Genomic DNA, 136,686 nt, shown 5'->3' with positions numbered 1-136,686 from the left:
ATGCATTCGATTTGATAATCTTATATATATATATATATATATGCATTATGAGAATATATATATGTATGTATATATCTGTGTGTGTGTGAATTAACTACCTTTGAATTAATTTTTTTTAAAAAAATTATTTATTTTTAATGCCTTTATAATTTGTGAATGATTGTGAGAGTAAAATATATTATGACAATAAGATACGTTGAATTGTGAAAATTATAATTTAAACAGGCTCCTAAATTTTGGATATTTGGCTTTCGTAGTTGCGAATTTCTTAAATTAACGGTTAGTTATTACTCTAAGTGATATGGTAAGTGTCAGTAATAAATGTGAGATGTGAATTGAAATTTGCAGATATCATTTTACAGGGGTGGTTATTATCCGTTAGTTAAAGTTTAGGAGTTTGAATTTTATGGGGTAGTGGAAAAAACACAAGGGAAATGTGGAAAAAAAATAAGTATGATTATAGGATTTGTAGGGCCGGTTACATGATTAGTTAAGAGATAAATATTTTTTAATTAAAAAATGTAAAATTCTATTAAAATAGCATTCAGACTTTTGATAATTTTGAAAGCTCCTTATCCAAAACCCCCTCAGCAATACATTTAGATATAGATACTAAGCGATAGTTATGATAGCGCAATAGTTTTTATCTGATATAACACGTTGTTACACTTTTAGCGATCATTTGATTTATTGTTGGACATATTCGCCTAAATAAAATAACACCTAAAATTATGGAAGTAAGTTTTCTATCTAAAATAGTAAGTTAAGTGTAATAGATTAGTAACTTTTATACCTCAAAAGGTAAATTGGAATAAATATTAAACTTAATTTTTAAATAAATAGATTACTACTTGATATCCCAAACTTACTTTTAAAAGAGTAAGTTTAGTTCAAATAACAGTAAGTTTTTATACATCAATAGTAATTCTTACTAATAACATGGCAATAAAAATGATTAAGGATCAAAATTTACCATTTTTTGGAATGCATGTACAATTTTTACATTAAAACCTTATCTCAAAGTAGTATTAGAAAGCTTATTTGAAATAATGATAAGATGTTTTTATTAATGATTAAAACTTAGTACCTTAGTTAGTAAGCACTCATAATATACCTTAGTAAGTTTAATTCAAGTAATAGTAAGTTTTTATACATAAATAGTAATTATTACTGATAACATAGCAAATTTGATTAATAATCAAGATTTATTGATTTATGGGACGCATGTACTATTTTATTTTAAAACTTATTTCAAACTAATATTAGGAAGTTTATTTGAAATAACGATAAGATGTTTTATCAATGATTAAAACTTAGTACCTTAGTTAGTAAGTACTCATAATATATTCGTATAATACATTATTATAGGTATAATTTAAAATTTGTTGTACTTATATTTTTTAAAATACTATGAAAAATAGTATGAACTAAACCAGCTCTCCAAAAAGTAAATTTCTGATATGCAGTAGTAATTTATTTTTAAAAAATTTAAGTTGCATATTTATTTCAATTTACGCTTGAACATACATCGATCGGTGCTCTTTGGATGCGTCCAAACTCCCGTGAATGTCTTTAAACTAAATTCTAATCAAAGTAGTATCCAAAATGTAATGATTCAGAGTAAAATGCTCATAAAACTTAGTACAAGGATAGCTAGTGTGAATATCCGTGCTATCCAAAATATTTATGTATTTTACATAAATATAATGATTCAGAGTAAAATGGCAATAAATAGATAGTATTTTGTTGATGTAATGCCCATAATCGGTGGCCCGGATGGCTTTGTTTAGTAATTAGTACTGCTTACACTTCTTCACAAATGTTTTATTCTTAGGCCCTTTATATTTATGTTAATTCCGTGACATCCCAACACACTTTTAGCTTCTGCAGTACGCAACATTTCCAAATCCCGGTTATAGGTCACCACTTACTTTTATAAAAATAACCCTTATTGATCCGTACATGTCAGTTTCTTTGACATATTCTTTACCTTTCCACGTGCCTGCTTCTTTGCCATATGCTTTACTTTCCACACCTCTTCTTTGATTACTAAACATACTGCAGCAACATCCATGGATGACAATTCATCAACTGTTGTTGGAGTGAAAATTGGTCCAACTGCAAAAAGGAAGTCCGCCTTTTCTCTCTCTCTCTCTCTAGCGAACGGACCCAGATTCTCCCAAAGACCGCCTGATTAAAGTCTGGGAAGTTTCTCTGCATCAAAAATGTCTGTGCTGGACCCAACCACCTTCCAAACCGTAGTCCCTTCTCGATACATCACCTTCACTTTTCCCAACCCACTCTTCCTTCCCGCTCTTCCCCATTGCAGCCATCTTCTCCACACCTCTCTCCTCCGCATCGCCGTCCTCGACTCCCCCTCCCCCATAAGCACTACCCCTCGAGTTGCGGCCATGTTAGTCCCACCCAGACGCGAACAAGACTGGACGTTCTCTACCGAAACCGGCCACCTCCAGCTCCTCCTCTCCTTTCCCTATCTTTCCCGCCTGATTTTAATCTCCAACAATGATATTAATAATCCCTCCCACCCCACCTCCTATAATGCTCCACCCTTGTCCACAACCACCGAAAACCCATCAACAACAACAACAATTGAAGAAAATCTATTGCCACTGCTACTGGCTTTGACACCCAAATCGGCCTTTGACCGGAGCAATGGCTTTCCAGAAATACCCTTCTTGAGTTACGAAGATGAGGTGATAAGTAGTCTAGTGTTAGAAATTTGTGTTGGGCCTTGTGTAGCTGAAATGCTAATAGAAAATGTTGTGCTGGAATCGGAAAGTAACAAAAATAACAAGGGTAGGGAGTTTAGAAGAAGGTTGAGGTTTAAGAGGATGCCGAATTTAATTCAAAGCCAGGTCAGGATTCATCCGATCAGTGAACTGGGTGTCGTGGGTGATGAATTGGAGGGGGTAGAGTTTACGGTGGATAATGGAGTATTGGTCCAACCTTATCTGAATCCAATGGTGGCAGGTCTGGTGGTGATTAGTTCGTATTTGGATGAGCAAATCCGATGCGGGATTAGGCCTAGAGCTCTGTGTTTGGGGGTTGGAGGAGGGGCCTTGCTCAGATTTTTGAGTGATCAATTAGGTTTTGACGTTGTGGGTGTGGAGGAAGATGAGGTTGTCTTAAGCGTCGCGAAGAAGTATTTTGGGTTGAGACATAGTGAATCGGTTCATTTATGCGTTGGTGATGGAATGGAATTGATGCAGAGGCTTGCATTAAAAGGACAAGGTGATGTTGATAGTAAGTTTGATGTGGTTATGGTTGATTTGGATTCAAGTGATGCTAGAATGGGCACTAGCGCACCGCCTTTGGATTTTGTCAGAAAGTCTGTTCTTTTGGTCGCTAAAGAAATCATCTGTCAGCGTGGTGTTCTCATTATTAATGTGATTCCTGCCAGCAAGTCATTCTATGAGAGGGTGGTTACTAAGTTTCATGAGGTTTTTGAGGAGTTACATGAAATTGACGTTGGAAATGGGGAGAATATGGTTCTTGCTGCCTCGCGGTTGTCGAAAATTAGGACAGCTCCTATTGATTTTGAGAACTCTTTCCACCAGAAGCTAGAAGCGAGTATCCAGGGATCTTATATGAATTCTGTCAGGAAAATCTAAAGGGTTTGGGTAGCTATATGATTAAGATATATCGACACTTTGTATTTAGTCATTGAGGACAGCAAGGTTCAAGAATCAATGGTGATTCTCAAGGAAATTACAAAAGGTTGCTGCTAATTTGTAGTTAAGATAGCACTTTGAAGCTTCTATCTAACTAGTCCTTCAAGATAAACCAGATTCAAGAACGACTTGGGATTCCTCATTTTCTTTACAATTCTGTGGAAGTGACGAGAGCTTCATGATTATTTCCTGCCTTGGTCGTTGTAAGTGTGGACAGGAGGTGTTTCGGTGCATTTTAATGGGTGCAGAAATGTCAAAGGAGACCGACTTCAAGGCACAGAATGTATCAATTGAATTCCATATTTGATGATAATACAACTGATTCTTTTCAGAGTGCAGTGAAGGCGCTTTCAGCTTCCAAAACTTTGCTTTATGGTAATAGAATGTTCTCCTTGGGTTTTATATTTTTCTTAAAGGGTGCATTATCTGGCATTTCAAGAGCAAACTGCTATGGTACTTTCGGAAGGAGAGGGCATGGGGAAGATAATGCATCACTGACCTTGGGAGAATGAACTGCATAGAGATATCCTTTTTGATGTGAAATAAGTTGCATACTGGCTTTTTGGTATGTAACTCGGAGTAGCATGACCCTCTATAGGACCAGTGTTATAATTTGAGTTCTCCTGTTATGCAAACGCAAAATCGCTTCCTGCATCTGCAGTATTTTTCTGTTTGCCTCGTTGGTTTCATTTTCATGTCTTTTCTGACACATTATCAATAGTTCTATTCTACCTTTATTAAGGTTAACTAAACTTGATATAGTGATCGAAACTGCAAAAGAATTAGTAGCAGCGTATCTGTATATGGTTGATTACCCTACTTTATACAACTAGTACAAGTGTACAACACATCTTAATCCACTACAGGATTGGCAATTCATTTGCAAGTTCATTCAGATCTTTTACATACGCATTGGTCTAAGTAAGAACAGGGGAACAGAAAAGGCAGTTTTTTCAACATTACATCTGCAAAATACGTTAATCAACAATCTATTATATCCACAAAAAGAAGTACAAAAGCTGAAGCGAGAAATGAAAACTTCTGGAGGAGGAGAAGGGTACAATAATAGTAGTACTAAAGGAGGGTAATGAGGATGAAGATGAGGAGGGCTGCAATGAAGGAGTACTTGAGAGCTGCCAGCAAGATTGCTATTGAAATCACAAACAGCTGCCACAGCACCTGCACGCTTGCCCAGGCTAACACCCCAGTCAATCCAACCGCCGCCACGTTATCCGGGTCTGGGTTCAACAGCAGATCAACCCATTTCAGATTCAATCCCGGCCCCCGTCCATTCCCATTCCCGTTCTCCCCATTCTCACCGCCATTATCACCATCGATTCCGTTGCTGTCAGTATTATTATCATCTTTGAGCCCTTCCTTGCTCAATGGATTGCTACTGTCTTCCCCGTTGTTACTTTTGTTGTCATCTGACGCCCGGACCAAAAGCAAGAATTTCTTGCGGAGATTAAATTGTGGGCTGTGGGATTTTAGGGGAAAGTAGTTGCGGAAATTAAAGGGAACAACAGTAGTAGAAGAAGAGGGCGTAATAAAAGATGGTTTGGAGGAGGAGAAAGTGGAGGATGGGGTTAGTGTTAGCGGGGGCAAGAAGGAGGCGAGCCCGTCAACTGATTTCATCATCTGGCTATTCTGCTCTCAGTTCCTCCTCCTCCTCCTCCTAGCCTATATCAGTTGGTTAGACAACAAAAAACAGCACCGAAACTTGTTCAATGGTCGGACAAATTGAATGAAATCGGTAGGCAGACATGCTCACGGTAAATTCTACTAATGCCAAGTGGCTGTGGCTGGCGTTGACCCTTCCCTGTTAGTAAACTAAAATTACCATTGCTGAAGCGTTAATCAAGAGAATTCTAAATGAGCAATTGAAACTCAAAAAAAAGTAAAAGATAAAATAGGCGTTAATTTTGTGCATGGATTCATGAATTTAGAGTCCTAATCACCTAGAAATGCGTCTGCAACTCAAGTTTATAATTTCCTTCTTGATTTCCTACTAATAGCCTTTCCTAAATTGCTGTATTATTTCCCTTTCATCACTTTTGTATTTGGAGACAATTAAGATTTGTAGGTCAAAATATAAGTTTTCAAAATCATCTTTTCTTTTCCAAAAAAAAAAAGAGAGAAAGAAAAGGAAAAAAGAAACAAAATAGTGAAAGGGTGAATTTATTAATTTAATAGTTTAACTTTGAATTTTTATTATTGACTGTTAGTTTTAATGGAAAAGTTAAAGGGTGACATTTTAACCTAAACTATGAGAAGGTTATATATGAATTTTTAAATCATAAGGAATTATGTAGTAAAGTACTAAATCACTGAGATAAAAGATAATTTCAAAATTAACAAACGTCGTTATACAATCTCTAATTCATGTGGGAATTCTTTCTTGAACTTGAAAGTCAGACTTTCTATTTGTTTAACCATTTCTTCATCTTTTCTTTGAAACTTCCAAATCTGTATTATGCTCTACTCTAATATTTCTACACTTCTTCTATCCAAACTGCACATATATGTCCTTAATCCCTATCAATTTAAACCTCTGTCAATAATTTAAAAGTCGTGATAAGTCGTGATCTATAGTCTAAACTCCTATATTTTAAGGGTTAATTACATTTACCTCCCCTGAGATTTGATCATATTACCAATCAATCCCTGTAATTTGTCCAAATAACGGTCTTACCCTTTGAATGATCAAACATTTAACAAAACCCCCTTAATGTCGAAAATGCCCTTATTGAGGCCATGTTGCATTAAAAAAAGAACATATTTTTATTTTATTAACCCTGAAGCAATCCAAAAAAATAGAAAAAAGTTTTTGCTTATTATTTTATAAAAACCATAACTTTGCTTCCATAAATAGTTTTGAATCAATAATTATTTTAAATCTTAAAAATGAATATTAAAAATTAGATAAATTGAAAGAAAAAAAAGAAATTATTTTAATTCCTGGAGTATGGTTCAAATTGAGGAAAACATGCCTTGTGCTCTCCGCAACATGCTTTGAACCACAAATTCGAACCATACTTGAGGATTTAAAATAATTGCTTCTTTTTTATTTTTCTTTCAATTTATCTAATTTTTAGTATTCATTTTTAAGATTTAAAATAATTATTGATTCAAAACTATTTATGGAAGCAAAGATATGATTTTTATAAAATAATAAGCAAAATATTTTTTCTATTTTTTTGGATTACTTGAAGGTTAATAAATAAAAATATGTTCTTTTTTTAATGCAATATGGCCTCAAAAAGGGCATTTTCGGCATTAAGGGAGTTTTTGTTAAATAATTGATCATTCAAAGGGTGAGACCGTTATTTGGACAAATTATAGGAATTGATTGGTAATATGATCAAATCTCAGAAGTAAATATTTTAATGGGCTGAGTCTCTTCCATTTAACTTTCAAAAGACTAGTAGAATACAAGGAACATACACACACACCAAGGAAATTTCCAATAGTCACATTGACTAACATTGTTCAGAATTCAATATCTTTCTTCTGTAACGTCTATTATTACATTTTGTCTCACTTTACCTTTCTAGTAATATTTTTGTGTTTATGATGTTCTTCATCATTGAACTTCAGGTCAACTGAGTCTATGCAAGCATTAATGGATCCTGCGACTGGCCAATTGTGCTAAAATTTCCCAATGAAGTCTTGACTGCTGTAGAATAATCAACCAAGAAGAAATTGGAAAAGCCACCATGGCAGCAAGATTTCCTTTTTACTCTCAGCGAAATCATCATCTGGACAGATACCAAAAATAGTGAAAGGAGAGCTATTGATCAACCACGAGAAGCTATGCATCTTAAACTAGTTTTGGTTGCTAGTTTGTTTATGTCGTTCGTCTTCTTGCTCTGTCATCACCATTTTATAGCTTTCATGAGGAGTGCTAATCCTCCAGCAGCTGCTGTGCATTACATAAGCGATGCTGCTATTAACTGTGGCTTTAATGGCAACTCAACCGCACTTGATGGCCGTGAATGGATTGGAGATGCCCCCTTAAAGTTCCTGTCTGGCAAATCAAGAATCTCAACTGCAGCTGAAAAGCCATTCCCAATTGACCCTGTTCCGTACAAGACTTCAAGAGTCTCTGCAACTGAATTCGGCTATTCATTTGAAGTCAGTCCAGGTCAGAAATTCATTCGCCTACATCTTTACCCTGCCTCATATCGCGGTTTTGAAAATTCTATAGATTCTTTCACTGTCAAAGCTGGCCCTTTTACCCTCCTCAGGGATTTCAGTGCCTCAATTACTGCTGAAACTTCAGGTGTCAAGTACCTTATTAAGGAGTTCTGTCTGAATGTAGAAGAAAATACAAAATTGAACATAACTTTTTCTCCTTCTCTGAATCTGAATAGCAAGTCAAAAAGTACACATGCTTTTGTAAATGGCATTGAGATCATTTCAATGCCAGCTGGACTTTATTACACCTCTGATCGTGACTCAGGAGCCCCTATAGTTGGTCAGAAAAATCGATTCTTTAGTATTGACAATAGCACTGCACTTGAAGTCATACAGAGGTTGAACACTGGAGGGAGCTCTGTGTCATCGGCAGAAGATTTTGGAATGTTTCGAAGATGGAATGAGGACACTAAGTACCTGGTAGAATCCGGAGCTCATCGAGTCCATCATCCAGCACTTAGGATTAAATATACTACAAACATGCCAGCATTTGTTGCCCCGGCAAAACTTTACCAGACCTCTTGGAAAACCGGAGGAAACTTGAAAGGAGACCAGATATATAACTTTACATGGAAAATACCCGTAGAATTGGGCTTTGGATACTTAATAAGGCTTCACTTCTGTGATCTTGATGATGAAATGGCACAGCGTGAGTTAAGGGAATTCAGTCTCCTTATAAATAATCAGATAGCAGAGACAAAGGCTGATGTGATTAGATGGAGTGGCGGCCATGGGGTTCCAGTATACAGGGATTACATGGTCAAAATGAAAGGTGACCAAGGTGGTAGCAGTTGTGATCTCTTGATTGCCCTGCAATCAGCTAATGAATTAGTTTTTGGACTCCTTAATGGACTAGAGATCTTCAAGTTGAGCAACCTCGACAACAGTCTAGCAATTTCAAATCCTGCAACTCCAATGACAGTTTGTACCCCTTCAGGCGTGAAGATTAGAAACATGTTTTTAGCTTTTGGCCATAGCAATGTTGTCACGACTGGTATGACACTCCTCGTTATTTTAGTCAATGTCCTAGTGTACCACTTGACAAGAATTTGGGAAGCAAAATTTTGCCTGAAAAATGACACAGTGGCAGCCACAACTGAGCCGGCTTGTCGTTGCTTCTCACTCGCTGAGATAGTTTTGGCAACACAAAACTTTAGCGATGCATTTGTTATTGGAAGGGGGGGATTTGGCAAAGTGTATAAAGCTTACATCCCTGCCATTCAAGAAATTGTTGCCTTGAAAAGATTGCATTGGAGCTCCCGACAAGGAGCTCATGAGTTTTGGACTGAAATTGAAACACTTTCCAAGCTCCGGCACATTCATCTTGTCTCTTTGATCGGCTATTGCAATGAGAGCCAGGAGATGATCCTAGTTTATGAGTATATCCCTCGTGGCACACTTGCTGATAATCTCTACAAAATGAGCAGAAAGGGAAATGATATTGCTCCTCTTAGTTGGGAGCAAAGGCTTAGAATCTGCATTGGTGCTGCTCGTGGACTGGAATACCTCCACAATGGCACTGAATATGGAGTCATACACCGCGATGTGAAGGATTCAAACATTCTGTTGGACGAGAATTTTGTGGCAAAGATTTCCGATTTCGGACTGTCCAAACTTGAAAGGTTAACCCAATCGAAGAGCTATGTTAGCACAAAAGTTAAAGGCACTCCTGGATTTTGTGATCCAGACTATATTGCAACTCATAGATTGACGAGAAAGAGTGATGTGTATGCCTTTGGGGTTGTCTTGTTGGTAGTTTTGGCAGGGAGGCCTGCAGTGGACAATGGAACTCCAGAAGAACAGCACAATCTTGTATCATATTTCCGTGAATGTATTGCAGAAGAAAACGTGGATAGAATTGTTGATCCTAGTCTACAGGGGAAGTTCTCATCAAACAGTTTAAAAGAATTTGTGAAATCTATTGAAAACTGCTTGCACCACCAGCCCAAGAAAAGACCTACAATGGCTCAAGTGTTGGCGAGTCTCGAGCAGGCATTGCAGCAGCAGGAGAGCACTATGATTTCTGCTTCAAGCGCCAGAGTAGTTGGCCAGCCTTTCCGGGAAGGAACTCTCGAGTCACTGCAAGTACTTGAGGAGAGTGCCAAATCTCCACAGACGGACGGAATCACAAGTACATCAGCCGAACTTCTTGGCTCACCGACTAGAGGACAAGGCTATCCTCCAGCCCGAAAATTGTTATGGGGCTGGCCATGGAAAGCAGTGCTTAATAGAGGTAAGCCTATGAACAGAGAAGGTTTGGTATTACAACATAATTCTGGTTCTCACACCTTAATTGATGAACAACCAAATAAACGTAGACCTAGCTAGACATTTGATGAACAATCTAGTCCTAGCTTTCTCATTTCATGGTCTTACTATCATAGACAAGTGTTAAAACTCCATATCTATTCAGTATCCCATGTTCACATATGCATTCTTTTTGATTAGTAAATCACACATAATATGAGTTTGAAGCAACTAACCACATTCTTATACATAAACCATGATTTTGACTGATATCCTGCCTACATTCTTGATTCTTGCACATAAACCATGATTTCGACCAATGTCCATTCAATGTACTTGATTAGAACTTTGGCAAGCCGAACACAGCTCAGCATTCTTATTATGGTTAGAAGTCTTAAAGTTCCATTCAGATTTGTAGCGTAATTTTCTGCTGAAGCGTTCAGCACGTGTGCTTATATGATGTGATCTGTTGAATTTTGCATTGATAAATGTTACGGTTTGACATTTGTTATTCGTTAGTACTTTTAACTATAAAAGGTTATGCAAATCATGCACTTAACTTTTGCATTCTTGTAGAACTGGTAGTAGCATTTTTATGCTTTTAATGATATTAATGTACTAATAAGGATGGAGAAAAAAGGTGAGCTAGCTTTCAAGAACAACGATGTTAAATAAGTCAGTTGTTACTAAGCATCTCATTTAAATTCATCCTGTAATTTTGAGACGATGGCACTCACTATTAAAGGAGGGCATTCTTATGAGAACTTTAACTCACATAGATTTCGTTCATAATCAAATCAGGGAAAAAGCAAAAGGGTGAAATGTCATCATCACTTGCTGAAGTGCTGCCGCTTTACAGTTACAAGGCACTGGCTAATGCAACAGATCATTTTCATTCAGGGAATATGATAGGGCAAGGTGGTTGTGGCCGAGTCTACAAGGTACTACAAATTACTCAGGAACTGCGTGTATTGTGTACGGGAAACTGAATACCAATCATATTAAACTGTATCTGCAGGGAATTCTATCAAATGGTCAGGAGATTGCAGTGAAAAGAATTTCAAACCATCGTACTCTAGTACTCGGAGAGTTTAAGAATGTAGTTGCAGTTGCTTCTAAACTGCAACATCCAAATATTGTTAGACTGCTCGGATGCTGTGCTGAAAGAGAGGAAGAAAAAATGCTAGTTTATGAGTACATGCCAAATAAAAGCCTGGAGGCCTATTTATTTGGTGCGTTTGAAAACAAGTTTATTTATTCATTTTTTTTGTCTTTATTCTCTTTTATTCGCATAATTATTAAGTTCAGAGAATTAGTTTGAATAGGTATGGCACTATAAGTCACTGTGACTCTTTGTCAGATTCAAAAGAACAAGATGTACTTGATTGGAGCAGACGTGCAATCATCATCCAAGGGATTGGCAGAGCCCTCCTTTACCTTCACCGGGGGAACTCAGGACAGAGGATTATTCATAGAGATCTGACTGCAAGTCACGTCCTCTTAGATAATGGGCTGAATCCAAAAATATCAAATTTCAGCCTAGCCGCATATCTAGGAAGCAGTACGATTAGAGGGACACTGTAAGCAGACATTATTAATTCCTTCTCATTCAAACGCTTTTCTTGGAAAAAAAATAAATTTCTGCCTCTTTATCCTTACATGCTGTGATGCAGCCGATATTTGGCCCCAGAATATTTGGAGCAGGGAAAATTTTCTGAAAAGACAGATATCTACAGCTATGGAGTCTTGTTACTGGAGATTGTAAGCGGAAAGAAAAATTGGCGGCTTGTTGGCGAGGAATGGCATTACTTAATAGAATGTGTAAGTTTAATTGGGTTGGTTGTGAATTTTCTCTTGAAGAAGTCCAGTTCCTCTTCTATTTATTATATATCACATTCAATACTTTCACAACATTTGCAGGCCTGGAAGCTGTGGAATGAAAATAAACCAATGAATTTGGTTGATCCAGCATTGCTTGTTCCACCCACTGAAACGGAGATATTGAGATATGTACATGTTGGTTTATTGTGTGCGCAAGTCTCTCCAGGAGATAGGCCGAATGTCTCTGCTGTTCTTTCAATGCTTAATGACTATGAAATTGCAGAGCTTCCTCGGCCTAAGGTTCCGTCTTATATTACAGCACGGGGTCTATCCAGAAGCTCATCTCTCCAGAAGACTACTATTATACCGAGTTCTGATAATGATTTCAGTTTAACAGACATCGAAGGAAGATAGGGCCATGAATAATAACTTCTGGTTTCCCAGTTGTCGAACAAAATCTATCATAGATGTTTTTAATATTTTCCACATTCAAATTAAAGCAAAAGTTAGTTGACTTCCCATGGTATTCTCGATGGATATTTGTTAAGATTCTAAAAATTTTCACTTTTCCTTTTTATAGCTTCCTGCGGTTATATATATATATATATATATATATATATATATATATATATATAAATCGGCGACTTTGAAGTCAACGACAGCCAGCCCGTGAGTCTACGATGGCACTAGCGGCTGCTCTTGTTTGGTTGATGCCTGATGGTGGTAGAGTTTCCTGTTAATTAATTAGTCTAAACCAAAGGAAAATGTAACCAAACAAGACATCCAATCCAATCCAAGACGCTGAGAATAGCAGCTAGCTTTTCCATCCACGGTTTATTCTCGGCAAAACCACCACCACCACCTGGATTGGATTGCACGGCCAATTAGTTGCCCAAGAAAAAGAAAGCGACAATTCTTGCCTGTTTCCGTCCATCAAGAAACCATCATGTATCTGAAGCCACTTCTAGTAGTCATTCTATTTTCATGCATCTTACTCCGTCCTGATCAGTCTATGGTCGCCCTTTTTAGTGCCGGAAATCCCCCAGCAGAGCCGCATTACTTGGGCGATGTTGCTGTTGACTGTGGCTCTATTGGCAACTCAACTGCACTTGATGGCCGTGAATGGATCGGAGATACAGGCTCAGAATTGATGTCTTCACTGCAACCAAAAGGCAGAACAAGGAGCTCAATTGCTGTCAACAAATTATCCTCCGTCGACGGTGTTCCGTACAGAACTTCAAGAATTTCTGCAACTCCATTCCAGTACACCTTTCGGGTCACCCCAGGTCAGATATTCTTGCGCCTGCACTTTTACCCTGCTTCTTACCGCGGTTTTGAAAAGTCTCTGGACCTTTTCACTGTAAAAGCTGGTCCTTTCACCCTCCTAAGGGACTTCAGTGCTTCACTTACTGCTGATGGTTCTGGTGAAAAATATGTTGTCAAGGAATTTTGTTTGAATGTAGAAGTAAATGCAAAATTGAACGCAACTTTCTCTCCCTCTAAGAGCAGCAAGTTAAAGAAAGTACACGCTTTCGTCAATGGAATCGAGATCATTTCCATACCGGCCGGTCTCTATTACACGTCTGATGGTGAGTTAGGTGCCCGCATGGTTGGTCTGAACAATCGGTTCTATATTATCGAAAACAGCACTGCACTTGAAGTGGTTCAAAGGTTGAATATTGGAGGGGGCTCTATCTCGCCAATAGAAGATTTTGGCATGTTTCGAAGATGGAGTGAGGATTCTAAATACTTGCAGGAATCCGGAGTTCATCGAGTCAGTCATCTGACTAACAGGATTAAGTACACAAACATGCCAGCATTTGTTGCTCCACCAAGGCTTTACCACACTGCTTGGAAAATTGGAAGAGGTATAAGAGGAAATGAGATGTACAAGTTTACATGGAAAATACCTATAGATCTGGGCTTTGGCTACTTAGTCAGGCTTCATTTCTGTGACTTCGATGCTGGTATGACAGAAAGCAGGCAAAGGGAATTCACCATCCACATAAATAATCACATAGCTGAGAATAAGGCTGACTTGATCAGATGGAGTGGCGGCACTGATATCCCAGTATACAGGGACTATTTGGTGATGGTGAAAGGAGAGAAAGAAGTCAGGAATTATGATCTCTTGATTTCCCTACAATCAGTGGATGAGTTGGTTTTTGGACTCCTTAATGGACTAGAGGTCTTCAAGTTGAGCAATCCTGACAACAGTCTTGCGACTCCAAATCCTTTATTTCCAAGACGAGCGTCCAAAATTTGGAACCTGAAGATTCCAAACTTGTTCTCAGCTTTTGGCCAGAGCAATGCTGTTTCAACAGGTATGACAATCATAATTATCTTGCTAAGCATAATACTCTATAACTTGAAGGAAAGTTGGGAACAGAGCTTCATTGAAGAGAAAAACAGTCTGTCAGCCCAAGATGAATCATCTTGTCGTCGATTTTCACTTGCTGAGATCATGGCAGTAACCCAAAACTTTAGCGATGCATTTTTTATTGGAAAGGGGGGATTTGGTAGTGTATACAAAGGATCCATTCCTGGAATTTCAAAGACTGTTGCCATAAAGAGGTTGAATCCAAATTCCAGGCAAGGGGCTCGTGAGTTTTGGGCAGAAGTTGAAACACTTTCCAAGCTCCACCACATACATCTCGTCTCTTTGATAGGCTACTGCAATGAACGCAAGGAGATGATCCTTGTATACGACTACATGTCTAGTGGCACACTTGCGGACAATCTTTATAAAGCTGCCAGAAACGGGAAGGACTGTGTTCCACTCCGTTGGGAGCAAAGGCTTAGAATCTGCATTGGTGCTGCTCGTGGACTTGACTATCTTCACACGGGCTCTGAATATGGAGTCATACACCGTGATGTCAAGGACACAAACATCCTGTTGGATGAGAATCTCGTGGCCAAGATTTCAGACTTTGGTCTATCCAAATTGGAAAAGTTTACCCAATCAAGGAGCTATGTTAGCACAAAAATAAAAGGAACTTTTGGTTACTTGGATCCAGATTATTTCATGACTCAAAATTTGACTAGAAAAACAGATGTCTATGCCTTTGGCATTGTGATGTTGGTTGCTTTAAGCGGGAGACCTGCAGTGGACTCCAGAAATCCAGAGGAACCACGGAGTTTGCTATCATGCTTCAGAGACTGCATTGCAGAAGGGGAAGTTGATAGGATTGTTGACACAAGTTTACGGGGGAAAATACCATCCAACAGCTTAAGAGAATTTGTGAAATCTGTGGAAAACTGCTTGCAGCATCAGCCCAAGAAACGACCTACAATGGCTCAAGTGGTTGCAAACCTCGAGTCTGCATTGGAGCAGCAGGATAGCACCATATTTTCATTAAGAAATTCAGCTCCTTTAGTTGGCCAGTCTTCGCAGATTGGAACTCCCGAGTCAATAAAGTTTGTCAAGAGCGAGGTGGCTCATACAGATGAGGAGCGTAATCAGAGTAAGGTAGCCCAATTGCAAGACGACATCCAGTGTCCAGTAGCCCAAATAGATGAGTTGAGTGCCATGGCTCCTCCAAATGAAGAAACCAAAAGTAAGCACAGCCAGAATCTTGCCTTTCCAGTTAGAGGAAAACCAACTTGGAGCGGGTGGCCATGGAAAGCAGCTCGGCATAGAGGGAAGGCAATGAAGACAACAGAATTAGTCTCACCAAATGATTTGGTTCCACCAAGTGATTCTGGTCCTCGCTTTTCAATTGAAGACATCCGAGCAGCCACTGACAATCTCGTTGATGGCTTTGCTATCACAAATAATGGATCATGGAAATTTTGCATTGGATTTATCCAGCAACTAAAGATGACAGTTTCCATTTACCAGTTTCATTTTGAAATATTTGGTCGGGAGGTTTTAGAACTATGCCGTGAGATTGAGAGACTATCACGATTGAGACACCCCAACTTGCTGTCTTTGATTGGGTATTGTTACCATGAAGATGAGAATAAGATATTCATCGTCTATGATCATATTGGCTCCATCAGCCTCGACAAACATCTCTATGGAACCAGAAATGTTCTTCCATGGAAGTGCAAACTCCGCATTTGCCTCGGTGTAGCACAAGGGCTAGGTCACCTGCATGGGAGTCTGGGGCAAGCTACCATCCATCACGACTTGAGGGCGGCAAACATACTCTTGGACGAGGACGGGAATCCAAAGATTTCTCTAATCGGCTTGTACAAAGTAAGCCATGTGCATCAGCTTGCTAAGCCCTCAACCAAAGTTCAAGCAACAGGCGTGGAGTATTTGTCTCCTGACTCCAAGACCACTGATTCACAATCATTTGAAAAATCTGATGTGTGCTCATTTGGTTTGTTGTTGCTGGAAGTTCTATGTTGTCGAAGACCAATAGATTCTGAGCTAGATCACGATAACGGTGACAGGTACCTTAAACATTGGGTCAAAAATAACATCAAAACCAAGAAGCTTCATCAGATTCTTGACTTCAATTCCAAAAGGGAAATTGCAGCAGCATGTTTTGCTGAATTTCTGAGGGTTGCCTTTAGCTGCTTGCTGGTCTGCGAAACTGAACGGCCACCGATGGATGATGTTATCAAGAAATTAGAGTCCGCATTGAAGTTGCAAGAGCAAGCAGAAGCTATGAAGCAAGATTTTAAGGGAAAAGGCTGTGATGATGGTTTCAATCTGGAGGATATTTACCATGATATATCAATATCAAATCTTGCGGACAATTGAAGTGTTTAAACCACCATCACCTCACTCGCGCTTGCAAATTCTAGACGAGGCAATTTCATGCAAGTTGTTAGTTGTTGATGCCTAGCTGATTGTTGTAGATTTTCCATTTTAGTGTCACAGATTACCAATTAGAGCCACGGTTCAACTATTTGGGCCGATTTTTTTTTTTTTTTTTTTTGTGATTTGTAAACTTCAATCATACATGTGGTGTGCTATCAGCTATGTTTAAAAATAAGTTGTTTGCTAACTAAACAAAATGAAGATGTGGAGTGCTATGATACAATGGTTATTTGTCTCGAATCCAAACACAGCTTTCTTGTATTCCTTTAAAAGAAGGCTAGTAGACTTGCATAATTTGATATTATTAGTGCTACTGTTAAACAGAACTCCAATGAGCCAACTGACTTGAGATGATACTTTGCTTGGAAGGGCTCATAGTTCAATTGAACATTGACTCAGTACAAAATTAGGCACAAAAAGAAATTTCTAAAGCAGAACTTTCGCCTGACTAATCAAATCAATCAAATTCTATTCTATTTCCTTAAACCAAGTTTCTACTCTTACTTTGTCTCATCTCTATCCATATTATTATTCTAAGGGTTTACTCTAATGCCTCTCTAGTGAACACTAGTTTGGACAAATGAAACTAAGTTGCGAAAGTGTATAAATCGAATGAAACCAGTAAATGTGACTGCACACATTCAAAAAGGTAAAATTAGCTACAAAATAGGTTTTACTAACTAGTGCCTCAGCATCTGCTAGCAAAATCTTTAGATGTTGAACGTTATATATACATCTTTTGAAGCAAGGCAAGTTGCATTTTGGTATATCTACTTCTGGTCTAGATGACGCTCTATATGACCAACATAATCAAATCTAAGGTCTCCTATTATGCATTTGGAAAACAGCTGCTAGATGATTTAATATGTTTTTAAGGACTACGTTTCCGCATTTATAACATTTTTTTGATTTCCAGATGCCTGTAAGTGCTAAAGATCCCACGCTTTTGGACTTCTTGATGAAGAAATGGAGCATCTTTTCTTGCGTTTTCTGATAAACTGTCAAGAAAGACAATCAACTAACTTGATATGGTACTCAAGACCGCAAAATGGTTAGTAATATGTACTCCATTAACTGGAATGATCAAAAAGGAATCGGAAGTTGCTCTATCTGATTACTGTAGATTTGTACTTACTAATCACCATAAACTATAATCCCCGTACATTAGACAAAAAAAAACAGAAAACAAAAGATCAACTACAACATTGCAAAAGACATCTCACAATTACATCTGGCCAAACACCTTGTATGCACAAAAAAAGTATGTAGAAAGCTGAAGCAAGAAATGAAAAATCGTTGAGAAGAAGGGGTACTAGTTAGTAGTGCTGAAGGAGGGTAATGAGGATGAAGATGAGGAGGGCTGCAATGAAGGAGTACTTGAGAGCTGCCAGCAAGATTGCTATTGAAATCACAAACAGCTGCCACAGCACCTGCACGCTTGCCCAGGCCAACACCCCAGTCAATCCGACCGCCACCACGTTATCCGGGTCTGGGTTCAACAGCAGATCAACCCATTTCAGATTCAATCCCGGCCCCCGTTCGTCCCCTTCTCACCGCCATTATCACCATAGATTCCGTTGCTGTTAGTATTATTATCATCTTTGAGCCCTTCCTTGCTCAATGGATTGCTACTGTCTTCCCCGTTATTACTTTTGTTGTCATCAGACGCCCGGACCAAAAGCAAGAATTTCTTGCGGAGATTAAATTGTGGGCTGTGGGATTTTAGGGGAAAGTAGTTGCGGAAATTAAAGGGAACAACAGTAGTAGAAGAAGAGGGCATAATAAAAGATGGTTTCGAGGAGGAGAAAGTGGAGGATGGGGTTAGTGTTAGCGGGGGTAAGAAAGAGGCGAGCCCATCAACTGATTTCATCATCTGGCTATTCTGCTCTCAGTTCCTCCTCCTCCTCTTCCTCCTCCTCCTCCTCCTAGCCTATATCAGTTGGTTAGACAACAAAAAACAGCACCGAAACTTGTTCAATGGTCGGACAAATTGAATGAAATCAGTAGGCAGACATGCTCACGGTAAATTCTACTAGTGGCAAGTGGCTGTGGCTGGCGTTGTCCCTTCCCTGTTAGTAAACTAAAATTACCATTGCTGAAGCGTTAAACAAGAGAATTCTAAATGAGCAATTGAAACTCAAAAAAAAAAAAAGAAGATAAAATAGGCGTTAATTTTGTGCATGGATTCATGAATTTAGAGTCCTAATTACCTAGAAATGCATCTGCAACTCAAGTTTATAATTTCCTTCTTGATTTCCTCTTGATTTCCTAGTAATAGACTAATAGCCTTTCCTAAATTGTTGGATTATTTCCCTTTCATCTCTTTTGTATTAGGAGAAAATTAAGATTTTGTAGGTCAAAATCATCTTTTCTTTTCAAAAAAAAAAGGGAGAAAAAAAAGAAAAAAAAGACAAAAAAAAAAAGAAACAAAGTAGTGAAAAGATGAATTTATTAATTTAATAGTTCAACTTTATATTTTTATTATCGACTGTTAGTTTTAATGAAAAAGTTAAAAGGTGACATTTTAATCCAAACTATGAGAATGTTATTTATGGGTTTTAAATCATAAAGGATTATGTAGTAAAGTACTAAATTACCGAGGATAAAGGATAATTTATCAAAAAAAATTACTAATATCTAACTAGATTATGTATGTTTTGTAATTTTTGTATTCAAAATTGACAAATGTCGTTATACAACCCTCTAATTCACGTGGGAATTCTTTCTTGGACTTGAAAGTCGACTTTCTAATTGTTTAACCACTAGTGTGAATACCCGTGCTACGCACGGTGCTTACATTATTAAAAAAAAAATTACAATCTATGGAAGAATTTAAAAATAGCAAAATATTATAATCACGGGCACATGAAAGTATATTTTAAAAAATGAAACTTTGTAACAATAGTTCAATATATGATAAAAACGTCTCAATTATTATAAACGATCATTTCGATGAAGGTTGGATCCTGAAAAAAAAATAGAAATCTATATCATAAACTGAGCGACATATGGGTCCAATTAAATATAATTGAATATTTAATTTGATAAGTAAATGAAATACTTACAGACATTTTACCCTTGATTTGATAATCTTCTACGAAAGTGTGAACATTCCTCACACCAATCAACCTTGAGTACAAACGCCAGTATTGGGGGTTTAATTAACTCTGTTGTTTTTTGTGGAGTTCGCACTATGAATGAGAATGCACGATTTTTGCATGAATTAATGTGTTGGTTGAACAATGCACCTCCATTTTTCTGACAATGAAAAGCATACATAGTTCAAAATTATCTTTTATTTTAGACAGTTTGTAAATAATATTGTGTAAAAAAATATACATATAAACAATGTATACCTTTGTTTTTAAATCTCTAAAATAAGAAGCATCACAACGAAACATGAATCGTGCATGTCTGTCTTGAAGCGCGAGGTATGGGCTACCACTGGAATCTCTAACTTCTATGTTAACATTATATCTGTTAAGAAGAAACTGTGATGGATGATGCAACAAATTATATTAAAATTCAAAATATCTGAAAATAATTACCTGACAATAGTATCGACTACGTCATTACAATGGATACACACCATTTTTGTAAAATGAGATTGACATGGTTGGCCACAATTTTTGCATAACTCATGGAACATATTGTCTAGGTTGATACTTTGAATGTAAGCAAGTATCCGAAAATATTTAACCTAAAACCATTCAAAGAATGTATAGATTACAATTATTAATTTGAAACTACATGTAAATACCTGTTCATTACTTAATTATTTGAGAGGATGTGTACCGTGGGGATAATAGCATATTCGGATATCTATATTCTCTTAGCATTTGATATCAACAATGCTTGGGATATTGTAAAATTGTACGACCGCAACCACGTCACTAATTTCTGAGCACATTTATCATTTTCAAACCTGCATATTTTTCAAATACATATTCGCAAGGGTATGAAATATTTTTAGTAATTTAATATTTTGGTATTTGTAAAACTTACCAACTGTGTAGGTATTGAGCAAAATTCAAGTAGTAATTGATATACAATTTGCTTGCTTGAATAGTATAGAGTGACGGTCCTGCACAATATGATTTATTTATTGATAAAGTATAAAATTTGAATAAAATAAAGTGAAAATAAATTGAATTACCTTTATAATTTCTCACACAAATACCATAGACTAGCAAAACATTATTTTTTGTAACAGTTTGACGCAAGTGTTCACCATCATCAGTTGCAAATTTATCACACAAAGTCAACCGAACTACTGTCAAACTTCATTTAGATAATTTTGATAAGTATTTTATCAAAATTTGTAGAATATAAAATATTTAAAAAGGCCGTTGATTTAAAAGGAAAAGGCGTCTAATTAAAGGATCACCATTTCGCAGCCTCTAATTAAGCAACCTGGCGACAAAAAATACACAAGAATTTTACGTATTTCAACAGTCGCAAACTATAAAATGTCCCAAGCGTTCAATTCTAAATATTCTCGATGGACTTGTAGTCCACTGAAGCAGGAGGTGCACTTGTAGAAAATTACATTGCCCCTACAAAAATCACGCCTCATAAGGTTATCTACTTCCCTTTTCCCCTTACCCATTCTACCCCTTGTACTGAATCCTATCCTCCAAAAGGTTTGAGTTGTGCTGGTCAAGAACGGGAGAGGTAAAAAAAAAAAACATTTGTCCAAAATTTGAGCTTAGAAAGATACTCCATCCACCGCTCAATCAGTCTCAAAAGCATCTCACCAGCCTCTTCGCACATGAGATAATTGAAACGTTGCACAAAGATTATAAGAAGCCATAAATTGCATTCACAGACGATTATAATAGTGAATGAGCAAACCATACCACAAAAACTGATGTGATTCTGAGTTCATTTTTGGCACTAAAACAGAATCTTCGTGATTCCCACCACCTACTTTCTAGTCCCCTAAAAGTCTCACCCCTTGGTACACTGCACCAGGACGGAGGTCATCTATATTGCTAAAGCATCTATAGCCATCGATCTTAGGTGCCATTGTCCATAACATTCTTAGGTGCCATTGTCCCATATGTTTTTGCAAGATTTATTTTTTGAATCTATTCCCCTTTTTTTTTTTGCTATTTCTCTCAAGCGTCAACATTTATGTCTTGCACGATTCCAACTTTTTCACCGCAAAATTACAGCATAATCCTAATTTGAACAGCCCAAGGACATGTAATGCAGTAAGACACAAAATCTGCCAAAAAAAAAAAACCCAAAACACAAAAAACGAACCTACCCGCTAGTAGTAATCTCTTAATGTCAACATTCTGAACATCTTATTTCAAAGTAACGAAGAAACTCCACAGATCACAACTCATAATTAATAGTAGTATTATTTTTCGTGATCAAAATTGATGGTACTACAATATGTTACCATATTAAGAGTTTGGGGTAAAGGCTACGTAAGTCACATCATGAGCACAACTCATGATATGATCAGGTTTTCAATATTAAAAGAATATCAATATTAAAAGAATAAATAGTACCGAAACTTCTAATTTGATTGGCGCGGTGTTTGAGTCGGTGTAGTCGAGATTTTATCCATCGTAGTTGATGTGAGATTTCTCTTTCGTCGACGCAAAGTTGTTGGAACTGTTCCAATTCTTGTGCGGGACCGTGGTGGCGTCCTTTTCGTTTCATTAACAGATGTTTCCTCCTTTGCAATCTTGCGAGTTTGAAATTCAGGCGTTGATGACATGCCTGTAAACGGTCATGTTCCATTATGAAGCTAATTTGAGAGGTTCGAGAAGGAAGTTGATTGGAAGGGTTTTAATTGAAGTGGAAATGTGGGTGTGGAGTGAAATTGTAAGAGTAATTCCCAAAAGTAGTACCAAGTATATTCCGTGGCAGTTGGGAAGAGATCAGGTGCAATCCTCAATTCCGTTGGATCAGGGGCCAAGTACCAACTATATTGTAAGTGGGAAGAGTTTTAATGTAAGTGGAAGTTATTTTTTCGTTTGAGGGAACGTGAGAGTGTTAGAGTTTTAATATAAGTGGAAGTTACATTTTTGTTTGAGAGAACGTGGGAGTTTTAGTTGGAATTAACTTCTTATTTGAGGGAAACGTGGGAATGTAATGGGCCCATGATATTTTTTACGAAATAAGATAAATGTAAAATGCTAGGAAAATAGAGTTGAGAGTAGGAAGGGTTGTGGAGGCTTGTTCCTGAAAATCCCTTCTCAAATTTATATAGATATAGATTTCTTCTTCTTTTCTTTGAAACTTCCAAATCTGTATTATGGTCTTCTCTAATATTTCTACACTTATTCCATCCAAACTGCACATACGCATCCCCAGTAGAATAATAAACTCCTTTATTTTGATGGGCTGAATCTCGCCATTTAACGTTCAAATGACCAGTAGAATACAAGGAACAAACACACACACACCAAGGAAATTTCCAGTAGTTATACCAAATATGTTTTACCTTGATTCACATTGACTAACTGTTCACTTGTTCAGAATTCAATATCTTTCTTCTGTAATGTCTATTATTACATTTTGTCTCACTTCACCTTTCTAGTAATATTTTTGTGTTTATGATGTTCTTCATCATTGACCTTCAGGTCAACTGAGTCTCTCCAAGCATTAATGGATCCTGCGACTGGCCAATTGTGCTAAAATTTCCCAATGAAGTCTTGACTGCTGTAGAATAATCAACCAAGAAGAAATTGGAAAAGCCACCATGGCAGCAAGATTTCCTTTTTACTCTCAGCGAAATCATCATCTGGACAGATACCAAAAATAGTGAAAGGAGAGCTATTGATCAACTCAACCACGAGAAGCTATGCATCTTAAACTAGTTTTGGTTGCTAGTTTGTTTATGTCGTTCGTCTTCTTGCTCTGTCATCACCATTTTATAGCTTTCATGAGGAGTGCTAATCCTCCAGCAGCTGCTGTTCATTACATAAGCGATGCTGCTATTAACTGTGGCTTTAATGGCAACTTAACCGCACTTGATGGCCGTGATTGGATTGGAGATGGCACCTTAAAGTTCCTGTCTGGCAAATCAAGAATCTCAACTGCAGCTGAAAAACCATTCCCAATTGACCCTGTTCCGTACAAGTCTTCAAGAGTCTCTGCAACTGAATTCGGCTATTCATTTGAAGTCAGCCCAGGTCAGAAATTCATTCGCCTGCATCTTTACCCTGCCTTATATCGCGGTTTTGAAAATTCTGTAGATTCTTTCACTGTCAAAGCTGGCCCTTTTACCCTCCTCAGGGATTTCAGTGCCTCAATTACTGCTGAAACTTCAGGTGTCAAGTACCTTATTAAGGAGTTCTGTCTGAATGTAGAAGAAAATACAAAATTGAACATAACTTTTTCTCCTTCTCTGAATCTGAATAGCAAGTCAAAAAGTACACATGCTTTTGTAAATGGCATTGAGATCATTTCAATGCCAGCTGGACTTTATTACACCTCTGATCGTGACTCAGAAGCCCGTATAGTTGGTCAGAAAAATCGATTCTTTAGTATTGACAATAGCACTGCACTTGAAGTCATACAGAGGTTGAACATTGGAGGGAGCTCTGTGTCATCGGCAGAAGATTTTGGAATGTTTCGAAGATGGAATGAGGACACTAAGTACCTGGTAGAATCCGGAGCTCATCGAGTCCATCATCCAGCACTTAGGATTAAATATACTACAAACATGCCAGCATTTGTTGCCCCGGCAAAACTTTACCAGACCTCTTGGAAAACCGGAGGAAACTTGAAAGGAGACCAGATATATAACTTTACATGGAAAATACCCGTAGAATTGGGCTTTGGATACTTAATAAGGCTTCACTTCTGTGATCTTGATGATGAAATGGCACAGCGTGAGTTAAGGGAATTCAGTCTCCTTATAAATAATCAGATAGCAGAGACAAAGGCTGATGTGATTAGATGGAGTGGCGGCCATGGGGTTCCAGTATACAGGGATTACATGGTCAAAATGAAAGGTGACCAAAGTGGTAGAAGTTGCGATCTCTTGATTGCCCTACAATCAGCTAATGAATTGGTTTTTGGACTCCTTAATGGACTAGAGATCTTCAAGTTGAGCAACTTCGACAACAGTCTAGCAATTTCAAATCCTGTAACTCCAATGACAGTTTCTACCCCTTCAGGCGTGAAGATTAGAAACATGTTTTTAGCTTTTGGCCATAGCAATGTTGTCACGACTGGTATGACACTCCTCGTTATTTTAGTCAATGTCCTGGTGTACCACTTGACAAGAATTTGGGAAGCAAAATTTTGCCTGGAAAATGACACAGTGGCGGCCACAACTGAGCCGGCTTGTCGTTGCTTCTCACTCGCTGAGATAGTTTCGGCAACACAAAACTTTAGCGATGCATTTGTTATTGGAAGGGGGGGATTTGGCAAAGTGTATAAAGCTTACATCCCTGCCATTCAAGAAATTGTTGCCTTGAAAAGATTGCATTGGAGCTCCCGACAAGGAGCTCATGAGTTTTGGACTGAAATTGAAACACTTTCCAAGCTCCGGCACATTCATCTTGTCTCTTTGATCGGCTATTGCAATGAGAGCCAGGAGATGATCCTAGTTTATGAGTATATCCCTCGTGGCACACTTGCTGATAATCTCTACAAAATGAGCAGAAAGGGAAATGATATTGCTCCTCTTAGTTGGGAGCAAAGGCTTAGAATCTGCATTGGTGCTGCTCGTGGACTGGAATACCTCCACAATGGCACTGAATATGGAGTCATACACCGCGATGTGAAGGATTCAAACATTCTGTTGGACGAGAATTTTGTGGCAAAGATTTCCGATTTCGGACTGTCCAAACTTGAGAGGTTAACCCAATCGAAGAGCTATGTTAGCACAAAAGTTAAAGGCACTCCTGGATTTTGTGATCCAGACTATATTGCAACTCATAGATTGACGAGAAAGAGTGATGTATATGCCTTTGGGGTTGTCTTGTTGGTAGTTTTGGCAGGGAGGCCTGCAGTGGACAATGGAACTCCAGAAGAACAGCACAATCTTGTATCATATTTCCGTGAATGTATTGCAGAAGAAAACGTGGATAGAATTGTTGATCCTAGTCTACAGGGGAAGTCCTCATCAAACAGTTTAAAAGAAATTGTGAAATCTATTGAAAACTGCTTGCACCACCAGCCCAAGAAAAGACCTACAATGGCTCAAGTGGTGGTGAGTCTCGAGCAGGCGTTGCAGCAGCAGGAGAGCACCATGATTTCTGCGTCAAGTGCCAGGGTAGTTGGGCATCCTTTCCAGGAAGGAACTCTCGAGTCACTGCAAGTACTTGAGAGTGCCCAATCTCCACCGACCGAAGGAATCACAAGTACATCAGCTGAATTTCTTGGCTCACCTACTAGAGGACAAGGCTATCCTCCAGCCCGAAAATTGTTATGGGGCTGGCCATGGAAAGCAGTGCTTAATAGAGGTAAGCCTATGAACAGAGAAGGTTTTGTATTGCAACATACCTTAATTGATGAACAACCAAATAAATGTGGACCTAGCCAGACATTTGATGAACAATCTAGTCCTAGCTTTCTCATTTCATGGTCTTACTATCATAGACAAAGTGTTAAAACTCCATATCTATTCAGTATCCGCTTGTTCACATCTGCATTCTTTTTGATTAGTAAATCACGCATAATATGAGTTTGATGCAACTAACTACATTCTTACACATAAACCATGATTTTGACTGATATCCTCTGCTTACATTCTTGATTCTTGCACATAAACCATGATTTCGACCGATGTCCATTCAATGTCCTTGATTAGAACTTTGGCAAGCCAAACACAGCTCAGCATTCTTATTATGGTTAGAAGTCTTAAAATTCCGTTCAGATTTGTAGCATAATTTTCTGCTGAAGCGTTCAGCACGTGTGCTTATATGATGTGATCTGTTGAATTTTGCATTGTTAAATGTTACGGTTTGACATTAGTTATTTTGTTAGTACTTTAATTATGAAAGGTTATGCAAGTCATGCACTTAACTTTTGCATTCTCGTAGAACTGGTAGTATCATTTTTATATTTTAATGATAGTAACGTAATTAGGATGGAGAAAAAAGGTGAACTAGCCTTCAAGAACAACGATGTTATATAAGTCAGTTGTTACTAAGCATCTCATTTAAATTCATCCTGAAATTTTGTGACGATGGCATTCTTAATAGAACTTTAACTCACGTAGATTTCGTTCATAATCAAATCAGGGAAAAAGCAAAAGGGTGAAATGTCATCACTAGCTGGAGTGCTGCCGCTTTACAGTTACAAGGCACTGGCTAATGCAACAGATCATTTTCATACAGGGAATATGATAGGCGAAGCTTTTTGTGGCCGAGTCTACAAGGTACTACAAATTACTCAGGAACTGCGTGTATTGTGTACGGGAAACTGGTTACTAATCATATTACTAAACTGTATCTGCAGGGAATTCTATCAAATGGTCAGGAGATTGCAGTGAAAAGGATCTCAAACCGTCATATACTTGGAGAGTTTAAGAATGAAGTTGCAGTTGCTTCTAAACTGCAACATCCAAATATTGTTAGACTGCTCGGATGCTGTGCTGAAAGAGAGGAAGAAAAAATGCTAGTTTATGAGTACATGCCAAATAAAAGCCTGGAGGCCTACTTATTTGGTGCGTTTGAAAACAAGTTTATTTATTCATTTTTTTTTTGTCTTTATTCTCTTTTATTCGCATAATTATTAAGTTCAGAGAATTAGTTTGAATAGGTATGGCACTATAATTCACTGTGACTCTTTGTCAGATTCACAAGAACTTGATTGGAGTAGACGTGCAATCATCGTCCAAGGGATTGGCAGAGCCCTCCTTTACCTTCACCGGGGGGATTCAAGACAGAGGATAATTCATAGAGATCTGAAAGCAAGTCACGTCCTCTTAGACAACGGGCTGAATCCAAAAATATCAAATTTCAGCCTAGCCAAAATTCTAGGAGGCGACCAAGACGAGCATGTGACCCACAGGGTTGCAGGGACAATGTAAGCAAACATTAATTCCTTCTCCCGTCACTTTTCCTGATGATTCAAACGCTTTTCTTGGAAAATAAATTTCACCTCTTTATCTTTACTTGCTGTGATGCAGTGGATATATGGCCCCAGAATGTTTGAGTCAGGGAAAAGTTTCTGAAAAGACAGATATCTACAGCTATGGAGTCTTGTTACTGGAGATTGTAAGTGGAAAGAGAAATTGGCCGCCTCATGACTTAATAAGATATGTAAGTTTACTTGGTTGTGAATTTTCTCTTGAAGAAGTCCAGTTCCACTTCTATTTATATATCACATTCAATACATTCACAACATTTGCAGGCCTGGAGGCTGTGGAATGAAAATAAACCAATGAATTTGGTTGATCCAGCGGTGCTTGTTCCACCCACTGAAACGGAGATATTGAGATACGTACATGTTGGTTTATTGTGTGTGCAAGAGTCTCCAGAAGATAGGCCGAATGTCTCTACTGTTCTTTCAATGCTTAATGATGATGAAATTGCAGAGCTTCGTCGGCCCAAGTTTCCGTCTTATATTACAGCACGGGGTCTATCAAGAAGCTCATCTCTCCAGACTATTATACCGAGTTCTGATAATGATTTCAGTTTAACAGACATCGAAGGAAGATAGAGAGCCATGAACAATAACCTTTCCTAGCTTCTGGTTTCCCACTTCCCAGTTGTCGAACAAAATCTATCTTGTTCAATATACGAAGTTGTGGGCAGAGTGAACCCTCGTATATTTTGCAGATTGTCGTGTACCCTCCTATTTAGCCATCTAATATAATAAGATACACATGGTTCATCAGACATTTATTTTCTTTGAATTCCAGATTAAACATTATACGATCTAACCAATTATAAATGTTTTTCTTAACCAATCATAGATGTTTTTAATATTTTCCACATTCAAATTAAAGCAAAAGTCAGTTGGTATTCTCGATGGACATTTCTTAAGATTCCTTTTAATAGCATCCTGCGGCTATGATATATATATATATAAATCGGCGACTTTGAAGTCAACGAAAGCCAACCCGTGAGTCTACGATGGCACTAGCGGCTGCTCTTGTTTGGTTGATGCCTGATGGTGGTAGAGTTTCCTATTAATTAATTAGTCTAAACCAAAGGAAAATGTAACCAAACAAGACATCCAATCCAAGACGCTGAGAATAGCAGCTAGCTTTTCCATCCACGGTTTATTCTCGGCAAAACCACCGTCACCACCTGGATTGGATTGCATTGCCAATTAGTTGCCCGAGAAAAAGAGAGCGACAATTCTTGCCTGTTTCCCTCCATCAAGAAACCATCATGTATCTGAAGCCACTTCTATTAGTCATTCTATTTTCGTGCATCTTACTCCGTCCTGATCAGTCTATGGTCGCCTTTTTTAGTGCCGGAAATCCCCCAGCAGAGCCGCATTACTTGGGCGATGTTGCTGTTTGACTGTGGGTCTATTGGCAACTCAACGGCGCTTGATGGGCGTGAATGGATTGGAGATACGGGCTCAGACTTGATGTCTTCACTGCAACCAAGAGGCAAAACAAGGAGCTCAACTGCTGTTGACAAATTATCCTCCGTCGACGGTGTTCCGTACATAACTTCAAGAATTTCTGCAACTCCATTCCAGTACACCTTTCGGGTCACCCCAGGTCAGATATTCTTGCGCCTGCACTTTTACCCTGCTTCTTACCGCGGTTTTGAAAATTCTCTGGACCTTTTCACTGGAAAAGCTGGTCCTTTCACCCTCCTAAGGGACTTCAGTGCTTCACTTACTGCTGATGGTTCTGGTGAAAAATATGTTGTCAAGGACTTTTGTTTGAATGTAGAAGTAAATGCAAAATTGAACGTAACGTTCTCTCCCTCTAAGAGCAGCAAGTTAAAGAAAGTACACGCTTTCGTCAATGGAATTGAGATAATTTCCATACCCGCCGGTCTCTATTACACGTCTGTTGGTGATTTAGGTGCCCGCATGGTTGGTCTGAACAATCGGTTCTATATTATCGAAAACACCACTGCACTTGAAGTGGTCCAAAGGTTGAATATTGGAGGGAGCTCTATCTCACCAATAGAAGATTTTGGCATGTTTCGAAGATGGAGTGAGGATTCTAAATACTTGCAGGAATCCGGAGTTCATCGAGTGAGTCATCTGACTAACAGGATTAAGTACACAAACATGCCAGCATTTGTTCCTCCACCAAGGCTTTACCACACTGCTTGGAAAATTGGAAGAGGTAAAAGAGGAAATGAGATTTTCAAGTTTACATGGAAAATACCTATAGATCTAGGCTTTGGATACTTAGTCAGGCTTCATTTCTGCGACTTCGATGCTGGTATGGCAGAAAGCAGGCAAAGGGAATTCACCATCCACATAAATAATCGCGTAGCTGAGAATAAGGCTGACTTGATCGGATGGAGTGGCGGCACTGAGATCCCAGTATACAGGGACTATTTGGTGATGGTGAAAGGAGAGAAAGAAGTCAGGAATTATGATCTCTTGATTTCCCTACAATCAGTGGATGAGTTGGTTTTTGGACTCCTCAATGGACTAGAGGTCTTCAAGTTGAGCAATCCTGACAACAGTCTTGCGACTCCAAATCCTTTATTTCCAAGACGAGCGTCCAAAATTTGGAACCTGAAGATTCCAAACTTGTTCTCAGCTTTTGGCCAGAGCAATGCTGTTTCGACAGGTATGACAATCATATAATTATGTTGCTATGTCTGACATTCTTTTCCTTTCTACTTATTTTTTTCTTTTTACATTGCATTTTTTGGTGTGAAAATAGTGTCGATTTTGTCTGCAAACCATGGGATAGGTGAACTACTACATTCAAACGAAAACGGAAGCAACTATATATAAAACGACTGTGATTAACATATTTAGGTTTGAAACTTAGTCAAGAAATGGTTGAATTCTAGGTGTACGTAATCATGTTTGGCAGTGAGTTCTCTGCTTATTCTTTAATTTTCAAAAAGTTTTAGCATTTTTTCAATTTGTTATTCCTTTGGTTGATGATTGCTTGTACGTTATATATTCTAAAAAAATTCAGGTCTTTTGCTACGTCCTTTTCTATTCTTTTCAACAAATTTTGCATGTTATGCTTTTGCAATCTGTTTTTACTGTTCCCTAACATGTAATGTGCTTTGATAGCTAAAATGTTTTACATGCTACAAATAGGCGCATCAGCGAAAGCATCCCAATAAACTTGGTCAAATTCGATCATCAATTTTATCAAACGTACCCTTAGACCTCGCTTGACAACTCCACTTCATGTTGAAAATTAATTTATTCATAATTTTTTGAATTAAATATTTTTGATACAGAAACGCCTTACCGTTTAATGTATTAAGCATTGCTTAATTTGTATACAAACTTTTCAGAGTAATTTTTTCACTCAATTTTCTAAATTAACTGCGCATGCTACTCACATAAATGTAACACATTTTTATATATGCTCTTGCACAAAGTAGACATTTGTTCTCGTTCTGTTCACACACATGCATGCAAATATACACCCTTCCACGCAAATACGCACATGTAAAATAAACACCATCTCTAAATTATTTTATTATTTTCTCTCTCTCTCAAACACACGTATACACACTCATCTCCATCTCTCTCTCTTTCTAAATATACAAATAAAGGCAATTTTTTTTGAAGATAAAAATATAATATTTTTATGATATTTCAATTCAACACTAATTCAGTTTGTTATTAAACAGATATAACTTAATCAATTCAGTGACTTGATAGTTTCAACACTTAAATTTTCAAAATTTAGAATTCAAATTTCATACTTCAATTTCATCAAACAGATCCTCAGTCAAGGAAGTTTCCCCTGGAAATAAAAATTCCGCACATTTTTGGCAAGATTGGACTATAATGATGGACTACATTATAGCAACAACAATTATTTAATATCCGGACTACTTCCATCACTGAATGATGTCATTGAATACAAAAATGAGGAAAGGATCCGGTACAGACGATAAAGTTATAATAAGAAAGCGAAAAAGGAATAAAATCTTTAAAATTAAAGATCCGGATCATTCCGGATGCCATTAAAATCGAAGGCATTGGAAGCGAAAAAGGAATAAAATCTTTATCCATCCTTGCTTGGACAGCAATTAACCAATGTATTAGAAAAGAAACTAAAGGAACGAGAATTTGCCATCTTGACCCCAATGCTGTGCTTTCCCGGAAGCAAAAGGTAGACCGACATGCTTTTTGTTCGTCTTCCGCATTTTGCATTAACATTAATTCCTCAAAAGGTTCATTTTACTTTCATACACAAGCAGAAACATCCGAAGGGATATCCCAAAGTACCGGAGAGCTCTATAACGTAATCAACGTAATCTGTAAGTAGCAACTAGCAACCAACTTTACACACCATCTATTCAAAATTCAATACCATCTGCAAACTTTAGCAGAAGTCTAAGAAGCTGATGCACTAACTTCTTAAACAGTTTCCCAGAAAGATGAATACTAATTGATCTAAGCTTAAAACAGGAGGGGATGGCGCCCTTTTTTCTAAAATATCCAGTAACATCGACACACTAAACTCATAAGCAAGAAGAATGATTTTCACTAAAGCAATTGTTCACTTTGTAAGTTTTTATGTTAATAGTTCCTTGTCCACATCTCTTGACAAGTTCAAACACATGGAGGAGGGTACTTGCACTTAGTTGAGGTGTTTGTGAGCAAGAAAGAAAATTGACTTTGATATAAACCAATATCTAGAACCAGATCTAGAACTCATGCCATTACACCTAGAGATGGTTGCCATCATACTATCCACAGAGAAGCATCAAACCCCCCCCCCCCCACCCCCCACACAAAAACCAAAAAAAAAAAAAAAAAGCTTTGCACAGAGTTTTCATCCTTGAACACTGATCACTTTGGAGCTTCATAATATCAGAAGAATCCTTAACCTGCTAAAATTATGACTGGAGAAATAAGTTTGCAAAATCTGCTATCCAAAAGTTTTCCAATGCACCTCAAGTGCTGCTTTCTAAGTTAAGCTTCTCACAAAATTATATTAGCTAAGAGCAAGTCAAAGGAAAACGAGAACAACCAAAGTATCATGCCTTTTATTGCAGCTCTAACAAGCTGATTTTAACACTATGAGAACATACCATTTCGTGCTATAGTTGGATGGTAACTGAGAATATCTTTTTCTTACTTTGAGTGGGATTCTTTGTTCAATTTTAGTCATCTGATAACCAGTTTGGTGGCAGAGATCTTACAAGTTGTTTGTCCTCCTCATATCTATCAGCTATATCTAGTAGTTTGAGAATTTAAAATTCATTGCAACTAAATTCAAATGCAGAAGCTACACTTGATCACTTCATCATCGGCTTTAAGAAAAGCTAAAGCCAACAAGAATAGGCCCATAGAAACTACCCAGAAAATAAATAAATACAGTATGCTTGTAATAGAGAGCTACAATTACTGAAACAATAAAAAAAAGGGAGCATGGCACCCAAAATCTGAATCCAGAAATGGAATCTAGAGAAGGCAATCGGAAGAACAGAGTTAAGTCAGGGAAATACATTTCTCTACCTTGCAAAGCACGCTTGATCAAAGATATTTAATTCCTCTCTTGGCTGCTAATGCAACAGAGCTCAATTGCTTACTGGCTGAAAATTTCTGCATGAGCCAATTCCCTCTAACAACATCTCTCTTTTGAACCTTCAACGCTATCGGAAAACCAGAACAGTAGCCAGCTTTTGGATTTGATGTCCAAAATGCACGAAATGACTGGACACCAGATGACAAACGAAAACATTCCCTTGTATATCGTGTGAAAAGAAATTTCCTAATATCATCGGCTCGACCATACGCACCCTTTCATCAGGCATGATGTTAGTTCTACGTAAAGTCAAATAACGCAGAAAGCATGAACGTTTAAAGCAAGCAAAACAGAAGGGCGAAAACAAGTTTTAGGACATCCTTGACAAGAAAATGTAAAGCACAGAATAATACACTAATCAGGTAAGAAAACTAAAAGTTCAAGATCAACTCCAAACGGCAAGGATCCACTTATAAGCAATGCACCCTAATTCACAGTAGAGTTTCTGTCGGTATAACTGATTGCTGTTGGCAAAAGGGCACCTATATCAGTGCAATTCAAAATCCAAAGACAAATACAGGTCTTTGCTGTGATCTTTATTTTTCACATATGGTACTTAACAGTTATCCCAATCATTTGGAAACAAGTTTTTTACTTTTTCATGATTCTGCCAGTAAACAAGAGCCAAAAACTTTCTTGATTATCTATGTATGCTTCCTATCTATCACAAGCAACCAACTTTGCAGAGAGTTGTTGCTTTTGCAGATTCACGTTAACTTCAGCAGCATCCTTATGGGTGCAAGAAAAAGAAAGAAAGGCATGCATGTGACGATATACAACCAAGAAATATGAATAGAGCATGAGCATCAAATTTCCTTCTAAATCAAAAGGTACAGATGATCCAATTCAAACAAAATGAGCCAATTAAGGTTTTTCAGTTTTATGTAATTACCCCGTCCATTTCCAGCTTTCAACAATCATCTCTGAATTCAAGATTAAAGAACAATGAAAAAGATGACGAAAAAGAGATAACTTTTGACTAACTTTTGAATGACTTGACGAAGCAGAAGAAATAAGCCGACATTAAGCATATTATAGGCGTCCAAAAAACATAATAGTCCATTTGTTGTCACAAAGCTGGAAGAACTAGAAAGATCTGACATCTCATTGCTCTCCAAAACAACTGGCACACTTGCCTGAAGTCTAACTTTGGAATACAAAAAAGTTGAGAAGCTAAGGTTTTCTCTCTGAACAATTCCTGGTTAAGTTGCATTTAAGCCTCAAACTCTCAAGTTTGGTAATATATCTGAATCAGAAATCTCACTTTTGTTTTTTATCTACCTACCATTTAGTCAATCATAACTTAGGGAACTAAGGGATAATTATGTTGATGAGAGTGTGCAAGGAACGTGATATATATGCTCCGCAAACAAATAGAAACTTCAGAAGTGGCACCCCTTTTAATAAAACCAATGGAGCAAAATGGATGAAATAGGCAATAGGAGGAACTTAAGAAAATCCAATGACCAAAATGAAAAAAAAATAGTTGGGTGACCAAATTCAGATGCTTGGAACATTTAGGATGAATGCTGCTATATGCCCAATTACTAATTTACTACAAGAACAAAGGAATTCAAACAACAAATTCTTGCAAAGTAAGCACGGGATGAAAAAAATTAACCACCTCAACAAAACCACATGGTAGCACATACGCAGGCCTTGTAAAATCTTGCCGCTGGAATCCGCTAATTGTAGTGGTTACTGCATAAAGTAAAAAATTGCACCCAAAAGAAAAAGGGATCTTATATTCCTGCATGGCCTATTAGACTTTCTCAACCTCCTATAATTAAAGTTTGGTGCTTGACCAAACAATTATACCAAGTTCTTTTTAGAAAAAGAGAAAGAAAAATGAAGCACAAAGAGAAAGAGAGAGAAGGATATACAATACCAGCAATTTTCTTTAGCTCTTGTACTGCCCCACCCTTTCCTTCCAAGGGCAACTCCATCGAACTTTGGCAGGCACGAAAAAGATAAAAAAAAAAAAAAAAAAAAAATCAGCCTAAGAATATTTGACATTGTATTATGATTCCCAACCCATCCCCTAGAACATCTATTTGCCCTTCCCTCATAACGGAGAAGAAAAAGGGTGCACAAATTACCCCTGCTTTTAGCATTCATTCCGTTCAATGCTTGGACAGCTATAAACCAATACAGTTAAGAAGAAGAAAAAGGTCAAGCAAAAAGTGGTATGCACAAATCGCCTTTTTTTTTCATGGTTATTTAAGCATTCATTCCATTCAATACTTCGGCAGCTATTAACTAATACAGTTAAGAAAAAGAGAGAGGTCAACTTAAATTTGGGTCCAAAAAAGCAAAAACATACCTATCAACTTCATCTCCTATTTTAATGTCCTCAGACTTGACTTTATAGCCTACTTTTGCAAGAAGCTCCATCACATCTTCAACGACCTGTTCTTTTCGCACCTGTATTAAAGGGCGTATCAGTACAAGAAATCAAAGAATCATTTAACACCACATGGCAATCAGTAATTAATGAAGACAGACTTCAAAAGCTCTTAGCACATCTCAACAAGCACAAATTGCAAAAAGCAATAACTGAAAGAATCCTTGAGGAAACCTACCCAATCAAGAATACTAAACAGTTCATTTAGACACAGTAGCAGAGGCTTCCTTAAATAATTGAAAACTTCATGCAGGCAGAATCAAACCAAATGAATAGACTTATAATAGCAATCTTACCATGTTTTTCTCCAACTGAAAATATGCTCGCAGGTTAACACCAGCTTTCTAAAAAATTCCCACTAGGGGAAGTGCAGATATCATTGCCTCCTTCCGTTGCTTACAGAACTTACTTAATTCTTCTTCTTCTTTTGTTATTCTTCCTATTAGTCGGTACCCTAGATCAATTGCTTGTGCCATTTCACTGTTGATGAACTGTCGAAATGTCATAGACCTCTCAGAACTATCACCATTAATCTTAAGCTTGATTGGATCCATGGCCTTTTCCCAAGATATGATAAATATGATGGCCAACTCAATGAGTTTGCCCTCCTTAGCATAGAAACAGGCTAATTGATTAATCTTATCTACTTTCTGCGCAAACAAATCAACAGCCTCCAATCGTTCTTTCTGCCACAGGAGTAACCAAATAAGCAATCTTATGCAATATCCTTGTGTGAAAAAGATCAACGGTCAAAATCAGACTTAAATAGAGGAACAAACCATTTCAGGAAGGCAAAGCACAATAATCAACTCAAATATCGATTCATTTTGTTTCCAATGGCTAGTAATTATATCAGACCTACAAAAATAAAAAGAGAAGGCCACGGTAAAGCCATTAAGTGCATCGACATGTGAACATGTGTGTGAGATGGAGAGAAGAAGCATAAAAGATAACTGCCCTTCCTGGTTCCCATTCCAAAAGTATATAGAAAGTGCAAAATGTGATGGAGAGGGCCTATACATTGTACCTTAATCTATCAACTGCTTTGTGTAGTGGAAGCAGCTCATCATACTCTGAATCAGTTTCACACCATCCAATATCAGCCTGCTCAAAAGTAAAAAGATAAATCAATTTTGCTCAAGTTAAGCACATTGATCTTACAGATAAAATCCAAGGTACAAGGTTCCGGTGCATGAAATGACAGTTTACATGAATTTCAGAGATAAAAGAATATATTGAAAATTTTTTTATCTTTCATTTCATCAACGGATATTCATTTTTACAAATTGAACATCTCAACTGTTTAACATCAAAAAAAGGTAAACCTGCATGCATTAGGAATTAACCTCTTGCATAACTATCATAACATATGATTTACCTCGAGCAAAAACAATTATTTCAAGAAAGAAAAGTAATATAATTTACTTCAGCAAGGAAACTGCAAGAATGGTCCACAAGTTATTCATACCACTCTCTCAAATGAATCTAGCAATGGCATCCCATCTGGGAAAAAATTCTTCACTCGGGAACATAGCTCGTCTGTTTAGTTACCAAGAACATTAAAAAAAGCAGGCAGATAAATAACAAATGTCATAGATGAACTCCACCACTTGCGAATTAATGAAATTTCAGGTACAAAGGAAGCATCAGAAAAACACACACAGAAAGTAAATGAAAAAATGAGATAAAGTTTTATGATTAAGCAAATGACACAGGTGTACCAAATAGCCGTGGTCGTCCTCGGAGATAAGAAGCATCTTCACCGGTCAATTCAAAGCCAGATGAAGCTAACAAATTTGCAACCGCATTTCTTGTTGGAGAATACTACCAAAAAAGCAATTTTCAGACTTAAAAAAATAATACAGTAATGGACGTGAAAAGAGATCCACATAAAAGAGTTAACCTTAATTATGAATTTATTCCATTTAGAAATTAAATAGACATCTAATACACACACAAGAACACAAACCAAATATACATTAAGCCAATTAAACAGCACCCAAGTACAAGAGTGCCAATTCTTAGACGAGGGAATTGTTCCTCCATAAGCATAAAATAGGTTAGACTCCTCCTTCAAAGTTATGTTTTTCCTCTCAATTGCTGAGGGCTATAGTCCCCTGTTTACTATCCTCAAAGTCTTTCTGGAAATCCTCTCGTTCTAGTTTACCTTATTACTATAACATGTGTATGTAGCAAAAACTATACTTTTAAGGTGCTCATCATGGACAAAGAAGTACATTTCCTCACAACTACAGCTTCACTGTGTGTAGATATGAGTATTATTAAACAGCTGTAAATTGTTGCTCATACAAATAAGTAGAGCAACTCCTTTCAAACTCAACATCATAAGAATCTAATCAAAGAATTCTTTGTTTACACACGAGTATCAACACAAAAGGATCTTCGTTGCCATTAAACTTTGCTCAAAAAATTTCTCGTTAAGTTGGTTGAAACTTCATTATTACTAGGAGAAGTATTTAATTAGCATGCACCAAGAAAAAGAGTAAATCAAATGGCAGAGAATGTAGCGATGCAAAATAGGCAAAGCTATTTTTGTTATTGGTTTATTTTCGGGCACTTTGATAATCTTTCTGGTTTCTAGAGAGAATATGCACAAGCATTTTTTTTTTACTGTTTCTGCAATATTCAGAACAACATACCATTTATCCCAGAGTGTTTAAAGGCACAAAGCAAACTAGAACACAAGGAGCCTTCAGGAACTTAAGCGCTAAGTGTAAAACAGAGCGCCTTATTTTTTGGAGGCTACGTGCGCATGCATCAATGTTGATAACTAGAAAATGATGAACACACTGACCTATTTCAATCTCACCACATCTTACTCCGATTCCTATCTTAGTGCAATTTCAATAAGTTCAAGAGCTTGGTCTTAGGTATTACCCTATCCAGGCCTTAAAAGTCCATCTTGGTGTATTTGTTTCTTTCCCACGAGGGTTATGATTTTGAGGGATGGAGCTGCAGTTAAATTAAGGTTGATATTTGTTCAACTCCTTTAGGGTATAAGCTTTTCCATACCAATACAGCACATTGAACTATTCACCTTGAGTTTGGCTTCAACGTGAAATTGTATTATTCAATTCTAATATCTCCCAAATAGGAAAAACAACAGACTAGTCAAAAGTTGAAGGAGTAACTTCACTAGGTTCTTGGGCTTGATGGATAATAATCCGCAACCATTAGACAAGATTAAAGAGCAGAAGAGCACCATGCCAAATCTGATGCTTTAAGAGTATCCAGTGTTTTCCCCAAGAAAGTGATTGACAGTTTTAAGAATCTGACAATACAAGTTACTAGCATCAAACAACTCACTAATGAACGAAGGGCTTGAGTGACACTGGAAAAACAACACAGGCAAGCAAAGTCTCATGATTCTTCAAACATCAAGGACATTTCATGCAATCTGTCCTTTATCTATTACAAATACAATGTGCTGTATCAATCTCCATCCTATAACAGAAATGCAATTTGTAGCAGCAAGGGTTATCTCCTTCCCCAATCAAAAGAACACGTGAGTATAAAAAGGTAATTACCTAAATAAACTAACAAAGTGGATTGGATGTCAGAGATACATACAAAATAACTTGATTCACTTGCCTCCCATGCAATACGATGTCCAGTCCTCAAAAAAATTTCAAGCAACATCAGTATAGACATCATTGAATTCTGCATTTCTCTGCACTCAGCTAACTTGTTGCTTTCCATGAGCTCTAGATCACACACGTCATTTGTTAATGCTACTATTTTTTTAACGATGTACTGACGCAAGGTGATCCGGTACCCAGAGGCATCATTACCGGGCATGTAAAGATTATCAACTGTCAGATGGCCTTCCGATGATGCTATAAGCAGAGAGGCTAACTCAATTATTTTCCCTTCTGTAGCATAACGACATATAATTTCAGAAGCCTCTGAGGAAGATATCTCATGCATGAGCAACTTCATAGTTTGTCTTGGCCCATACTGACACAAACGAAATCAAAATAAGCACATGTCACTCGTAAAGTCATGCGCATCAATGATCAATCAAACTGATTCCATAACCATATTTTGGGATGAGGATTATAAGAATTCTTACCATTCCCTGTGGAACAAGTCTAAAAATCAACCTGTAAAGTGACTGTTCTTGGGTCCAGAAAACCCTCCTCCTGAAGCAACCAAAAGAAATGAATCACCAAAAAGAACAGCAACACAGCAAGTGCTGTAAAGGTATCCAAGAAATGATTTGAAATGGACCTAACAGACTGAACAGCAAAGTCAATAGGTAGTAACATCTGACAACCATGTGTATGAATACCAGTAGCTTTCTCATCCGCCCGCATGCCAAATTTGAGAAAATACCTCGTCATCTTAAGAGATAAAGCATCTGCGGCAGTATGGAGCAAATTTAATCCAGGCAATTTAAAATATTGGGTCAGATCAGTCTCCTCTTCCAATAGTGCTGCTGCACAATTAAGTGCACTAGAATGTACACACTTATAGAGGATGGAGTATGCCAGTCGAGAGCCATTTCTATTAAAGTCCTCAATAAGTTTATCAACTTGGCTTCTTATAAAATCAACAAGATCATCCTTCTTATCCACCGCAATTAGCTTCTCAATATGTTCCTGAAAAGGATCAATATAACTTCTGTCCATCGCCACCTGATATTTTTGAATTGATATTTTTGAACTAGCTTAACAAAGTCAAGGCTGAAAAACTATAGAATTCTTCTATACAATCATGCAGGAAATGTTTATACTCACAAGTATATCTTCATCCTCAGTATCACTTAGGTACCACTTCTGCAGACAACAGCCAAACATTAGATCCAACTAAGCCTTATAAATTATCACATCCATAAGAAAAGTATATACAGATATGGATACTCGTTCACATATTAAAACAGTAATAGACAGGAGAAAGAAAGCAAGCAGGACAGTGAAACTCGCACCAAAAAGCAAAAAAGGAAAAAGAAAGTTAAGGACTTTCTGTTGGTCAGTAATGGAGAAAAATGCTGAGATAGTGAACTGATTATGCAATAAAACATCAACAAACCAGAAGCCCGACAAAAGCATAGATCAGACAGCAGCACCAAAACGTCTAGTTTAGACTAAAAGGGAAAGACTAGCTTATTGCTAAGGAATGGAAAGAGATATATCCATCAAATATGATGCATCAGGAGGGTATCAGCTATTACATAAATCTATTCAGTTTTTTTCCTTTTTTTCAGAAAAAAAAATTAAAAAAGTTAATTAATCGTCAGAGAAGTTGAACTTAAGTCTTCAGAGATTGGCCTACCTCTTTATACTTGCTACATCCCTCTTGAGACGATTACAAGACTAAGGACTAATCCATCTTCTCGTTGTTTTCCTTTAAAGGATCATAAATTATGCACAAAGATCCTATCTTTTGTTTCAGGCATTCGTACTGTATGCAATTATACATGTGTATATCTGTCCAGGAGATGCAAAACAGATGGAGAGAACCCTAAAGGGTAAACAGCAATCGGAAAGATACTATTCCCCAAAGAATACTTCAAAACCGCAGAATGAAATTAGGTAAGGTGAATTCTTCAACTATCCAAGGGACACAACTTTGTTTTTCAATGGTAGCCAAGCACGTTGAGCTCAAACACAACTGTACAAGCTAAGGATACAACTTTGTTTTCCACGGGAAGCCAAACAGTCATGTTCCAGCACAACTTCACAAGCTAAGCACCATTTCGCATCAAGCTAAACAGAACTAGTAGCAACACTTACTTTAGCCATCGCCGCTTAAACGGAGTGCAGGGAAAATTCAACAGTGACCCCAACTCCAACCCTGAAACTGCATCCACAAATTACTATAGTTAGAACAACAGAGGAAGGAAATTGGCAAGCCGTGTTATGTCGGTAAAACAAGAGATCAGATCAGGTCCGAGAGGAGTGAACAAGAACATAATGCTTGCAGGTTTTTTGGGTAGGTATAATGCTTGCAGATTAGCATTTACAAATGAAAGAATAAAGGGCAAAAAATATGCTTTCAACGGACCAATTGAGATACAAAGCAAATTTTCTCCAATTATACTGTGTTGGGAGAATCTAGTACATGTTTATAACTCTTCTTGTCGAAGTGTCTAGACGAGGGCTTTTCTGTCCAGCAGCATCGTGAAAAGGTGGGCAGCGAGAGGCTGGTCTCGGCGTTAACCAGAGACCCACTTCACAAATAGCTAGTTCGGGAGAAGAGATTTGAGCAGAAACGAAAAGTAGGGAAGGTGTTTTATTCTCCTAATCCTATTTTTTTTTCTCTATAATAAAAACGACTTTGGTTTCACTTTTGGATCCTTTTCGTCCGTCTCTTAAAGGCCTCTTTTAGTAATTTCCTCTGCTGTGCAAGCTATCAACCTGGCTTCTTGTACACCCTTTGAAGTTGAGTTTGTTAGTTCAGGTTACTGATTTGCCATCTTCCAGCTAATTTCAGCGTTTCTTTAGTTGCGTGTTATCAGGAATAGATAGATACGTCACCGTTTTAACTGAGGAATTCAATATACGTCACCGTTTTAACTGAGGAATTCAATTTATTGAAACGATACCGTACTACTAATAGAGGTAGTCAGTCGGTTGCAGTAGTTATAAAAATAGAGTTTGGTGATTATAATAACAGAATTTCAACAATGATGAATACTTTCTCTCTTCTCACATTTCTCTCGATTCTCTTTCTTCTACCTTGCTTATCCCTTTTCCTTCTAAATTCTCACAATTCCTAATCTGATTCAACTTAGATCTTGATAAATTGGTATCAGAGCCAGCGATTCTTGGAAGTTGCAATGGTTGAAGGTACTCGACTGAAATCCTTGGAGGAACATGTCAAGAAACAAGAAGTGAGGTTGCAAGATGCTATTGAAGCATTCCAAAATTCTCAGCATCAGTCTTAAGTTCATTTTAGCAGCGAAATTATGACAGAAATGGAGAATTCTAACAAGAAATTGGAAGAACTGGAAGCATTGATGACTAAACTGGAGTAGAAATTCAATTCCTTCGTACAAATGATGATGAACAAAGAAAGGAGTCCCATGGAAGAGGCAAGGGAGAGGCCAATTCTATCAACACCACCGCCTCAACAAAGACTCAACAAAAAAGGAGAAAACACTGCGAGCTTCTTCAGGAGAGATGAAGATAAGATCTATTTACCTAATCCTCCAAAACCAGAGCTACCTCTTTTTTATGGGGATAATCCGCAAGAATGGCTAAGGAAATGTAATAAATACTTCCTGAATTATCAGATTCCTGAAAAGTATAGTTATTAAACTCGATCCGACTCGACGGTTCAACCGGTCAACCCGGTGAACCAGTAATTGAATTAGATCAGGTTATCAATTTGATCGTTTCTGCATTGAATCCGTTGCCTTTTCAACGGATCGACGGTTCAACCGGTGAACCAGCCGATTTTATGAGGAACTCGGTCCACATGAAAAAATTTTATGAAAATGCTAGAATGGAGATTCAAACACCAAACATCAAGCATGTTCATAGAATACCATCACCACTACGCCAACTACCCGTTTGTTGTTATCTTGTCCTTTTTGTACTATATATTAGACTTTTATTCTTATTTTATTTTTCCAAAACAAAATTTATTTGGAATCTTTTAATAACATTTTATTATTCCCCAAACTCTATAAATTATGAAATTGACTTAAAAAATAACATATTACACAATTTCTTTTAAAGGCAAATATTATTCTTAATAAACTTTTGCACTTAAAATTCAAAAATAAATTAGATAATTACACTTAGATAAAATTTTATACTTGAATTTGCTAGATTACTAATTAAATTTAGGTTGTTAATTCTTATAAGAATTAATGATTCTATAATAAATTATACTAACTAAATATTTATTATGGCATAAAAAATTATGAGACGTAATATTTAAATATATTTAGTGACTCACCGGTTGGACCACTCACCTACTGGTTGAACCAAAAATTCATTGACCCACCTCTTTCACCGGGTTCCTCCTTGGGTTGGGTTTAATAATTATGCTTGAAAGTCAAAAGATTTATTAGATTATCAAATTTCTGAATCCATTTCCCATCATTTTACCTAATCTTCGAGAATGAATTCAAAATGATTTAACATAAAACTCAATAATCGAAAACCAAGAACCCTAGTATAACGACTCTTACTTTTATTTATTTTTTTTGTTTTTCTTTTGGTTAAAACACCCCAATGATTTTTTCATTGTTTTCTAAGTATGAGCCTAAACGCTCATGTAAACGGAATCTTGAATAGGCATTTGATAAATATAGTTCAGAAAATAGTTCAAAGAAGACAGTGAAAGAAGATAGTACTGTATATAGTAAAAAAAGAAATGTGGATATTAGTCCTAACTCCTAAGAATTTTTTTGTGCTTTTTGAACACGATTGATCTAAAAAATGTTGGTCTCTTAGATAAACAAGAAAAGCCAACAACAACAATTCCCTTAACACTTTACCCTTAAAAACTGCAATTCAGTATTAATAAGCAAATCACAATTTCAGTTTTAAAAAACTTAAACAAATCCTCAAGTAGTTTCATCGTGAGTTCAGTGTGATTTAGGTGCTACGCATGATCTACATTTTTGTTAAGTGTGGATAAATGCTTTGTCAATAACTATCATGAAAATATATGGCGAATTTGTACCACAAATAAAGTAATTTGTTACCGAATGAGCATATAAGAGATGATTAAACTTAATATTGGCTAGTGAGACTGCGGTTAAACTAGTTGGAAAAAATAGGAATTAAATTATGGAAATTAGTTGAAATAATTAAATCATATTCCATTCTGTACTATATTGCATGATATCAAGTCCAATACAAGCTATCTGACCAAAAAAAAAAAAAAAAAATCTAATACAAGCTATCGAATCGGGAATAATTTCTAACAAATCCAAGGAATGGAAAATGCGGGAGTTCTTCTTGTAATCTATTAATCAATTCATTGATGATTATTTCATAAACTACCCATTTATATTTTATTTGTTGACAAGAATAAATTTTACATTACAAAAATCGTAACTACGCAGGACAATAATGTAAGATACTTGGGTATATTAGAGCGTAATTTGGCACACTTCCATAGATGTTCTAAGAAATGCAATAGGTAGAGAAAGATCTTTTCTGTAAAAGGGGGAAAAATTGAGTTACTAAGCCCATTCAATTCTTTCGTTCGGGAGCGACGGATTTAGAAAGAAGGGAAGGGAAAGAAAAGAAATCAGACTGGGCTTGTTTGGAAGTCCAAAGTTTTTACCAAATTTTTATTATACTAATTTTTTAACAACTTATGCTACAGAAACCCCAAAAATTTATCAAAATTTTTAACCTCCGCGCTTAAAATATCCAAAAAAAAAAAACTCCCTTTCCCTTTTCTTCTTCTTCCTCCCCCACCACTACCTCCGTCAACTGCTCTGTCACCGGTCACCACCTCCGTCGCCGGTTCGGGCGCTGATCACCTTTGTTGGATTTTTTCCCAGAAATATGTGTTCAGTTATTGTATTTATTGAAATTTAAGCTTTGTATGCCCTCATTTCTTATTTTATTGCATATGTTTTATCATTTTTTCCCCCTTCTACTTTTCCCTTGGCTTAGAGCATGTCCAGCCATTAATGAAAAATTTTAGTAAGTCTGAAAGAAAAAAAGAAAAAAAAGTAGAGAGTTTCTTCTCTTGTGAGTTTTCTCCTGCTTTTAATATTGATATTCATATTCAATGGTGAAAATCAAGGGCAACAAATATTTTTATTGTTCGGTAGGTAAAGGAGAAAGGAAAAATTTCTGTTAATTTTTGTTTCCCTTTCCATATATCAAAAGGTAAGTTTTTTATGCCCAAATTACTTAATCTCTTTCAATGTGTTTTGTACGTCTTTTTTCCTAATATCGTCTTGGTTTGTAGCACCATTACTAAGAAATTTCAGATAATATCTTCTTACATGAATTTCTATAAACTTTAATGGTGGAATTCAAGTTTAAACGGTACTCCTTTACCTTTTAACGAATAGTTTTTCTTTCAACTAGGATAACAAAGATGCAAATGCCTCACTATTGCAGCCCCTATTTTCTTGGTACTCTTTTTTCTCTTTTTTTCCTTTTAGATTTATTATTAGTTTGTTTTTTCAGTGTTGTAGGAGCATATTTGATAATTTTCTTATGGATCACTAACATTCCTCAAGGATGAATGGTAAGTTTTTATGGAATTGTAAAGTAATTCTTATACATTACTGTTGAAGAAAATGGTTAGCTAATTTTTTAAATTAGAGGGATTTTTGGTGAAGAATTTCATGTTGTGCTTTTAAGACTGTGTATTTTGGCTTTTGTGCAATGTAGCAGGAAGATATAGAACTTGATCTTGTTGGGAATTTTCCATATTAAGTTATTCTTGAGGTATTCTACACTTTTTTGCAGGGATGAAAATAAGAAGCAAATGAAGTTGAAAGGAGGCATCGAAGGTGAAATTTTCCTTTTTTTTCAATGTTGTGCCCAATTTCCATTTTTGCCCTTTCTCAACTATTCATGAAATTCATTTGCTTTTCTACTAGCAACTACACTAAGATGAAAGGGGGCAATAATTGCCAAGAAAATCTGTATGTGGATTTTGCCTTTCTTCATATGTCAATTTCTTTGTAGCTCAGTTTTTGTTCTTTTGACTTTATCTGGTAGTTATTATTGAATATTTTCTTTCTTTTTTTTTTCGAGGTTTTTGATTGTACAAGTGCTAGCCTCATGGTAATGGTAAGTATACGAAAGAATTAATGTCTTCTAATTTTTTTTCTTCTTTTCGTTTTTTGCCTCAGACTACTCAAAAAACCTTTTTCTAGAGCTTTTCTTTTTCCTTTTTTGGAATAGGGTCTTGTCATACCTTGCCTGATGGAATATATCTCTCTTTTTGCTTTTTGTTAAAATTTAGTTTTACTCTATTCAAATTCCTGGTTAATTTGCTCGGTTAATGTTTTACTTCTTTGATGTCTAATGTTTTGTGTGGGTAGAAATTTAGGAATCTGATATTTACATAATTGTTCATCTCCATAGTGCTTAAAGTCCCATGTGTTTTACTGATTACTAAGGTCCCAAGACTTTGATATTTTTTCCTCTCTCTCTCTCTGGTTTTTTTTGGGTGGTATTAGTATTTGAGTTTTGCTTTGGATTGTAGAATGTCACTTATTGTTTAGTGCTGAAGCTAATTGCATTCATGATCTTAGTTTCTTTGCTTAGTGATGTGCCTGCTGAATTCATAGTTTTCAATCTGTGTTTGGAATTTGTAAGTTACAAGCTTGCTTAAATAGGTTTAATAGCTCTATTCTGCTCACAAGCCATTGGAATTGTCAGTGTTAAGAGTACTTTGGCATGAGGCAATTGGTGCATGCATGGCTACTTATCTATTTCAGTTTTGTTGAATGTGCAAATGGCCTTTTCGAATTAGTTGTGACTTGTAAGTTAAGAAGCTAGATTCAAGTACAGAGTCCAGTTATTGCTTCACAGAGTCCAGCTATTTTCAGAGTATTACCTCAATAATTTTTACTTGCCATCTAAAGATTATTTGATTATTGTTAAGAATTTGTCGTCTGTTTTTCTACCATCAATGTTGTTAAAAGAATTTTGAGAGTGGCCACTAGATTGTTGATTTCTTCAAGACTAATAGTTAAGCTGGTATCTGTTTGTCTATGTTAGGATTTTTTACTGCACTGTTTACTGATTTTGGGATTGGATAGGCTATTGAAATCTGTTGGGTAATAGTTAGACTCATCAATTTTTGTCCATGGTGGAATTTGTGCTGCATTCTCATCCTATGCTTACTTGTCCAATTAAGATGAAAATGACGAAGAGGAATAGTCATAATTGGCTCTTGAAATTGATTCATTATGTGTTTCTTTGGAATTCATTGTCTTTCCTTGTTAGGTTTATCTAGCAACCTCAGATTTTATGTGCAAGTTTTGCTTTCTCTTCATTTATTACATTCTGATATTACTGGTGAAGTTTTAGTTATTGTGTTGATGTTATCTTTTTTTCTTATGGACTAACATTTTTCTTTTTATCTTTCAGGAAGGTGAAACTATCCGAATTAATGTGAAGAACAAACCTCCTAGTGGAACAGGCATGCTTTCACCTGCAGGATTGTTAAGTGGACATCCTGGAACTGTAAAGGCCAAAACTCTAAGTATAGCACCACCTCCTAGTGGAGGAGTGAGGATTCAGTCTCCTCTCCGACCCCCTCTCAATGATTCTGCAGCTGCTAAGATGACTTTGGGAAGGCATAATACTACTCTTAAGGGGCCTAAGGAAGTTGCTAGACATTCTGCTGATCCACAGGCAGATCTGTCACAACTGGAGGTTCCCATTCTCCTTTCTGTTACGTTTTTGGAACTTTTTTTATCCTTCTATACAATTTGAACAACAGAATTTTGTTTACCAAGAGACTTTGTTATTAGAGGTAGATAGAGCACTTAATTGTAGTAGACTACAATCAAGAAAATTGAGACCTGCCAACTTTCCGAAACTCCCATCAAGAAGGATCATTGATCATCATGTGATTGGAATAAAGGACTCATCTGAGTCGATTTAAAGGACAATTCTTCTTGTGTTTAAGGATGGGGTTGGTAGTTTAAACTTGAGGCTTTCAAAAATTTCTGCTTTGTCCAGCTTTTATTTAACCTTCATTTAGGTCCATGAATTGGCTGGTCATATAAAACATCATTTCTAAATTATCTTAACTGGATAATTTCAGTTATCAAAAAGCATTTTGCCCACTGTTTGTTTTCTTGTGATATTCTCTGATCTGCAGTATAGATATAGTACTTAGGTGTAGCTTTCCAAATTAAGAAATTTAGTGATACAACTGGTATTACCTGATCTTGTGGTTTTGGGGAAGTGGAGGTAAGATAGGGTCATCATTTTCAGGTGATTATGTAACTGATTTCTTTGCAAAATGTTCTGAAAGGGAATATAATTCATATTTAGAAACATTTGGAAGCAAAATGTATAACAAAAATTTCTAGCAACCTTTTGTAAATTACCTTTACTTCAGTGGCATTTAGAAAGACAAACTTATCTTGCTTGATAGAGATTCATAAATATAGGAATCGTCAATATCTTGCTTGATCAATATGTTCTCATTGGTGCTACCTTTTTATGTCATGTATGTAGACATAAAATATTAGCTGCTGTTTTACCAAATGTCTTTTATTTGGAATTGTTCTGACTTTACATGGATATGCTATTCTCTCTCCAACCTGTGTAAATAGGCTTGGTCGTTTTAAATGGTTTATGTAGAGATACAATACTTGTATCTTGGAGTCAGCTTGTGGTCTACTTGTGATGAAATTTAATAGCGGTTTTGTTGTTGGCATTCTGCAGAAGAATCTTCCTACAACCACTGGAACAGGTTCTAATAAGTCCACTGCAGCTGGATGGGTTGTTTTTTTTATCATGTTAGCATTTGACTGTTGGTGGTTCGGATCTTTGTCTCCTGTTGTATTTAACAAGATGAGAAAAATTGAAAAGAAAATTCATAACTGAAGGAATTTCAATATGTGCTCCATCTTTGGAGGAATAATTATTCTCGAAATGTGTTGATATCGTTCTTTTGACATACTTGGACTGCTGATCTCAAATTTATATGCGTATAACACAAGATAATTCTCTTTCCTGGGTTTCTGCCCCAATGTTTGTTTTTCTTTAAGTCGTGATCAAGGGGTTGAATTGCTTTTATAGGATTGCAGTTATTTCCTAAAGAACACGCCTTTGGGGGTAGTGGGTAAGGCTTAATATAGTTTTGTGTGGATTAGTATACATTTTGTATGTACAGATTTGTCCAAATGTGAATGACACGTAATTTATGAATGTTTTAATGCTTTGGATGTGTTTGGATCGACATCATTTGTAAAAAATTATTTATTTGCATCACAGTTTATTTTATAATCGATCTTTAAAATTTTTCAATCATCTTTTCTATTTTATGTATATCATATCATAAAAAACTATTCTTACAAATAATATTCCCAATATTGTTCTAACTAATATTTTTAAATAATTTCCTATTTAAACACAATTACTATTTTTACATGTCAGAGTCTTTTTCTTTTTTTTTTTTAAACGAAAGAGCATCTTCCATGCAAAGAAGGTCAATGGAGTTTGGTGGGCGAGTACACCTTTCCCTTCTCTAATTAGACTGTGTTGAGGTGAAAAAGGAGTTTGACTTGGACATGTAGCATTCTAGGATTGTAATTGTTTAATTCAGGCATTATTTACAAGTTGTGAATGTGTCATGCTAAACTGTAGTCGGGAGTATAATTTGACTTTGTATTATCAATTTCACGTACGAAAGAAGGCTTGTATCGGCAGGTGTAATGTCAAGAAAATACATCTGATCTTGCCTGTGTCAGTTGATACTTTATTTTTTATTTTTTTGGCCACTTGATGATACGTTTTGGTATATGTACAGAGACTTACAATCACTTTCCCTGCTTAAAAAATCCCATCGATTGAGACACTATCTCCTATAGTCATATGTTAGTAAACATAATTCTGACGTTTTAGAGGGAAATCCAAACTATATGCTTTTTGGGACAAACAAAATGTTAATGTATATGGCAATCAATTAAACAAATATGCATCCGCCAAAATATGTTTCCAGCAAATTTTTTTTCATCTATTACATTTTATAAAAGAAAAATAAAACTACATGTCTTTTTCCTCATTGAATTTACTAACTTCCTTCTCATTCATAGCACAAACTGTACATGTACATTTCAATATCTTTTCTTATGCAGCTACTTCACCTATTCATTTTTTATTAATAATGTCTTAATTTCATTCATTAAACAAAATAACAAATACAACCATACATAACATGCAAGTCAGCTCATACTGGGCATCACTTTAATTCCTCACCGTGCGCAGGCACGATGTCATGTTGCTAGTCCATTGTAACTTGTTAAAGTTTCTCTTCCTTTCTTACCTATCCTAGTGTCTCAAATCAAGCCCTAAAAAAGCCTCCCACACAATCCTTTATAATAATCTTCATTAACCAAACTTAAGCCCAGCAGCCCAATGGCGATACCCACTCCACTCCAAACCAACAGCCCACTCCCCCCTGTCGTAACCATCTAATTTTATTGGGCTATATCTTCTCCTTTGCTCATGCAAGCTCCTTCACTCGCTCCTCATCCGGCTGGTCGCCTGGTCCTTCTCCTCTTTCTGCTTCCTGCTGCTCTGGTGACGAGGGTTTAGGAGACAAGTTTGTCTTAAGAGAGTTCTATGGCGGTTAGTGTTTTATTGCTTTTGTTGTACTTTTTCTTACATTGATTTTGTCCAATGAATTCTACGCATCAATATTTTTGGATGTTCTTGGGAATTTGTCATTGATTTTGCATCAACTTTCTTAGCAAAGCAGATGGATTGCTTCATTAGTATTGTTATTATTACTACCATTAAAAAAAAAAATACTACTGTTATTATGATTGTTTGGTCCTGAGTTGGAATGGGTCGACTCGGACACTTGGGTTTCGTTTTTTATAGGTTCCTTTCGACACTTATATCTTCTCTTCGTGCTTCGTTTTCAATCCATGTATGGCCCAAGTGTCGGGATGAACTCTTGAAAAGTTGAAGCTGTCATTTCATAAGTCAAGAATTACACTTTGGCTTTTTTCCCCCTCAAATACAGCTACAGTGACAGGGTTCTCCCTGCAGGTCTTCTCTAGTTCATACATATAGAGGCATTCAACTAGGCAGTTCTCTCAAAAGTTTGTATCTTGTTTAGGTTAGTTATGTTAGTTTTTTATGCAAAATTGTATTTAAGTGGTATCTTTTGGTGTGTTATTCATGGTTAAGTTCTAGGAAAGTAAGTTTCTTTTGATAGAATCTGGAGAGATTTCTGGGAGACGAATACGCAAAGGTCCACAGTGTTTGGACAGAACCTGAAGGGATTTCCAGTACAGGAATACACAAAGGTTCCTAGTGTTCTGATTGATTTTGAAGAGCTAAAAAACAGAATAAACAGAGAGGACAAGTTCATTAGCTTCTCAAGATTTGAATCTTTTCATTTTTCTCCAAAAGTTGGGTGGAGTAAATAAAATGCCTGTAACTAGTCTGTTGAACAAGTGCAGGAAGTCCTCTCATGTGCATGCCGGTTGAGTATTTTCCATTCTGCTTATCATATCCTGTTGTAGAAATGTCCCCCCATTTGAAAGAAAAGAAAACAAGTATATTTCATTTCCAAAAAATGTATGGATAATTGATACTACTTTCTTCTCTTTTGCCATCCTGGTTCATGTATTCGGTCGTAACTTAAAACCCAGATATGTAAACAAAAGAAAAAGAGAACAAGGAAAAACTTACCAATATTTACAAAATGGTGAAACAAAACCATTCCAATTTTGATAGGCGGAGTTTATGGTGTTTCTGTGGTGAAATTTTCTGTTTTCCTGCCTATCCATGGTGCCTGTGGACATGGGTATGTACTTTAGGTAGTTCTCTCATTGAGTATGTGTTTAACAAATTTTCCTTATTAATTTCAGGGGTTTTCATCCTCCAATGATGAAGAGAGGCATTGTCCCAAGCTGGTATTCACTTTAGTCTAATTGCTTGCTAGCTTATTAAATGCACTTCAAAATATTTACTGATGTCCTTTCTTGGAAATCTTTGTCATCAGGATGCTGAGAGGAACCGGTTTGGAGAGAAGATTAGGCATCTTATTGAATATGATAAGAAGCATGAGCTTGTGGAGCTGCTAAAAAGCCAATCTGATATAGCTGAGGAGTGTTTTGACAGAAAAGGCCTTCCACTGTCATCCTTCATTTTAACGCACTGCCTTCAGTTTCGTGCACTTAATTGTACAGAAGCATTATTTGAAGGGGAGACTGGTGTGACCCTGAATTTAGATGAACTTGGAGTATCCCCACTCCATACGGCAGCGGCATTATTATGGCCTAAATTCACCAAATATTGTCTAAAATGTGGTTGGTGTGCTGATGCGAAAGTTCCCAACCGTGGAACAGATTATGACGGTCTACTGCCTATAGATTATGCTCTTTTTGCAGTAAGGTCAATTTTCAGTTGTTATACAAACTTTTGTAATTGAATACTAGTTTTTTGCTAGTTGCTACACTTCGCTTAATTGCTGTAGGAGGAGGGTTTACTGGACTCAAGAGCAATCGCTGTACCTGTTGATTTGTGAACTTACTGGAGAGGGAATGGTAAGGAATTTTACTACTGTTGGTGATAGTTTTTGATCAAATCATAGTGTTCAAATTTATTTCACAGTATGGCTACTTACATCTTATTTGGAACTGATGTTTGATTATTTTCTTTTCTGCCATTTTGTGGCAGATTGAGGCCACTCAAACTATGAGGTTGCTCATAGAAAAGATGTCTGAATCAAATGTTTCTGAAGTCATATGTCGTTATGGAGCAGAAGCAAAAATAATAGAGTTGGCCACATTGCTTATACTGTCCACAGATAGAAAATATATCAGGGTTGACGATCTTTACATGCCCAGTAGTTATGTTTCCTCAGTGGACCGGATGACCTTGCGCCAATTCGTTGTCAATGAGATTGTGATGCTTGAAAACAAGTTGCATAATCTTGTGCTGGTTGACAGCTACAGTTTGGCGAAGTGCAAGGAAATGAAGAAATCAATGATGTCTATACTAATGTTACTTGAGATTTTTCAAAGGACTCATCGTCTGATTGCAATTGCTGTTAGTATGGCAGAGCAAACTGTATGTTGCTCTAGTATCTAATCTCTTTCAATTTTTCACTTAGGCAACTAATTTCTGCATCTTCATGTTTCTGTTACTTTGGGAAGAAGATGTCATAGCTGTTGCCAGTGAATTTGTTGTCTAAGAGGAAAACCAATAGTTCTTTCTCTATCTATGGCTTTTCTCTTTTTAATTTTAATATATTAATTCATACATAAAGGAGAAAAAATGAACTTTCTCAATGTTGGAAGAGTCTTAAGATTTCAAAGGAGAAAACACCAAAAAATTTCACATAAAACTAGGCTTCATTGTCTTATTTTTCTCATATCTGAAATTCTTCTGTCATCCCCCCAAAAGCAGCAACTTGTCAAATGTGAACTTTAAAGGCCAAGATACTTTTTCAGAAAGGAAAATGAATTTTGGTACAAAGAAAAATTTTCTTTCTCTTCAGGAATAGGAAAGACAAATGGATTCTGAAATTCGACATAATTGTCATAAAAACAGAAGTAGATTGGGAATTCAGAAGATGATAAAAGGGTTAAAAGGCAGATTTAATAATCTGCCATTTGTTGTCTTAGTGGTTTTCAATTGGAAAGCATTGATGCTTGGTCTTTCCAATCCAACTGACATGTGAACAGGCGATTGGTGAAAATCCTCAATCTTGCAGGTAACCTTCATGAAATGAGAATGAAAAAGGATTTAATAATTTGGGGTGGGATTGGGGGGAGGGGGGGAGAGAGAGTTCCTTAATTGTTTTCTGAAGTTCCTTTTTGAAAAAGTTGGCATCTTGTATATTTTGGTTCTGGACACAGTTTAAATGAATTTTAATCCTGGAAAGAGATTTCTGATGCTCCTTGTCATAGAAATGTTGTATATTTTGGTTGTGGACACAGTTTAAATGAATTTTAATCCTGGAAAGAGATTTCTGATGCTCCTTGTCATAGAAATGAATTTATTTCATTTGGTTGAAAATGTACACAACTCCCGAGTTTTTCCAGATTTGCTTGGAAAACTATTATGCATAAAGTGCTGAATATCACATGAATATCGGAAGGATGCAATATCACATAAATGTAGACAAGCATATATCTTTACACACAAACAAACATATGTTCGTCCAAAAAAGATGAACGGATGGATGTGATCTCTTGTTGGTTGGATGGCTAGCTTTTTATAATTCAAATCTGTGATAGTTTGTCATTAGTGCACCAATTATGATGGTTGCAGTTTCCCTCAACAGCTGCTGGTATTGGACGTGTGTTTGAAGACTCAGGCTTCAAATTGAGCGGCCAAGAGACTTCATATCTTTTTAAACCATGTAGGATGCAAATTTTATTTGCTGAACTTTAATTTTTCGTCTTTTCTTTTGCCTTAGTTTATGTCTTTAGTTTCTGATGATTCCACGGTGGTTCATCTTGATCAGCAATACTGACACTGACTTGTATTTCTTGGTTTCTTTTGGTCATGAAAGTAAAATTGGATATACCAGAACTTAGAATGCAACCTAGCTCAGGTTTTTCGCTCTGCCTGTTTTATGATTTAGTGTAGCTTGTTTCACGGTTGATTTGTGATTATTTTCATATGTTTGCTTGCAACCATGCAGAAGAGCAGCTTCCTGGACTCCACTCTTATTTCAGGTCTGGCTTACCAGAGCTAGATTCCTTTGAGACAATGGTATTGATAACTTATGAACTTTTTGTGGGACCATTTGCCTTGTCACTTACCTACTAGAAGTCTATTTTAGAAGTTTGTCTTAAAATGGTTGCTTCCTAATAACATTTAGGTTGCCTTGTTCAAATAGGTTTCCTTTTTGGCATTTGAACATGTTAAAGAGGCCACAAAGTATTAGTATGTTTTATTAGCTGAAAAATCACTTAAGGTTTTGTCTTTGAAATTTAATTAAGTCTTTGTTGTTTTACCTATCAACATTTTGGGTTCATTTATGTAAACTTTAAAAAAGAAAAGGAAATAAACAAAACTCTACTTTTCTTTATTTTCCCACACATAGAATATGCTTAAAAGGTAGGCATTTATAGCCATAGGGCAATCTTATCACAATTCTGCCACAACTTAAGGTAACAGAATCATGATTTTAGGGATTACGTAATCAACTCATATCCTATCTTTTATTTTAGTTAATCTATTCAAACTCGATTGATCATAAGCAATAAAATCCCATAATCATGGGAGATAATATCTTCGACACCCCTCTCTCAAGTTGGTGCGTATATATTTATCATGCCCAACTTGCTTGTAAGAAGCTCAAAATTTGGTCTAGAGAGTCCTTGGGTGAGAATGTCAGCTATCTGCTGAGCTGATGGAATGAATGGCATGCAGATAATTCCTCCTTCAAGTTTCTCTTTTATGAAGTGGCGGTCAATCTCAATATGTTTGGTTCTATCATGTTGCACAGGATTGTGAGCTATGCTAATTGTCGCCTGGTTGTCACAATAGAGCCTCATTGGAAGTTCAATAGGTCTTTTCAGCTCCTCTAACACTCTTCAGCCATAACATCTCACACACACCATAAGCCATAGCCCGGTACTCTTGCCTCTGCACGACTACGAGTTACAACACTTTGTTTTTTACTTCTCCAAGTAACCAAATTGCCCTATACAAATGTACAATACCCCGAGGTTGATCTTCTATCAATGACTGATCCTGCCCAATCAACATCTGTATAAGCTTCAATAGTCTTTCGATCACTCCTTTTAAAGAACAATTCCTTTCCTGGAGTACTTTTTAAGTACTTCAGAATTCGATATACTGCATCAAGGTGCTCTTCATATGGAGAGTGCATAAATTGCCTCACAACACTCACTGAAAAGGCTATATCAGGACAAGTGTGAGCCAAGTAAATTAGCTTTGCCCACTAACTTTTGGTATCGAGCAGTATTAACCGGTGTTTCATCTTTTATATCTGCTAACTTGTGATTTGGATCCATAGGAGTGTCTGCAGGTCGACATCCACTCATCCCTATTTCCTTTAAAAGATCCAAAACATACTTGCGTTGGGACACAACTATGTCCTTCCTGGACCAAGCTACCTCCATCCGAAATTTCATAGTGTTCCCAATTCTTTGATTTCAAAGTTAGAAGCAAGACTTTTGTTCAACAGCTCCATCTCAATTAAGTCATCTCCTGTGAGAATGATATCATCCACATACACAATGAGTACTGTTATCTTCCCGTCTTTGGAGTGTTTAACAAATATGGTGTGATCACTCTGATCTTAGGTATAGCCTTGATCATTTCCTGACCTAGTAAATTTGTCAAACCAGGCACTAGGAGATTGTTTGAGACCATATAACGATTTTTTTAGCTTGCAAACTCTAGACTGAAACTTCCCTTCAGATCCAGGGGGAGAATTCATGTACACCTCTTTCTCTAAATCTCCATTTAAAAATGCAATTTTGACAACAAGTTGTTGGAGTGGCCAATCAAGATTTACTGCCATTGAGAGAAGCACTCTAATAGTGTTTAATTTTGCCATTGGAGCAAAAGTTTCAAATAGTCGGTCTCGTAGGTTTGAGTAAACCCTTTAGCCACCAAACGAGCTTTGTCTCATTCCAATGTCCCATCGGAATTATACTTGATGGTAAAGACCCCTTTACACCCTAATGCTTTTTTTGCTTGTGGCAGATTTGTTACTTGCTCATGTTTGATTCTTCTGAAGAGCATACATCTTCTCTTCAATAGCCTTTCTCCACTCTAGAACTTGTAATGCTTCGTGTACATTCTTTGGAATTTTCACAAAAGAAAGTTGTGAAGTAAATGTCAAGAAAGTAAGGGATAACTTTGCACTCCCTTTCGAAGTGCAATAGGAAGATTCCAATCAGCAATCTTTGAATCAGAGGAAACTTTATCTGAGGACTCAAACATATCAAACTCTGCTCTAGGTTTGGATTCCTTGTTGTGAAGAGAAGGGGGAGCCTTTTCTTTTGCTCGATAATTTTTCTTGACATAGGTTTTCAGATTTTTTTTAGTTACATTTCCATCTCTTTCACTAAGAGAATTTGACTCTGTTATTGGCACTAAAGATAAGAGATCCTCTTCTAATCCCTGATCAAATTTTTCAAGTTTTTCAAAATCCTTTTGACTGGCAAATTGATGAGAGTCATTTGATTGTTTAGGATTATTATCTTGAAAAGATTCTTGTTGAGGAAATTGTGCTGTAGATTCTTCTAAAAAATTAGGAAAATCGATTCCCCTATCAATAAAAATTTGATCAGGAATTTGATTTTTAATACGAAAAAATCATCTTCTACAAGTTCTTCTACATGCCGAGTCCCCCCCCCCCCCCCCCCCCCCCCCGAAGAGGATCTCCAAAAAAAGGTTGATCTTTAGAAAATGTTACATCCATGGTTACAAACATTGTTTTCGAAATGGGATCAAAGCATTTATACCCCTTTTGCGTGGGTGCATATCCAACAAAAATGCATTTTCTTGCTCAAAAGTCTAACTTACTTTGACCCTATTCATGATTGTGAACAAAGACTGTGCACCAAAACACCTTTAATGAGATTTCATATATTAATCGAGCAATGGAATAATGTGTTTTGAAAAAATTCAGAGGAGTTTGGAAATTTAAGGTTTTTGAGGGCATTCTGTTTATGAGATATGTAGCAGTTAAAATTGTTTCACCCCTTAGATATTTAGGAACATTTCTTGAAAAAAGCAATACCCTTGCCACTTCTAAAAGATGTTTATTTTTTTTTTCAGCTACCCCATTCTATTATGGGGTATCATTGCAGGAGCTTTGATGCACAATCCCTTTGTCAAGAAAAAAATTTCCAAAATTTTATTGAAATATTTTTTTCCATTGTCACTCCGAACAATTTTGATATTTTCTTGAAATTGGGTCAGAACCATGTCGTAGAAATTTTGAAACACACTTGCAACCTCTGATTTCTCTCTTAACAAATAAATTCAACAAACTCTTGTGTGATCATCGATGAATGTAACAAACCATTTTTTTCCAGACGGAGTTGAAATTCTAGAGGGATCCCAAACATCAATATGTAATAGAAAAAACGGTTTTGAGGGTTGATAAGACTGTATAGAAAATGTAGACCAATGATGTTTAGCAAATTCGCAGATTTCACATTGAAAGAAAGATGAATCCCCATTCTTAAACAAACCTGGCAATAAATATTTCATGTAATAAAAACTAGGATGTCCAAATCTAAAGTGCCATAACATAATCTCTTTATTACTAGTAATAGAGACAGACGCATAACATGTGTTTTTTATTGGTCGTCACATTTGATCCATCTTCAAGGGAGTAAAGTCTTCCATTTTCTCTAGCACATCCAATCATCCTCCTCGTGATTAGTTCCGGAAACTCATATAAAGGAGTGAAAAAATTAATCTGACATTTGAGATCCCTAGTTAATTTACTTATGGACAGCAAATTGCATGATAAATTTGGAACATGAAGAACTCTTTGAAGTGTTAGAGTAGGAGAGATGACAACGGAACCCATGCCAGCTATAACGGATAATGATCCGTCAGCAACCTTGACCCTTTTATTGCCTGTACATGGATTGTAAGTTGAAAATAATTATGACGAAATGATCATATGGTCAGTGGCCCTAGAATCAATAACCCATACAACCCGTGGACAAGATGCATTTGATGTTTTACATGAAAGAGCAACAGTAAAATGATTACTATTTTTAGCAAAAGAACAGAAAGGAATGAAGCTTTTTTGCTTAGTGAGTGAAAATTGTGGAGATTTAAAGAGTTTGTATAGTTGGCTTAATTGTTCCTTTGTGAAGGCCGGTGTCTCAGAGTCGGTTTGTTGCTTTTGAGAATCCTCGTTCACAGTCTGCAATGCCTTGCTATCACCTCCATTTTTCTTCTTGAAATTCGACGGTTTTCCATGTAATTTCCAGCACGCGTCCTTTGTGTGTCACAGCTTTTTACAATGTTTACAACAAGGCTTCCTTTGTTTATCTCGGTCCAAATCTGTTCCCTTAGAAACCAATGTTGAAATCTCAACTTCACACTCTGCCTTGGACTTTAGCATCACCTTACGCCTTGATTCTTCTCTCCTGACCTCAGATAATACTTCACGAATGGAGGGAAGAGGCTTCCTGCCCAAAATACGACCTCGCACCTCATCATGTTCTTGATTTAGTCCGGCCAGGAAGACATAGACTCTATCGTTCTCCTTCCATTTCTTATATTGAACGCTGTCTGCACGACAGCCCCATTCATCTTCATAACAAAGATCCAATTCCTGCCATAAAGTTACCATCTAATTGTAATAGGTTGTAACCTCTCTCTCTTCTTGTCTTGATTTCCACAATTTTATCTTGAGATTGAAAATTTGAGACGAATTCTGTACATCGGAATACATATCCTGAACAGCGTCCCACACATCCTTGGCTGTGGGAAAAAATAAATGTGGCTTTCCTATCGCTGGTTCCATAGAGTTTATCAACCAAGCGATAACTAAAGAGTTCTCTGAATGCCATCTCTGCAAATTGGAATCTTCAGCAGCTGGTTGTTGAATTTCTCCAGTAAGGTGGCCGAGTTTACCTCTGCCATCAATAGCAAGTTTTACAGATTGAGCCCATTCCAGATAATTGGAATCATTTAATTTATGAACGGTTATTTGCAGGGAAAGGAGAGTAATCCGTAGTTTGGGTAACTATTGAAGAAGAGGATGAGTCTTCTCTTGTGTGAGCAGTAGACTCCTTAGATCCAGTCATGGCTGCTCGGTAGTTCAAGGACAGAAATTGGTATACAGCCGGAGCTCTGATACCATATAAACTTTAAAAAAGAAAAGGAAATAAACAAAACTCTGCTTTTCTTTATTTTCCACACACAGAATATGCTTACAAGGTAGGCATTTATAGGGCAACCCTATCACAATTCTGTCACAACTTAAGGTAACAGAACCATGATTTCTGGGATTATGTAATCTACTCATATCCTATCTTTTATTTAGCTAATCTATTCAAACCTGATTGATCATAAGCAATAAAATCCCATAATCATGGGAGATTATCTTCGACAATTTATATGGTCAATGAGCTTGTCCTGTCACGGGCTGTTCTGTTTTTATCTTGACAAGAGTGGGATGTAGAGTTGATTTACAACCTTGAATATGTTGATGCTCCTTCCTGTTATCTATTACCATGAACCATAGACTCTTCTCCTGGGTAGTAGCGCTGTTGGATGTGACATGACAGAAATGAACCCAAGAAGAGAAAATAGAGGGGTAGAAGAGGGTTCAAAGTTTTTATTGTTGTTTATACACTTTGTGCATGAGTTAGACATGCATACGAATGCAGAGGCGCATCAAATAAGATGATTTTGAGAAAAATTAACCAATCTGACTATAGATGCGTGCAACATAGCCTCTGGAAGCATTAGATTTTAGATCTGGTTGTTTTTAAGTTCTTATTTATACTTCCAATATGTGTATGCTTCTGTTAGATTTGCCTCTTTCTGCAAAATGTGTTCAAGGTTTTGATCAACCCAGAGCTATCCTTTGTAGAATTACCGTTCATTTTATGGTATATAATCTTTGCGTTAGACAGATTCTCGGTTCTTAAGAGACCTAGGTGATAATCAACTTGCTTTAGATGCAGTTCCACTATATTCTTCTGCAAGCAATGGTGGATACATGATCTATTAGTTTAGGTCTGTGGGGGCACTCGTCAATTTAAGGCCAAACTCAACCAATTGTTGGAGTATTCTTGTCTTTCTTGATACTTCATTTGGATCTCAATCTAGCAATATATCATGTTCTGATTTACTAAGTAGATACCTGCCTGGGGCAAATTTTTTGTGTATCTAAAAGTACTCAAAGTAGTTACAGGTTCCTCTTTGTGGTTTAGTGCGCTATTTCTGCAATCACTTGCTTAGCTAATTTAACTCGTTCTCTTGAACAGCCTAATTTTGGGTGGGATGAAAGTGATCCTGAGCATCAGAAACTGCTTCCAATGCGTGCTGCAATTGAAAAGTTATGGTAGGAAATACCTAGACGTGTCCTTGTCCCCCCCCCCCCCCCCCCCCGGGGGTTGTTGTATCTTTGCCACATGCATCTGTGGATCTATCTCGATCTTGCTCTTGGTTCCATACATTTTTTCCATTCTGACTCTTTTTTTTACCCCTTTTTTAAAGTTCTGGTGCAAATATATCGCAGTGGACACCGAAGGAATCAACTTTGAAGTTAGTTATCATGCTTTTCCTTCTGAAAATGGTTTGTTCTTCTACTAATTCAGCTATTGGCATGTTACCTGTTACCAATATATTGAGGAGGAGATAGATTTAGTGTTAATCACGTCAAATTGACTGCACCTTTGGCAGAAAGAAACTTGGGAGACTGCTAGCTCACTTGCACAGAACTTAGAGAAGATCAATGAGATTTCTTGCTGCTATGCTAAGGAGGGTAAACTGATTGAGTTGTCCATCGTACTCTTGGTGGCAAGGGAGAAAGTCATGCGCCCAATTGTCTTTCAGATTAGGGGTGAGAAATGTATGAGGTCCATGACACTTCTACAGTTCATCAACAGCGAATTGGCTCAAGCAATTGATCTAGAGTGCAGATTAACTGGACGAAAGACAAAGCTAGAAGAAGAGTTGGACAAGCTATGCAAACAAAGGAAGTTGAATATGATGTCTGCTCTTGAACTGCTTGAAATTTTTGAGAAGGCTGGTACTGCCCTTCAAAAATATTTTTGGTCAGAGAGAGGAAATGTAGGTTTTCTTTTAAGTTTCATTGTTTTTCTTGGGTTCACTTGCTTTAAGATGTCTGTTGTTTGAATGAACTTCTTAAAACTGTGTAAATGTAACAATTTGTTAATTTGCATAAATTCCCCGTCTACTGGTACTGGTTTATGACTTTATGTATGGGTTGTTGCAGATTTTTTGTTTTTTGGGATGATTCACAAGTGTAGAGCTAGAGTTATGTTTGAGCGATTGGAATTTGCATCTTCCCTGGTTTCTTCCTTTACACTGCCTTATATGGTGTTTATTTTTAGGTGCAAAGAGAAAAAGTTATCAAAGATGTCTGCATGCTGCTATCAGAAGCTGGTTTTGACTTAAAAGAAGAAGAAATTGAACTACATGACACAGTTGACAGGTCTGTTCTTACCGTTCCTTGGGACTCAAGATTTGGTTGCTCCTGTTTCTTCCTACATCCTCCGCTTTCACAAATTGATCAATTGCATTTGGGTAGAATCAATTCTGAAATAATACAAACTTCATGATATTTTTGCAAACGTAGTAAACTTTGAAGTAGTTTATAAAGATGGAAAAGGAGAGACGTACACATGCGGTGTAAGTACACATTTTAATGATAACATACATTTTTTGTTCATGGTATTTGAAGCTCGATTGAGGTTGAACAACAGAACGAGGCATTACAAGACCCACACAAGAGTTCTGATGTGTTACAAGATCTAAGCAAGATTGATGGTACGTTGATCTGTTTAATAGGCCCAGAATACGTAATGCTTTTCATTTGTCTAACTTTTCGCTGAACGCAGAAATGGCTACTGAAAGAGGATGTCAAAGGCAACACCTTACAAGACAATCTTACGTGCTGCCATGTGGTTTTGTTGAGTCATATGTAAGGAAAAGAAGAACTTTCACCTCCTTAAGCGGCCTATTGCCGTCTGAAGTAGTGACTAAATTATTGCAGAATCACCATGCAATTAAATTGGGCATAGATTTTTTATGGGAATCTGCATGAATTTGAATTTATCATGACCTTGGATTTGTGGCTTCACAATTGCATGTAGTCTATGCTTCATGTAAATCTGTTGGGGATGGTCATTCTTTCATCCGCGGAAATCAAATGTCAATTTCAATTGTAGCAAATATGGTGCCCCTTTGAGTATTTTTTTCAACCAACTGATTTGGAACCATTTTGCCTTTTGCATGTTATTTCGGATGAAAGGCTACATGTGGTAGGCCCAATGACATGAGAAACTTTCTTTTTGCACGATATCCAAGGGAGTGCTTGAATTTGCCATCTGGTGCCCAGTCATTTCGTGCATTTTGGACTTCCAAAGACAGTAAAGCCAGGTATTGTACCAGCATTCCAAAAGCATTTGGGGTTCAAGTGGAACCTGTGAGAGGAGTCAATTGGCTCGTGCAGAAACTTCCAGCCAGCAAGCGTTTTGCCTCCGTTGCATTAGCAGCCAAGAAACTCATAAGACGAGCCTCATAGAATGCTAAACGGAAGGTAATGTGAAACATGATCTTTAGAACCCGGATAAAGGTTGTTCCTTGTAAATTCTGGTATTTTAGTTTAGGGTGTTATGGTTGTTTGGTCGATTACTTTTTGGGTCGCAGTCCTGGCAGATTTAGGTATTCTTTAGTTTCATGTTGGACTTCGACGCGCACGTTGTTTAGCCAATTTTGTGGGTTTCTAAAGCTCTGTTTTGAGTTATGTGATGCATATCTATATATGTGATGCTGCCTGCTTTGTATTTTTGACGGGGTTCTTGAAATATTGCAGAATTTGCGTGGTTATGGTGGGTTATAGTGGATTCCAAGGCATCATCAAAGTGATTGCAGAGAGCTGGTTATGGAGAGTGGGTAGATTGTTTCTTGCCTGATATAAGATGCAGTTGACTTTCTGCTTAAAATATTAGTACTCTGCGTATCTGTAGGAGTTGAATTATTTGAGGATTTAAGGTGCTGTTTCATTTTGTTGGTGTTTTCTTATTTTGCCCCCTCAGTTAGAGGTGGCAAATCAACCCACTTAATTAAATTTATCCATACCCGTCCATGAATAGATGGGTATGGATATCTTAAATTTTTATATATGGGTATAAATGGATTACTCAATAATACCCATTTAATAAATGGGTATTATTGGGTAACCCATAAAACCCAATTAACCCATTTAGAATTCTCTTTCTCCCAAGTCTCTTCTTTTCCCCCACCCATTTTTTTTTCAAATTTTTCATTTTATCATGATGTTAACTACTTTTGTTTCATTATTATTATTAATAATAATAATTATTTATTGGTTTTATCTTATTATTTTATTTTCTCTTAGTTTGTTAACCTGCTCATTTTTTAGCATTACTAATTTATAATAAATTTTAGCCTATTTTCTTATCTTTCTAAAATGAAATTTTAAATTTATATATGAAAAAAATGTTAGGGGTTCAAAATTTTTGGATTAAGTTTTTATATTCATTTTTATAGTACTTAGTTCAAAATTTTATATTCTTATTATTTAATTATTAAATAATAGGTAATTTTGTGACATAGAGTATAAATGAAAAAAATTTGGTAATTAAGTTTATTGAATGTTATAAATAAATATTTAAAACTAATGATGGGTACAAAGAGTGGTATAAATTGATAACTTAATTTGCAAAAATGAATTTAAATGAGTTTACAAAAAGTTAAAATAAATGGGTTATAAATGGGTAATTGGGTTATCCAATTTATTTTTTGACTTATTCATTTATACCCATTTAATTAAATGGGTATAAATGAGTTGACTCACTTATACTCATTATCCATTTTACCCAATCCAAATCCGTCCAAGTCACCCATTTTGACACCTCTACCCTCAGTGGTAGTATCTGCACTAGAATCTGACCGGACATGAACATGTTAACCGAGGAATTTGGGTTCACGACTGAAGTTCAAAGTATTAACTTATCCATCACCACTTCCACAATCCCCACCACCGCCCCCAACCGAAAAAACCCGGGCCCCTAGATTGGGGGTTTCTTCCTGTCAATGTACTTCTCTTAACCACCTTTATTGATTGTCCAGCTTGAGTCTCATCCCAAGCTTCCATATCCCATTGCAATTAAGAAGAGGTGTTCTTAGAAGAAAAGGCTCGATTACGTATCCGAATATCGCAATAGGGCCTTAAAAGTGCAGGCGCACGAATAATGTCGCTGCAAGCTGACACGGAACAATGCTGGGATAATTACATTTGGGGATCAACAGGTCGAAGATGTATGGCATTCATTGGAACTCCTGTCCGTATCAAAATACGTTTAGAAATCGATGATATTGCTGTCTAATAAAAGCCAGAACCGACAATCTTTCGGATGCAGGGAGGATTTCTGACCTGCAATAAGAGGTGAAAAAGTGAGAGTTTGAGAGTCAAGACAGTCTGCTGTTCTTATTAATTGACGATGTTCGATCCGTATGCATTAATTGAATTTGCTATCTTGGCCGCCTATAAGAAAAGCTTGATTTTTTAGGAATTAAAGGCGTTGTAAGCTTCATAGTGGAGTCGTACTTGCACCACTTGCGCATGCATGAAGCTGGATTTCAAGCAGAAACAAAGAAGTTAGGGTTTGAAAATGCAGAAAACTGAGGGCCCGTTTGGTAGGGTGTACAATGCCATCCATGGGAAGACATCTTACTTGAAAGTAATTTTCCCAGAAAAAACTTGGGTTCAATTCTCAACAAGTTGGTTTAATTTCTCGTGTTGGGTTTAATTCTCAACAAGTGAAAATCGCTAGATCAAATTGGGGCCTATGCCTCCTAGTTTCCATTCACCAGCAATCTCCATTGCACGCTACACAGAACTCCCCAAATCCCGCCAGTTCCTCGAAAGTCACCATTAAGATCGAAGCACGAGCCATCAGAATCTCCCCTCTCTATTCCGTTGCAATTTTCTCTATTGGGATTTGGGCTAGTGGTGGCTTCACACTCTCTTACCGCTGATCGGAGATCCATCCCCCCCCCCCCCCCCTCTCTCTCTCTCTCTCTCAAGATTGCAATTTCTGCTAACCCCCATAGATTTTAGTCTAATTTTGCAGATATTCGATGAGGATATGTCAATATACGCTTGTCTTTGAATGTGTAAGGGTGAGAAAAAGAGAGATGCACATATGGAGAACAAAGGCAAGAGGCAAAACACCTAAATTTACTAGGACTGCGACCTAAAAAGTAATCAACAAACCACCATAACATCCTAAACTAAAATACCTGAGCTTACAAGTAGTAATTAACTTCATCCAGGTAAGGTTCTAAAGAACTTGTTTCGCATTACCTTTCACATAGCACTCGATATCAGGCAGCATGTCTAATGACTGCTAATGCAACGGAGGCAAAACGCTTGCTGGCTGGAAATTTCTGCACGAGCGAATTGACGACTCCTCTCACAGCACCGCCTTGAACCTCCAATGCTTTTGGAAAGCCAGTACAGTAGCTGGCTTTGCTGTCTTTTGATGTCCAAAATGCACGAAAAGACTGGGCACCAGATGGCAAATTAGAGCACTCCCTTGGATATCGTGTGAAAAGAAAGTTCCTCATGTCACCACACGAACCCTTTCATCCGTCCCAATTAACGTGCAAAAGGCAAAATGACTCAAATCAGTTGGTTCCTGGTTAATAGACATACATACTCAAAAGGGGCAAAATGATACTATATTTTACTGCTATTGAATGAGATTTGATGATCTCAAGAGATGAAACCATCACCATCCTCGACAGACTACATGAAGCATAGACTACATGCAACTGTGCTGCCACAACTCAAAGGTGATAAAAATTTCAAATTCACGAGGGCTCCCACAAAAACCTATGCCCAATTTACACACATGGTGGTTCGGCAATATTTCAAGATATTGATTTATACGTAAAAGCCAATACTTCTGACAGCCATATGCCACTTAGAGAGGTGATCGTTCTTGTTTTCCTTACATATGTCTCAACAAAACCACACGGTAACACATAAGACAGCCTTGTAAGGTGTTGCATTTGACATCCTCTTTCTGTAGACATTTCTGCATACAGTGAAAAATTAGACAATATGAGAAGCATCACATACTCCGGGCCTACAAACATGGTAGCGCAACATGCAGCCTACTATTTGACTAGACTAAATAAATCAACATACCATCAACTGTGTTTCGACCTTGTAACGTACAGGAACTCGTGTGTGGATCTTGTAGTGCCTCATTCTGTTGTTCAACCTCCATCGAACTTTGAATACATGAATGCAAATGTATGTTATCACAATTATGCATACTTACATCACATATGTATGTCTCAACTTTTCATTCATTCATAAACTCCAAAGGTCTTACAAAGTGTGCTATAAAAGAATTGATTCTATTTAAATGCAATTGACAAATTTTACAAAGATGAGGAATGAAGCAACTGGAGCAACCAAATCCTGAGTTCAAGGAACAGTAAGAACAGACCTCTCAACTGGATCATGCAGTTCAATGTCTTCTTTTAAGTTGAAACCAGCTTCTGATAGCAGCACGGAGACCTCTTTGATAACTTTTTCCTTTTGCACCTGAAAATAAACACCATATAAGGCAGTGTAAATGCAACAAACCAGAGAAGATGCAAATCTTTTTGGTTCAAGGGGAAACTCTATGCCTTGCAAAGGGGAGGGGGAAAGGGAAGACGCAAATTCTAATGCACTCAAACATAACTCTAGCACAACAAGTGCAAATCATCAACCAAAAAACTAATAATAAAAAAAAAGAATAAAAACTTCAAGAACCTACACAAAAACCAGTGCCAGTAGATGAGAATTTTACAGACATCTTAAAGCAAGCTAAACAAAACTAAAAGGATGAAATTAAAAAGCAAACCTACATTTCCTCTCTCTGACCAAAAGTATGTTTGAAGGGCAGCTCCAGCCTTCTCAAAAATTTCTAGCAGCCCAAGAGCAGACATCATAACCAACTTCCTTTGTTTGCATAGCTTTTTCAGTTCTTCTTCTAGCTTTGTCTTTCTTCCAGTTAATCTGCACTCCAGATCAATTGCTTGGGCCAATTCACTATTGACGAACTGTAGAAATGTCATGGACCTATGAGATTTCTCGCCCCTAATCCGAAAGACAATTGGGCGCATGACCTTCTCCCTTGCCACCATTAGTATAATAGACAACTCAATCAGTTTACCCTCCTTGGCATACCAGCAAGCAATCTCATTTATTTTCTCTGAGCTCCGTGCAAGTGAGCAAGCAATCCCCCAAGTTTCTTTCTGCCACAGCTGCAATCAGTTTAACACAACTGACGCTAAAATTAGCTCTTTCTCAATACATTGGTAAAAAAGTAACATGTCAAAAGCAGAATTAGCAGAAGAACATGCCATTTTCAGAAGGAAAAGCATCATAACCAACTTAAATATGGATTTAACACAACTGATGCTAAAATTAGCTCTTTCTCACTGCATTGGTAAAAAAGTAACATGTCAAAAGCAGAATTAGCAGAAGAACATACCATTTTCAGAAGGAAAAGCATCATAACCAACTTAAATATGGATTCGTTTGGTTTCCATTGCCATACACTTGCAGCAGAACTAAGAAAAATGGGAAGAAAAAGTCAGACTGGACAAAATGCATGGATTCAAAAGAAAGCACAAGAAAGATCCACAGATGCACATGGCAAAGATACAAACCAGGGGACGGGAGGACAAGGACACAAAATCCGTGTAACATCCCATCTAAAAGAGCCAAGAATTTTTTTTAAGGCCCCCGCCGGGGTTTTTTTTTTTGTGTTTTTTTTGGGGGGGGGGGGGGGGTGTTGTCATAGTGTAGATTACATTCCAAATGAGAATTAGCACTAAGAAAGCACTAAGGACATACATATTTCCTACCTTAACTTTTCAATTACAGTGCGCATCGGAAGTAGCTTCTGATGCTCAGGATCAGTTTCATCCCACCCAAAATTAGGCTGTTAAAGATGACAAGTTAAATTAGGTAAGCAATGAGATGGCAGAAAAAGCTGACAAATAATGAGGAGCCTATAACTACTTGGAGTACATGGATACATAAAATAATTTGCTCCAGGCAGATATTCGCATTAGCAAATCAGAACAAGAGCTTTTTGTTGATAAATCACAAGACTGAGCACAGGCCTAAACAAATAGATGACAGAGCAACCACCATTGCGTTCAGAAGTAGACATTGGAAAAGCATCTAACACAACTTGATGACCATCACCTAGATGTCTAAAGAACCTACAATTTGTCTAATATAAAGTTTATATAACAAAAACTGAGTTGTAATTCTAAAATGGGAAAGCTCCCGGTTGATCAAAGCCATCAACATATTTTGCAACAAAAGACAAACCTACCGGAAATACACACACATTGGAAGTTAAATTGAGTGCTTGTAAAACCACCACATATAATGCTTCAAAAGCCATGTTGCATGGACTCAGGCGAAGTGCTCAGATGACTCAAAAATCATCCTATGTGATGTATGTGTGCATCCGCATATGTGTGTCCAACTCATGCACATAGAGTTATATAAACAACAATAAAAACTTTGAACCCTCCCCCCCTGATTTTCTCTTGGGTTCATTCCACCCGTGTCACCACCAACAGAGCTGCTGTCCAGGAGAAGAGTCCACCATTCATGGTAAAAGAGAACAGAAAGGAACACCACACATAATTTGTAATCCAAACTCTCCATCCTACCCTAGTATGATATGAAAACAGAACAATATTTGACAGGAAAAGCTCATTGACCATTTAAATGAAGCCCAAAATGTTGATTAATGAAATGACAAAATCTAATTAACTTTTAAAGGCAAACTTGAAGTGATGTTTTCAGCTCATAAAACAGAGGCTTACTGATATTTTTTCACCTCTTGACATGCTCAAATGCCAAAAAGCAAACCTAAATGTATTAGGAAATAACCATTCAAAGCAAACATCTAGAACAGACTTCTTGTCAGTAAGCCACAAGAACAGATGTTCCCATGAGAACAGTTCATAAGTTACAATACCATTGTCTTGAAGGAATCTAGCTCTGGTATGCCAGACAGGGAATAACTGTGGAGTCCAGGTAGACGCTCCTCTGCATGGTTGGAAGTAGACATCGAAAATAATCTGTTAACCAATTGTGAAACAAGCAACATCAATTTATAAATGAGGATCACGCAAAAAACCTGAAATAGGTTGCACTCTATCTGCTGGTAGATCCAACTTAACTTTTATGACCACGAAAGAAACCAAGAAACACAATTAAAGTGTCAGTATTGCTGATCAAGATGATGCACCATCTAATAATCAGAAAAGAAAGACAGAAACTAAGGGAAAAGAAAAGACGAAGAGTTAAGAGTTCACGACATGAAATTGGCGTACAGCTTGACTTCAAAAGATAGGAAGTCTCTTGGCTGCTCAATTTAAAGTCTGAACATTCAAACACACATCCAATAGCATCAGCTGTTGAGGGATACTGCAGTCATCAGAATTGGTGCACTAATGACAAGCTATGACAGATTTGAATTTCAAAATAAAAAAAAAAAAATCTATCCATCCTATCAAAAGAGATTACACCCATGCATTTTGGACAAACATATGCTTGTGCCTGTAAAAGTTAAGCTGCAACAACTATTCAATCTCCTTCCCAAAATAACAAAAACATGATGTAGAAATTAATTGCCCAAGTGAAAATTAAAAGAGTTAAAATACTAGAGCAACATACAGTTTGACCTGTCCGTCTAACAGCCCGTCCGATCTCAGGCCCAGTCCTCTGAAAAATCTCAAGTAACAACAACGTAGACATCATTGATTTCTTCATTTCCCTGCACTGTGCCAAATTGTAGCTGCCAACCGCCACAACATTACGCAACTTGTTTTCAAGCATTACAATCTCATTGACAACAAATTGGCGTAAGGTCAACTGATCCACTGAGGAAACATTACTGGGCAAGTAAAGATTGTCAACCCTGATATGTTTTATATCTGTCGACACAATAAGCAACATGGCCAACTCTACTATTTTTGCTTCTGTTCCATAACGACAAATGATTTCCGAAACATTTGATTCAGACGTATTTTCTATCAGCAACCTCATAGTCTGGGTCGGCTCAATCTGCCACAAAATGGCAAAAATAAAATAAGGAAAAAGCAGTTCCTAATAAGACATAAGTAGCCATACTGTGTGAAACAAATTTGGACACTATGATTTCATCAAAAACCATCACAAAGGGCAATAACATTCTTTACCATTCCCTCTCCAGTAAGCTCAAAAATCAACGAGTACAGTGATTGTTCTAGAGTCCAAAAAACCCTGTTCCTGCAGCAATTACATGAAATATAGCAATTAGCAATAACCTAGTAGCCAATTATAAAGGTTTGGATAATAATTGAAATTTGACCTTAATCCAAGAAGAGCATCATCTAAAGGCTGTAAACCGTTATCATCTTTTCCGTCGCAGTGCCAACCAGATTTTAGACAATACTTTGTTAATTTAGGAGATAATGAAATTGCTGCCCTATGGAGTGGAGTCGTTCCAAGTTTATCTAAATTCAGCGTTACACCAGTCTCCCCTCCAAGCAATGCTTCTGTACAATTAAGTGCACAATACTGCAAGCAGTAACCTAAAACGAAATATGACAGTGGATGGCCTGCTTCGTCAAAATACTTGTGAGCTATATCAGATTGGCTCCTTAGTAGCTTCACAAACTCATGCTTCTTATCATCTTCAATGAAACGCTTAAGCTCCGTTTCGAATCGATTCCTCCAAGCTTCCTGATGACAAAGATTTCAATGAATGAAACACGTCAGTGCATGTCGTGAAGTGCATTTAATAAGCTAGCAAGCTACTGGATCAAAGTGAATACCAATTTTGGACAATAACTCTCTTCATCATCATAGGATTTATAACCCTGAAATCATATAGGAACCATTATAACAGACATGCTCAATAAGACAACTACCTCAACTACGTACTCATGTCAGGAAAATAGAAAATCTCACCTCAGAAACGCCAAACTCCCCCTCCCGAAACTGGAATGCTTTTTTCTTTTTCCTTTTTTTTTAAGTGAGTGAAAATGGAATGCTTTTGTTTCTTCATCTTGAAACATAGTGGTACAAAGTTCTTTTTTTTCCCCTTTTTTGTTAACACATTGAGAAGTAGAATCCACTGGACAATATCGATGCAAGTAGAGTACATACAAACAAATAAAAGAAGGAAGAAAGAAAGATTAGAAATCAACCTGCGTTCTAGGCCTACTTGTCTCCATCAAAACCCTCCTTAAATAGAACAAGCGGTCGAAGGAGAAGCAACGAGAATGAACATGGAGAAGGTTCTGTCACTAATCACGGTAGCGGGGCAGTTGGCCATTGGGTTGCAGTGAAGTGGACATCGGCATTGGCCTAGTGGGCTTAAGTTGATTACTTAATGAAGCTTGTTAAAAGGCTTTTTACAGTAAACCAACTCCCAATAGGCTTAAGTTGAGAAGTGTTCTAAATTCATGCGGGTGAGTGGTGCATCCGTCTGGTCAGACGGTGGTTAAGTCCCCGTCAGGTTCCCCCGACTCAATTGGCCCACTCATTAGAGTCGCTTCCCTTAAATAGTAAGTCCCCCCTTAAGAGTAGGAGTAGATTAGGCTAAGCTAACTGTTGCCGCTAGAGGAAAAAAAAAAATAAATAAAAGGCTTTTTACAGTTGGGTGGGCACTAAGAGCTCAAATGCAAGAAAGAAAAAGCAAGAACTAGAAAAGACAAAGTCATTTGATTGGGATAGCTTGAGAAAGAAGGTATTGTCAAAGGGTGGAAAAAAAGGAAAGAAACAAGGACACCATGGACTCGCTGGACTATGAAGCTCTACAAAATGCTGATGTTCAGACAATTTCTGAGACTATCAAGGAAAGAGGAATGAACAACATGCTAACTGAGAGAATCAAGGTAGGGATAAAACCCAATGTATTCTTGTAGCTTACTTGATTAGAATTGATACATTTACAATGACGATATTGTGTCCATATACTGCAGGATTTCCTCAATAGACTGGTCACAGAACATGGCAGCATTGACCTGGAATGGTTGAGGGATGTTCCAGCAGACCAAGCAAAGTAAGTTCTTCAAAGAATCCACTAAGAGCACAGAATGACAAGGACCAATATTCATCCTCATAGCTTCAGTATTTGGTAGTAATTGATATAGACAATCATGTTTTCTTGCTTTCTCAATTGTACCAAACTTCAGGGATTATTTATTGAGTATACGAGGTCTGGGACTGAAGAGTGTGGAGTGTGTGCGATTACTAACACTCCATCAAATTGCTTTCCTGGTAAGGTTCATTCATCCACTATTCATAAATTTTACTTCTGATAGGGCATTATAAATTTATCACAAAGAACCTTGATCTTGGGTTTCTTAGGTTGATACAAATGTTGGACGAATTGCTGTGCGTCTAGGATGGGTCCCTCTTCAACCACTTCCTGAGTCATTGCAGCTGCATCTTCTCGAACTGTAAGTGATGCTGCCAATCAATATCCACAATGAATTATTATGCAGGATACCAACTGCGTTTTTGTGCAGATACCCCGTACTAGAGTCAATCCAGAAATATCTTTGGCCCAGACTTTGTAAGCTGGATCAGAGAACTTTGTAAGTTCCTTAATCTTTTCCTGAAACATTTGTCACTTTGAAATTATCCTCACATCAATGAAACCATTCTTGGGACTTTCCCACCACAGATTTCCCTTGACTAATATAGTTTTTAGTCAACCTGCAGATATGAATTACACTATCAGATGATTACATTTGGAAAGGTATGTAAAGACATTTGTTTCAAAGTTTGTTAGACTCTTTAACGTTTGCAAAGACTGAGTGTCTACTTATAAATTTGACATAGGTTTTCTGCACAAAGACCAAGCCAAACTGCAATGCATGTCCATTACGACCAGAATGTAGGCACTTCGCAAGCGCCTTTGCAAGGTAACTTATCAAGTGTTTCCACTAATGATCACCTACTATGGAACTTTAATTAAGCAACTTTCTAGAGAGAGAAGTGAAACATGAAATACCTCAATAGTTGTGCATCTTTAATGGAGGGTAGGAACCACTCAACCATGCTCTATAGTCCAGCACACGTCCTCACATGCATTTAATATATGACATAAACAATAATGTGACTGCAGCGCAAGGCTAGCCCTCCCAGCGCCAGAAGAAAGAAGCATAGACAGTTCAACTACTTCTGTTGCCAATGGAAATGCATCTATAGTTGTGAAGCCCATGCTGTTGCCTCCTACTGAAACTAGTGAGGGTTTGGAATCACAGTACATTAGGACCAGCTGTGAACCAATTATTGAAGAACCAACCACACCAGAACCATCCTCTGAAGTGTCAGAAAGTGACATCGAAGACGTGTTCTATGAAGACCCTGATGAAATCCCTACAATCAAACACAGCTTTGAAGAATTAAAAATGAACGTGGAGAGTGTCTTGCAAGTGCAGAATATGGAACTTCAACCAGGTGACGTGTCCAGAGCTTTAGTTGCTTTGGATCCATCAGCAGCTTCAATTCCTGCACCAAAATTAAAGAGTGTGAGTCGACCACGAACGGAGCACCAAGTGTAAGTTTCTGGGAAATTAAACCTAGCTCTAGAAGCATCAGAACATTTATTTTTTCTTCTTTTTTTCCTTCCTAAAATCAGATTCTACATATGCTTATATCTCTTTTGCCTGCTTGCCATTGCAACTGCCGACTCTGATAAATTAGCACAAAGTAGACAAATTCATTAAACAGTTAAAGGAGTCTTTCTTGTTTCAAATTTAGTAGATAATAGAATAAAAAAAATTCTTTGATGGTGTTTATTGCATATCAATATGTATGACCCTTCCAATTTGCTGCAGGCATGAACTTCCAGATACACATTCACTACTAGAAGGGGTTAGCGGCAATCTCTTTTGTTTCTTCATTTAAATATTGCCCACAGCAACTGAACTTGATTTGTATTGACCCACTCTCTTAAACCTTCAGATGGATAGACGAGAACGTGATGATCCAAGTCCATACCTTTTGGCAATATGGAGTCCAGGTAGAATGTACCTTACCGATAAATTTTAACTTAGACTCATGTTGTCATAAAGAATGTCGATGGAGGGTCCTAAAACTGCTCCAGGAAAAGAGACTAAACTAATCCTACATATCTCAAAGTAAAAAGATGCATGGAAAACAAGAAGAAAATGGACAAGATGAACAGGAAGCAAGGGTTCAAAAAGACCAAATTGATATTGAAATTCATCTTTTGACTCTGACATAATTGATGATTTGATCTTTTATTCTGTGAACCACTCAATTAGGTGAAACTGCAAATTCAACTCAACCTCCTGCAAGTAAATGCAGCCTCCAAGGATCAGGCAGACTTCGCAATGAGAAGAGTTGTTTTATGTGCCATAGTACAAAGGAGGCAAAATCAGAGACAGTCAGAGGCACACTTCTGGTGAGCAAAAAAATGTGCTAGACAAGTAACCAGAGTAACTATCAACAGAGAAGTGATTCAAGTGCTACTTTTAGCTAAAGATACCTGCCTTTTTACAGATACCATGCAGGACAGCAATGAGGGGTAGCTTCCCACTAAATGGAACATACTTCCAAGTTAATGAGGTAACTAAACTATTGATAGAGAGTAGTTACACTTGTTGCCTGCTCATCAACATCTTGCATGCCATGGTAGGGAGTTCATACCTGCCAATGGAGTCCTTAAATTTTTTCGTGTTATCTAAAGAAGGTACATACAATATCAGGACCAAGAGTACCGTGAGCAAGTAAAATTACAAGTCACATGATTTATTATTTTCAGATGTTTGCTGATCATGAATCCAATATGAATCCAATTGATGTTCCAAGAGACTGGCTATGGCAACTTCCAAGGCGCACTGTGTACTTTGGGACATCTGTCACGAGCATATTTAGAGGTTTAATGGAATATTATTGATCCGATATGAATTAATCACTGGTCCAATACCAAGCTTTGGAATGGTGAAAAGCAAAAAAAGACTCACAAAAGGATTTTCTCATGTTTTCCAGGCTTGTCAACTCCTGTAATTCAGCAATGCTTCTGGAAAGGTATGATTGCTTCTTAAATGCTAAGAACAGATATAATAATGCTCAGAAACTCCTCTGTCTAGTCAATACAACTTGACAGTATGCTTATAGAAGGAATCAGCTACAAACTAAACGGCCATGTAATGAGTTCTAATACTCTTTCATTTAGCAATTGTGTCTAGAGATCATTTAACATGTGCAGTTAAACTTGTTCATGTCTGATCTGCTACAAGATAAGTTAATGGACAAGTCAGAGGAGCTTATCAAGTCTCATTCACATTTTCATCAAGAATCTATGCCATTGCTCATTGATTACCTTTGATGAAGATATCAAGGCCTGTCATCCCCTTTTTCCTAATATCATTCAAGTATCATTTTGCAGGATTTGTTTGTGTCAGGGGATTTGACCTGAAATCTAGAGCACCTCGACCTCTCCAGCACAGATTACATGAAACTGCAAGTAAAATCACCAAGAATAAGGACAAAGGCAAATAAAAGGAAGGGTACTGCAAAAGATACCAGTTCGGAAACTAACCAAAACTTGTCCATAGAAAGCAGAGGAATACAGCTAAGTAGGATTACAGTCCATAACCATTGTTTGTACATTCAATTGTTTCATCTCTATGTGGGAGATGCAGCTTCAGATGTAACTGAGGCGGCATAAAGAATTTTCCAAACTTGGTGAGAATCCCTTGAAGCACGGGTATTAGATGTAGTCACAACTCAATTTTCTCAATATAGTGCTCCAATTAAATGAGCCAATTTTTCTCAAGAAATATCAGTGGCAAGAGGTACAAGAACTAAATTTTAGACCAACTATTATCTGTTCATCTGCACAAGATTATAACCAACAGCCAAGAAAATATACATACTTTCGGCATGAGATGAATTTAGTAGGGTCAATCAGAATTCAAGCAGTGCCAACATATGCCCCCGGCCAAATCCCCACTATAGTATCTACCAATTACAAAGTTGGCATAAAACCACGCTTGATGAAATTTCTGTACTTTATGCAGGAATCTCCAAGGTCCGTGAACAAGAGTTTAGGATTTGTTACTTCGGAAAAAAAAAATTTAGGATTTGTTCATAATGTAGACACCTTCAAGAAATAACAATTTTTCACTGCAAGATTCAAATTGCTGAAACCTCTGCATGCTTGAAGTTACAATCCAGACCAAAAAAAATTACTTGACAAAAATTAAAAATCTAGTGGAAAACACTACGTGCAGTACAAACTTCAAGCGGTAATTGTACCATGTAGGCAACAGAAAATTGGAAATTTACCGAGTAATTTTGCGTTCGAAGAACTCAGAACAGATTTTTCGGTTGTGTTTGGATTGCATTTTCCGTCATTTTTCATGGAAAAAATACTGTAGCGATTTGATATATGTGAGGGAAAAAGGTGATAGGGAAATGTGATCACGAAAAACGACAATATTTTCCGACGGAAACTAGCAATCCAAACATGGCCGAAATTTTTCGGGGTCCTTTTTCTTTTCTTTTTTTTCCTGTCCATCCATCTCCCTGGTGGGGAAGGGGGAAAGGGGGCTGCCCCTTCTAAGGTTATCCCTTTTTTTGTTTGTAGATTTGTAAATCACTTTGTAGTCTAATTAGCCTAAATTTGAGTAGATTATGAATAAAAGATTAGTAAAAAAAATGTACCGTTTTGTGCAACATTTGGCCTATCATCCCCCTGTCACTTTTTTTTTTGTTGACCGTGCCCGGCCGCGCCCAATCAGCACGGTTGGGGACAAGTTTATTTAAAAAAAAAAAAATTTGCGCCGCTAATCGCACTGAAATTTCAGAGGCTCTGACATTGTGCAGAATTCATTCTGCTGCCGTGCTGAGTTATAGAATGAGAAATAGGTTGTGTCAGAGATACATTTGTGCGATATTTTTTTTTTTGCCTATATTTTAAGCAATTAGCCTCAGTTTACGTGACAAATCTTGGATTGTGATTGATATTTGTGGAGACTAATGCAGTAAAATTTAAAGACAGGGTCCGTGGAATGGCATTCAATATTGAGCTTTTCCACAAATACAGAAGCACAGGCATGTTTGCATTGGTGTAGACAAACACGGCGTAGAATATTACTTCAGTAAATGTATGCACCGGCCAAAGATCAAACGCTAAAGACTGCAACTGAGTTGGCGGAGAGTTGACTCCCAAAAATTTCTAATTTCCGTTTGTCAAAATCATTACCGGGTCTAGTCCCCCTAACTCGAGTTAGGGACACCAAGGAATTACCATACCATGGCTTGTCAAATCTTTCACATCTGATACTGAAAAAGGAGAAACAAGAATCTGCTTTGTGCTGAAGATGAATGCATCTAGATGACAATTCATCACTGTTGTTGGAGTGAATATTGGTCCAACTGCAAAAAGGCAGTCCGCCTTCTCTCTCTCGCGAACGGACCCAGATTCTCCCAAAATTTGCCTGATTAAATTCTGGGAAATTTCTCTGCATAAAAAATGTCTGTGCTGGACCCAACCACCTTCCAAACCATAGTCCCTTCTCGATACATCACCTTCACTTTTCCCAACCCACTCTTCCTTCCCGCTCGTCCCCGTGACAGCCATCTTCTCTACACCTCTCTCCCCCGCATCGCCGTCCTCGACTCCCCCTCCCCCATACGCACTACCCCCCTAGTTGCGGCCATGTTAGTCCCACCCAGACGCGAACAAGACTGGACGTTCTCCACCGAAACTGGTCACCTCCAGCTCCTCCTCTCCTTTCCCTATCTTTCCCGCCTCATTTTAATCTCCAACAATGATATTAATAATCCCTCCCACCCCACCTCCTATAAAGCTCCACCCTTGTCCGCAACCGCCGAAAACCCACCAACAACAACAATTGAAGAAAAACTATTGCCACTGCTAATGGCTTTGACGCCCAAATCGGCCTTTGACGAGAGCAATGGCTCTCTAGAAATACCCTTCTTGAGTTACGAAGATGAGGTGATAAGTAGTCTAGTGTTAGAAATTTGTGTTGGGCCTTGTGTTGGTGAAATGCTAATAGAAAATGTTGTGCTGGAATTGGAAAGTAACAAAAATAACAAGGGTAGGGAGTTTAGGAGAAGGTTGAGGTTTAAGAGGATGCCGAATTTAATTCAAACCCAGGTCAGGATTCATCCGATCAGTGAATTGGGTGTCGCGGGTGATGAATTGGAGGGGGTTGAGTTTACGGTGGATAATGGAGTGTTGGCCCAACCTTATCTGAATCCAATGATGGCAGGTCTGGTGGTGATTAGTTCGAATTTGGATGAGCAAACCCGCTGGGGATTAGGCCTAGAGCTCTGTGTTTGGGGGTTGGAGGAGGGGCCTTGCTCAGATTTTTGAGTGATCAATTAGGTTTTGACGTTGTGGGTGTGGAGGAAGATGAGGTTGTTTTAAGCGTCGCGAAGAAGTATTTTGGGTTGAGACATAGTGAATCGGTTCATTTATGCGTTGGTGATGGAATGGAATTGATTCAGAGGCTTGCATTAAAAGGACAGGTTGATGTTGATAGTAAGTTTGATGTGGTTATGGTTGATTTGGATTCAAGTGATGCTAGAATGGGCACTAGCGGCACCGCCTTTGGATTTTATCAGAAAGTCTGTTCTTTTGGTAGCTAGAGAAATTATCTGTCAGCGTGGTGTTCTCATTATTAATGTGATTCCTGCCAGCAAGTCATTCTATGAGAGGGTGGTTACAGAGTTTCAGGAGGTTTTTGAGGAATTATATGAAATTGACGTTGGAAATGGGGAGAATATGGTTCTTGCTGCCTCGCGGTTGTCGAAAATTAGGACAGCTTCTAGTGATTTTGAGAACTCTTTCCACCAGAAGCTAGAAGCGAGTATCCAGGGATCTTATATGAATTCTGTCAGGAAAATCTAAAGGGTTTGGGTAGCTATATGATTAAGATATATCGACACTTCGTATTTAGCCATTAAGGACGGCAAGGTTCAAGAATCAGTGGTGATTCTCAAGGAAATTACAAAAGGTTGCTGTTGCTGCTAATTTGTAGTTAAGATAGCACTTTGAAGCTTCTATGTAACTAGTAGTCCTTCAAGGTAAACCAGATTCAAGAACGACTTGGGATTCCTCATTTTCTTTACAGTTCTGTGGAAGTGACGAAAGCTTCATGATTATTTCCTGCCTTGGTTGTTGTAAGTGCGGACAGGAGGTGTTTCGGCGCTGTTTAATAGGTGCAGAAATGTCAAAGGATACCGACTTCAAGGCACAGAATGTATCAATTGAATTCCATATTTGATGATAATACAACTGATTCTTTTCAGTGTGCAGCACTTCCAGCTTCCAAAACTTTGCTTTATGGTAATAGAATGTTCTCCTTGGGTTTTACATTTTTCTTAAGGGGTGTATGATCTGGCATTTCAAGAGCAAGCTGCTATGGTACTTTCGGAAAGAGAGGGCATGGGGAAGATAATGCATCACTGACCTTTAGAGAATGAACTTCATAGAGATATCCCTTTTGATGTGAAATAAGTTGCATAGAGATCACTGTATTCTGCATCTGCAGTATTTTTCTGTTTGCCTCGTTGGTTTCGTATTCATGTCTTTTCTAATACATTATCAATAGTTCAATTCTACCTTTATTAAGGTTAACTAAACTTGATATGGTGATCGAAAGTGCAAAAGAATTAGTGGCAGTGTATCTGTATGTGGTTGATTGGAATGATAGGCAGGGAATGGGAGATTGCTCAACTCACCTCAAATGCGTATTTGATTGCTGTAGACTGGTAGTTTACCGATTACCCTACTTTATACAACTATTACAACACATCTAAAAAGGAAAAAAAAAAACATCCACTACAGGATTGGCAATTCATTTCTAATTCTATAGGAAAAATAATACCCAAACACAAGAATTGGAATTGAGGTTTCAATTCCAATTCTATACTCCAATTCTATGGAGAACCAAACATACCCTCAGATCTTTTACATATGCATTGGTCTAAGTAAGAACAGGGGAACAGAAAAGGCAGTTTTTTCAACATTACATCTGCAAAATACGTTAATCAACAATCTATTATATCCACAAAAAGAAGTACAAAAGCTGAAGCGAGAAATGAAAACTTCTGGAGGAGGAGAAGGGTACAATAATAGTAGTACTAAAGGAGGGTAATGAGGATGAAGATGAGGAGGGCAGCAATGAAGGAGTACTTGAGAGCTGCCAGCAAGATTGCTATTGAAATCACAAACAGCTGCCACAGCACCTGCACGCTTGCCCAGGCTAACACCCCAGTCAATCCAACCGCCGCCACGTTATCCGGGTCTGGGTTCAACAGCAGATCAACCCATTTCAGATTCAATCTCGGCCCCCGTCCATTCCCATTCCCGTTCTCCCCATTCTCACCGCCATTATCACCATCGATTCCGTTGCTGTCAGTATTATTATCATCTTTGAGCCCTTCCTTGCTCAATGGATTGCTACTGTCTTCCCCGTTATTACTTTTGTTGTCATCTGACGCCCGGACCAAAAGCAAGAAATTCTTACGGAGATTAAATTGTGGGCTGTGGGATTTTAGGGGAAAGTTGTTGCGGAAATTAAAGGGAAGAACAGTAGTAGAAGAAGAGGGCGTAATACAAGATGGTTTGGAGGAGGAGAGAGTGGAGGCTGGGGTTAGTGTTAGCGGGGGCAAGAAGGAGGGGAGCCCGTCAACTGATTTCATCATCTGGCTATTCTGCTCTCAGTTCCTCCTCCTCCTCCTCCTCCTCCTCCTCCCAGCCTATATCATTTGGTTAGATAACAAAAAAACAGCACTGAAACTGTGGCTGGCGTTGTCCCTTTCCTATTTTAATGAAAGTAAACTAAAATTACCATTGCTAAAGCGTTAAACAAGAGAATTCTAATTGAGTAATTGAAACTGACAAAAAGTAAAAGATAAAATAGGCGTTAATTTTGTGCATGGATTCATGAATTTAGAGTCCTAATCACCTAGAAATGCGTCTGCAACTCAAGTTTATAATTTCCTTCTTGATTTCCTACTAATAGCCTTTCCTAAATTGCTGTATTATTTCCCTTTCATCACTTTTGTATTTGGAGAAAATTAAGATATGTAGGTCAAAATATAAGTTTTCAAAATCATCTTTTCTTTTCCAAAAAAAAAAAAGAGAGAGAAAGAAAAGGAAAAGAGAAACAAAATAGTGAAAGGGTGAATTTATTAATTTAATAGTTTAACTTTGAATTTTTATTATTGACTGTTAGTTTTAATGGAAAAGTTAAAGGGTGACATTTTAACCTAAATTATGAGAAGGTTATATATGAATTTTTAAATTATAAGGAATTATGTAGTAAAGTATTAAATCACTGAGATAAAAGATAATTTCAAAATTAACAAATGTCGCTATACAACCCTCTAATTCATGTGGGAATTCTTTCTTGAACTTGAAAGTCAGACTTTCTATTTGTTTAACCATTTCTTCATCTTTTCTTTGAAACTTCCAAATCTGTATTATGGTCTACTCTAATATTTCTACACTTCTTCTATCCAAACTGCACATATTATGAGAGTCTCGCCATTTAACGTTCAAATGACTAGTAGAATACAAGGAACACACACACACCAAGGAAATTTCCAATAGTTATACCAAATATGTTTTACCTTGATTCACATTGACTAACATTGTTCAGAATTCAATATCTTCCTTCTGTAATGCCTATTATTACATTTTGTCTCACTTTACCTTTCTAGTAATATTTTTGTGTTTATGATGTTCTTCATCATTGACCTTCAGATCAACTGAGTCTATGCAAGCATTAATGGATCCTGCAAGTCTGCAACTGGCCAATTGTGCTAAATTTTCCCAATGAAGTCTTGACTGCTGTAAAATAATCAGCCAAGAAGAAATTGGAAAAGCCACCACAGCAGCAAGATTTCCTCTTTACTCTCAGCGAAATCATCATCTGGACAGATACCAAAAATAGTAAAAGGAGAGCCATTGATCAACCACGAGAAGCTATGCATCTTAAACTAGTTTTGGTTGCTAGTTTGTTTACGTCGTTCGTCTTCTTGCTCTGTCATCACCATTTTATAGCTTTCATGAGGAGTGCTAATCCTCCAGCTGCTGCTGTACATTACATAAGTGATGCTGCTATTAACTGTGGCTTTAATGGCAACTCAACCGCACTTGATGGCCGTGAATGGATTGGAGATGCCCCCTTAAAGTTCCTGTCTGGCAAATCAAGAATCTCAACTGCAGCTGAAAAGCCATTCCCAATTGACCCTGTTCCGTACAAGACTTCAAGAGTCTCTGCAACTGAATTCGGCTATTCATTTGAAGTCAGTCCAGGTCAGAAATTCATTCGCCTACATCTTTACCCTGCCTCATATCGCGGTTTTGAAAATTCTATAGATTCTTTCACTGTCAAAGCTGGCCCTTTTACCCTCCTCAGGGATTTCAGTGCCTCAATTACTGCTGAAACTTCAGGTGTCAAGTACCTTATTAAGGAGTTCTGTCTGAATGTAGAAGAAAATACAAAATTGAACATAACTTTTTCTCCTTCTCTGAATCTGAATAGCAAGTCAAAAAGTACACATGCTTTTGTAAATGGCATTGAGATCATTTCAATGCCAGCTGGACTTTATTACACCTCTGATCGTGACTCAGGAGCCCCTATAGTTGGTCAGAAAAATCGATTCTTTAGTATTGACAATAGCACTGCGCTTGAAGTCATACAGAGGTTGAACATTGGAGGGAGCTCTGTGTCATCGGCAGAAGATTTTGGAATGTTTCGAAAATGGAATGAGGACACTAAATACCTGGTAGAATCCGGTGCTCATCGAGTCCATCATCCAGCACTTAGGATTAAATATACTACAAACATGCCAGCATTTGTTGCCCCAGCAAAACTTTACCAGACCTCTTGGAAAGCAGCAGGAAACTTGAAAGGAGACCAGATATATAACTTTACATGGAAAATGCCCGTAGAATTGGGCTTTGGATACTTGATAAGGCTTCACTTCTGTGAGCTTGATGATGAAATGGCACAGAGTGAGTTAAGGGAATTCAGTCTCCTTATAAATAATCAGATAGCAGAGACAAAGGCTGATGTGATTAGATGGAGTGGCAGCCATGGGGTTCCAGTATACAGGGATTACATGGTCAAAATGAAAGGTGACCAAGGTGGTAGCAGTTGTGATCTCTTGATTGCCCTGCAATCAGCTAATGAATTAGTTTTTGGACTCCTTAATGGACTAGAGATCTTCAAGTTGAGCAACCTCGACAACAGTCTAGCAATTTCAAATCCTGCAACTCCAATGACAGTTTGTACCCCTTCAGGCGTGAAGATTAGAAACATGTTTTTAGCTTTTGGCCATAGCAATGTTGTCACGACTGGTATGACACTCCTCGTTATTTTAGTCAATGTCCTAGTGTACCACTTGACAAGAATTTGGGAAGCAAAATTTTGCCTGAAAAATGACACAGTGGCAGCCACAACTGAGCCGGCTTGTCGTTGCTTCTCACTCGCTGAGATAGTTTTGGCAACACAAAACTTTAGCGATGCATTTGTTATTGGAAGGGGGGGATTTGGCAAAGTGTATAAAGCTTACATCCCTGCCATTCAAGAAATTGTTGCCTTGAAAAGATTGCATTGGAGCTCCCGACAAGGAGCTCATGAGTTTTGGACTGAAATTGAAACACTTTCCAAGCTCCGGCACATTCATCTTGTCTCTTTGATCGGCTATTGCAATGAGAGCCAGGAGATGATCCTAGTTTATGAGTATATCCCTCGTGGCACACTTGCTGATAATCTCTACAAAATGAGCAGAAAGGGAAATGATATTGCTCCTCTTAGTTGGGAGCAAAGGCTTAGAATCTGCATTGGTGCTGCTCGTGGACTGGAATACCTCCACAATGGCACTGAATATGGAGTCATACACCGTGATGTGAAGGATTCAAACATTCTGTTGGACGAGAATTTTGTGGCAAAGATTTCCGATTTCGGACTGTCCAAACTTGAAAGGTTAACCCAATCGAAGAGCTATGTTAGCACAAAAGTTAAAGGCACTCCTGGATTTTGTGATCCAGACTATATTGCAACTCATAGATTGACGAGAAAGAGTGATGTATATGCCTTTGGGGTTGTCTTGTTGGTAGTTTTGGCAGGGAGGCCTGCAGTGGACAATGGAACTCCAGAAGAACAGCACAATCTTGTATCATATTTCCGTGAATGTATTGCAGAAGAAAACGTGGATAGAATTGTTGATCCTAGTCTACAGGGGAAGTTCTCATTAAACAGTTTAAAAGAATTTGTGAAATCTATTGAAAACTGCTTGCACCACCAGCCCAAGAAAAGACCCACAATGGCTCAAGTGGTGGCGAGTCTCGAGCAGGCGTTGCAGCAGCAGGAGAGCACTATGATTTCTGCGTCAAGTGCCAGGGTAGTTGGCCAGCCTTTCCGGGAAGGAACTCTCGAGTCACTGCAAGTACTTGAGGAGAGTGCCAAATCTCCACAGACGGAAGGAATCACAAGTACATCAGCCGAACTTCTTGGCTCACCGACTAGAGGACAAGGCTATCCTCCAGCCCGAAAATTGTTATGGGGCTGGCCATGGAAAGCAGTGCTTAATAGATCTAAGCCTATGAACAGAGAAGGTTTGGTATTACAACATAATTGTGGTTCTCACACCTTAATTGATGAACAACCAAATAAACGTAGACCTAGCTAGACATTTGATGAACAATCTAGTCCTAGCTTTCTCATTTCATGGTCTTACTATCATAGACAAAGTGTTAAAACTCCATATCGATTCAGTATCCACATCTGCATTCTTTTTTATTAATAAATCACACATAATATGAGTTTGAAGCAACTAACTACATTCTTATACATAAACCATGATTTTGACTGATATCCTGCCTACATTCTTGATTCTTGCACATAAACCATGATTTCGACCGATGTCCATTCAATGTACTTGATTAGAACTTTGGCAAGCCGAACACAGCTCAGCATTCTTATTGGTTAGAAGTCTTAAAGTTCCGTTCAGATTTGTAGCGTAATTTTCTGCTGAAGTGTTCAGCACGTGTGCTTATATGATGTGATCTGTTGAATTTTGCATTGTTAAATGTTAACGGTTTGACCTTAGTTATTTCGTCAGCACTTTTAACTATAAAAGGTTATGCAAATCATGCACTTAACTTTTGCATTCTTGTAGAACTGGTAGTATCATTTTTATGCTTTTAATGATATTAATGTAATAAGGATGGAGAAAAAAGGTGAACTAGCCTTCAAGAACAACGATGTTAAATAAGTCAATTGCTCCTAAGTCACTCATTTAAATTCATCCTGTAATTTTGAGACGATGGCACTCACTATTAAAGGAGGGCATTCTTAATAGAACTTTAACTGACATAGACTTCGTTCATAATCAAATCAGGTAAAAAGCAAAAGGGTAAAATGTCATCATCACTAGCTGAAGTTCTGCCGCTTTACAGTTACAAGGCACTGGCTAATGCAACAGATCATTTTCATTCAGGGAATATGATAGGCGAAGGTGGTTATTGCCAAGTCTACAAGGTAATACAAATTACTCAGGAACTGCATGTATTGTGTACGGGAAACTGATTAATAATCATATTACTAAACTGTGTCTGCAGGGAATTCTATCAAATGGTCAGGAGATTGCAGTGAAAAGGATTTTCAGTCTAACAATATTTGGAGTGTTTAAGAATGAAGTTGCAGTTGCTTCGAAACTGCAACATCCAAATATTGTTAGACTGCTCGGATGCTGTGCTGAAAGAGAGGAAGAAAAAATGCTAGTTTATGAGTACATGCCAAAGAAAAGCCTGGAGGCCCATTTATTTGGTGCGTCTGAAAACAAGTTTATTTATTTATTTGTCTTTATTCTCTGTTATTCGCATAATTATTAAGTTCAGAGAATTAGCGAGGAGGATTAGTTTGAATAGGTATGGCACTATAATACACTGTGACTCTTTGTCAGATTCAAAAGAACTTGATTGGAGTAGACGTGCAATCATCGTCCAAGGGATTGGCAGAGCCCTCCTTTACCTTCACCGGGGGGATTCAAGACAAAGGATAATTCATAGAGATCTGAAAGCAAGTCACGTCCTCTTAGACAACGGGCTGAATCCAAAAATATCAAATTTCAGCCTAGCTAAAATTCTAGGTGGCGACCAAGACGAGCATGAGACCGACAGGATTGGAGGGACATAGTAAGCAAACATTAATTCCTTCTCCCGTCACTTTTCCTATCATCCTGATGATTCAAACGCTTTTCTTGGAAAATAAATTTCACCTCTTTATCCTTACATGCTGTGATGCAGTGGATATATGGCCCCAGAATGTTTCATACAGAGAAAAGTTTCTGAAAAGACAGATATCTACAGCTATGGAGTCTTGTTACTGGAGATTGTAAGTGGAAAGAAAAATTGGCAGCTTGTTGGCGAGGACCGGCATGACTTAATAGTATATGTAAGTTTACTTGGTTGTGAATTTTCTCTTGCAAAAGTCCAGCTCCACTTCTATTTGTCTCAAATTCAATACTTTCACTGTGTTCACAACATTTTCAGGCCTGGAAGCTGTGGAATGAAAATAAACCAATGAATTTGGTTGATCCACCATTGCTTGTTCCCCCCACTGAAACGGAGATATTGAGATATGTACATGTTGGTTTATTGTGTGTGCAAGACTCTCCAGAAGATAGGCCGAATGTCTCTACTGTTCTTTCAATGCTTAACGATGAAATTGCAGAGCTTCCTCGGCCTAAGGTTCCGTCTCATATTACAGCACGGGGTCTATCAAGAAGCTCATCTCTCCAGAGCACTATTATCATACCGAGTTCTGATAATGATTTCAGTTTAATAAACATCGAAGGAACATAGAGCCATGAATGATAACCTTTCCTAGTTTCTGGTTTTCCAGTTGTCGAACAAAATATCTTGTTCAATATACGAAGTTGTGGGCAGAGTGAACTGTATATTTTACAGATTGTGTACCCTCCAATTTAGCCATCTAATAAGATACTGGTAACTAAAGCTACACATGGTTCATCAGACATTTATTTTCTTTGAATTCCAGATTAAACATTATACGATCTAACCAATTATAAATGTTTTTCTTAACCAATCATAGATGTTTTCAATATTTTCCACATTCAAATTAAAGCAAAAGTCATTTGACTTCCCATGGTATTCTCGATAGATATTTCTTAAGATTCTAAAAATTTTCTTGATTTGTTTCACTTTTCCTTTTAATAACTTCCTGCGGTTATGATATATTATTTATATTTAGGGTTTGTATCACTTTACCTCCTTAAACTATACCCCAACTATCAGTTTAGTCCTTAACGTTAACTTTTATTCACTTAACTCCTTGAACTAACGGTCAAACAAGACGGATTCACGTAAAAAGACATGTTTAGATCTAACTTAATTATAAATAGACAAATATGCCTATGAAACCCTAAAAAAGAAATTTCATTCTCAAAAATGCCTTTTATGAAGTGGCGGGACGACAAAATAAAAAAATCGAAACCACTTTTCTAATTTCTTCTTCGTCATTATCAACCCAAACTCTCTCCATTCTCCCTCATAGAAACCCTAGAAAGAATCAAGTGTTTGATGACGGATCAACAGACAAAATCAAAGAAATCAAGCTTGAATGGAGGCGAAAGACTTGAAGCGAAAATTTGAACTAATAATGTCCGATTCCCAATTCCTTAATGTGTAAGAATTGCTTCAATTTGGAAAAACTCGCATGTTCTTATACTTTGGAAAATTATGAAAAGAAAAGGACCACTAGGGAAAAATTTTTTACTAACATATCACTTCAGAAAAAATAGACCTTATAATAAAATAACAATAAAATTTTCCAAGATTGTCTTTGTGGAAAGACGTGCAAACAGGTTATGAAATTCCACACTTCTATATCATCATATTTGCAATGTCTTGAACAAGGTATTGCACAAAATAAGAAATTTTGATAATAATTTAATAAAATAGAGGAGAGAAAAGCCCTCCAATCCTTGTTTTATAGTTAAAACACGAGGGTAGGGTATTTTTGTCATAAAAGTTTTCACCAAACTTTTAGTTAGTTAGCGGGGCAATTTTTAAGTGGGTTAATGGTCAATTATCTACTTTGACTTAACAGATGGACTTAAGTACCTAAAAATTAACGTTAGGGGCTAAACTAATAGTTGGGGTATATTTTAAGAGGGTAAACCGACAAAAACCCTTATATTTATATAAATCGGTGACTTTGAAGTCGACGAAAGCCAACCCATGAGTCTACAATGGCACTAGCGGCTGCTCTTGTTTGGTTGATGGTGGTAGAGTTTCCTGTTAAATTAAAGTCTAAACCAGAGGAAAATGAAACCAAACAAGACATCCAATCCAAGACGTTGAGAATAGCAGCTAGCTTTTCCATCTACGGTTTATTCTCAGCAAAACCACCACCTGGATTGGATTGCATGGCCAATTAATTGCCTGTTTTCGTCCATCAAGAAACCATGTATCTGAAGCCACTTCTAGTAGTTATTCTATTTTCTTGCATCTTACTCCATCCTGATCAGTCTATGGTCGCCTTTTTTAGTGCCGGAAATCCCCCAGCAGAGCCGCATTACTTGGGCGATGTTGTTGTTGACTGTGGCTCTATTGGCAACTCAACGGCGCTTGATGGCTGTGAATGGATTGGAGATAGAGGCTCAGACTTGATGTCTTCACTGCAACCAAAAGGCAAAACAAGGAGCTCAATTGCTGCTGACAAATTATCCTCCGTCGACCGTGTTCCGTACAGAACTTCAAGAATTTCTGCAACTCCATTCCAGTACACCTTTCGGGTCACCCCAGGTCAGATATTCTTGCGCCTACACTTTTACCCTGCTTCTTACCGAGGTTTTGAAAATTCTCTGGACTTTTTCACTGTAAAAGCTGGTCCTTTCACCCTCCTAAGGGACTTCAGTGCTTCACTTACTGCTGATGGTTCTGGTGAAAAATATATTGTCAAGGAATTTTGTCTGAATGTAGAAGTAAATGCAAAATTGAACGTAACGTTCTCTCCCTCTAAGAGCAGCAAGTTAAAGAAAGTGCATGCTTTCGTCAATGGAATTGAGATCATTTCCATACCGGCCGGTCTCTATTACACGTCTGATGGTGAGTTAGGTGCCCAAATGGTTGGTCTGAACAATCGGTTCTATATTATCGAAAACAGCACTGCACTTGAAGTGGTTCAAAGGTTGAATATTGGAGGGGGCTCTATCTCACCAATAGAAGATTTTGGCATGTTTCGAAGATGGAGTGGGGATGCTAAATACTTGCAGGAATCCGGAGTTCATCGAGTGAGTCATCTGACTAACAGGATTAAGTACACAAACATGCCAGCATTTGTTGCTCCACCAAGGCTTTACCACACTGCTTGGAAAATTGGAAGAGGTAAAAGAGGATTTGAGATGTACAAGTTTACATGGAAAATACCTATAGATCTGGGCTTTGGCTACTTAGTCAGGCTTCATTTCTGTGACTTCGATGCTGGTATGGCAGAAAGCAGGCAAAGGGAATTCACCATCCACATAAATAATCACATAGCTGGGCATAAGGCTGACTTGATCAAATGGAGTGGCGGCACTGAGATCCCAGTATACAGGGACTATTTGGTGATGGTGAAAGGAGAGAAAGAAGTCAGGAATTATGATCTCTTGATTTCCCTACAATCAGTGGATGAGTTGGTTTTTGGACTCCTTAATGGACTAGAGGTCTTCAAGTTGAGCAATCCTGACAACAGTCTTACGACTCCAAATCCTTTATTTCCAAGACGAGCGTCCAAAATTTGGAACCTGAAGATTCCAAACTTGTTCTCAGCTTTTGGCCAGAGCAATGCTGTTTCAACAGGTATGACAATCATAATTATCTTGCTAAGCATAATACTCTATAACTTGAAAGAAAGTTGGGAACAGAGCTTCATTGAAGAGAAAAACAGTCTGTCAGCCCAAGATGAATCATCTTGTCGTCGATTTTCACTTGCTGAGATCATGGCAGTAACCCAAAACTTTAGCGATGCATTTTTTATTGGAAAGGGGGGATTTGGTAGTGTATACAAAGGATCCATTCCTGGCATTTCAAAGACTGTTGCCATAAAGAGGTTGAATCCAAATTCCAGGTAAGGGGCTCGGGAGTTTTGGGCAGAAGTTGAAACACTTTCCAAGCTCCGCCACATACATCTCGTCTCTTTGATAGGATACTGCAATGAACGCAAGGAGATGATCCTTGTATACGACTACATGTCTAGCGGCACACTTGCTGACAATCTTTATAAAGCTGCCAGAAACGGGAAGGCCTGTGTTCCACTCCGTTGGGAGCAAAGGCTTAGAATCTTCATTGGTGCTGCTCGTGGACTTGACTATCTTCACACGGGCTCTGAATATTGAGTTTGAAGAAGCGCTGAGTTTCCCCGAACCGAGCTGACCTGATTATCTCGGCGCGCTGATGGAAGAGCTGGTTCCAATCCTGCAAAACAAACAAGAATGAACAAGCAATGGGGGCCCGAGGGTTGTCCCCGAGGGCGCTCCGATGGTCAAGTTAGTTTTCCGGTGAGTCTAGTTCACGGGAGTAAGCAGTCGAGAGCCCTTGGTCAATAGTGAACGTACCTTCTTTGTCGATGCGAGTTATCTTTCATACCTACTAAGGGAGTCCGACCTCCATACGTTTCGGGACCTGCCCGGAATAGCCCGCATCCCGCACTTAGGGGAATTGCCTCCGACCTCTGCGGGATGGTCCCTTGCCCCCTTCAGGAACCCTAGCAGCGCGGCCCAGGGCGGCTGCCCAGGGCCTGGGGCTGAGGCCCAGCTCGGCCATGCTTGGGCTGCCACGTGTCTATGCCCAAAACAGGGCCTCTGCACTAGCCCCCTAGATTAGGTAGGGCTGTCAGGCAGACCTAATCTACCCCTGCCACGTGGGAGGCCAGCGCCGCGCACTACTCTGCCAAGGTCACCTCTGGTACAGTGCTGTCACAGGGAAGCTGCGCCTACGTCCTTTCAGTTGTCGCGTCCCTTCGGTCTCCGTACTCTCATTAAATGCGTTCACATGGGACGATTCAAATTCAAGCAACCGTTTCCCCCCATTTCACCCCCTATAAATGGCAGCCATCAGACTTCACCAAACTCTATTTGCCATTTTCTCCTTTCTTCGCGCATTTTCATTTCCCAGTAAAGAGGCTTCCGGCTCTTTGTGCCCAGATTCCGGCGACTTCTTCATCCTTTTCCTGCTCCGGTCATCAGTAAGTCTTTTCCCTTCCCCCTTCACCTTCGCATTTTCCTTTCCTCCGCCACCTCCTGCTTTTTATGTCGGATCATTCCGACGTTACTTCCACCGCGTCCCAGATTCCGGCCCGTCGTAGAGTCCCCCAGATTGTCATTTCTTCGTCTTCCTCCTCGCCTTCTCCTTCTCCCCCTTCTTCTTCTTCTTCTAATCCTTACTTCCCCATTCCCGATTTGCTTGAGCCCATTGCTATCATGAGCTCTTCCTCCGACCGTTCTCCTTCTGCTCATTCCCCTTCAGCCCGGGAGTTGGAGGAGACAGCCGAGATCGATGCCTACCTCGAGCGGCGGACCGGCTCCACCCCCTCCCCCAGGTCCCCCCATGACTCCCCTAGCGGGGCCTAGGGAGGAGTTGGAGAGGATAGGGACTCCCCCGAGGGGACCCCTGGCCCTAAGCAGGGGGATGCTCCCGAATTTAGCTACGGCTACCCTGACCATGAGGAGGTCATCATCTCACCCGAGGCGGTGGCCGAACTGGTCAAATCCTACTCTATCCCCCCGGCCTTCGAGCCAAGGGCTGCCGGGCCCGGTCCCCCCGGTTTCGTAGCCATCTACAAGGAGCAGCTGATCGGGGGGCTCCGCCTACCGATTTCTTCGGCCCTGGCTGAGATCCTAGGCTATTGGGAGCTCAGAATCACCCAAGTTCACCCTAATTCGATCAGAATCATCGTAGGGTTTCTGATCTATTGCAAACTCTGCTCCATTCCTTACTCTCTCTTCCTCTTCCGAGCTGCTTTCGTCCTCAAGGCAGCCCTTACTGGGTGGTACTATTTCTCCCGCCGGACCGGGAGCCAAGGTCGGGGGGACAAGGGCTGCCAGGACTTGTTCTACAAATTTTCCACTTCCGTCAAGAACTGGAAAAGGGACTTCTTTTTTGTCAAATTCACCGATTTTGACGCCACCGTGTGAAAGGTCGGGGAGGTCAAGACCGACCCCTACCCGGAGGACTTGGACTCTGAAACCCTTATCCAGCTGTTGAGCTCCAAGGTGAAGCTCACTGCCACCAAGTTCTCCAACAAGCAGATCTCTGCGGCTGGACTGATGGGGACATTGTCCAGGTCCCCTGGCGAGGTGGTGGCCTCCTCTGTCGACCTCGTCGCCTGTAACTCTGACCCTGACCCTGTAGTTCATTGCATTTGCATATATGTATATCTTCTTACCGTCCTGGTTGGGCTGATTCAGCGATGCTTTTTTGCAGTGAGGAAACTTTCTCAACTGCTAGGCACACCTACGGAGACGGCTACCGCCACTCCCCAGCCAGAAACTGCCAAGGAGGCCCCTGGGGCGACCTCGACCCTGGGGAACAGCCAAGCCCCCCAGAAGGACACGCAGAACACCTCCTCCCCCTCCAAGAAGGTCGCCAACAACAAGAAAAAGGTGACCGGACAGAAGAGGGGTCGAGGGGACGAGCCCTCCCAGCCCGGGAAGAAACTCGCGCTGGTCCCCGCACAGCCCCTTCCTCTTACGCTGGTGTCAGGGGGGCCAGTCCACCTGGGCGTGGGCTCTGCCGAAATGCATGCCCGAGAGTCGCCTTCCCCGAGCTTGTGGCACTTCCGCCACATAGCTCCCCTGAAGCCGGGTCAAGCCGCCACCATGCACGACCCCCGCCGCTTCTGTCCGCCCTGGAAGCTCTCCATCAACGACTGAGTCCAATTTCCAGAGGTGGCTCGCGAGCTGATGGTGGGCTCGGTCCTCCCCCGCGATAGGAGGTGGATGAAGCTAGCCAACCCCCCCGAACTCCTGGACGCGTATTACACCGCCCAGGCTCAAGTAAGACATCTAGCCTGTGGGCCAGTTGTGCCCCTGTATTTTGGTTAGATAGCGTAACGTGCTGACCTGTTTTCCCTCCTTCTCAGGCCAACGCCGCTGGTGCTGCCCTGGCGACCCGCTTCTCCGATCTGTCTCCCGACTTGGAGAAATTGCGGAAGAAGAACCGGGAGACAGAGCAGAGGCTCACCCAGGCCCTTAAGGAGGCAGACTCCCTTAAGGCAAAACTGGGCAAGGTCGAGAAAGAGCTGGACACAGCTCAGGTCCAGCTCGCCTCTACTAGGTCGTAGCTCGACCAGGAAAAGGCTGGTGTGGCCAAACTGAGGGAGGACCACACCGTCGAGCTCTCCGGCACCGTCAGCCGGGAGTGGAAGAAGGCTGTTCAGGAGTTCATCTCCTCCGAATAGTTCGCCCAGGACGTCGCCCTTCTCAACGGGCCCATCCTCCAGGTCGGCTTCACACGAGCCCTGAACAGGGTCAAGGAGCTAGACCTGCCTGGCTTCGACTTGGCTGCTTTCAAGGAGTACAACCCTAAAGTCGAGGAGAAGGTAGACTGGCTCTTCGACGGGTACTGCAAGGGGCATGCCCTGAGGGAGCTGGTAGGCCGAACCGACGTTGAAGCCGAGCTGGCGGAGGTTCCCTTGGAGAAGGGCGAGTCTCCCGGCAGAGCTTCTGGGAAGGAGCCGGTGGCCTAGGGCGGCGACCACTCCAGAAACTCTTTCCGTCTTCTTATAAGGATGTGACCATGGTCCAATTGAAAATGCGCTTGAAGGTCCATCTGAGACGAAAAGGCCCCTCTGTTCCTGGGTTCCTGAATAGCCTTCACCATACGCCTCTCAACATGCTTAAGGTGTACCTTCAACTCCCGCTCCAGGCAGGTCATCAGCACGAGGGGGTCTTCCTCCTATAGCCCGGCAGGCGTTGTAATAGGTAGGTTGGAAGCTTTGTAATAGATAGGCTGGAAACTTTGTAATAGATAGGCTGGAAGCTTTGTAATAAATAGGCTTTGAATATATTTACGAAATTCGAAGGAGATTTGCAGCTTTTTCCTGCACCCCACTGCAATGACTAAAGCCGGGCGCCGACCTCCTGGGTCGAGCACCGAATGCGTACCCCCGTCAATCTAACAACTAAATCATTATAGAGAACCAGTTTGTCAAAACCCTGTGCCGACCTCCCGGGTCGAGCACCACCCGTCCTACCTGCAACGTGCCAGTCTCTTGGGGCTGAATACCAAACCTTAAGGATTTTTCCCGCCGACCTCCTGGGTCGAGCGTCCGACCTTGAAGGTGGCCGTGCCGACCTCTTGGGTTGGGCGCCACGCCCTCCAGTTCCCAAGTTTTAACCCTTGCCGACCTCTTGGGGTTGAGCATCCACCGGAAAGTTTTAATCAGTGCCGACCTCTCGGGGTCGAGCATCGCCGAACGCGGGATTTTCAGAATCTTTCAAAGTTGCCCTTGCCGACCTCTTGGGGTCGAGCATTCACCTCAAGAAATTTTCAGAACCCTTTTCAGAACCCTTCAAAGTTGCCCTTGCCGACCTCTTGGGGTCGAGCATTCACCTCAAGAAATTTTCAGAACCCTTTTCAGAACCCTTCAAAGTTGCCCTTGCCGACCTCTTGGGGTCGAGCATTCACCTGAAAGTTTTTGATCAGTGCCGACCTCTCGGGGTCGAGCACTCCCGCATCCATTACTAACCCTTAGCCCCTCTACTAGGACACTTAGTGAGGGAACGCTAAGTGTGCTAGTATAAGATTCAAACTTAAAAAGAAAACAAGTACAAATGAAATTAAAACTTGAAAGTCAAGCCTTTATTGAATGATGAAACTGGAATTTGGATTCCAAAAAACAGACAACCGAACACCCTGGTCTAACCTACGCTACAAACAGTCGCAGATTGGAGAATTGCCAAGTGCGGGGTACCTCTGATCCATCTATTTTCGCGAGCTTGCAGTAGCCAGTTCGGCTCACTTCAAGGACCTTGTATGGGCCCTCCCAATTTGGGTCGAGTTTGTTGGAGCCGTGAGCTCGGCTGACCGAGTTCTTCCTTAGGACAAGGTCCCCCGGCTGGTACTGTATGGTCCTCACTTTGGCGTTATGATAGCGGGCGAGCTGGCTTTTGTACTTAGCCATCCGTACCGCCGCTTCCTCACGCTTAGCCTCCAGCATGTCCAAGTTGCACCTCAACTCTTCCTCGTTGGATGACGCCACGAAATTCTGTGTTCGGCGTGAGGGGAGACCGATCTCTACGGGTACCACTGCCTCTACCCCGTAAGTTAGAGAGAACGGGGTCTCGTGGGTGGCCGTCTTGGGCGTGGTGCGGTAAGTCCAGAGGACACTAGGGAGTTCATCCAGCCAGTTAGACTGGGCCAGTTCCAGCCTGGTTTTCAGTCCTTGGAGGATGGTTCTGTTCGCATTTTCCACCTGACCGTTGGCCTGAGGATGGCCGACCGATGTAAAGTGCTGATCGATCCCGAGCTCAGCGCACCAGCTCTTGAAGGGGTTTTCTGCGAATTGGCGCCCGTTGTCTGATATCAAGACCTGCGGAATCCCAAAGCGGCAGACTATGTTCCTCCAGAAAAACTTCTGAATTGCCCTACCAGAGATAGAGGCCAGGGGCTCCGCTTCCATCCATTTCGTGAAATAGTCTACGGCCACCACGAGGTACTCATACCTTCCCGGGGCTCGGGGGAAAGGACCTAGAAGGTCTATCCCCCACTGAGCGAAGGGCCAGGGACTGTGGATGGGGATCATCTCCCGAGCTGGCTGGTGGAGCAGTGGGGCGTGCACTTGGCAAGTTCGGCATTTCTGTACCAGTTCTGCGGCATCTCGGAAGACAGAGGGCCAATAGTAGCCCAGGAGAAGGCATTTTTTGGCCAATACCCGGGACCCCACATGGGCCGCACATATCCCTTCATGGATTTCGCGAAGGACGTAGTTACCTTCCTCGGGAGTCACGCACTTTAGCCAGGGAGATAAGTACGACCTCCTATAGAGGGATCCCCCAGCGTAGGCGTATTTGGCAGTTCTGAGCTGGATTCGGCGAGCCTCGATTTTATTCTCAGGGAGGACACCCGAGCTGAGGAAGTTTACGAGGGGGGTCATCCAGGTAGCCGAGCTGTCGATAGCCAGGACCTGGACCTGGTTGATACTTTTCTGCTTTACCACCTCCACCAAAACCTTCTTGTTAAGGTGTGCAAACGAGGAGGACGCCAGCTTTAACAGGGCGTCTGCACGCTTGTTTTGCGATCTCGGCACCCGCTCGATCTCAAAGGCATCAAACAAGGCTGTTGCCTCCTGCACCTTGGCCAGATACTTCTTCATGACCTCCTCCTTGGCCTCGTATTCCCCACGAACTTGGAGGACGACGAGCTGAGAGTCGCTCCGGACTTTGATCGCGATTACACCCATCTGGTGGGCTATCCGCAATCCCGTCAATAGGGCCTCATACTCAGCCTCATTGTTAGACGCGGGGAAGTCAAACCGGAGAGCATAAGTCAGCTCTTCCCCGGTTGGCGAGATGAGCAGCAGACCTGCTCCGCTTCCTTCCTTGCTGGAGGCCCTGTCTACGAACAACACCCATGGCTCCTCTGACCGTGCATCCTCGTGCAGAGAGTTTGGTTCGGTTAGGGTCAAGCCGGCCCCCTCAGCAAGGAAGTCTGCCAAGGCTTGGGCCTTGATGGCTGTGCGAGGCTGATAGCCGACGTCATGCTCGGCCAGCTCGACGGCCCATTTGGTCATCCTGCCCGAGACTTCGGGTTTCGTGAGTATCTGTCGGAGGGGCTGGTCGGTCATGACGACGATACTATGGGCCTGGAAATAAGGTCGGAATTTTCGGGCAGCGTGCACCAAAATCAGGACCAATTTTTCGGCCGACGTGTACCGTGTCTCCGGCCCTTGTAGGGCACGGCTGACATAATATATTGGCCTCTGAACCCCCCTGTCTTCCCGCACCAAGACTGCGCTAACGGTCTCGTTGCAAGCAGACAGGTATAGGAACAGGGTCTCCCCCTGCTCTGGGACGGTCAGAGTGGGTAGCTCTGCTAAGTATGCCTTGAGGTCGGCGAAAGTTTTCTGGCACTCCTCCGTCCATTGGAAGTCTTTAGGCGCTTTTAGGATGCGGAAGAAAGGTAGCCCCTGGACCGCGGAGCGCGAGATGAACCTGCTCAGGGCGGCCATCCTTCCTGTGAGTCGCTGGACCTCCTTCACGCTCCTTGGGGGGGCCATGTCCATGATAGCTTGGAGCTTATCCGGGTTGGTCTGGATCCCGTCCCGAGACACCAGGAATCCCAGGAACCTTCCCGACCTGACCCCGAAGGTGCACTTCTTCGGATTCAGCTGCATCCGGCTCTCCCGCAGGATACCCAGGATTTCCCTCAGGTCGGGGACGAGCTGCTGATCAGTTCGGCTCTTAACGATCATGTCATCCACGTAGACCTCCATGCTTCGGCCGATCTGATTCTGGAACAGTTTGTTGACCAAGCGCTGGTAGGTAGCTCCCGCGTTCTTCAGGCCGAACGGCATAGTCCGGTAGCAGTAGGTTCCTTCTTCTGTGATGAAGGAGGTCTTCTCCCGGTTCTCCTCAGCCATCTCTATCTGGTGGTACCCCTTAAAGGCATCCAAAAAGTACAAAACATCAAATCTCACGGTAGAATCTACTAACCTGTCGATTCTCGGTAGAGGTAAGCAATCCTTTGGGCAAGCTTTGTTGAGATCCGTGAAATCCACGCACATCCTCCAGGTCTGGTCCTCCTTCTTTACCAGCACCGGGTTGGCTAACCAGGTCGGGTAGTAGACCTCTAGGATGATCTGGGACTCCAGCAGTTTTCCGACCTCCTTCTTAATCACCTCATTCCTTTATGGGGCGAAACTCCTCTTTTTCTGATTCACCGACTTGAAGCGGGAATCCACGTTGAGGTGGTGGACTGCAAGGTCGGTCGGGATCCCAGACATGTGGTCAACTAACCAGGCGAAGACCTGGGAGTATTCCCTAAATAGGGCCTTCAGATCCTTCTTCTCCTCAGGGGGCAGTAGCTTGCCGATGCGGATTACCTGGTCGGGCCGGTCCTCCCTCAAGGGGAACTCCTCTATCTCGTCCTGGGTGCCCAGCTGCCGAGCTTCCTCCCCTGGAATGTAGGGTTCCAGGCAGGTCGTCTGGGCGACCACCTTCTCCTGTCCTTGAAACATGGTCAGGTAGCAAGCTCTGGCCACCTCTGGATCACCGCGTACCTCGGCTATTCCTCCCGGGGTGGGAAATTTGACGCTGAGGTGGAGCGTTGAGGGGATAGCTCGTAGAGCGTTCAAGGCAGGCCGACCCAGGAACACGTTATACGTGGAATGTTGCTTGACCATGACGAAATTGACAGGGATGGTCCGACATTTGGGGACCTGCCCTATCGTGACCATCAAGGTGATCATTCCCTCCGGGTTGATAGGAGGCCCGGTGAAGCCCATCAGTGGTGTCCGAACTGGGGTCAACTGCCCGTCCTCCAAGCCGAGCTCTTTGAACACCCGATAGAACATAATGTCAACCGCACTCCCCTGTCGACATACACCTTTTTCACCCGCTAGTTGTTGGTGACAATGTCTATCACGATGGTTTCATGGTTCCCGGACGCTAGGGGAACCGCATCCCTTGGGCCGAAAGTGATCTCCTCGTCCATGCGCAGCCGCTTCAGGGAGTCATCCTCCTCGGGGGGAGGTCGCCTGTTCTTCCGAGCGGTGTGACTGTCCCCCCCGGTGGGGCCTCCGGCGATGGTGTTTATCACCTCAACCAGGTTCTGGGCGTCCTGGTCGGGGGAAGGACCCCGACGCTCGTCACGCCGCTCAGGGCGGTCGCGCCGCTGGCCTTCACCCCGATTTTCGCGATAGGTGCGTCCGGGCTCCTGGCCGAAACGACCTTGCCGCACGAACCGTCCCAGGAAACCGCGCTGGATCAGATATTCGATCTCCTTCCGCAGGGCCCAGCATCCCTCTGTGTCGTATCCCACGTCGCGGTGAAAGGCGCAATACCGGTCCTGGTTCCTTTTGTTCCGGGGGGTCCCCATCTTAGGCGGCCGATCTCCCAGCCCTTCCGCCTCCATAACAGCCAAGATCTGGGCTCTAGACCACGTTAGGGGGGTGTAGCCCTTCTCCGGGAGAGGCGGCGGAGCAGAGGCTTTCTCCTTCGAGAGCCGGTCAAAGACGTTTTTTTTAGCCGGAACATCCTTACCCTCTGGGGAGTTTGCCCCCGTCCCTTCTGATCTCCGAACTCCCGATCTGACTCTTTCTTCAGACGGCCTGCCTCCTCCGCATGAGCAGCCGCGTGCGCCCTGGTCAGGAGCTCCTCCAGATTCTTAGGTGGCTTCTCGGCCAGCTTGTAGAAGAGCTCCTCCACCCTGACCCCATTCACGAAGGCGGCCATGACCACCTTTTCGTCTTTGTCCCTGACCTACCATGACTCTGAGCCCATTCGCATTGAAGCGGGTCATGAAATTCCTCAGGGACTCGTCAGGCCTCTGCCTGATAGCCATTAGGTGGGTCGCATTCTTCGAGTAAGTTTTCGAGGAAACGAACTGGGCTACGAACTGCCTGGCCAGTTCAGGAAAGTTCCGGATAGACCCTGGGGCCAGGCCTTGGAACCAGAGTCGAGCCTTCCCCTTTAAGAACATGGGGAAGGTCTTGCAGCGGATCTCATCCGCGGCTGTTTGCAGGCGCATGTGCGTCAGGTAGACCGAAAGGTGGTCTTCCGGGTCGGTTGAAGCATCGTACATCTCAATGCTCGGGATCTTGAACCTCCGGGGTAGGGGGTAATCCTCCATCTCCTGGGGAAAGGGCGAGGTGGAGTAGTTGTCCTCGTACAATTGCGGCCGCAAGATCTGCCCGAGCTCGTCCTGGACAGGTTTCAAGGGGAGGTCCCGCGGCCGGCTCTTGACAGACCGAGTAGGGGAACGCTCGAACCCATTCCGCGTGGGCTTTCGTGGGGAGGGGTCTCTTGGATGGCTCCCCGCGGACCGGTCGCGGGAGTACCTCTCGCTGTCCCTGACCATCGAGGCTCGGGGGCGAGGGGGAGTCCGGGGCCGCTTCCTTCTGGGAGGCTGATCACGTGACTCATCCTCCGAGGGGTCGGGGAGTGGTTCTTTCTCCTTTCCCTTTGCCTTGGAGGTCTGTGCGCCACCGGCTTCGCCCCCCTCCTTCGCCTGCCGGATGATGTCTTCCAGCATAGGGAGGTTCTCCGTCACGAACTGGAAAATCTGCCGCTTCCTCTCTCCTGAAAGGGCCGAGCCCCCGGCGCCCCGGGCCGCCTCTGCCTCCATTCGCTGGGATCCCTCACCGCCTCCAGGGCCGGTGCTCTCTACCGTTCGCTTGGATCGCGTTCTTGCCATCAACACAATCTAGATTACCTTACGTTTCCCACAGACGGCGCCAACTGAAGAAGCGCTGAGCTTCCCCGAACCGAGCTGACCTGATTAGCTCGGCGCCCTGATGGAAGAGCTGGTTCCAAGCCTGCAAAACAAACAAGAATGAACAAGCAATGGGGGGCCCGAGGGTTGTCCCCGAGGGCGCTCCGACGGTCAAATTAGTTTTCCGGTGAGTCTAGTTCACGGGAGTAAGCAGTCGAGAGCCCTTGGTCAATAGTGAGCGTACCTTCTTTTTCGATGCGAGTTACCTTTCAAACCTACTAAGGGAGTCCGACCTCCGTACGTTTCGGGACCTGCCCGGAATAGCCCGCATCCCGCACTTAGGGGGATTGCCTCCGACCTCTGCGGGATGGTCCCTTGCCCCCTTCAGGAACCCTAGCAGCGCGGCGCAGGGCGGCTGTCCGGGGCCTGGGGCCGAGACCCAGCTCGGCCATGCCTGGGCTGCCACGTGTCTAGACCCAGGACGGGACCTCTGCAGAGTCATACACCGTGATGTCAAGGACACAAACATCCTGTTGGATGAGAATCTCGTGGCCAAGATTTCAGACTTTGGTCTATCCAAATTGGAAAAGTTTACCCAATCAAGGAGCTATGTTAGCACAAAAATAAAAGGAACTTTTGGTTACTTGGATCCAGATTATTTCATGACTCAAAATTTGACTAGAAAAACAGATGTCTATGCCTTTGGCGTTGTGATGTTGGTTGCTTTAAGCGGGAGACCTGCAGTGGACTCCAGAAATCCAGAGGAACCATGGAGTTTGCTATCATGCTTCAGAGACTGCATTGCAGAAGGGGAAGTTGATAGGATTGTTGACACAAGTTTACGGGGGAAAATACCATCCAACAGCTTAAGAGAATTTGTGAAATCTGTGGAAAACTGCTTGCAGCATCAGCCCAAGAAACGACCTACAATGGCTCAAGTTGTTGCAAACCTCGAGTCTGCATTGGAGCAGCAGGATAGCACCATATTTTCATTAAGAAATTCAGCTCCTTTAGTTGGCCAGTCTTCGCAGATTGGAACTCCCGAGTCACTAAAATTTGTTAAGAGCGAGGTGGCTCATATAGATGAGGAGCGCAATCAGAGTAAGGTAGCCCAATTGCAAGACGAAATCCAGTGTCCGGTAGCCCAAATAGATGAGTTGAGTGCCATGGCTCCTCCAAATGAAGAAACTAAAAGTAAGCACAGCCAGAATCTTGCCTTTCCAGTTAGAGGAAAACCAACTTGGAGCGGGTGGCCATAGAAAGCAGCTCGGCATAGAGGGAAGGCAATGAAGACAACAGAATTAGTCTCACCAAATGATTTGGTTCCACCAAGTGATTCTGGTCCTCGCTTTTCAATTCAAGACATCCGAGCAGCCACTGACAATCTCGTTGATGGCTTTGCTATCACAAATAATGGATCATGGAAATTTTGCATAGGATTTATCCAGCAACTAAAGATGACAGTTTCCATTTACCAGTTTCATTTTGAAATATTTGGTCGGGAGGTTTTGGAACTATGCCGTGAGATTGAGAGACTATCACGATTGAGACACCCCAACTTGCTGTCTTTGATTGGGTATTGTTACCATGAAGATGAGAATAAGATATTCATCGTCTATGATCATATTGGCTCCATCAGCCTCGACAAACATCTCTACGGAACCAGAAATGTTGCTCTTCCATGGAAGCGCAAACTCCGCATTTGCCTCAGTGTAGCACAAGGGCTAGGTCACCTGCATAGGAGTCTGGGGCAAGCTACTATCCATCACGACTTGAGGGCGGCAAACATACTCTTGGACGAGGACGGGAATCCAAAGATTTCTCTAATCGGCTTGTACAAAGTAAGCCATGTGCATCAGCTTGCCAAGCCCTCAACCAAAGTTCAAGCAACGGGCGTGGAGTATTTGTCTCCTGACACCAAGACCACTGATTCACAATCATTTGAAAAATCTGATGTGTGCTCGTTTGGTTTGTTGTTGCTGGAAGTTCTATGTTGTCGAAGACCAATAGATTCTGAGCTAGATCACGATAACGATGACAGGTACCTTAAACATTGGGTAAAAAATAACATCAAAACCAAGAAGCTTCATCAGATTCTTGACTTCAATTCCAAAAGGGAAATTGCAGCAGCATGTTTAGCTGAATTTCTGAGGGTTGCTTTTAGCTGCTCGCTGGTCTGCGAAACTGAACGGCCATCGATGGATGATGTTATCAAGAAATTAGAGTCCGCATTGAAGTTGCAAGAGCAAGCAGAAGCTATGAAGCAAGATTTTAAGGGAAAAGGCTGTGATGATGGTTTCAATCTGGAGGATATTTACCATGACATATCAATATCAAATCTTGCGGACAATTGAAGTGTTTAAACCACCATCACTTCACTCAAGCTTGCAAATTCTAGATTGAGGGGCAATTTCCTGTAGTAAGTCGTTAGTTGTTGATGCCCAGCCGATTCTTGTAGATTTTCCTTCTAAGCGTCACAGATTACCAATTAGAGCCATGATTAATATGTACAATAGTAATTTGGACAGTGTATTATTTGAAATATTATTTGGAATAATTACTGTAGCACTTTTTGTGATGTGATGTATGTGAGATAAAAAGATGATTGGGAATATAAAAAGGTTGGTTGGGAAATGTGTTTATGATGCAAGCGAAATATTATTTGGGATAATTGGGGTATCCAAACACAATGTTTTTCTGTTATTTTTTAGAATAATAATATATTTTCCTTTCACCCATTGGTCTCTTTTTTTTTTTTTTTTCAAGTGTGTTTCTTGTTTTAGTTTTCTCTAATCTTCTAAACTTCCATCCTATGTTTTGTACTGCTTTAATTAAATGTATGAAAGTTTGTTTTTTAATTCGAGTCACCGTCAATTAATACGCAATTGTCCCTTTTTTTTAAAATTACTATACCTTCAACGTTTCCATTTCCATATTTTTGCATGTACAATTTGGCTTAGTAATTTATTTTTACTTACGAAAGTTTGGAAAATTTAATCTTAATATATTACTCAAAAGGCTTTGTTTGGCCTTTATGTATAAGGTATTGGTCTCTATTTACATGTATCTTTCTTTCCCTGCTACAGCATTTTTAAAACCAATCACTACCATATGTACGAGTATGTTCTTCTATTTAATTATTTTTATACACAAAAAAAAAATTTCTTTTTGGGACAAGTTAACTTTACAGTTTATCAATAATGTTCTTGAGATTCAATTAGGAATTAATTCCCCTCCTTCTGGCTCATCTTCAATGAGCATATTTTCACATGCTCAGAATTTTATAGTGTGCTTTGAACTTTAAGCTATTACATTATGGAAATTCAAATTTATTAATAGTGTAATATTTGTTTTCTTTACGCACAATAATGTGATTTGTGACTTCCAAATTTAACATAACAAGCTATACATAATCCCATTCAAGAAACGGGTAAAGAGCTGGATGTTTGTTTGGATTGTAAATTATTTGAGATATTTTTACTGTAGTACTTTTTGTGATGTTATGTATGTGAGATAAAAAAATAATTGAAAAAATAAAAAATTGTATTGAAAATTATAATGGTGATGTAAGTAAATATATTTGGAGAAATAACCTATTATCCAAGTGGTAGAAATAATTCATACCCTGCGTCGGCTTGGCTATTAGCCTATTGCTACAAAATAATTTTTGATCCAAATTACAAAAAAAAAAAGAAAAAAAAATAAGTGGGTAAGATTTGACTAATTGATTATTACTACAAAATACTTTTAGCCAAAATAAAAGAAAAGAAATAGGAAAAGAGGTTTCTCTTCTTTGTTTTTTTTTCAGAGACAACAACGATTTTATAATCTAATCTATCATATACCTAAGGATTTAATGAAATCTAAGAATAATCTAGAGGAAACTGAGCCTCGGGTCGCCACGCACCTTTAAAAGGAGGTTCCTCTTCCCTCCTTTTTTTTTCAGCTCAAATCTCATCTCCTGTGAAGTGGAGCTCAGGTTAACGCCGAGACCAGCCCACCTTTTCACGGTCGCTGTTGAATTTTCCCTGCACTCCGTTTAAGCGGCGATGGCTAAAGTAAGTGTTGCTACTAGTTCTGTTTAGCTTGCTGCGAAATGGTGTTTAGCTTGTAAAGTTGTGCTGGAACATGACTGTTTGGCTTCCCGTGGAAAACAAAGTTGTATCCTTAGCTTGTACAGTTGTGTTTGAGCTCAACGTGCTTGGCTACCATTGAAAAACAAAGTTGTGTCCTTTGGATAATTGAAGAATTTAGCTTACCTAATTTCATTCTGCGATTTTGAAGTGTTCTTTGGGGAATAGTATCTTCCCGATTGCTGTTTACCCTTTAGGGTTCTCTCCATCTGTTTTGCATCTCCTGGACAGATATACACATGTATAATTGCATACAGTACGAATGCCTGAAACAAAAGATAGGATCTTTGTGCATAATTTATGATCCTTTAAAGGAAAACAACGAGAAGAGGGATTAGTCCTTAGTCTTGTAATCGTCTCAAGAGGGATGTAGCAAGTATAAAGAGGTAGGCCAATCTTTGAAGACTTAAGTTCAACTTCCCTGACGATTAATTAACTTTTTTAATTTTTTTCTGGAAAAAAGAAAACAAAATTTAATATATTTTATGTAATGGCTGATACCCTCCTGATGCGTCATATTTGATGGATATATCTCTTTCCATTCCTTAGCAATAAGCTAGTCTTTCCCTTTTAGTCTGAACTAGACATTTTGGTGCTGCTGTCTGATCTATGCTTTTGTTGGGCTTCTGGTTTGTTGATGTTTTATTGCGTAATCAGTTCACTATCTCAGCATTTTTCTCCATTATTGACCAACAGAAAGTCCTTAATTTTCTTTTTGCTTTTTGCTTTTTGGTGTGAGTTTCGCTGTCCCACTTACTTTCTTTCTCCTGTCTATTACTGTTTTGATATATGAACGAGTATCCATATCTGCATATTCTTTTCTTATGGATGTGATAATTTATAAGGCTTAGTTGGGTCTAATGTTTGGCTGTTGTTTGCAGAAGTGGTACCTAAGTGATACCGAGGATGAAGATATACTTGTGAGTATAAACTTTTCCTGCATGATTGTATAGAAGACTTCTATAGTTTTTCAGCTTCGACTTTGTTAAACCCAGTTCAAAAATATCAGGTGGTGATGGACAGAAGTTATATTGATCCTTTTCAGGAACATATTGAGAAGCTAATTGCGGTGGATAAGAAGGATGATCTTGTAGATTTTATAAGAAGCCAAGTTGATAAACTTATTGAGGACTTTAATAGAAATGGCTCTCAACTGGCATACTCCATCCTCTATAAGTGTGTACATTCTAGTGCACTTAATTGTGCAGCAGCACTATTGGAAGAGGAGACTGATCTGACCCAATATTTTAAATTGCCTGGATTAAATTTGCTCCATACTGCAGCAGATGTTTTATCTCTTAAGATGACGAGGTATTTTCTCAAATTTGGCATGCGGGCAGATGAGAAAGCTGCTGGTATTCATACACATGGTCGTCAGATGTTACTACCTATTGACTTTGCTGTTCAGTCTGTTAGGTCCATTTCAAATCATTTCTTGGATACCTTTACAGCACTTGCTGTGTTGCTGTTCTTTTTGGTGATTCATTTCTTTTGGTTGCTTCAGGAGGAGGGTTTTCTGGACCCAAGAACAGTCCTTTACAGGTTGATTTTTAGACTTATTGGACAGGGAATGGTAAGAATTCTTATAATCGTCATCCCAAAATATGGTTGTGGAATCAGTTTGATTGATCATTGATGCGCATGACTTTACGAGTGACATGTGCTTATTTTGATTTCCTTTGTGTCAGTATGGGCCAATAGAAACTATGAAGTTGCTCATGCATGAGATATCTTCCTCAGAGGCTTCTGAAATTATCTGTCGTTATGGTACAGAAGGGAAAATAATTGAGTTAGCCTCTCTGCTTATAGCATCATCGGAAGCCCATCTGACAGTTGATAATCTTTACATGCCCAGTAATGATGCCTCTGGGTACCGGATCACCTTGTGTCAGTACATCGTTAAAAAAATAGTAGCATTAACAAATGATGTGTGTGATCTAGAGCTCATGGAAAGCAACAAGTTGGCTGAGTGCAGATAAATGCAGAATTCAATGATGTCTATACTGATGTTGCCTGAAATTTTTTTGAGGACTGGACATCGTATTGCATGGGAGGCAAGTGAAGCAATTTATTTTGTATGTATCTCTGACATCCAATCCACTTTGTTAGTTTATTTAGGTAATTACCTTTTTATACTCATTTGTTCTTTTGATTGGGCAAGTGAGATAACCCTTGCTGCCACAAATTACATTTCTGCTATAGGATGAAGGTTGATACAGCACATTGTATTTGTAATAGATAAAGGACAGATTGCATGAAATGTCCTTGACGTTTGAAGAATCATGAGACTTTGCTTGCCTATGTTGTTTTTCCAGTGTCACTCAAGCAATTTGTTCATTAGTGAGTTGTCTGATGCTAGTAACTTGTATTGTCAGATTCTTAATACTGTCAATCACTTTCTTGGGGAAAACACTGGATACTTTTCAAGCATCAGATTTGGCATGGTGCTCTTCTGCTCTTTAATCTTGTCTAATGGTTGCGGATTATTATCCATCATGCCCAAGAGCCTAGTGAAGTTACTCCTTCAACTTTTGACTAGTCTGTATTGTTTCCTATTTGGGAGATATTAGAATTGACTAATACAATTTCACCTTGAAGCCAAACTCAAGGTGAATAGTTCAATGTGCTGGATTGGTATGGAAAAGCTTATACCCTAAAGGAGTTGAGCAAATATCAACCTTAATTTAACTGCAACTCCATCCCTCGAAATCATAACCCTTCGTGGGAAAGAAACAAGTACACCGAGATGGACTTTTAAGGCCCGGGTAGGGTAATACCTAAGACCAACCTCTTGAACTTATTGAAATTGCACTAGGATAGGAATCGGAGTAAGATGTGGTGAGATTCAAATGACAGCACGCCTAATTAGGGTAAATAGGTCAGTGTGTTCATCATTTTCTATCTCATCTTAAAGTTATCAACATTGATGCATGTGCACGTAGCCTCCAAAAAATAAGGCGCTCCGTTTTACACTTAGCGCTTAAGTTCCTGCAGGCTCCTTGCGTTCTAGTTTGCTTTGTGCCTTTAAACACTGTGGGATAAATGATATGTTGTTCTGAGTTTGGCAGAAACAGTAAAAAAAAAAAAAGCTTGTGCATATTCTCTCTAGAAACCAGAAAAATTATCAAAGTGCCCGAAAATAAACCAATAACAAAAATAGCTTTGCCTATTTTGCATCGCTACATTCTCTGCCATTTGATTTACTCTTTTTCTTGGTGCATGCTAATTAAATACTTCTAGTAATAATGAAGTTTCAACCAACTTAACGAAGTTTTTTGAGCAAAGTTTAATGGCAACGAAGATCCTTTTGTGTTGATACTTGTGTGTAAACAAAGAATTCTTTCATTAGATTCTTATGATGTTGAGTTTGAAAGGAGTTGCTCTACTTATTTGTATGAGCAACGATTTACAGATGTTTAATAATACTCATATCTACACACAGTGAAGCTGTAGTTGTGAGGAAATGTACTTCCTTGTCCATGATGAGCACCTTAAAAGTATAGGTTTTGCTACATACACATGTTGTAGTAATAAGGTAAACTAGAACGAGAGGATTTCCAGAAAGACTTTGAGGATAGTAAACAGGGGACTATAGCCCTCAGCAATTGAGAGGAAAAACATAACTTTGAAGGAGTCTAACCTATTTTATGTTTATGGAGGAACAATTCCCTCATCTAAGAATTGGCACTCTTGTACTTGGGTGCTGTTTAATTGGCTTAATGTATATTTGGTTTGTGTTCTTGTGTGTGTGTTAGATGTCTACTTAATTTCTAAATGGAATAAATTCATAATTAAGGTTAACTCTTTTATGTGGATCTCTTTTCACTTCCATTACTGTATTATTTTTTTTAAGTCTGAAAATTGCTTTTTTGGTAGTATGCTGCAACAACAAATGCGGTTGCAAATTTGTTAGCTTCATCTGGCTTTGAATTGACCGGTGAAGATGCTTCTTATCTCCAAAGACGACTGCGGCTATTTGGTACACCTGTGTCATTTGCTTAATCATAAAACTTTATCTCATTTTTTCATTTACTTTCTGTGTGTATGTTTTTCTGATGCTTCCTTTGTACCTGAAATTTCATTAATTCGCAAGTGGTGGAGTTCATCTATGACATTTGTTATTTATCTACCTGCTTTTTTTAATGTTCTTGGTAACTAAACAGACGAGCTACGTTCCCGAGTGAAGAATTGTTTCCCAGATGGGATGCCATTGCTAGATTCATGTGAGAGAGTGGTATGAATAACTTGTGGACCATTCTTGCAGTTTCCTTGCTGAAGTAAATTATATTACTTTTCTTTCTTGAAATAATTGTTTTTGCTCGAGGTAAGTCATATGTTATGATAGTTATGCAAGAGGTTATTTCCTAATGCATGCAGGTTTACCTTTTTTTGATGTTAAACAGTTGAGATTTTCAATTTGTAAAAATGAATATCCGTTGACGAAATGAAAGATAAAAAATTTTCAATATATTCTTTTATCTCTGAAATTCATGTAAACTGTCATTTCATGGACCAGAACCTTGTACCTTGGATTTTATCTGTAAGATCAATGTGCTTAACTTGAGCAAAATTGATTTATCTTTTTACTTTTGAGCAGGCTGATTTTGGATGGTGTGAAACTGATTCAGAGTATGACGAGCTGCTTCCACTACACAAAGCAGTTGATAGATTAAGGTACAATGTATAGGCCCTCTCCATCACATTTTGCACTTTCTATATACTTTTGGAATGGGAACCAGGAAGAGCAGTTATCTTTTATGCTTCTTCTCTCCATCTCACACACATGTTCACATGTTGATGCACTTAATGGCGTTATCGTGCCCTTCTCTTTCTATTTTTGTAGGTCTGATATAATTACTAGCCATTGGAAACAAAATGAATCGATCTTTAAGTTGATTATTGTGCTTTGCCTTCCTGAAATGGTTTGTTCCTCTATTTAAGTCTGATTTTGACCATTGATCTTTTTCATGCAAGGATATTGCATAAGATTGCTTATTTGGTTACTCCTGTGGCAGAAAGAACGATTGGAGGCTGTTGATTTGTTTGCGCAGAAAGTAGATAAGATTAATCAATTAGCCTGTTTCCATGCTAAGGAGGGCAAACTCATTGAGTTGGCCATCGTATTTATCATATCTCGGGAAAAGGCCATGGATCCAATCAAGCTTCAGATTAATGGTGATAGTTCTGAGAGGTCTATGACATTTCGACAGTTCATCAACAGTGAAATGGCACAAGCAATTGATCTAGGGTACAGACTAATAGGAAGAATAACAAAAGAAGAAGAAGAACTAAGTAAGTTTTTATTCTTTTTTTATTTTAATTAATTTTTTGGTTGATGATTTGCACTTGTTGTGCTAGAGTTATGTTTGAGTGCATCAGAATTTGCGTCTTCCCTTTCCCCTTCCCCTTTTTAAGGCATAGAGTTTCCCCTTGAACCAAAAAGATTTGCATCTTCTCTGGTTTGTTACATTTACAGTGCCTTATATGGTGTTTATTTTCAGGTGCGAAAGGAAAAAGTTACCAAAGAGGTCTCCGTGCTGCTATCAGAAGCTGGTTTCAACTTAAAAGAAGACATTGAACTGCATGATCCAGTTGAGAGGTCTGTTCTTACTGTTCCTTGAACTCAGGATTTGGTTGCTCCTGTTGCTTCATTCCTCATCTTTGTAAAATTTGTCAATTGCATTTAAATAGAATCAATTCTTTTATAGCACACTTTGTAAGACATTTGGAGTTTATGAATGAATGAAAAGTTGAGACATGCATATGTGATGTAAGTATGCATAATTGTGATAACATACATTTGCATTCATGTATTCAAAGTTCGATGGAGGTTGAACAAAAGAACGAGGCACTACAAGATCCACACACGAGTTCCGGTATGTTACAAGATCGAAACACAGTTGATGGTATGTTGCCCCTTTTGAGTATGTCTGTATTAAGGAACCAACTGATTTGAGTCATTTTGCCTTTTGCTGCACGTTAATTGGGACGGATGAAAGGGTTCATGTGGTGACATGAGGAACTTTCTTTTCACACGATATCCAAGGGAGTGCTTAAATTTGCCATCTGGTGCCCGCATTTTGGACATCAAAAGACAGTAAAGCCAGCTATTGTACTGGCTTTCCAAAAGCATTGGAGGTTCAGGGCGGTGCTGTGAGAGGAGTCAATTCGCTCGTGCAGAAAATTCCAGCCAGCAAGCGTTTTGCCTCCGTTGCATTAGCAGTCATTAGACATGCTGCCTGACATCGAGTGCTATGTGAAACAAGTTCTTTAGAACCTACCTGGATGAAGGTAATTACTACTTGTAAGTTCAGGATGTTATGGTGGTTTGTTGATTACTTTTTAGGTCGCAGTCCTAGTTAATTTAGGTGTTCCATTGTAGGCCTAGAAATTTGGAGGGTGGGTTTCTAAAGCATTTCTTTGCGTTTGAGTGATGCGTATCTATACTATGGGGTTGATGCTGCCTTCTTTTTTTTTTTTATTTCTATAAAACCCCCATCTCCATCTTTGTGTGTGTGTGTGTGTGTGTCGAGTTCTAGGGCTTATTACCTGTAATCTCCAGCTTTCACACCATAATTGGAAAGTAGTCTATAGTTTACATTTTTTTTTTTTTTTAACGAAGAACCATTATTACCATCATATTCTGTCCCTTCAAACAAAGCTCGAACCAATTGAGGGCCATGGGATAGAGAATACTGGAAATAAGACCAATATGATTGCCAACCAAAAGGCAAAAGCAAGAGACACAGAAATTGAGGGGCCGTTTCAGGAGTCGTCAAAATGAACAATACAACCTAGCATGCTGAATGATGTGAAGTAAAGATTCACAGTAGTGTCACCGGAACAACTGAACAAGCAAAGCTAGTATTCAATTCGCAACCAAAAACCACAGCCTCTCTCTCTCTCTCTGACATCAAATGGGTAAAAATGGGGAGGGTGCACAAAGCAAAAGTAACTAAAAAGGAGGTCAAACGAATTATATATATTCTTCAGTTCTCAGGTACGTACGTTAAGACATTTCAAGTCTTTAGGTTCGAGTTTAAAATCAGCTTCTGCAGGCAGCTCTATCCTTGATGACTTGTACACTTTGCACCTTAAAGTAAAAACCATCATATAAGGTGATTTTACCAAAGGAGACCAAAAAAAGAAAAACATATTACCATTTACCAAAGGGATCCAATCAAAGTTCCCTCTTAGTAGAGAATTCCATAATCACAAGTGATAGTAAGCAAAAGTCACAAATGAAAGAACTTGAAACCTCAAGCTTGCACTGCGACTACTGGAGAAAGCGGAAAGCAAGATTCCAAGGGACAAGGACTTGATACATAGTGGAGGAAATTTACCATATCTGGCGTATGACCGGTCAGAAGAGGTCAAATTATTATTGAATTTTTACCTTCTTGTTTAAATCTGACCGAATGCATGCATGCATTTTTGCGCTCAAAGATACAATGGAGCCTAATCTAGAATTTTGATTTTTCAAATCAAACTCCTCTACGCCTATGTAGGCTTGTGGTGTAACTTTCTCTACCTCTGATAACCTTTCACCATGTGTATTTGGAGGAATCTTTAAAATATTCTTATAACCACGCAGTCCTTCTTTCCCTGCATACGACTCACCTAATCCAACTAGTACAAGAAATTCTCGTTTTCAAATTCAATACCATTGATGATCATATGGGGGTCTTTCTTTGTATTTTCCTATCTTGATGTCAAGTCGAGTAGCAAACCGGAAACCAATACGCGTCTTAGATGGCGTTGGCGGATTCATCTTGACCGGGCTTGCGTTGCTCTTTCTCCTCTCAACGGAAAACAAGTGTCCCTCTTTACTTTCCATAATATATAGCAAACTCACCACCCAAGACACTAACTATACATCTCCAAATCATCATTCAGAAGAAGAAGAAGAAACCATAATATATAGCAAACTCACCACCCAAGACAATAACTATACATCTCCAAATCATCATTCAAAAGAAGAAGAAGAAGAAGAAATCAGGGGAACATATCTAACCTTCAGTGTCCAGCAGCTCAGCAGAATCAATAGTTACGAAGCTATTATGTATCTTGAGCCAATTTTACTCGTCACTTTGTCTTTACACATCCTACTTGGCGTCAGTCACCATCGCTTTATAGCTTCTGTTCAGGGTTATAGTACTCCAGGCCCAGCGGCTCCATATTACGTAGGTGATGATATTGCTATTAACTGTGGTTCTGTTGGCAACTCAGCCGCACTTGATGGCCGTGAATGGATTGGAGAAGCAGCCTCACAATTCCTGTCCGGCAAGTCAAGAACCTCAACTGCACTCGATAAATCATTCTATGCTGACCCAATTCCATACATGATTTCAAGAATCTCTGCAACTCCCTTCCACTACACATTTCAAGTCAGTCCAGGTCAGAAGATCATCCGCCTGCATTTTTATCCCGCTTCCTATCGTGGGTTTGAAAATTCTTTTGACTTGTTTAGCGTCAAAGCTGGTCTTTTCACCCTCCTTGAGGACTTCAGTCCTTCACTTACTGCTGATGGTTCTGGTGAAAAATATATTATTGTCAAGGAATTTTGTTTGAATGTTGAAGAGAACAAAAAATTGAGTATATCGTTTTCACCCTCTTTGATTACCGTGTCAAAAGATAACCCATATGCTTTTGTAAATGGAATTGAGATCATTTCCATGCCAGCTGGTCTTTATTACACTCCTGATGGTGATTCAGGTGCTCCTATTGTTGGTCAGAAAAACCGATTTTATAGTGTTGATAATAGCACTGCGCTTGAAATGATAAAAAGGTTGAACATCGGAGGGAGCTTCATCTCATCAGTAGAAGATTTTGGAATGTTTCGTAGATGGGATGAGGACAGTAACTTCTTGCTAGAATCCAGAGTTTATCGCATGAACCATCCGGTGCTTAGTATTAAGCACCCAAACATGCCACCATTCACTGCGCCACTGAAACTTTACCAGACATCCTGGAAAGCAGGAGGAAAGTTGAAAGTAGACCAGACGTACAACTTTACATGGAAGTTACCCATATATATGGGCTTTGGATATTTAGTCAGGTTTCATTTCTGTGTGCTTGATGCTGGGATGGCAGATAAAGATAAATCCGAGTTCACTATCCTCATCAATGATCAGATGGCAGAAACTCAAGCTGATGTGATCAAATGGAGCGGTGGCACAGGTACTCCAGTATACAGGGACTATGTGGTGATAATGAAAGGAGACAAAGAAGGCAGCAAGTGTGATCTCTTGATTTCCCTACAGTCACCTGATGAGTTAGTCCTTGGACTCCTTAATGGAGTAGAGGTGTTCAAGTTGAGCAACCTTAAGAACAGTCTTGCAACTCCAAATCCTGCAATTCCAAAAAGAGTTTCTGCTGCTTCAAGCCTAAAGATTCATAGCATGTTCTTAGCTTTCGGCCGAAGCAATAATGTTGTGACCAGTCTGACAATTGTAATCATTTTAGTCAATGCAATAGTCTATAGGTTCCGGCAAATTTGGGAAGAGAAGTTCCATCTTGATAGGAGAAGAAAAGATAGAGAAGCAGCCACAACTGAGCCATCTTTTACTCGCTTCTCACTTGCAGAAATCATGTCAGCAACCCAAAACTTTAGTGATGCACTAATAATTGGCAAGGGAGGCTTCGGTAAAGTTTATAAAGGGTGCATTCAAGGTATTTCACAGTTTGTTGCCATAAAAAGGCTTAAGTCTAGCTCCAAGCAAGGAGCTCCTGAGTTTTGGGCTGAAATAGAAATACTGTCCAAGCACCGGCACATTCATCTTGTCTCTTTGATCGGCTATTGCAATGAAGCCCAGGAGCTGATCCTTGTGTACGAGTACATGGCTCGTGGCACACTTGCTGATAATCTCTATAAAGTTGGCAACAAGGTGAAGGATCGTGCACCTCTTGGTTGGGAGAAGAGGCTTAGAATCTGCATTGGTGCTGCTCGTGGACTGGAATACCTTCACACTAGCACTGAAGAGGGAGTCATACACCGGGATGTAAAGGATTCAAACATCCTGCTGGATGAGAACTTTGTATCCAAGATTGCAGATTTCGGACTATCCAGACTTGAAAGGATTCCCCAATCCAAGAGCTATATTAGCACAAATGTTAAAGGCACGCTTGGTTATCTGGATCCTGACTACTGTACGACTCACAGGGTAACAAGAAAAAGCGATGTATTCTCCTTTGGCATTGTGCTGTTGGTAGTTTTGTCTGGGAGACGTGCCATTAACACTGGAACTCCAGAAGAACAACGAAGCCTTCTGTCATTTTTCCGAGACTGTATTGAAGGAGGTGAGCTTGATAAGATTATTGATCCTAGTCTACAAGGGAAAATGCCATCAAACAGTCTTAAAGAATTTGTTAAATGTGTTGAGAACTGCTTGAAGTACAATCCCAAAAAACGACCATCAATGGCTCAAGTGGTGGCAAACCTGGAGTATGCACTGGAGCAGCAGGAGAGCCCTATTTTTTCTCCGATGTTTTCTGTATTAGGGGTTGAGACAGCAGGGGGCCAGCTTTTTGAGAATGGAGCTACCGAGTCATTTCAACTCAGTCAGCATGAGGAACCTCCAATACTGGAGGAGAGTGTCATTTCTCGTCCAAATGAAGTCACAACCAGCAAACCGCTTCAAAAAACTGCCTCAACATCAAATGGAAAAGACTTGCAGTCGAGTAAAAGAGACTCTGCTCTGATACGAAAGCCATCAAAAGGTTGGTTGTGGAAAGCAGGTTGGAACATAGGTAAGCAAACGAAGAGAACGCATTTCATTTTACCCAATGTCTCTGGTCCTCGGTTCTCGCTCAAGGATATCCAAGCAGCTATGGACATCTCTGTTGATCATCATCATTTTATCATAGATGGGGAACTCAGGAAGGTATACATCGGACATATGAAACAGCACCCAGAACTCGCGTTCTCCATATACCAGCTTCCAATCGGTAGACGTCACAAGGAAGTTTTAGACGTTTGCACTCATGAGATTGAGAGGCTATCTCGACTGAGGCACCCAAACTTGCTGTCCTTGATTGGGTACTGTCACGATAAACTTCAGGATCAGATCCTCCTTATCTACGATCACATTGGCTTTGCAACCCTCCAAAGCTATCTGTATGGCAGCAAAACAACTAATCATCTCCAGTGGAAGAACAGGCTCCAGATTGGCATTGGGGTGGCGCAGGGACTGGATTACCTCCATAAAGGAACCAGAAGCACAATTGTCCATCACGACGTTAGGCTGGAAAATATCCTATTGAATGAGGATTTGCGTCCTAAGATATTGAATTCCGGGTTGTCCAAACTAAGCCCTGTTGCTCATCTTGAAAAGGCCCCTTCTAGGAGTGAACTACCGTGGCTGGAGTATTTGTCTCCTGAAGTAATAACCTCCGGATTGCAAGCGTCGGAAAAATCAGATGTGTACTCATTCGGTTTGGTGTTACTGGAGCTTCTGTGCTGTCAAAAAACAAAGGATTTCCAACTCTGTGTTGGAAACGATGAACGGTATCTCAAACATTGGGTCAAAAATCACATAAAAACAAAGAAACTGGATGAGATTATCGACCCGAGTGTGGAATGGGAAATTGCATCAGCATGCTTAGCTGAATTCTTGAAGATTGCTTTTAACTGCTTGCGCGTTCGGAAAGCAGAAAGGCCCTCGATGAGTTATGCCATTGAAAAGCTAAAGTTTGCACTGCAACTACAGGAGAAAGCAGAAACAAGATTCCAAGATTACAAGGGACAAGGTCTTGATAGTCGTTTCAACTTGGAGGATATTTACCAGGACACACCATATCTGGCGTATGACTAGAAGTTTTCCAACAGCATTCTTTCTTAGTCCACTTTCCCAAAGGGTGCTGTAGAAATAAATAAACAGACCATTGAATGTCAAGTCCTTTGGGTTTCAGTCCAGATTTTCCTTTGTTATAGATGGCAGTTGTAGAGTGTTTTTTTTCTTTTTGGAGCAGAGCCTAATTTTGTGCTATCGTGTTTGTTGATGTGTATGATATTTCTTGATGCTTGTTTGTACCCCTCAAAGTTTTTTCTTGCCGGATTGAACCTAAAAAGTTACTTTTTCAATGATAGAGTTTGAACATTTGCCAACTTAAAACCGAAGACAATGAAGTGCTACAAGTGAAGGGGAGATGTGGTTTTGGTCCTACACGGACCTTTCAACTCGATGACCTCTAATGTGAAATGCAAAAATGAGAAAAGGAAAATCTGCTCTCATTTCTTGGAAATTGTTCTCATAGGTGAACTGTTGGAAACTTTTCAAAATTTGTATGATGTACATACATGTAATTAATGTATATTCATTAATTTTTGGTACATGTATAGTATTGTGAATGATTCTAAAATGTACATTTATTTATGAATGTATTCATGTATATGTGAATTATTGAATGAAAGGATAGATTCATGTTTTGATCTAATGATCATGAGATGCATGAATTAAAGTGCATGAATGTGTACACAATACTTTGAATCTATTCATACACAATACTTTGAATCTATTCATACAAGTGTTTAATGAGGTCTTTTGTTTCCCAAACAAATCTTCCTATATAAAGAGATCAAGTAGAGAGTGGTTTGCTGCAGAAAATCACTTTCCTACTATCCTTATTCTCTCAAAAGCACTCCTTAGTTCACAAAGGGTTTGTCTTGCTTTGTGCAAGAGTTTAAGACAAACAAAACTTCATCTTATCCTAAAGGATATTTGTCCAAGGTCATTGCACTTTATATCGGACAAATAAAGCCTAAAGGAAAGTGATTTCTATCACGATTTGAAGCCAATTCTAGTCACAATATTTGCCAATTCTTTGCTTTTTACCCAGCATGAACAACCGTGACCTATTCTGGAGCTGTTGAAGATAGTAACTTCCAGTTTCTCGTGATTTAATGAAAATAGTAAGTAATTTCACTGGCTTTTCTTTTGTATACTTCTTCTTCTTTTGTATAGTTCGTTCGATCAATTTCACAAATTTTGACGCAGACCGCGTATGACTCCGTCGTTGGCAAAAGTCACCCACTTTTTTTATTTTAATTCGTTGGCAAAAAAAAAGTGCGAGCTCACTGGTCATTGTCATTGTCTTCTTTATGGCATTTCTTTGAAATTTCGAGGTTTCAATCAGATTCTAAGCAGACTCCACTCTCTGGCCATTGTCATTGTCTTCTTTGTGGTCCTTCATTGAATTTTCCACATTCATTTGTCTCACATCTAATTTTCTTGCTAGTTCTTGATTCAAGAAATTTTTCATGTTGGCTTTCAGGTCAACCAATTGAATCTCTCGTCTTTTATGTTTACTTGCAAATCACCACCTGCATATGAGATATTGTTGGCCAAGTAATTGCCCGGCCAAAAAGAACAGAAGGAAGAAACTCCAGCCTGTTTGAAGTTGAACCCATGTACTTGAATCCAGTTTTTGGGGTTACTTTATACTTGTACTCCTACATCTTGCTCAGTTTTGGTGATCATCATGTTATAGCTTTCGTTAATGGCGGTTACAAAACCCCAGCAACTGCCACCTATGACTAGAGGTGTCAAAATGGGTGACTTGGACGGGTTTGGGTTGGGTAAAATGGGTAATGGGTATAAGTGAGTCAACTCATTTATATCCATTTAATTAGATGGGTATAAATGGATAAGTCAAAAAATGAATTGGGTAACCCAATTACCCATTTATAACCCATTTATTTTAACTTTTTGTAAACTCATTTAAATTTATTTTTGAAAACTAAGTTATCAATTTATACTACTCTTTGTACCCATCATTAGTTTTAAATATTTACTTATAATGTTCAATAAACTTAATTACCAATTTTTTTTATTTATACTCTATGTCACAAAATTACCTATTATTTAATAATTAAATAATAAGAATATAAAAATTTGAACTAAGTACTATAAAAATTAATATAAAAACTTAATCCAAAAATTTTGAACCTCTAACATTTTTTCATATATAAATTTAAATTTTCATTTTATAAAGATAAGAAAATAGGCTAAAATTTATCATAAATTGGTAATGCTAAAAAATGAGTAAGTTAACAAACTAAGATAAAATAAAATAATAAGATAAAACCAACAAATAATAATAATAATAATAATAATAATAATGAAACAAAAGTAGTTAACATCATGACAAAATGAAAATTTTGAAAAAAAAAAGGTGGGGGAAAAGAAGAGACTTGGGGGGAAGAGAATTCTAAATGGGTTAATTGGGTTTGATGGGTTACCCAATAATACCCATTTAATAAATGGGTATTATTGGGTAACCCATTTATACCCATATACAAAAATTTAAGATATTCATACCCATCTATTCATGGACAGGTATGGATAAATTTAGTTAAGTGGGTTGATTTGCCACCTCTACCTATGACATAGGTGATGTAGCTATAAACTGTGGCTCTGTTGGCAACTCAGCTGCACTTGACGGCCGTGAATGGATTGGAGAAGCATCCTCGAAGTTCATGCCTTCACTGCAACCAAGGGGCAAATCAAGAAGCTCAACTGCACTTCAAGTATCGTCATTGTCTGTTGATCCAGTTCCCTACACGACAGCAAGAATCTCTGCCACTCCATTCTACTATACATTTCAGGTCAGTCCAGGTCAGAAATTTATTCGCCTCCATTTTTACCCTGCTTCCTATCGAGGCTTTGAAAAGTCTATGGACTTTTTCACTGTTAAAGCTGGTCCATTCACCCTCCTAAGGGACTTTAGTGCTTCGTACGCCGCTGATACTTCAAGTGTCAAGTACCTTGTAAAGGAATTCTGCGTGAATGTAGAAGAAAATAGGGAATTGAACATCGTTTTTTCCCCTTCTCTGAGTAGCAAGTCAAGAAACACATGTGCTTTTGTGAATGGTATCGAGTTAATTTCGATACCGACTGGTCTTTACCACACACCTGACGGTGATTTGGGTGCCCGCATTGTTAATCTGATGAATCGATTCCATGTCATTGACAATAGCACTGCACTTGAAGTGATTCAGAGGTTGAATATTGGCGGGAACTCTATCTCACCAATAGAGGATTTTGGCATGTTTCGAAGATGGAGTGAGGATGCTAATTACTTGCTAGAACCTGCTGGAGTTCATCAAGTGAGCCATTTGGCAAAGAGGATTAAATACACAAACATGCCAGCGTTCATTGCACCACCAAAACTTTACCAAACCTCCTGGAAAATAGAAAGAGATGCAAGAGCAAACAAGATGCACAAGCTTACATGGAAAATACCGGCAGATTTAGGCTTTGGATACTTGGTCAGGCTTCATGTTTCCCAGTTTGGAGCAGAGATGTCAACAAACGGGCAAATGGAATTCAGAGTCCTCATAAACAATCATATAGCTTAGGCTAAGGCTAATGTGATGGAATGGAGTGGTGGCGCTGAGATCCCAGCATACAGGGACTATCTAGTCAAGGTGAAAGGAGAGACAGAAGGAAGGAATTGTGATCTCTTGATTTCCCTAGAGTCATTTGATGTGTTTGTTTTTGGACTTCTCAATGGTGTAGAGATCTTCAAGTTGAGCAACCTTGAAAACAGCCTTGCAACTCCAATCCCTACATTTCCAGAAAGAGTCTTGCCCTCTTGGAAGTACCCGAAAAAGCAATATATTTTCTTAGCTATTGGCCAAGGCAACTTCCCAGTGACTAGTATGACAATCCTCATTATTCTAGTCAATATAGCCGTCTTTAACTTGAGGCAGATGTGGAAAGAGGAATTTCACCAGGGAAAGGACACACAAACGACGACAACTGAAGCATCCTACCGTTGCTTTTCACTCTCCGAGATCGAATCAGCAACCCAAAACTTTAACGAGGCATTTGTTATTGGACAGGGTGGATTTGGTAAAGTGTACAGAGGAGTCATCCATGAGACTTCTGAGGTGGTTGCCATAAAGCGGTTGAAATCAAAATCCAAACAAGGAGCTCATGAGTTCTGGACTGAAGTTGGAACACTTTCCAAACTCCGGCACATACATCTTGTCTCTTTGATTGGTTACTGCAACGAATCCCAAAAGATGATCCTAGTGTACGAGTACGTGCCGTGCGGAACTCTTGCTGATAACCTGTATAAAAATCGTAGAAACAAGACAGCTTTTGTTCCTCTATGTTGGGAACAAAGGCTCAGAATCTGCATTGGTGCTGCTCGTGGACTTGACTATCTTCACACTGGAACAGAATATGGGGTCATACACCGAGATGTAAAGGATACAAACATCCTCTTGGATGAGAACTTTGTAGCTAAGATTTCTGATTTCGGGCTGTCTAAACTCGAAAAGACGAGCCAATCAAAGAGCTATGTGAGCACCCGAGTAAAAGGCACATTGGGTTATTTGGATCCATACTATTTTAGGACCCATCAACTGACAAGGAAAAGCGATGTATTTGCCTTTGGCATCGTTTTGCTGGTAGTTTTATGTGAGAGACCAGCAATGGATACTGAAAATCTGGAGCAACGGAGTCTTCTATCTTGCTTCCAAGAATGCATCAGCAAAGGAGAAATTGATGAGATTATTGATCGTTTTCTTCAGGGTAAAGTTTCACCAAAAAGTTTAAAGATCTTTGTGAAATCTATTCAAAATTGCTTGCACAACGACCCCAAAGAAAGACCTACAATGGCTCAAGTGGTGGTAAGCTTGGAAGATGCACTGAAAAGGCAAGAGAGTACTAATGTTTCTGTGGCAGAAATGGCAACCATTCCAGGGGATGCACATTGGGACATAGGGAAGCCAATAAAGAAAAAAGAACCTTGCTATCATTTTCCAATTGATGACATCCGAGCAGCAACAGACAACTTCAGTGATCGTAATGTCATCATGCAAGATGCATTCAGGAAGGTGCATCGAGGTTTTCTGCAAAATATGCATAGAGAAGTTTGCATTTACTGGTTTAAGCAAAAGGTAGAAGAAGAGGAAGTTCTAAAATTCGGCGAAGAGATGGAGATGCTATCCCAACTGAGACACCCCAATTTGCTTTCCTTGCTTGGGTATTGTTACCATAAAAATGAGATGTACCTTGTGTTTGATTACGATGGCAATAGAACTCTCTCCAGCAATCTATACAGGAGTCGAGAAAAAGGTCCACTGAACTGGAAGTGTAAACTACAAATTTGCATTGGTGTAGCAAAAGCTCTAGATTACCTTCACAATGGTACCCAGAAGACAGTAATTCATATGGACCTCAGGCCAGCAACCATCCTGCTGGACATCAATTGCGTCCCAAAAGTTTCTAATTTTGGGCTGTCTAAAATAGGTCACATCGATCCCTGGGCAAAGCAGTCAGCAGCTGGGGTGGTCTCAGAGACACTGGATCATATGTGTCCTGAAGATATAAGCCTTGGTGTACAATGTTTAACGGAAAAATCAGATGTGTACTCATTTGGTTTGGTGTTGTTGGAAGTACTATGCTGCCGAAGGTCATTGAGCAAAAACAGTCTTCGAGACTCAGTTAGAAGAAGCATTAGAACGAAAACACTTCATCAGATAGTAAACTATCTGGAAGGTGAAGTTGCAACAGCATGTCTGGCTGAATATTTGAAAATTGCATTTAGCTGTTTGCAAATTCAGGCAGCAAGACGGCCATCAATGGACACTGTCGTTGAGAAACTAGAGTTTGCACTGCAGTTACAGGAGAACGCAGAAGCAACAAAGCCAGAGGTGAAGGGGAAAGGTCATGATGGTTTCAAGTTGGAGGACATTTACAAGCAAATACCAAATCTTACTTCTACAAAGCCGAAATGGAAACGGCCACTTCTGTTTTCGGTTTGCCGAGAGTGAGCTGAACAACTTTGTGCTTGTGTTACTTGATAAGTCTTCGATTCTAAATTATAATGTTGCATGTATGAAGATTGAAATCAACAGTCTACTTTTACGTATCAAGAAGTTGAGTTGTCTTACTGAATAAAAACCAATGTTGAGTTGTCTTGTTGGATAAAAACCAATGTCATGTAACAAGATGGTTGCAAGTTTTAGTTGACATTCCTCTACCAAAATACATTTTTGTGATGGTTAGATATATGGATCGAATGCACTTCTATTGTTCAAGCTCTAGTAATGTGTCAATCGTTCATATCCAATGTATCGACAGAAAGACATTAAAGCGTCTATAAAGAGGGCAATACAATTCATAGAGAAAGCCCAAAATCCAGATGGTTCTTGGTAACCATCTCATGAGAAAGATGTAACATGGCTTGCATATTGTATAACCTTTTCGAAAAATAATGGACACCAGAATTACGCCTATCCTAGTGACACGGGCTGCGCCTAAGTTGTGTGCGGCCGTGCCTTTCCGCACGGGCAGCCACGCGCGCTAGTGCCTAGTCGCACGCACGACCATGCCTGTGCGTGCTTCCACGCACGCGACTGTGCCCATCCGCACATGGTCGCACGTGATCGTGTCTAGTTGGCTAGGGTTATTCCACAAGATGTTAGAATTGTGGAGAAGATTCTAGAACCTTATAGAATACTCATGAACCTTATGGATAGCATGCATCTTGAGGATAAGCATGAACCTTGTGGATAAGTTTTGATCATGTAGATAAACATTGACCTTGTAGATAAGGTTTAGACTTGTGTAGAGAATTTCAGGATCACGTAGTATTTTGGATGACCTATAAATAGGTCAAGCCCTTTGTATTGGAAATGGTTGGCAACCTGTAAAGAAGTTTTGTGTGTAATATAAGCTTTCCTTTGTCACACTAACATATTTTTGCGTTCTACTTTTGCGCTTCCGCATTTTAACTCTGTATTGAGTGTTAAGGGTGAACTAGTTGGGCGTTCATGGCTTAAGACTTGAACGTACGTTAGCACCGCACGGAACGGTAACATGCTACATTTATGCCTCTTGGTTGGCTTCGCACACCTATGCTGCTTGCGGGAAAACGGATAGCAACAGTAAGTGCAGTCCAACAAGCAGATCGGAGTATTGTCGCAGGTTGAGTTTTGTCCGGTTCAAATTGATTTATCGGGAATTGTGCAGTCAATTGAAAGCTTGTATTCTTGTTTCAAAGAAAAAGAGAAATGGGAAACACCCTTCATTCTTTAACAACAACACGTCATGGAGCCATGGTGATGCAGCTATCACATTCAGAAGTACAACTCGAATTTAATGGCCGCAATTTTATTCCACCAGCGTTTACTGGCTACCAACTTCAGTTGCTCCTTTCCTCATTTACTCCTGCCCCAAGTCCCTTACTAATCCTGTTTTCTCGACCTTCTGGTCCATTGGACGGTGAGAGGCACATCCATCCCTTGTTTCTTCAGTAATTTTTTTACCGCATATCGTCCTTCCTCGTGACGACATCTATTAGCACAATTTTTTTTTTTTTTTGTTAATCGACAATTCCTACGCTACTGTAAGTCCTCCTCCTACACTAATCTATTTAAGTGAAGGATCCAATTGGGTCGGCAGAACCGATAATTCATTTAAGGGAGAGTCCAACTAGATCAAGAAAATTAACCATCATTGAATCACAATGATGTAATGTGCATCCATTTAAATTTGAAGAAGTCATATATTAATAGCAAATGACAAGAGATAAGGATAAAATCTTGACCTCAAGGTTTTTGTGGTGGTCAAGAGCCCAAGAGCTGTTGGTTTCAATCTTTTGACAACAGTCATTTTTTCCTACTTCAGATTAAACATATCCAGATCATGAATTTGTCTGATAACTAGAGAATGAACTGCATAGATACACGTCAACACACTTATTTTTTGTTTTGGGCATAAAATTAAAGAATGAACTTCAAATTATTCTACTATTATTTCTTAGTGAATTGGTCATCAAGTAAAGTATAAATTATATTCTTAATGAAAGTTCAAGGTTCAAACCTTTACACATGCAATTAAATGTTGCCGATCCAGAGTGTGTCTGTCTCTTCCAAATCTTTAGAGCAATGTAAATGTTGCCGATTCAATCAAAAAAGGTACGCCTCCTACTATTATTAGAACGAAAATTTCAAACTTCTTATTAGTTTGCTTTTGCAGTGGAAAATCTGGAATTACTACTAATGTGCCATCTATTTAAGCACTCCGAACCACTAAACAACTCCTAACTACTTTTTCTAACATATCGCAATGAATGCGAATCAATACTCAACAACGTGATTAGGCCCCGCCCCGCACTATGTTTTCAGCGTTGCATCTATGGACACGATTAATGTTGCTGTTGTCTTTTATAGGTCAAAGAGTCAGGAGGCAACTATGCAAGTCATGTTTTCTCTAACTTTTCCAGTTAGAATTTAATGGGGGAAAAACGAGTAGTTGACTGGACTGAGACACTCAACTGTCCCGGCCCCTGCATGCACACCCACCGTCTCCTTTTTCACTCACTAGCCATTCCTCATTTCACCTGTTGAGATCCAACTCTAGTTTTCCAGTGCCATTGCCATATATGGCTCTGGCAATGGTGTGATTTGTACTCCCAGCATTAAAAACACCCACAGTTTTGTTCGTATCTGCTGTAAATTTCAATAGCTACAATAATTGACTTCACCTGTAATTTCCAGCTCTCCTACATTCTTATACCCCTATATGCCTTCCAACTTCCCTCATTCTTCTCTTTCAAACACCAGTAGATTTTCGTTGAATAACCTTTAAGCTTTCTCCTGTCCCCGAAATGGATCCCCCCCTATCATCCTCATCGCTTTCACCTTACTATAACATCATTTTCGCAGCACTAGCTTTCTTTTTATCGGGCCTGGTTTTCTTGGTATCAAGCAAATCAAAATCCAAAAGGTTGAATTTGCCTCCAGGGCCGCCTGGATGGCCTGTGGTTGGCAACCTCTTCCAAGTTGCTCGATCGGGGAAACCTTTTTTTCAGTACGTGAGAGATCTTTTGCCTATATACGGTCCAATTTTCACTCTCAAGATGGGCACTAGAACCATGATAATCATCACCAGTGCCGATTTGGTATACGAAGCACTCATCGAAAAGGGTCAAATCTTTTCTAGCCGGCCTCGAGAGAATCCCACCAGGACCATCTTCAGCTGCAACAAATTCACGGTCAATGCGGCCCTTTACGGCCCTGTTTGGCGATCCCTGCGGCGAAACATGGTCCAGAATATGTTGAGTGCAACGCGGCTTAAGGGCTTCAAGGATGCAAGAGATAGCGCAATGGATAAACTGATTGAAAGAATTAAATCCGAGGCTGAAGCCACCGATGGTGCTGTTTGGGTGCTGAAAAATGCCCGATTCGCGGTCTTCTGCATACTATTATCTATGTGTTTTGGGATTGAAATGGACGAAAAGATGATTGAAACGATCGATCAGATGATGAAGACTGTGTTGCTTGTTCTTGATCCAAGGTTAGACGATTATCTCCCACTTCTAAGCCCATTTTTCTCCAAGCAAAGAAAAAGAGTTCAAGAGGTCAGAAGAGAGCAAATTGAGCTACTCGTCCCGTTCATTGAAAAGAGGAGAAATGCTATTAAGAATCCAGGATCAGATAAAACTGCAGCTTCATTTTCCTACCTTGATACATTATTTGATCTTAAAATTGAGGGTAGAAAATCAGCTCCTTCTAATCCTGAGCTCGTCACACTTTGCTCTGAGTTCTTGAATGGCGGAACCGACACTACCGGGACGGCAATTGAGTGGGCCATAGCTAGGATGATCGAAAATCCTGATATTCAGACGAAATTATACAAAGAGATTAAAGGTGTAGTCGGCGATAGGAAGGTTGAGGAGAAGGACATGGAGCGCATGCCGTACTTAAACGCCGTCGGTAAAGAGTTGTTACGTAAGCACCCTCCCACGTACTTTTCCCTAACCCATGCAGTAATTGAGCCGGCCAAATTAGGTGGGTATGACATTCCAACAGATACAAATGTGGAAATTTTCTTGCCGACCATCGCGGAGGATCCAAAATTGTGGTCGGACCCAGCGAAGTTTGACCCGGACAGATTCCTCAGCGGTCGGGACGATGCCGACATAACCGGTGTCACCGGAGTGAAGATGGTGCCGTTTGGAGTTGGCCGGAGGATTTGTCCCGGGTTGGCCATGGCTACGGTGCATGTCAATTTGATGTTGGCCCGGATGGTTCAAGAATTCGAGTGGACCGCTTACCCGAAAGACAGTAAGGTGGATTTTAGTGAGAAATTGGAATTTACAGTGGTGATGAAGAATACTCTAAGAGCCCACGTCAAGCCAAGGATCTAATGTAATGTAAGAGAGGTTTTCTGCCATGAGATGTTAGGGTTTATATAGATATATAATTATCTACTACTACATATATTTCTTCATACTTCTGCTGAAAGTTGGATTTTGCTTTCTCCTTTTTTTTAAAAAAAAAAAATCTTTTAATACTGTATTTATTTCGGGAGTCTATTGATAGGGGTTTGACATAAACTTGTCTATGTTAATTTTAATCGTTTTCATAAAATTTGAGGAATTGGCATGCCATTGAAGTTGGACGGCTGAGGGCTGTGCAAGTATCTATCTTCTTATTTCTTGGATTGGAATATGGAGGAAAAATTGATCAAACACGTTTAAAAGCTATTGGCCGACAAAAGTGTCGTCTCCCAAACTCACTGGATCAAACGGCGTGAAAATCGAGTTACAAGAAGTGATCTGAGCCACATAAATTATTTTGGTCTAATCATTGCCATGAACCTTTCGGAACGGTTGTTCTGACAACCGTTCCGTTCCGAAAGGTATAACACCATTTGCACACGATATAATATCATCCGTACAAGGTGTAATAATAGAATAACAACGAGTAACACTATAACAACATTTTTGTGAGTTTCACACGGCGTGAAAATCGAGTTATAAGAAATGATATGAGTCGCACAAATTTTTTTAGCCTAATTATGACCGCGAACCTTCTGAAACGATTGTCAGAGACAAGTGTTGTCACCGTTCCAGCCCCTCTTCCAACAAATGTTGTCACCGTTGGAGGTAAGCTATTAATGAACAGACTGCAATTCAACACACTTGAGTTTAGAGGAGCAGTTTGTACTTTTTTTTTCTAACATTTTCTTGACGAAATCAAGAATTCGGCAAATAAATCTAGATCCCCGAGCAACCTTCAAAAGCCGGCAACTTTTGAAGGCGCCCAACGGACTTATCTACCCAACCCCAAACCCCCCAATATCGACGTGGGAAAGAACCCCCACAGGAGCAAGCCCAGCAGGGCGGCTTCTACTAAGAGCTAACTAACCCCCACCAACCCCGGTACGGCTACCCCAGCGAATGTTTTTTTCTAACATTTTCTTGACGAAATCAAGAAGCCCAGCGGTTCGTACTTCGCATGTCTAAATTTGGTCAAAGATCCATCACTTTCTTTGACCTTTGCGCCAAAAATGGAAGCACGAATGGGTAATATTTGAAAACTAATTTGTTACGAGAACCCTAATTGGGGAAATCATACATCAATTACATCTCACGGGACAAGGAAATAACTAGAGCTCAACTAATCCCATCTTATTTGCTTAGTCACTACTAATCCTCGAGTTCTTATTGGATACTCGGCAGTACATTTAAATTAACTGCAAGTGGATGCACATACTTACATTCATTACCGCCCTTGCATTTGGATTCTTTTCCAAATTAATTCTCTGATTCTTATTGGACACTTATTAATACATTTAATTTGGATGCTTTTTCAATTTAACTGTACTCCTATACAAAAAAAAAAAAAAAATACTCGTCATTGAGTACTCCTTAGACAAACCTCCTCAACATGAGGATTAAGTTAAGGGGGGCTGCATTTGCGTGACGACGTGGCAATTAGTAGACATGGTTGCAAACAGCTCAATAAACATTGGCAGGCCAGACAGCATTCATGTACGTGGCCTGGGTTTCAAGTTTGCAAGAAACACGGCCCCCTAGCGTGCGGCTCTTTATTTCGGTGGAGACCACTGCATTTAATCACCCATTTTCTCTGATTCGTTGAGAATGTCGAACTAACAAGGAGCAGTCACTAGTCAATGTAAAGGGACCAGATGAAGATGCCATGTCCAGGGACAAATCCTATTCAATTCGAAACTCATGGCCAAAAATGTGCTTGGATTAATTGCGAGTAAGCAGGACAACTCGAAAGCCAGCGACTTGGTCTTCTTCCCGATGAGCAATGGGCCTCCGTGCAAGAGGCCGTCAAAATAGAGCCGGGGCTTAGCGGCGAGACAAATTGAAGACTAAGGCAAAAAATGTGATTTCAGAAGCCCATGGTAAAGGGGATATGAATCGTTGTACTTGAGATGATGATGATAAAAAATCTAGAAATGCTTCTATCACGTGCTTTTGTGTAGCATGATTAAACCCTTTTTAGTTTTGGTGAGCTGGCATTTCCAAAGAAGGTAAGAACGTTCCAAAGATGGGAGTTGTATTGGCACATTTTTCCAACATACTCTCGTCCAATCTTTATAAGCTTTAGATATGCAGGTTTAGAAAGAATGTAATGTCCCCAAGACCTAAATTATCAGACATTAACCAAGTCACCGTAAAATCCCTCCTAAACCAAAAGGCAAGAATGTCTGGAATAGTACGCCCAACGAAGGACTCTGCTTGCTTTTGTGCCCAACTATGGTCCAGGTTGTCACAAGAATACCATACACATACTTTGAAAACGTATACATTGCTAATCGAGCTAACCAGGAACTCAACTGTACTACAGAAGTAACATCTCCAACTATACCTAAGCCAACAGACGTGCCAGTAAAACAGCTTCTATCAAAGGGCTAAAAAAGAGACAGACAAGAAAAAGGAAAAAAAAAAAAAATAGATACAACACCTTATTATATACACAAAAAGATAAGAAAAAGGCCACAAGGAAATCGTTCCACTTCCTGGGCACACAATCTTGAAGCAAACTTGCTGAAGCAAACTTGCTGAATAAAATCTCTCTGTAACTCCGTGAAAATTGAAGTAATGATGTTAAGGAGCAGAGGAGGGATTCTAAGCATTTGATGGGCTCTCCATCTCTTTGTTCCCTGACTTTTTAGTTATTTGACGATCATCATTCAAGATGGGGTTGCTTTGTCTATCTTCTACCCCAGCTCTCTCAGAATGACGACACCCGTCCTGGCTGGGTTGCATCCTCTGGCTGTCACGTGGCGTCGATGATAGTCTATGGCTGTTTGACGAATGGTGAGTATTTAGATTTGCAGGTTGGATGGTATGCTGAGCTCTGATGGCTGAACTGAACAAAGGTTGCATAAAACGTTTTCTCTCAGTAAGTTCGCGCAGAGAAACGCGACAAACTGGACATGTGGAATGCTGATGCAGCCATATGTCAATGCATGCGGCATGGAAAAAATGTCCACATGAGGGCAATATCCGTAATGTGTCTTCCTTGTGATAATCAGCAAGGCAAACTGCGCACCTGGATCACAAAAAGAATGCTCAAAGTTGTTAATGGTCTCAGGAGATCGATTACTGAGTAGCAAACACACCACATCCAGAGCACAAAACCAAATTTACTCTCGGGAAGAAAAAAACACTTAAAATGCTTTCTAAGTTTCCAAAAACCATTCCATGCAAGAAAAGGTAACCGTCCAAGATGGTCTAAAACGTTCAACTTTACTAAGTTAATTCATTGGGAGCACATGACTTGCTACTAAGGAACAATTTACACACCAACAATACAAAAGTGGTTTAACTACTATTACTTTTGGGGCTTAAGAGAGTTAAATCAGGAGTTGATTAAACTGACATATTCTCAAGATTAATGTCGAGCATTGAAGCTAAGCAGACCAGTAAATATTGTTGTTTTAATAATTATCTGCTTTAAGAGAAGAAACCTAAGTAACAAGGGAGCTACAGAGAGACCATGTAAATCTAATTCCAACCTATGAAACGGTGCATCACTTTTATTCTTGTTGAAGCAACCATATAATAATTCCTCTTCTATTGAGAAGACCCATGTAATTTTGTCCAAAGAAACAAACGATACAGAGCTGAATCCAAAATATTGTCAGTATATAAATTAAGCAAGACACTGCAGATAATATTAGGGATAAGTAATGCTAACATTTGAATTGCTGATAGAATAAATATGATAAGGTCAATAACAAGTAGAAAAGCAGTAAGGAACCCTTTCCAAAAGATAAACAAGAAAGTTAATTAACAGCTTGTTTGATGCTTTTCCTTCAGGACACAAGACACTTGCTATCTTGTAAATATCTTAAGTTCTCAACGATATGACCCTTACATTTTAATTTCTGCAGAGTTGTAGGCATGATATCCCCGACTGTAGCCAGTTTCATATGATTACAGTTATGCAGAGTTAAATCTAATTACAGTGGTTGACAAGAAACAAGCTTGAGCCTTGCTAAGCTTTCCAGAAATAACCAACCAAGTAGAGATTTCACTTCTGTATATTGAACTGAAGTAGTGTTTTCACGAAACCACATATGGCACATTAATTGTTGTCTACCACATTTCAACAGCCACTTAAGTAATACATGTAGGACAATTATAAGGGGTTTACACAATGACTCCTAATAAAAATTAAAAATTACTGATGCCCATTGCCCACCAAATTCAATTTGTCAATCCAAATGACTCTAGTCAAGAGGTGCAGCAAGGGAAAGAAGAGCACAGACCACCTCAAACTTCACATTCTGCTCAACTTCACTACTGAGGTGAGGATCACCCATGAGTTATCATCAACAGTTTCTGTAATTTTCATTTCCTGGAAACTTACAATGCCCTGTCTGATTACCTTGTCGTGCAAACAATCATGTTTGATTGCTTAAAACATCATAGAGAATCTCAAAATTGATAATGAAGGACAGAATAAATTCCCTTTCACCACAGACTCTATGATAAATTCTGGACCAACTCTTACAGTCAAGCAATTTTTAGTGTTACCAAACAAAAATTAAGAAATTGTACAGAATCAAGCAGCCCAGTGCCCCATGAGGTGGCCTAATACAAGATACAGAAACTGAAAAAGAATTCTATTTTTATAACCCAGGACCCCTCCTACAGAAGGGAAAAATAAAAGGATGTCTAAATCCTGTTAACAAGTTCCTTCCAGCCCTAACTGAGAAATTAATCAGCGTTGTAGCTTTTGATTAACAATCTTTTGAAAAGTTCAACTGGCAAAGAAGAAGATTAAATGTGCTCCGCTCATAAGCTTGAAATTATCAGGGAGCAGCCAAAGCACCTAAAAGATCACTCATATTTTCAGTAGAATAGTTGCCACACAAGCTCAACATTGACCTTTTTCTATAGATTATCACAGAACTTGTTGCTTACTTTTGCTAGCATGCTACACTTCTGTTCAAATTAATGTTTTTATTCATTAACAGGAAGAACTTGAATCTCTTCTACAAATTAGAATATAGGAAGCAAAATTATATGAGGATCATTCCAGAGAAATCTTCCTACTTTCATAGAAAAGCTCGATTAACTGTAACATCAACCAAATTTCCCTTTTGCAGCATTTCTGTCACCACTGAGGTCACTTTCCCAGTTTTCCATGACAATATTCCAAAGGATATTGTCTTGCATGGTTATAATACTAATATGACAAGACATTAGGAAAACAACCTACAAAAGGATATCCTAGTAACTCATCTTGTGTCAGATAAATTCCTCAGAAATATTTATAATCATCATGCAAAGGAATCAAAAACAAGAAGAGAACCAATTTCAAGATTTATTGGGGAATCTTCATAATAGTTTCTTGTTCTGTTAACTATAAGGAGTTGCAAATTCAGATAATTTCAGCAAAAGCTTGGGCACCAAGAAAGGGTACAAATTGTGGATCAAGTTGTACAGACAATCCGCTACCAACGAGTTTCACAATTTGATATGACAAGAAGTTACAGACCTATGTCTATCAATTTGGAAATGGATGAACTAGTTAATCAGTTGAGAATAGATAGGCAGTTCGGGAGAATTTACATGACAAAGCATGCTCCTGAGTTTTAACAAGGCTTAGTTGGATAGTTCAGGGGAATCTCAAACACTAAAACGCGCTTGGTATAGAGACCTGCTCACCGCTTCTAAGGCAACTTGTGTGAATTAAGGCTGGTGCAGAAACATAATCTAAAGAACACAAAATTAAGTGCAATAAGACAAATGTGATCACGAGTTGCCATATAATAACCAGAAAACAGTTGAAAAAGAAGAGAAGAAAGAGTAACTATGAATATGCAAGCAACTTCTAGAAGCACTCTATCCACCCTCCTTTAAATTTCCAGCAAGTCCTTGACTGGAACTGTCATATTGGAATATATAAAAGTATAATAAAAGGAGAATTCATAACCGTTTCAGCTGTGGACTAGACACTCATCTCCACCCCACGAGAATGATCTGACTTCCACCAGCAGTAAAGCAGAAAACCATGCCTTTGACAACACCATGAACCCAGATGGAGAAAGATGGTGCCAGTCTCTTACTAGCCCCCCAAATAAAAACTTGAACTTTTCCTAATAATTTTTTTTCCTTCACAATTTATATATATTCTCTTAATTATACCAGAATTTAAAATATCAACTACTGCCATCATAATTATTGAACTTTAGGTCACAAAGATTTTTATATACTTTAGGTCACAAACTTGAATCAATCTGTTGCACTTTTCTCAGCATTTACAACATCCAATGGCAGATGAGAAGCAGTAATCAAATTACAGGAAAGTCACAACTTGTTAATATTAGGGCCAAATCTGACTTTTCCAATGCTACCTTTGGTCATTGTATACGTACCCCAAAAACTGTTTACATTGCATCTCAATTTGAAAATCATAAAGTCATATCAGCAATGTCAGAGTTATACTGCTCAAAATGAAGACAAAATCTTAAGAAATGACACCAATCTTTGTACACATTCAAACTGTTCCTATCTAGTTGTCTTGTTCTAAAGTTTGGTATAAAACAGGCGACACTCAAAACAAATTTCTTTATTCCCCATGCTTTCTTCTGCCCTCACCACTTTTGGTTAAAGTAAAAGAAAAAGAAAAAGAAAGAAATAAAGAAAGAAAGAAAACAGAAGAAGAAGGCTCAGCTATTGAAAAGGCAAAGGAACAAATAAAAACAAAACTACAACAGTTGAAAGAACTTTCCAAGTTGTAGCGGGCATGCCAAAGCCTTGTAAGCATACGGAAACTATATATACCATACACCATAGGAAACATGAAAAGTTTAACTTACTGATTATTTTCTCCCGAGGAGAAAAAGTTATCACCATACTTCTTTGTCGGGAAGTTGGCAAAAATTACAGGTTCAAGCCCATGAAGCCCTCGTTCCAACTGTACAAGAAAAGCAGCAACATTTCCTCATTTCAAAGAGCACGAGATGATTGAAAAAAAAATGCATCATCCACACCAAAGTACGAGTGATAGGGGAAAAAAAAGGAAGGAAGAAAAAACAAACAATATTACACTAAAAAAGGGAATTAAACGAGACAAAAGGCATAAGTACAATAGTACAAGTACAATTTGGGTACACCAACCAATATAAAACAACTAGCTTTAGCTAGGCAGTCAAAAGGGATATGCAGGAAGGAGACCTAAAAGCTAAAACACAAGGAAAGTAGAAGATGTTTTAAGACAACAGACAAGGAAATCCTACAGCAATACCAATCCATAGGTAAGTGTTCCCCTCAAAACGGATGAACAGAACAAACATATATACACAACAAAACTCGTTTGAATTTTCTCATTTTTCTTTTAATCTCTTAATTAAACAAATTACACACAAGACAATCAACTAATTCAGTATAGGCCAGGCTTTACCAGCAGACCATCCAAAGGAACATCAAAGACAATGATCAAATGCAATGATGTACCCAGAGCAATAAAATAGGGCATCTCAAATACTGAATCGTGAAGGAGATATTCAAAGAGAAATGAGTGTAAAGGGCTTACAATGCTAAGATCAGATCTATGGGCTCTAGCAAAAGAACGCCTTGATGCATTCAATTGAATTATAGCACAAATAAGCCTTGTGCAGACAAACACAATGAACATGGTACTCACAGCAAATCCAATCACTGTCATCACTAAATTTGTCCCTGAAGACATCATTTCTTTACTTAGCTTTCCTATTGAGAGTCACTTTAATTCTCGTTTCTTAGTCTTCCCCACTGTTCAAGAAAAACTATAACGAACCCTTGAAGAAAGTTCAAATCTTGCCTCGTACTTCACAGCCAAACAAGCGTAATTCTACACTGCACCTCACCACCTACTAGAGTTCCCTCAGAACATCAAGCAAACCCAACTTCACACTCAAAATCATTTGATTTCAACCACTTTCTCGCTTTGAATAAAAAATCCACCTTGTTCTTCTCACTTTCGAACTGAGAAATACTCTTTTACCTTTCTTCCTCTACATGATTTGCGCCACCTCCTCTTCTAACTCCCTGCATATGTACAGGTAAATCCAACAGGGATATGCATTGTAGAGTTGTGCATTTGGTACTGAAAGCGGTGGTTTAAGAGAGGGATGGGGTGGGGGAGGAGATGTGCCGTAGAAGCTGGTGCGTGGCCTTGTGGAATTAGGCGACAAGAGTCTTCAGTTCACTAAGCCCGGGCGTAGAAACCACGGGAACAGGAGAGAAATGTGCGTGAGAGTTTACTATTATGTGTGTGAGAGACGGTAAGAGAGAGAGAGAGAGAGAGAGAGAGAGACGGTATTTCGGTTGCCAACATATACTCCATTAGATTAGATCATGTGATTAAGAGGACACTGGAGAGATCTAAGATCCAAAATCACTGTCACGCACCCAACGGCAGCGCAGTAACACTTAAAGGATACGATTGATTGGGTGGACCTTATAAATTATAAGCTATGTATAACCCAAAAGTCCCCCTCCCCCCTTTTTTTTCAACTTTTTTCTTACCCTATTTGTTAGGATTAAATGTTTTTTACATACAATTTATATACTAATGATTTGATTTTAGAATTAAATTATGATGATATGG

At 39.3% G+C, this 136,686-nt stretch overlaps 21 protein-coding genes across 42 annotated transcripts in view; 16 read left to right on the top strand and 5 right to left on the bottom strand.

Annotated features, from left to right (window-relative positions):
• The window catches only part of LOC113723838 (uncharacterized), a 5,630-nt gene extending 3,297 nt beyond the window's left edge, over positions 1 to 2,333 (bottom strand). The window contains exons 1-2 of the mRNA XM_027246806.1: positions 2,249 to 2,333; positions 1,991 to 2,091 (exon numbers count right to left, since the gene is read on the bottom strand). Coding sequence (XP_027102607.1) covers positions 1,991 to 2,091; positions 2,249 to 2,333 — 186 coding nt within the window. The remainder of the gene's footprint in view (positions 1 to 1,990; positions 2,092 to 2,248) is intronic.
• A 78-nt stretch (positions 2,334 to 2,411) lies between these two features.
• On the top strand, positions 2,412 to 4,204 carry LOC113723837 (uncharacterized). The gene is made up of 2 exons (XM_027246805.1): positions 2,412 to 3,617; positions 4,025 to 4,204. The coding sequence occupies exons 1-2, from the start codon at positions 2,412 to 2,414 to the stop codon at positions 4,202 to 4,204; spliced, it is 1,386 nt and encodes a 461-aa protein (XP_027102606.1).
• A 2,982-nt stretch (positions 4,205 to 7,186) lies between these two features.
• Positions 7,187 to 12,476, top strand: LOC113725710 (receptor-like protein kinase FERONIA). Its single transcript, XM_027249032.2, has 7 exons — positions 7,187 to 7,204; positions 7,290 to 10,122; positions 10,938 to 11,077; positions 11,155 to 11,368; positions 11,497 to 11,716; positions 11,810 to 11,957; positions 12,057 to 12,476. Exons 2-7 carry the CDS (start codon positions 7,506 to 7,508, stop codon positions 12,369 to 12,371), a joined length of 3,654 nt encoding a protein of 1,217 aa, XP_027104833.2. The 5' UTR covers positions 7,187 to 7,204; positions 7,290 to 7,505; the 3' UTR covers positions 12,372 to 12,476.
• Positions 12,477 to 12,583: 107 nt separating this feature from the next.
• LOC113725708 (receptor-like protein kinase FERONIA) lies at positions 12,584 to 16,928 on the top strand. Its single transcript, XM_027249029.2, has one exon. The coding sequence runs from the start codon at positions 12,904 to 12,906 to the stop codon at positions 16,669 to 16,671; it is 3,768 nt and encodes a 1,255-aa protein (XP_027104830.1). The 5' UTR covers positions 12,584 to 12,903; the 3' UTR covers positions 16,672 to 16,928.
• A 1,119-nt stretch (positions 16,929 to 18,047) lies between these two features.
• On the bottom strand, positions 18,048 to 18,604 carry LOC113723834 (uncharacterized). The gene is made up of 2 exons (XM_027246803.2): positions 18,286 to 18,604; positions 18,048 to 18,220 (listed from the first exon to the last, which is right to left on the bottom strand). The coding sequence occupies exons 1-2, from the start codon at positions 18,602 to 18,604 to the stop codon at positions 18,048 to 18,050; spliced, it is 492 nt and encodes a 163-aa protein (XP_027102604.2).
• A 4,508-nt stretch (positions 18,605 to 23,112) lies between these two features.
• On the top strand, positions 23,113 to 28,552 carry LOC113725709 (putative receptor-like protein kinase At5g39000). Its single transcript, XM_027249031.2, has 6 exons — positions 23,113 to 26,168; positions 26,949 to 27,085; positions 27,166 to 27,373; positions 27,504 to 27,735; positions 27,839 to 27,971; positions 28,063 to 28,552. Exons 1-6 carry the CDS (start codon positions 23,555 to 23,557, stop codon positions 28,369 to 28,371), a joined length of 3,633 nt encoding a protein of 1,210 aa, XP_027104832.2. The 5' UTR covers positions 23,113 to 23,554; the 3' UTR covers positions 28,372 to 28,552.
• Positions 28,553 to 29,169: 617 nt separating this feature from the next.
• Positions 29,170 to 30,444, top strand: LOC113725707 (receptor-like protein kinase FERONIA). Its single transcript, XM_027249026.2, has one exon. It carries the CDS (start codon positions 29,170 to 29,172, stop codon positions 30,442 to 30,444), a length of 1,275 nt encoding a protein of 424 aa, XP_027104827.2.
• Positions 30,445 to 33,084: 2,640 nt separating this feature from the next.
• Positions 33,085 to 42,180, bottom strand: LOC113725706 (uncharacterized). Of its 7 annotated transcripts, XM_027249023.2 has the most exons (16): positions 41,859 to 42,180; positions 41,531 to 41,597; positions 40,535 to 40,573; positions 40,026 to 40,432; positions 39,868 to 39,937; positions 39,587 to 39,752; positions 39,366 to 39,499; positions 37,496 to 37,598; positions 37,243 to 37,313; positions 36,802 to 36,878; positions 36,554 to 36,632; positions 36,071 to 36,460; positions 35,694 to 35,794; positions 35,259 to 35,320; positions 34,995 to 35,071; positions 33,085 to 33,585 (listed from the first exon to the last, which is right to left on the bottom strand). In XM_027249023.2, the coding sequence occupies exons 2-12, from the start codon at positions 41,537 to 41,539 to the stop codon at positions 36,119 to 36,121; spliced, it is 1,497 nt and encodes a 498-aa protein (XP_027104824.2). In that variant the 5' UTR covers positions 41,540 to 41,597; positions 41,859 to 42,180; the 3' UTR covers positions 33,085 to 33,585; positions 34,995 to 35,071; positions 35,259 to 35,320; positions 35,694 to 35,794; positions 36,071 to 36,118. The 7 variants fall into 7 exon arrangements, with proteins under 7 accessions (XP_027104824.2, XP_071930217.1, XP_071930219.1 ...); XM_072074116.1 differs by having other exon boundaries at positions 39,366 to 39,752; positions 41,802 to 42,179; XM_072074118.1 differs by having other exon boundaries at positions 39,366 to 39,752; positions 40,026 to 40,396; positions 41,802 to 42,179.
• A 2,695-nt stretch (positions 42,181 to 44,875) lies between these two features.
• On the top strand, positions 44,876 to 49,373 carry LOC113725704 (uncharacterized protein At1g03900-like). Of its 9 annotated transcripts, none has more exons than XM_072074125.1 (6): positions 44,876 to 45,229; positions 46,193 to 46,236; positions 46,327 to 46,371; positions 46,484 to 46,519; positions 47,828 to 48,133; positions 49,139 to 49,373. In XM_072074125.1, the coding sequence occupies exons 4-6, from the start codon at positions 46,511 to 46,513 to the stop codon at positions 49,298 to 49,300; spliced, it is 477 nt and encodes a 158-aa protein (XP_071930226.1). In that variant the 5' UTR covers positions 44,876 to 45,229; positions 46,193 to 46,236; positions 46,327 to 46,371; positions 46,484 to 46,510; the 3' UTR covers positions 49,301 to 49,373. The 9 variants fall into 9 exon arrangements, with proteins under 9 accessions (XP_071930226.1, XP_071930224.1, XP_071930223.1 ...); XM_072074123.1 differs by having other exon boundaries at positions 44,876 to 45,852; XM_072074122.1 differs by having other exon boundaries at positions 44,876 to 45,968.
• A 1,519-nt stretch (positions 49,374 to 50,892) lies between these two features.
• LOC113725703 (uncharacterized) lies at positions 50,893 to 64,354 on the top strand. Of its 2 annotated transcripts, XM_027249010.2 has the most exons (16): positions 50,893 to 51,046; positions 52,300 to 52,344; positions 52,434 to 52,825; positions 52,908 to 52,977; positions 53,111 to 53,503; positions 54,710 to 54,800; positions 54,954 to 54,995; positions 55,086 to 55,156; positions 61,390 to 61,466; positions 61,622 to 61,700; positions 61,808 to 62,197; positions 62,482 to 62,582; positions 62,832 to 62,917; positions 62,989 to 63,071; positions 63,402 to 63,689; positions 63,966 to 64,354. In XM_027249010.2, the coding sequence occupies exons 1-15, from the start codon at positions 51,041 to 51,043 to the stop codon at positions 63,672 to 63,674; spliced, it is 2,199 nt and encodes a 732-aa protein (XP_027104811.1). In that variant the 5' UTR covers positions 50,893 to 51,040; the 3' UTR covers positions 63,675 to 63,689; positions 63,966 to 64,354. The 2 variants fall into 2 exon arrangements, with proteins under 2 accessions (XP_027104811.1, XP_027104812.1); XM_027249011.2 differs by lacking the exons at positions 50,893 to 51,046; positions 52,300 to 52,344 and having other exon boundaries at positions 52,662 to 52,820.
• A 928-nt stretch (positions 64,355 to 65,282) lies between these two features.
• LOC113725702 (uncharacterized) lies at positions 65,283 to 72,868 on the bottom strand. 4 transcript variants are annotated; one of them, XM_072074113.1, is made up of 16 exons: positions 72,404 to 72,868; positions 72,029 to 72,073; positions 71,563 to 71,936; positions 71,411 to 71,480; positions 70,887 to 71,276; positions 70,529 to 70,637; positions 70,348 to 70,389; positions 70,186 to 70,256; positions 69,050 to 69,126; positions 68,674 to 68,752; positions 68,045 to 68,443; positions 67,639 to 67,736; positions 67,332 to 67,417; positions 67,136 to 67,218; positions 66,483 to 66,760; positions 65,283 to 65,549 (listed from the first exon to the last, which is right to left on the bottom strand). In XM_072074113.1, exons 1-15 carry the CDS (start codon positions 72,428 to 72,430, stop codon positions 66,503 to 66,505), a joined length of 2,208 nt encoding a protein of 735 aa, XP_071930214.1. In that variant the 5' UTR covers positions 72,431 to 72,868; the 3' UTR covers positions 65,283 to 65,549; positions 66,483 to 66,502. The 4 variants fall into 4 exon arrangements, with proteins under 4 accessions (XP_071930214.1, XP_071930213.1, XP_071930215.1 ...); XM_072074112.1 differs by lacking the exon at positions 65,283 to 65,549 and having other exon boundaries at positions 66,340 to 66,760; XM_072074114.1 differs by lacking the exon at positions 65,283 to 65,549 and having other exon boundaries at positions 66,340 to 66,760; positions 68,045 to 68,434.
• Positions 72,869 to 72,961: 93 nt separating this feature from the next.
• Positions 72,962 to 76,798, top strand: LOC113723833 (transcriptional activator DEMETER-like). Its single transcript, XM_027246802.2, has 15 exons — positions 72,962 to 73,093; positions 73,181 to 73,260; positions 73,394 to 73,478; positions 73,569 to 73,660; positions 73,730 to 73,798; positions 73,926 to 73,962; positions 74,046 to 74,128; positions 74,332 to 74,766; positions 75,047 to 75,083; positions 75,174 to 75,231; positions 75,497 to 75,636; positions 75,735 to 75,800; positions 75,997 to 76,111; positions 76,224 to 76,262; positions 76,624 to 76,798. Exons 1-15 carry the CDS (start codon positions 72,989 to 72,991, stop codon positions 76,734 to 76,736), a joined length of 1,554 nt encoding a protein of 517 aa, XP_027102603.2. The 5' UTR covers positions 72,962 to 72,988; the 3' UTR covers positions 76,737 to 76,798.
• Positions 76,799 to 78,900: 2,102 nt separating this feature from the next.
• Positions 78,901 to 80,118, top strand: LOC113723832 (uncharacterized). The gene is made up of 3 exons (XM_027246801.1): positions 78,901 to 79,477; positions 79,594 to 79,749; positions 79,853 to 80,118. Exons 1-3 carry the CDS (start codon positions 78,901 to 78,903, stop codon positions 80,116 to 80,118), a joined length of 999 nt encoding a protein of 332 aa, XP_027102602.1.
• A 2,632-nt stretch (positions 80,119 to 82,750) lies between these two features.
• On the top strand, positions 82,751 to 88,249 carry LOC113725701 (receptor-like protein kinase FERONIA). The gene is made up of 6 exons (XM_027249008.2): positions 82,751 to 85,842; positions 86,628 to 86,767; positions 86,848 to 87,055; positions 87,192 to 87,423; positions 87,535 to 87,682; positions 87,781 to 88,249. The coding sequence occupies exons 1-6, from the start codon at positions 83,205 to 83,207 to the stop codon at positions 88,090 to 88,092; spliced, it is 3,678 nt and encodes a 1,225-aa protein (XP_027104809.1). The 5' UTR covers positions 82,751 to 83,204; the 3' UTR covers positions 88,093 to 88,249.
• A 1,468-nt stretch (positions 88,250 to 89,717) lies between these two features.
• On the top strand, positions 89,718 to 91,631 carry LOC140035486 (receptor-like protein kinase FERONIA). The gene is made up of 2 exons (XM_072076726.1): positions 89,718 to 91,363; positions 91,493 to 91,631. Exons 1-2 carry the CDS (start codon positions 89,718 to 89,720, stop codon positions 91,629 to 91,631), a joined length of 1,785 nt encoding a protein of 594 aa, XP_071932827.1.
• Positions 91,632 to 102,953: 11,322 nt separating this feature from the next.
• On the top strand, positions 102,954 to 104,021 carry LOC113723829 (receptor-like protein kinase FERONIA). Its single transcript, XM_027246798.1, has one exon. The coding sequence runs from the start codon at positions 102,954 to 102,956 to the stop codon at positions 104,019 to 104,021; it is 1,068 nt and encodes a 355-aa protein (XP_027102599.1).
• A 1,459-nt stretch (positions 104,022 to 105,480) lies between these two features.
• LOC113725700 (uncharacterized) lies at positions 105,481 to 112,404 on the top strand. Of its 3 annotated transcripts, none has more exons than XR_011838906.1 (13): positions 105,481 to 105,725; positions 106,682 to 106,720; positions 106,846 to 107,216; positions 107,305 to 107,373; positions 107,489 to 107,875; positions 109,677 to 109,779; positions 109,964 to 110,034; positions 110,398 to 110,474; positions 110,644 to 110,722; positions 110,816 to 111,092; positions 111,302 to 111,399; positions 111,621 to 111,676; positions 111,800 to 112,404. XR_011838906.1 is itself a non-coding variant. In XM_072074111.1 (11 exons), the coding sequence occupies exons 5-11, from the start codon at positions 107,780 to 107,782 to the stop codon at positions 111,376 to 111,378; spliced, it is 780 nt and encodes a 259-aa protein (XP_071930212.1). In that variant the 5' UTR covers positions 105,481 to 105,725; positions 106,682 to 106,720; positions 106,846 to 107,216; positions 107,305 to 107,373; positions 107,489 to 107,779; the 3' UTR covers positions 111,379 to 111,562. The 3 variants fall into 3 exon arrangements, 1 of the variants encoding a protein (XP_071930212.1); XR_011838907.1 differs by having other exon boundaries at positions 106,810 to 107,216; XM_072074111.1 differs by lacking the exons at positions 111,621 to 111,676; positions 111,800 to 112,404 and having other exon boundaries at positions 111,302 to 111,562.
• Positions 112,405 to 119,297: 6,893 nt separating this feature from the next.
• LOC113723827 (receptor-like protein kinase FERONIA) lies at positions 119,298 to 121,158 on the top strand. The gene is made up of 2 exons (XM_027246795.1): positions 119,298 to 119,352; positions 120,191 to 121,158. The coding sequence occupies exons 1-2, from the start codon at positions 119,298 to 119,300 to the stop codon at positions 121,156 to 121,158; spliced, it is 1,023 nt and encodes a 340-aa protein (XP_027102596.1).
• A 15-nt stretch (positions 121,159 to 121,173) lies between these two features.
• On the top strand, positions 121,174 to 123,585 carry LOC113723826 (putative receptor-like protein kinase At5g39000). Its single transcript, XM_027246794.2, has one exon. It carries the CDS (start codon positions 121,174 to 121,176, stop codon positions 123,583 to 123,585), a length of 2,412 nt encoding a protein of 803 aa, XP_027102595.1.
• Positions 123,586 to 124,456: 871 nt separating this feature from the next.
• On the top strand, positions 124,457 to 128,215 carry LOC113725699 (cytochrome P450 77A2-like). 2 transcript variants are annotated; one of them, XM_027249004.2, is made up of 2 exons: positions 124,457 to 125,038; positions 125,989 to 128,215. In XM_027249004.2, the coding sequence occupies exon 2, from the start codon at positions 126,426 to 126,428 to the stop codon at positions 127,965 to 127,967; it is 1,542 nt and encodes a 513-aa protein (XP_027104805.1). In that variant the 5' UTR covers positions 124,457 to 125,038; positions 125,989 to 126,425; the 3' UTR covers positions 127,968 to 128,215. The 2 variants fall into 2 exon arrangements, with proteins under 2 accessions (XP_027104805.1, XP_071930211.1); XM_072074110.1 differs by lacking the exon at positions 124,457 to 125,038 and adding an exon at positions 125,602 to 125,733 and having other exon boundaries at positions 125,989 to 128,064.
• Positions 128,216 to 130,344: 2,129 nt separating this feature from the next.
• LOC113725698 (RING-H2 finger protein ATL38-like) lies at positions 130,345 to 136,423 on the bottom strand. The gene is made up of 3 exons (XM_027249003.2): positions 135,631 to 136,423; positions 134,915 to 135,012; positions 130,345 to 131,133 (listed from the first exon to the last, which is right to left on the bottom strand). Exons 1-3 carry the CDS (start codon positions 135,787 to 135,789, stop codon positions 130,707 to 130,709), a joined length of 684 nt encoding a protein of 227 aa, XP_027104804.2. The 5' UTR covers positions 135,790 to 136,423; the 3' UTR covers positions 130,345 to 130,706.
• Between the last annotated feature and the right edge of the window lie 263 nt (positions 136,424 to 136,686).

Source organism: Coffea arabica, chromosome 2c, assembly GCF_036785885.1.
Source record: "Coffea arabica cultivar ET-39 chromosome 2c, Coffea Arabica ET-39 HiFi, whole genome shotgun sequence".
Lineage (NCBI taxonomy): Eukaryota > Viridiplantae > Streptophyta > Magnoliopsida > Gentianales > Rubiaceae > Coffea > Coffea arabica.
Note: the sequence above shows the minus strand (reverse complement) of the source record. Positions and strands in the feature narration are given on the sequence as shown.

Bases quoted from the DNA above. Each gene is read 5' to 3' on its own strand.
- LOC113723837 (XM_027246805.1), top strand. From the start codon at position 2,412: ATGTTAGTCCCACCCAGACGCGAACAAGACTGGACGTTCTCTACCGAA. The intron at 3,618-4,024 runs GTCAGGAAAATC...GATTCTTTTCAG, and splicing joins AGGGATCTTATATGAATTCT to AGTGCAGTGAAGGCGCTTTC.
- LOC113725710 (XM_027249032.2), top strand. From the start codon at position 7,506: ATGCATCTTAAACTAGTTTTGGTTGCTAGTTTGTTTATGTCGTTCGTC. The intron at 10,123-10,937 runs GTAAGCCTATGA...TAATCAAATCAG, and splicing joins GAAAGCAGTGCTTAATAGAG to GGAAAAAGCAAAAGGGTGAA. The intron at 11,717-11,809 runs GTAAGCAGACAT...GCTGTGATGCAG, and splicing joins AGTACGATTAGAGGGACACT to CCGATATTTGGCCCCAGAAT.
- LOC113725708 (XM_027249029.2), top strand. From the start codon at position 12,904: ATGTATCTGAAGCCACTTCTAGTAGTCATTCTATTTTCATGCATCTTA.
- LOC113723834 (XM_027246803.2), bottom strand. From the start codon at position 18,604: ATGATGAAATCAGTTGATGGGCTCGCCTCTTTCTTACCCCCGCTAACA. The intron at 18,221-18,285 runs GTGAGAAGGGGA...TGTTGAACCCAG, and splicing joins AATCTATGGTGATAATGGCG to ACCCGGATAACGTGGTGGCG.
- LOC113725709 (XM_027249031.2), top strand. From the start codon at position 23,555: ATGCATCTTAAACTAGTTTTGGTTGCTAGTTTGTTTATGTCGTTCGTC. The intron at 27,086-27,165 runs GTACTACAAATT...CTGTATCTGCAG, and splicing joins TTTGTGGCCGAGTCTACAAG to GGAATTCTATCAAATGGTCA. The intron at 27,374-27,503 runs GTGCGTTTGAAA...ACTCTTTGTCAG, and splicing joins CCTGGAGGCCTACTTATTTG to ATTCACAAGAACTTGATTGG.
- LOC113725707 (XM_027249026.2), top strand. From the start codon at position 29,170: ATGTTGCTGTTTGACTGTGGGTCTATTGGCAACTCAACGGCGCTTGAT.
- LOC113725706 (XM_072074117.1), bottom strand. The intron at 37,599-39,365 runs GTATGTATCTCT...CTTTTTTGGTAG, and splicing joins CAAGTGAATCAAGTTATTTT to TATTCTCCAACAAGAAATGC. The intron at 36,461-36,553 runs GTTTGTTCCTCT...CTCCTGTGGCAG, and splicing joins TGCTTTGCCTTCCTGAAATG to AAAGAACGATTGGAGGCTGT.
- LOC113725704 (XM_072074128.1), top strand. The intron at 48,134-49,138 runs GTTACGTTTTTG...GGCATTCTGCAG, and splicing joins AGGTTCCCATTCTCCTTTCT to AAGAATCTTCCTACAACCAC.
- LOC113725703 (XM_027249010.2), top strand. The intron at 52,978-53,110 runs GTAAGGAATTTT...ATTTTGTGGCAG, and splicing joins AACTTACTGGAGAGGGAATG to ATTGAGGCCACTCAAACTAT. The intron at 63,072-63,401 runs GTAAGGAAAAGA...TTCGGATGAAAG, and splicing joins GTGGTTTTGTTGAGTCATAT to GCTACATGTGGTAGGCCCAA.
- LOC113725702 (XM_072074113.1), bottom strand. From the start codon at position 72,430: ATGGAGACAAGTAGGCCTAGAACGCAG. The intron at 72,074-72,403 runs GTTGATTTCTAA...ATATGATTTCAG, and splicing joins CAAGTAGGCCTAGAACGCAG to GGTTATAAATCCTATGATGA. The intron at 71,277-71,410 runs GTAAAGAATGTT...ATTTTGTGGCAG, and splicing joins AGCTTACTGGAGAGGGAATG to ATTGAGCCGACCCAGACTAT.
- LOC113723833 (XM_027246802.2), top strand. From the start codon at position 72,989: ATGGACTCGCTGGACTATGAAGCTCTACAAAATGCTGATGTTCAGACA. The intron at 73,094-73,180 runs GTAGGGATAAAA...CATATACTGCAG, and splicing joins TGCTAACTGAGAGAATCAAG to GATTTCCTCAATAGACTGGT. The intron at 74,767-75,046 runs GTAAGTTTCTGG...AATTTGCTGCAG, and splicing joins CCACGAACGGAGCACCAAGT to GCATGAACTTCCAGATACAC.
- LOC113723832 (XM_027246801.1), top strand. From the start codon at position 78,901: ATGTTAGTCCCACCCAGACGCGAACAAGACTGGACGTTCTCCACCGAA. The intron at 79,478-79,593 runs GTCTGGTGGTGA...GTGATCAATTAG, and splicing joins TCTGAATCCAATGATGGCAG to GTTTTGACGTTGTGGGTGTG. The intron at 79,750-79,852 runs GTAAGTTTGATG...TTCTTTTGGTAG, and splicing joins AGGACAGGTTGATGTTGATA to CTAGAGAAATTATCTGTCAG.
- LOC113725701 (XM_027249008.2), top strand. From the start codon at position 83,205: ATGCATCTTAAACTAGTTTTGGTTGCTAGTTTGTTTACGTCGTTCGTC. The intron at 86,768-86,847 runs GTAATACAAATT...CTGTGTCTGCAG, and splicing joins GTTATTGCCAAGTCTACAAG to GGAATTCTATCAAATGGTCA. The intron at 87,683-87,780 runs GTAAGTTTACTT...CAACATTTTCAG, and splicing joins GGCATGACTTAATAGTATAT to GCCTGGAAGCTGTGGAATGA.
- LOC140035486 (XM_072076726.1), top strand. From the start codon at position 89,718: ATGTATCTGAAGCCACTTCTAGTAGTTATTCTATTTTCTTGCATCTTA. The intron at 91,364-91,492 runs GTAAGGGGCTCG...CTACATGTCTAG, and splicing joins AGGTTGAATCCAAATTCCAG to CGGCACACTTGCTGACAATC.
- LOC113723829 (XM_027246798.1), top strand. From the start codon at position 102,954: ATGAAGACAACAGAATTAGTCTCACCAAATGATTTGGTTCCACCAAGT.
- LOC113725700 (XM_072074111.1), top strand. From the start codon at position 107,780: ATGCAGAATTCAATGATGTCTATACTGATGTTGCCTGAAATTTTTTTG. The intron at 109,780-109,963 runs GTACACCTGTGT...GTAACTAAACAG, and splicing joins AAGACGACTGCGGCTATTTG to ACGAGCTACGTTCCCGAGTG. The intron at 110,035-110,397 runs GTATGAATAACT...ACTTTTGAGCAG, and splicing joins TAGATTCATGTGAGAGAGTG to GCTGATTTTGGATGGTGTGA.
- LOC113723827 (XM_027246795.1), top strand. From the start codon at position 119,298: ATGGCGGTTACAAAACCCCAGCAACTGCCACCTATGACTAGAGGTGTC. The intron at 119,353-120,190 runs GTGACTTGGACG...CCTATGACATAG, and splicing joins GACTAGAGGTGTCAAAATGG to GTGATGTAGCTATAAACTGT.
- LOC113723826 (XM_027246794.2), top strand. From the start codon at position 121,174: ATGGAATGGAGTGGTGGCGCTGAGATCCCAGCATACAGGGACTATCTA.
- LOC113725699 (XM_027249004.2), top strand. From the start codon at position 126,426: ATGGATCCCCCCCTATCATCCTCATCGCTTTCACCTTACTATAACATC.
- LOC113725698 (XM_027249003.2), bottom strand. From the start codon at position 135,789: ATGATGTCTTCAGGGACAAATTTAGTGATGACAGTGATTGGATTTGCT. The intron at 135,013-135,630 runs GTAAGCCCTTTA...TTTCTTGTACAG, and splicing joins ATAGATCTGATCTTAGCATT to TTGGAACGAGGGCTTCATGG. The intron at 131,134-134,914 runs GTAAGTTAAACT...TTTGTGATCCAG, and splicing joins TCCTCGGGAGAAAATAATCA to GTGCGCAGTTTGCCTTGCTG.